At 44.6% G+C, this 144,179-nt stretch overlaps 1 protein-coding gene across 1 annotated transcript; it reads left to right on the top strand.

The window, feature by feature from the left end:
- Positions 1 to 26,414: 26,414 nt before the first annotated feature.
- On the top strand, positions 26,415 to 81,472 carry GPBAR1 (G protein-coupled bile acid receptor 1). The gene is made up of 2 exons (XM_082261363.1): positions 26,415 to 26,590; positions 80,299 to 81,472. Exon 2 carries the CDS (start codon positions 80,429 to 80,431, stop codon positions 81,446 to 81,448), a length of 1,020 nt encoding a protein of 339 aa, XP_082117489.1. The 5' UTR covers positions 26,415 to 26,590; positions 80,299 to 80,428; the 3' UTR covers positions 81,449 to 81,472.
- Positions 81,473 to 144,179: the final 62,707 nt, after the last annotated feature.

Consider the following 144,179-nt stretch of genomic DNA (forward strand, 5'->3'; position numbering starts at 1 on the left):
TTTTTTTTTTTTTTTCTCTTCCCTCTTCACATCTTTGCTGGTTTCCAGATCTGTGGACTTCCCTGGTGCAAGACAAGTGGGTCCACAAAGTCATTCGGTCCGGCTACAAGATCGAGTATTGCTATTGTCCCCCGGCAAGGTTTTTTTTTCCTTTGGGTGGTACAAGACCTGTTCCTTCAAGGGGTGATTGTCCTGATTCTGACTTCAGAATGTTGTCAGGGTTTTTACTCAAACCTGTTCACAGTCCCCAGGAAGGAAGGCAAAGTGTGCCCAATCTTGGACCTCAAGGCGCTCAACTGCTTTGTGTGGGTACAGAAGTTCAGAATGGAATCCATTCGAACGGTGGTAGCATCCCTGCATGAGGGAGATTTCATCGCCTCTATCGATATTAAGGATGCTTACCTTCACGTTCCAATATATGCCAGTCACCAGCGTTTTCTCCACTTTTCAGTGGGAGAGGAGCATTATCAGTTTGTAGCGTTACCCTGTGGTCTCCCCTCTGCTCCTCCGGTCTTCACAAAAGTGTTAGCCCCGGTGCTAGCTTTGCTACGCCAACTGGGGATCGCGGTACTGGGCTACATGGGTGATCTCCTTCTGCAAGCGGAGTCTCTCTCTGCTCTGGTGGAAAACCTGGAGATCCCAATATGAACTCGCCTCCTGTTGTCCCAACAGATGGTCGTCCCTCTGGACTTGCATGTGCTGGGCCTGATGGTGTCTACCTTTTGAGGTGGTTCAGTTTGCATGGTTCTATTCGAGGTCCCTGCAAAGGGAGATTCTGACCAAATGGGACAAGACTCTGCGGTCTCTGGACAATCAGATCCGGCTGAGTCGGGGGAACTTGGGATTACCTTGTATGGTGCCTTCGTTCTCCGGCGCTTCGGCTGGTACAATCCTTCCTCCCCTTGTATTGGACAGTGGTCACCACGGATGCCAGCCTGTCCGGCGGGGGCGGCGTCCTCTGCAAGCATTCTGCTCAGGGGATCTAATCGGTGGAAGAGTCCAGACTACCGATCAATGTCTTGGAACTCTGAGTGATCAGACTGTGTCTGGATCATTGAACGGATTGTCTTCAGGGTTGTCCAGTGTGCATTCAATCGGACAATGCCAAGACTGTGCTTATGTCAATCATCAAAGGAGTATAAGAGGTGTCCTGGTGGCTCTGGAGGTAGCAGGCATTCTAAGGGGGGCAGAATGGTTTGTTCCAGCCGTCTCCGCCGTGCACATTCCGGGGGTGGAATATTTGCAGGCGTTGGACCATGGGGAGTGGTCCCTTTTTATCCGGAGGTGTCTCCGGTGGGGCACCCCCGAGGTGGATCTGTTGGCGTCTTGGCTCAACAGAAAGGTGCAGAGGGACCTTTCAGTGCTCAGTCAAGGGATCCTCTGGCGGACACCAGAGGTGTGCTGGTGGCCCCGCGAGTCAGTATCAGCTGATTTACGCCTTCCCTCCTCTCAACTTTCTGCCAAGACTTCTACACAGGATTGAGGCAGAAAGGTCTTCTTAGTAGTTCTCGATTGGACTCGTCGGGCTTGGTATGCCAATCTGGTGCGGCTGGTTGCCGACGTTCCTCGCAAGCTTCCCCTCAGGGAGGATTTTCTGTCCCAAAGCCCGATCTTCTATCTTGCGTTACAGTCGCTTGCTTTGACGGCTTGGCTGTTGAATACCAGGTACTGTAGAATAGGGGTTTATTTGATTTGGTGATTCCTACACTATTGAAAGCTAGGAAATCTACTTCTAGGAAGATCTACCATCGTACGTGGAAGACGTACATTGCGTGGTGTGAGTCGCTTGGGGTTCATCCTCGCTTCTTCTCAGTGGCTTGGATCTTAACCTTCCTTGGATTGAACAGAGGTTGGCCTTGAGTAGCATCAAGGGCCAGGTGTTGGCTTTGGCGGTCTTCCAACAATCTTTGGCCACACGCTCCCTGGTGCGTACCTTTCCTCAGGGTGTCCGACATTTGGTCCCTCCAGTGCGGGCTCCGCTGCGGCTTGTAGATCTCAGTTTGGTGATTTCAGCTCTACAGAAGCCTCTCTTTGAAAATATTCAGGAGATTCCCCCTGCTTACGCATTCTCAGAAGGTGAGCCTTTTTGGTGGGGCCGCAGGGTGTCAGAACTGGTGGCTTTATCCTGTCATTCACCTTACTGATTCACAGGCATAAGGTGGTTCTTTGCCCCTGTCCGTCTTTTCTTCCAAAAGGTTTATAAAATGGATGTGGCAGCATCTGCAGATGCTTCCTCTTGCTACAAGATTTTGCAGGCTGCTGTTTGAGGACCTGATCCTCTTTGAGGGTGTATGGTTTGTTCAGGTGGGCTCCATGTTGTTTGGTTGAGCTCCTGTTGCCTGGATGGCTAATGTTTAGCCTTAGGAATTTTTTGGTTGTTCTCACCCCTCATGTTTAACACTGCTTAACATTACCAATGGGTATGAATACCAGGAGCTGTGTCCGTCAATGAATGAAAGAGAAAATGGGATTTTTGATTTACCGTAAAATCCATTTCTCTGATGTTCATTGACGAAGACAGCACCCACCCCTCTGTGGAGTTGTAATTCTCCTAACCCTGCTTGTAACAAAACTGAGTGCGCAGAGAGAGGGAGTATACCCCCTGGGACTGCCCATGGATGTAGCCAGAATTATTTTCTGCCTAATGTCCTACTCCTGTAGGGGGCAGTATAACTCAATGGTTATGAATACCAGGAGCCTGTGTCCGTCAATGAACATCAGAGAAATGGATTTTACAGTAAGTCAAAAATCCCATTTGTTTTGCTTGAAAATTACTTACAATTTCATATTCCATATCAATCAGCAAGATTTCTGGCTCCCACGTGTCTTCTATACATGTAGCAATGTTTCCAGGCATTGAGCCTGATATAGGTCTGCCATTGTTACCGGTAACACTTCCAACACATTTTAAGTTCAATACCCAAGTGTGAGATTAGAGACAATGACCATTCCGGCATCTTTGGTTTGTTTATTTTGTAATGGGGATGGGATAAGGGAATGAGTGGGCTACTCCTCTGGCTCAACTAAGTTTAACCGGGACTCCTTACAGAAAAATTCCTGTTAGCGCTGTTTTGACCCCAGCTGTATGCCGACCAACGCTTCCTGGCGCTTGAAGGTACTGTTTTGCTGAACTGTGCTAGAACTTTGACTTTAACACACTGGTTAACTTGGAAGATCCAGGACTGTAATACACTTGACTCTTGACACTCTCTTAGCTCAAAGGTCCGGTGAACAGCTCCCTCCAGCCCTTCACTGACTGAGGTAGCTACTTGTAACTGCTTGTCCTGCTGCAACTCTCAACACTGTACACTGAACTCTTCAGGGCCCAACCGCTGGCGCCCCCTTTACACTTCAGGGTCCTCTCACTAGGCACCCCCTTTACCGCTAGCTAGCTCCTGGATCCCAGGGACCTTCACCGGAGTGGTCCCCTTAAGCTGGGCAGACCCCCTAGGGGTAGTTCACAGTACTCACGAACTTGGAATGCTCTCCCGGAACTGAACCCCTCTTTCTCTGCTGGTCCTCGGCACACCGGATCCTCTCCGCAGCTCAACTCAGCTCTCTCTGCACTCTCAGGCAAGCCACCCGAGACACCTGATCCTTCTTACAGGAGGAGGGACAGTCGTACTCTCCCTCCTGGGACTCTGCTTCTCACCAAAGACGCCGCGTCATGCGCTCCCCTCCAACTTATACTCACTCCCAGAATTCTCTGCGGCAGAATCTGCCTTCTGGGGTAGATACAGGCCTGAATGTGCCTCTGATTGGGTTTCCTCCACTGCCCAATGATAATCCTCTCATGGAGCCAGTGGGGAGACTCCCCTCTCAGCAACCACACCTGGGAGGCATGACAGCACAACTGAAAATCATGGCCCTGCTGTTAGGCAGCCAAGGCCCACTATATTTTACCTAGCACCTACCTTGTAGGGTGCTACATACAGATTAGGAGCACTCTCATAAAGGGAGTGCTCCTAGTCTCCGCTTGTTACCTGTATAAAAGACACCTGTCCACAGGAACAATCAATCGAATTCCAATCTCTTCATCATGGCCAAGACAAAAGAGCTGTCCAAGGATGTCAGGGACAAGACCATCGCCAAGCAGCTTGGTGGGAGGGTGACAACAGTTGGTGCCAATATTCGCAAATGGAATAAACACAAAATAACTGTCAATCTTCGGTCTGGGGCTCCATGCAAGCTCTCACCTCATGGAATTTTAATGATCGTGAGAACGGTGAGGAATCAGCCCAGAACTACACATGAGAATCTGGTTAATGATCTCAAGGCAGCTGGGACCATAGTCACCAAAAAAACTATTGGTAACACACTACCCTGTGGAGGACTGAAATCCTGCAGCGCCCACAAGGTCGCTCTGCTCAAGAAGGCACCTGTACATGCCCGGATGAAGTTTGCTAATGAACATCTTAATGTTTCAGAGGAGAACTGGGTGAAAGAGTTGTGGTCAAATGAGACCAAAATCTAGCTCTTTGGCCTCAACTCCACTCGCCGTGTTTTGTGGAGGAGGAGTGCTGCCTATAATCCCAGGAACACCATCCCCACTGTCAAACATGGAGGTGGAAACTTGTTTTGGGGGTGTTTTTCTGCTAATGGGAAAGGACAACTGCACCACATCAAAGGGACGATGGACAGGGCCATGTACTGTCAAATCTTGGGTGAGAACCTCCTTCCCTCAGCCAGGGCATTGAAAATGGGTCGTGGATGGGTATTCCAGCATGTCAATGACCCAAAACACATGGCCAAGGTAACAAAGGAGTGGCTGAAAAAGAAGCACATTAAGGTCCTGGAGTGGCCCAGCCAGTCTCCAGACCTTAATCCCATTGAACGTATGTGAAGGGAGCCGAAGGTTTGAGTTACCAAATGTCCACCTCAAAACCTTAATGAATTAGACACAGAGGGAGACAGACCGTGGGAGAAGCCGGCTCAATCGCCCCTGGCCTCCCACGATCTTTCGCAATACTGACAGGAGAGCCTTCTGGAATGTAAACAATTCAATACAGCTCTCCTGTCAGGGAGGCAGGGAAAGATTGTGTGATTCAGCTTTCAGCTGTGGCTTCAAGGCCATAGAGGTGATTAAAGCGGATCTCCTCTGATCCCCTGTGTGACCAGCTGACGGCACCATTGGATTGTTTCTCGGACAAGTCGGCGGAAACAATAAGCCCAAGAGACACCGGCGACCAGCAGAAGGAGGTGTCCCCTCCCGCCGTTTCTGAAAGCGTTTTAGTGACTCATGAGCTGCTCAGAACACTTTCAAGAGAAAGCCAGCCGCTGGCTGCAAAAAAAAAAAAAATAAATTAATACTGAGGTTATGGCTGATATCTTCATCCCTAATCCCTGTAAACCACTTGCAAACTGCAACATATACACTAAAGTGTCAAAATTATTGGGACGCCTGCCTTTACACACACATGAGATTTAATGGCATCCCAGTCATAGTCCGTAGGGCAGGGGCGTAACTACAGGGGTTGCAATCGCTACCGGGCCCCATGCTCCAGGGGGCCCGGTAGCAAACCAGTGGGTGAACTTCCAGGATCGCAAAGGTCACACTTGCGACCGGATGCTGGCATTGCACCACTGTGGGGAGGCCCCAAGATTGCAGGAAGGGGGCCCACAAGATTGCAGGAAGGGGGCCTTTTGCAGAACCTGTGAAAGAATACTGCTGTGGGACCGTAATAAAAGGCCATGCAACGAGTGTAAAGAGCCCCAGGATTAGTGGGAAGAGCCCTGGGCTTGAAGGTAAGGGCCCCGGCCAGGGGTCTGGGGGGCCCTTCATGGTTTCTTGCATCAGGGCCCTGAAGGTTCTAGTTACGCCTCTGCCGTAGGGTTCAGTATTGAGTTGGCCCACCCATTGCAGCTATAACAGCTTCAACTCTTCTGGGAAAGCTGTTCACAAGGTTTAGGAGTGTGTCTATGGGAATGTTTGATCATTCTACCAGAAGCGCATTTGTAAGGTCAGGCACTGATGTTGGACTGTGCTGGCTCACAGTGAGTCAGGCACTCATGTGCTGGCTCACAGTCTGCGCTCTAATTCTCTTCGCTTTAAGAGTTCTCTTCACTGGAACTAAGGCGCCAAGCCCAACCCCTGAAAAACAACCCCACACCATAATCCCCCCTCCACCAAATAATTTGGACCAGTGCACAAAGCAAGGACCATAAAGACATGGATGAGCGAGTTTGGGGTGGAGGAACTTTGACTGGCCTGCACAAAGTCCTGACTTCAACCCATTACAACACCTTTGGGATGCATTAGTGTGGAGACTGTGAGCCAGGCCTTCTCTCCAACATCAGTGCCTGACCTCACAAATGTGCTTCTGGAAGTACGGTCAAACATTCCCATAGACACACTCCTAAACCTTGTGGACAGCCTTCCCAGAAGAGTTGAAGCTGCAAAGGGTGGGCCAACTAAATATTGAACCCTACGGACTAAGACTGGGATGCCATTAAAGTTCATGTGCGTGTAAAGGCAGGCGTCCCAATACTTTTGGCTGTATGGATGTATTTGTGGTTGGCAAGAAATTAAGCAGTTACCACAAGTGTCACTGCCGTTCAGTCAATGGGAATTTTTCTCCTTTATAAACCAGCCAATCGCCCTTCTGACGTCCCCCCCTAGGACTGGGTTCTCCAATGCATTGATAGCAACCCTCCCCTTGTCCCCCATGGAGACAGACGTGTCCTCGGAAGGGTGCGATTGTGTGCGCAGTTAGGTTATAATGGGAAATGTTGGCCCGGAGAATATTGGCAGAGGAGCTTGTATGGTGTCACATCATATTCGTGTGTGCAAAAACTTGCCTGAACATCCTCATGAAGGGGAGAAACCCTTTAAACACAGGCCGACTTCTGTACTTTTTTAGTTGAGTGAATCAGGCTGTATGTGATCATTCTACAGCTGTCTATGGAATGCTTGTATAAACATGACATTCCGCTCATCTTCAAGAAGGAAAATGTGACTCTTTTCTCACAGGGCACAATAGACACTGCACAAGCCTATAGGGGCATGAGAGTGAATGATGGGTACTATTGGGGGCCTTCCCAGCTCTGCTCCTGCATGAGCTGTGTTGCCAGAATGGATGATCAAAGTCTCTGAAACAGAGTTTTTTTTTTTAACCACTTGCCGATTGGTCAGCCCCGTGCAGGCAAAGTGAAGTATGGGTACGTCACTCACCTGCGAGCCAATAGGGGGCGAGCATGCGCCGCCGGAGGTGCGTTCCCCGCCCCCGCTCGCTCACTGTGGTCCCGGTGCGTGTGACCGGCGGACCCGATGTCCGCCGGTCACTCGCGATCGTCCGTTACAGAGGGAGAAAGGCAGGTGGCTAATGTAAACAAAGCCGTCTGTCATTCTCCCCTGTGTAACAGCACAGATCAAACGGTCCTGCTATGTAGGACCGTAGATCTCTGCTGATACATGAAAAGCCACATCCAATCACAGTAAGAAGCACGCCCCTAGGGACACACTTAGACACTGCGTCACTAATAAAGTTAACCCCTTCCCTGCCAGTGTCATTTTTACAGTAACCGTGCATATGTATAGCACTGATTACTGTAGTAATGTCACTGGTACCCCCAAAAGTGTCAAAAATGGTCCGATCTGTCCGCCGCAATGTCGCAGTCCCGCAAAAAAAAAATCGCAGATCGCTGCCATTACGCGTTAAAAACAAACCAACAAAAATCTTTCCATTTGTTAGTAAACGCAATAACTTTTGCGCAAACCAATCAAAATACGCTTTTTGCAATTTTTTTTTTTACCAAACATATGGTTAAAAAAAAATGGCCTAAAATGTTAAAAATTTTTGATTTTTAAATTTTTTTGGGGAATTTCATATAAAAAAAATGTGAAAAATATTGTTATTTTTGCAAAATTGTCGCTTTTATTTTTTTGTTTATAGCGCATGTTTAAAAAATCACACAGGTGATCAAATACCACCAAAAGAAAGCTCTGTTTGTGGGAAAAAAAGGACGTCAAATTCGTTTGGGTACAGCGTCACACGACCGCGCAATTGTCAGTTAAAGTCACGCAGTGCCGAATCGCAAAATAGGCCCTGGTCAGGAAGGGGGTAAAATCTTCCGGGGCTTAAGTGGTTAAAGAAGAACCCATACAGTGAGGCTGTGCCTGCACTGCATGGCTTAACTGCTCATTTTGTCTTTATATATTGCTTTCACTTGCATCATCCACTGATTGTATGGTCACTGGTTTTCCATTTTAATAGAGAGGTAATGAATCCTCTATTATGCACTTGGTCACCTTACTCACCATTTTAATGATATAATAGTGGTTTTCATTATTACCTATTATTTACCCAGGCTGAATTGTATGCTACAGGTGCACACCTTTTATTCGGGTAATTTCTTTTTATTATTTGTTTGTCACATTGGAGGGCGCCACTCACCTCCCCCTTATTCCCCTTAACTGCACATTTTGTCTAGGGGGTAAGCAGCAGTGTTAATTTTGACATCAAATTTCGATTTAGTTTTAGTCATAGTCTTTTGCCTAAAATGCTGTTTTAGATTTAGTTGTATTTTAGTCAATTAAAATCTAATGAGTTTAGTTAAATTTTAATGCATTACAAAAGTATTCATACCCCTTGAAATTTTCCACATTTTGTCATGTTACAACCAAAAACGTAATGGAATTTTATGTGATAGATCGACACAAAGTGACACATAAATGTGAAGTGGAAGGAAAATGATAAATAGTTTTCAAAAATTTTCACAAATATCTGAAAATGTGGGATGCATTTGTATTCAGTCAATACTTTGTAGAACCGCCTTTCCCTGTAATTACAGCTGCGAGTCTTTTTGGGGTGTCTCTACCAGCTTTGCACATCTAGAGGGGGACATTTCTGCCCATTCTTCTTTGAAAAATAGCTCAATCTCTGTCTGATTGGATGGAGAGCGTCTGTGAACAGCAATTTTCAAGTCTTGCCACAGATTCTCAATTGGATTTACTGTAGATCTGGACTGACTGGACCATTCCATTGGAGCTCTGGCTGTATGTTTAGGGTCATTGTCCTGCTGGAAGGTGAACATCTGCCCCAGTCTGAAGTCTTTTGCAGACTCTTAACAGGTTTTATTCTAAGATTGCCCTGTATTTGGCTCCATCCATCTTCCCATAAACTCTGACCAGCTTCCCTGTCCCTGCTGAAGAAAAGCATCTCCACAACATGATGCTGCCACCGCCATGCTTCACAGTGGGGATGATTTTTTCAGGGTGATGTGCAGTGTTAGTTTTCCACCACACAGTGTTTTTTGCATTAGGCCAAACAATTCAATTTTGGTGTCATCTGACCAGAACACCTTCTTCCACATTGTTGTCCCCTACATGGCTTCTCACAAACTGCAAACGGGGCTTCTTATAAAGGGCAGATTTGTGGAGCGGATGACTAATAGTTGTCCTGTGGACAGATTCTCCCACCTGAGCTGTGGATCTCTGCAGCTCCTCCAGAGTTACCATGGGCCACTTGGCTGCTTCTCTGATGAATGAGCTCCTTCCGGAGCTGAAGTGGTTAGGAAATAATGGCATCGCAAATGAGTCATGTGTTATGCTGCGCTATTGGAATGGTGAGCAGAATGAGGAGATTCCGCCCTTGATTCCAGTACGCTCAGGTCCCTTTCACACATTCCGGTCCGTCTGCGGACTCCGTTTTTCTCAGCGGTGGATCGCCGATCCCCCGCTGAGCAGGCGGATTGCAGCTCTGTCTCCACGCTGTGTGCAGAGACAGAGCTGTCAGATCCCCGCTGTTCTCTATGGGGGAATCGGATGAGAACGGACCGTCTGTCCGCTCCCATCCGATCCGAAATCGGGTTTCCATCCTTCTGGATTTGACGGATTGGATCAGATGTCAGCGGACATGTCTCCACTGACATCCGATGCCCCATAGAGATGCATGGGGGGACCGTTCAGATTCGGCAAAAAAACGGACAGGCGGATCTGAACAGTCTGCCTGTGTGAAAGGGGCCTTAGGGTCCTTTCACACGGGCGGTCCGTATGTCCGTTTTTCATCCCATCCATTTGCGGATTAAAAACGGACATAATGTATGTCTATGGGATTGCGTACGCTAGCAGATGACCATCCGCTGACATCCGATTTGCGTCCTTTCTGTTCAGTTCAGTTTTTTGAGACGGAACAGAACCCTATTTTTCTTCCATTTTAAAAAAATGGAACGGACGCAAAATCGGATGTCAGCGGTGTCATCCGCTGACATCCGCAATCCCATAGACATACATTATGTCCGTATATCATCCGCAAACGGATGGGATGAAAAACGGACAAACGGAACGGACCCTCCAAAGTGTCATCCATGACCGTTTAAAAAAGAAAAAGTGCCTGAGCGGATGAAAAAACGGACCGTGCCGTGTGAAAGGAGCCTATGTGCCGGTTCACATTTTTCGATCACAGAGATCGCATGTAATTCAGAGCGCACTGCTCCTAAAATTACATGCGATCTCTGTGCGGTGCAAATTCAGCCATACAGTTTGTATGGCTGAATTCGCACCGCAATCGCACCAAACATGCACATGACCTTTTTTTGGTCCGCAGCAGAATCAGATCGCATGGTGGTTCAAACTAGTGCAATCCGATTCTGTGCAAACTTTCAGATCGCACTGCGATCTCATCTGGGGGTGTCGTTAACTTTTAATTGACACCCCTAGCTTATCGCATATGGCAGTGTGAACTGCCAGGGGTGCGGATGCGATGCGGGAACACGCTGTATATTCGCAGCGTTCCCGCATCGCAGAAATGTGAACCGGGACTAAGTGCCAGTGCCAGTTTCACACTTACACGTTTGCGGAGATCGCATGTAATTCGGAGCGCACTGCTCCTAATTACATGCGATCTGATGTGCGGATCCGAGTTCAGCCATACACTTTGTATGGCTGAATTCGCACTGTATCCGCACCAAACACAGGTGCAGGTACGTGATTTTGCACTTCCGGGTTTGTGGGGTGCACGGGAGTTGCCAGAGACAGCTCCCGCTGTGATTTGAAACAGCGGGAACCAATCAGCGGGCCCCATGTCCACCGGGACCCGCCGATCGTTCCAGACAGAGGCAGAAAGGCGGTCTCTGCCTATGTAAACAAGGCAGATCGCCGTTCTGCGACAAGGGCAGACAGAGATCCTGTGTTTCTGATAAAGAAGGAACACGGTTCTGTCTTCCTGTCTTGCCACAGTATAAGCATCTCCCCCACACAGTTAGAAAGCACTCCCAGGGAACACATTTAACCCTTTGATTGCCCCTGGTGTTAACCCCTTCCCTGCCAATCCCCCGTGGATTTCGAGGTGGGTTTAGGATCATTATCCATTTGTAGAAGCCATCCTCTGTTTAACTTGAGCTTTTTCACAGATGGCATCAAGTTACCATCCAAAATTTCTGAAATTTTATTGAATCAATTTTTCCTTCTACTCGTGAGATGTTCCCTGTGCCACTGGCTGCAATACAACCCCAAAGCATGATTGATCCACCCCCATGCTTAACAGTTGGACAGAGGTTCTTTTCATTAAATTCTGTACCCCTTCTTCTCCAAACGAACCTTTGCTCATTCCGGCCAAAAAGCTCAATTTTAACCTCATCGGTCCACAGAACTTGTTTCCAAAATGCATCAGGCTTGTCTATATGTTCATTTGCAAAGTTCAAACGCTGATTTTTGTGGTGAGGACGTAGAAGAGGTTTTCTTCTGATGACTCTTCCATGAAGACCATATTTGTACAAGTATCTCTTTATATTGGAATAGTGTACCACAACTCCAGTGTCTGCCAGATCTTTCTGGAGGGATCGTGCAGTCAAACGTGGGTTTTGAATTGTTTTTCTCACAATCCTGCGAGCTGTTCTGTCTGATATTTTTCTTGGTCTTCCAGATCTTGCTTTAACTTCCACTGTTCCTGATGACTGCCATTTGATAATTACATTCCGAACAGAGGATATTGACATCTGAATACGCTTTGCTATCTTCTTATAGCCTTCTCCAGCTTTGTGAGTGTCAACTATTTTCAGTTTCATTTTTCTAGACAACTGCTTAGAAGATCCCATGGTGCTGATTGTTGGGGCAAGGTCAGATGAGTCTGGGCATTTAAAACCTTTGAGATTGACATCACCTGGTCTTCCCAGAAGATGATTGAGAACAATCCATGACACTGGCAGGTCTCAGCCTTGCAAAGGGGGCAGTGCATGCTATAAATTCTGCAGGGTGCCCAAACTTTTGCAGACACCATTTTTTTGTTTTCTGTAATTTTGAAAGTGTCAATGATGGAAATAAAATCTAACTTTTGTTGACATATTATAAGAATGTCTAATCTGTAATTTGATGTCTTTTGGAGATTTTTCCATCTTTCCTTGGCTTCTTTATGCACATTAATACAAATTTTTACCTGGGGTGTCCAAACATTACACACACACACACGTCAGCTAAGAACAGGAAACTGAGGCTACAATTTGCACAGGATCACCAAAATTGGACAATAGAAGATTGGAAAAATGTTGCCTGGTCTGATGAGTCTCAATTTCAGCTGTGACATTCAGATGGTAGGGTCAGAATTTGGTGTAAACATGAAAGCATGGATCCATCCTGCCTTGTATCACCGGTTAAGGCTGGCGGTGGTGGTGTAATGGTGTGGGGGATATTTTCTTGGCACACTTTGGGCCCCTTAGTGCCAACTGAGCATCGTTTAAATACCACGGCCTACCTGAGTATTGTTGCTGACCATGTCCATCCCTTTATGACTACAGTGTCCCTATCTTCTGATGGCTCCTTCCAGCAGGATAATGCACCATGTCACAAAGCTCCAATCAATCAATCCAATGGCCTCCACACTCTCCAGATCAGGTCACTGTACTCCAATGGCCTTCACACTCACCACATCTCATCCAATAGAGCACCTTTAAGGATGTGGTGGAACGGGAGATTGGTTTATTAGATGTGCACCCAGCAGTTCTGAAGCAACTGCGTGATGCTATCATGTCACTATGGAGCAAAATCTCTGAGGAATGTTTCCAACACCTTGTTGAATCGACGCCATGAAGAATGAAGGCAAAAGGGGGTCCAACCTAAAACTAGCAAGGTGTACCTAATAAAGTGGCCAGTAAGTGAGTATATTTTTTTTCCTTCTAACACTTTTTTTTTATTTTTTATTTTTTTTTCTTCCTTTGTTGCATTTCGTTATTCCTGATCTCCTGCAGCCTCTTTGCAACCATATCCTGATCAACCATTGTCACCATCAACATGCTAGTCCAGATCAGAAAAATGCAGCTGATGCTCGAGAGAAAATGAATGTTCACAGGAAGTGGCTGAAAGAGGGGGGAGGGGATGAGAAGCCCTGAGATGCCAAAAAAAAGGATTGGGGGGAAAAAAACCCGTAAAAAACAGTATTTTACTAATTACTTTTAAATTGGCAATTGCTTCTGTATGGAAGAGCCCTGGAGCCATCATAAAAAAAATGTCAAAGACTTCTGAGCTTGAAAAATATATATGTATTTTTTTTTTTGTTACAGAATTCTGAGTTTGAAAGTTAGAATTCTTAGATTAAAAGTCATAATTCTGAGATTACAAATTTGGACCATGCTAAAATTTATTAAACACAATTCTGAGTTTAAAAGTCAGAATTCTGAGATTAAAAGTCAGAATTCTAAGTTTAAAAATCAAAATTCTGACTTTGAAAGTCAGAATTCTGAGTTTGAAAAGTCAGAATTCTGACTTTGAAAGTCAGAATTCTGATTTTTAATCTCAGAATTCTGATTTTTAATCTCAGTATTGTGTTTATTAAATTTCAGCATGGTCCAAACTTGTAATCTCAGAGTTCTGATTTTTAATTTCAGAGTTGTGTTTAATAAATTTCAACATGGTCCAAGCTTGTTCAGAATTGTGTTTTAATAAATTTCAGCATGGTCCAAGCTTGTAATCTCAGAATTCTGACTTTCGAACTCAGAATTCTGACTTTCGAACTCAGAATTCTGACTTTCGAACTCAGAATTCTGACTTTCGAACTCAGAATTCTGTAAAAAAAAAGAAAAAATTTCAAGCTCCGAAATCTATGAATTTTTTTTTTTTTTATAATGGTCCCAGGGCTCTTTCATACTTCTGATACAAAGTACACAGAAGAAATGAAACGCCATCCGATGAGGGTTTATATCAGCTGTATATCATTTGCTGGGAGTCACATATATTTCCTTTCAATCTGATAAAGTAAACTGTAGCCGTTATCACGGTGTAGCCTGTTCACAGATCGGTCTGATAAGAACTGACAGCGCTTCGGAAATTCAGCCTCACCGCTGACTCTCTGTTTTTATGCCGGCTGGGTTTCCAGGGACAACCAGGATGGAGGTAAATGTGCAAATAGAAAGGTGTAAAATGAGTCTCTCTCGATCACAGAGCTGGAGTTATAACCGGGAAAAGATCCAGAACTGTGTTTGGTGAAGCCTTCCGCTACCGATAATCTTGTTTACAATAAAAACAAAAAAGCTCAAAATTTTTTTATCTAAGAAGCCTTTTATGTTGGAAACAAAGGCAGGCAAATATTGCAGCAACTGATGTAGAGTATTAATCATGGTACAATACCACCGGGGTGTGAAAAAAAGTTCCAGGACCTCGCCTGGCATGCCACCAGCTGTTGGCACAGGCTCAGCTCTGTTACTTTACTTTGCATTGTTGAACTAGGAGCGTGCAACTGTGTGCTGTCCTAGTGCTATGTACGGCAGGTCCCTGACTAATGATAGGGAACCAATCAGCGTAGTTCCCAATCATGTGATCTTCCTGACAACCAATCATGGGGCTTATTGGAAATTCATTTACAAATCTATATAGTATGCAGGTGGTGCTGTGCCTCTCTTCCTGTGCACAGAGAAAGAGGTACAGTTTTGGAAAGAATTAAAGTGGTTGTAAACCGCTCTACGTTTTTTTTTCCCGGTCTAAATAATGATAGGGAACCAATCAGCGTAGTTCTCAATCATGTGATCTTCTTGACAACCAATCATGGTGCTAAAGTTGGATACACATTATACAAGTTTTGTTGTTTGATTTCCTTTAGATTTACCATCAACTATGTAGTGCAAGGGCCTGACTGATTGCATACAAATTGAAAGTATTTAGGTTTGACCTCATATTATATGGTTTTGGTAAGTTGGAAGGAAAAAAATCTAAAGATAATTGTATAGTGTGTATTCAGCTTTACTGGAAATTAATTTACAAATCTATATAGTATGCAGGTGGCGCTGTGCCTCTCTTCCTGTGCACAGAGAAAGAGGTACAGTTTTGGAAAGAATTAAAGTGGTTGTAAACCGCTCTATGTTTTTTTTTTCTTACCTGCAAGGTAAAGGCATAATGTGCTAGTATGCATCGCATATTAGTTAGCACATTATGTGAAACTTACCTCAAAATGAAGCATTTCCAGCAATGCAATGTCATCTCTAGAGGCCACTTTCATTTCAACCCGTCTTGCATCCAGGTCCAAATAATGATAGGGAACCAATCAGCGTAGCTCTCAATCATGTGATCTTCATGACAACCAATCATGGTTCTTATTGGAAACTCATTTACATATCAATATAGTATGCTGGTGGTGCTGTGCCTCTCTTCCTGTGCACAGAGAAAGAGGTACAGTTTTGGAAAGAATTAAAGTGGTTGTAAACCGCTCTACGTTTTTTCTTTTTTCTTACCTGCAAGGTATAGGCATAATGTGCTAGTATGCATCGCATATTAGCACATTATGTGAAACTTACCTCAAAATGAAGCATTTCCAGCAATGTAATGTCATCTCTAGAGGCCGCTTTCATCTTCACCCGCCTTGCATCCAGGTCCAAATAATGATAGGGAACCAATCAGCATAGTTCTCAATCATGTGATCTTCATGATCCTTATGACAACCAATCATGGTGCTCATGGTACGCAGACACTGGCTAGGCACATGGTTAACCCTTTGGTCACCCTAGATGTTTAACCCCTTCCCAGCCAGTCTCATTAGTACAGTGGCAGTGCATATTTTTAGCACTGATCACTGTATTAGTGTCACTGGTCCCCAAAAAAGTGTCAGTTAGTGTCAGAATGGCCGCCGCAATATTGCAGTCCTGTTATAAGTTGCTGATCGCTGCCATTACTAGTAAAAAAAATTAAATACTAATAGCCCATAATTTGTAGGCGCTATAACTTTTGCGCAAACCAATCAAGATACACCTTATTGGGATTTTGATTTTACCAAAATACATATTGGTCTAAAATGATGAAGAAAACTGAAAATTTCCTATCAAATACTTACTGTAATTTTCCTTTCCCGATGGACTCCATGGCAGCATGCATATGGGCTAACCCCGCCTCCACTCCTCCTTTATAGGACCCCACTCTTATAAATTTTTGCTCTGAGCCAGAGGCCGCGTTCCGTAACTAGCCTACTCATGACTTTGGGAGGGAACTCCTGCTGCTATGGAGTCAGGAAAGGAAAGGAAAATTACGGTAAGTATTTGATAGAAAATTTTCAGTTTTCCTGAGAGACTCCATGGCAGCATACGTATGGGAAATAACTTGCCATTCACACCCGGGTGGGCAATTGCAGAACCAAAGAAAAGGGTTTAATTAACACAGTCAGCTGACAGGGTTTGTAAACCAAAAATTAACAGAAGATAAAGAGGCCAGCTCTACACAATAATGAGCCATAAATGTATTGATCTGGGACCACAAGGCTGCCCTACCGATTACATTGGGAACCACATGCTGCAAAGCTGCCCAGGATGTGGGCACCCTCCTGGTTGAGCGGTCATCATCCCCAAGCACTCGGCTCTGTGAGCGTGTCGGATGGCCCAGACAATCCATGCCACAATCATCCTTCATGAGTCACATTTCCTTTTGTCCTTTCTGGCAAAAAGAATGAACAGGCGTTCTGAAGCCTGAAGGAAGCTCTAGCTTGTAGATATAACTTCACAATATCTGAGAGATGCCTAAAACCCAAGGAAGGCACTCCTGAGAGTCAAACTCAGGATTCCCTGTTTACTAGACATGCGCTTTAACCAACTAAGCCACAGGGCAACCTCTCCCACATCTAAAGAACGCAAGTTAGTACTCCAAAGATTGGCAGAACAATTTCTTGGTTCCCATGAAAGACTTATGTACCCTTAGGAATTGAGTCAAGCATAGGTAAAGGCACTGCTCGAATTGGAAGAACGTTAAGAAAAGTTCTCCATGACCAGTGAATCAATCTCTGAGGCTTTTTATGCCCATGTGATAGCCAGGAGAAAGGGGAACATGATAGAGAAGCCTTTAATGGAGACTGCCCTAAAACACCCTGCTCCCATTCCCAAGAGGGAGTTTAGAACAAGAGGGAGATTCCATTCGGAAAACCTCTGCTTACTCTGAGGTTTGAACCTAGTTGCTCCCTTGAAGAATTGTTGGACAGGAAAAGATGCTTAAACCTGGAAACACCTGTGAAGGCCGATAAAGCTGACACTTGTACTCTGAAGGAGCTGATTAATAGAGCCAGATCTAAATCCGACTGGGGGAAATGGGGCAATGGAATGGCAAATGAGCTAGTTTCTCCATTGCAGCCACCAGGGGACTCACTCTCATGATTGAGGTTATGTAGATGACCTTAATTCTGCTTCTTGGCTCCCACTGCTGGAGAAACCCCTTGCAGAAGGGCCACCTTCCCTGGAGTGTCCACTTGACCATCGGGTCCGTACATACCATAGTTTAGATCATTTTAGACACACAGGTGGGAAGAAGATAGGGCCAGGAGTATTCTGTTGCAGAACATTGGGATCCAAAGACAAAGCAATGGTCCTCGTGATTACATTGAACTGAGCCCTGAGGAACACAAGAGACTGAGTGGGCTCCAGGTGTCGCTTTTCCAGAATTAGTCGTCAGCAAAATTTTGAGGAGCAGCTGTCCCCTGTCTTGGGACAGTAGAAGGACATCCAAGTAACTATGCAGGCGTATGCTCCTTGCTTTGATAAAGACCTTAACAACCAATAAGATCCTTAAAACACACAGTGCGATGTTGAAAGCCCGAATGGTAGACAAGCAGGCTGGAGATGGTCTTGACCTACGATGAACCAAAGGAACTTGCAGAAGTCTTCTACAATGGGCACATGACAGTAAAAATCTTTAGGTCTATTGGAAATGAGCCAGTCACCTCTATGAATCAGGGACAATGTTTCCATCTTGAACTTCTCCTTTTGATGAAAATTGGTTTAGGTACGCAAGGTCTAAAATCGACCTCCGCAAGCCACTCCTCTTCATGACCATAAAGAGAGGCGAGTATATGCCCTGAAATCTCTCGCATCCTGGGACTGGCACAGCAGCACTGTGCGACCCCAGTGACTTTACATAAAACAAGAGTATATGCTTCATTTTTCATCAGAGTGAGGCAAAATCAGTGGAAATTAGTCAGAGATGAGGAGGACTTCTGAAGGACCATGTGTGTCCTGAAAAGACCGCTCTGACATTATAATAGTCTGAGGCTTAAACTCAATAGCTTCTTGGATACCCGAGGTCAAGCTTTTGGCATACTTCTGAGGGAATAGCTGGCCTCTTCACCAGCTCTTCCTAAAATCCAGACCTGGTCTGTAAAAACGTGCGACATTCGAACGCTCTGAACTTTGTCCACAAGACCCAACTTGCCAACTGTGGCCCCATGTTACGGTTCTGTCTAGCTCGTCAAAATTTGAAGCTCCCTCAAAGGGATCTTACAATAGGCCTTTTAGAGGTGGGATCAGCAAGCCCAGGCCCCAGCCATAGCACTCACTTTGACGTAACTGACGGGAGTAAATCCCACGCCACTATGCAGATGATGTCAATTGGAGCCTCACCATGGAAACCGACACCAGCTCTGGCTCCTGAACTACCGAGTTTCTAAAAATGCTCTTGAATGCTGCGTTCACATTATCCTTCCACGTTTCCATAACTTTAAACATGGCCACAAGAGCCCAGGCCGACTTTCAGGCCAATCACTGCATCTTCCAAGGAAGAGCGACATGCTTGCTTGCCTCATCAAGGACTCAACAACTAGAGAGGCAGCCTTTAGATGCTTCACATCCTTATCTCTGAATGGAGAGAGCTTAGCCATCTTGCTCTGAAGGGAGGTATATCTCACGACCTTGCTCCACTCATCCAAAATGATGTCCCTTATTTTTGGTAGGAAAGGGAAATTAGAACGCTCTCTCTAGAGGTGCTTAAAGAACTTCCTCTTGCTTTGCAGGAGACTCTACAGGTTCTACTCGTATGAATGCCCCCTTCATTGCCTTGACCAAGGCGTCACAAGGGCTCACACAGAGACTTTCCCTCTGGGACCTAAGTCCTGCATCCCCAGCAGGCTCCTTCCTTGGAGCGGCTGACATGGCGGTGGATGTGGTGCCTAAAGGCGGATTCAGAGCTTCTGCTACGAAGGCTGGACCTTGACGGTGACCAATGACGACTAAATCTGGAGGAAGAATGTTGATGTAGTGACCTAATGAGGTCTTTATCACCTTGTGTCATTTATTGTCAATCTGACCTAGATGGACTTTGAAACCTAAAAAGAAAACAAAATAGGGTAGAAAAGAAGTGCCCAGGCGAGCGAGGAAAGGAAAGGGTTAAACACAACCTCTCAACCCCGCTACACAAGGGCTGGCCACAAGGGGGGGCAGTGCTACATCCGTAGTGTGGAAACGGCACAGACAGCCAACCTGCACAGGTGATAGAACCCATGCAGAATCACACACACAGGCAGCACACAAGGGTGTTATTGCAGAGCATATACCTGTGATAATTGCACACAGCATTTCGGAAAACTGCTGCAAGCTGCCCACAGAGATTTTCCAATATCAACAGTTCTAGATTGTAAGCTCTAACGAGCAGGGCCCTCTAATTCCTCCTGTGTTGAATTGTATTGTAACTGTATTGTCTTCCCTCATATTGTAAAGCGCTGCGCAAACTGTTGGCGCTATATAAATCCTGTATAATATTAATAATAATACTGACTGCTGATTGAATTTCTCCACTTTAATGACACCACCGCCGCCCACAGCGCTGAGTCCCCAGGTAGGAGTAACCCAGGGACGCCAGGCCAGAAGAGAGAGCGATGGCTTGGAAAGCAAATGCGCTCCAGCCGCCAGACACTCTGGCGGCTGGAAGACACTAGAGCCAGGGAAGAAAAACAGACAAACACCCACAACTGCTGCCATGGAATATGCAAAAATAAAGCATACATCACAGAACACGGCATCCCCCACGACCATGCCTGGATCCAGAAGACACTGCTGCATGGACCCAGGGCGTTTATGGCCACCTGCTAACAGCAAGGCTCTTAGGCCATACTGCTGCTTTGTCTGCCAATGGACAAGTCTAAGCTCTTCATGGCACCGCATCCATCGCCCTTCTCCACCCTGCTAATAGATGAGGATTTCTGGGGACTCCACGTGGCACCGAATCCATCGCCTTTCTCCACCCCACTAATTGCTAGGGACTGCTGGGGACTCCACGTGGCACCAAATCCGTCGCCCTTCTCCACCCTTTAATAGCTGGAGACTCCACATGGCACCGAATCCATCGCCCTTCTCCATCCCGCTAATAGCTGGGGATTGCTGGAGACTCCACATGGCACCGAATCCATCGCCCTTCTCCATCCCGCTAATAGCTGGGGATTGCTGGAGACTCCACATGGCACCGAATCCATCGCCCTTCTCCACCCCGCTAATAGCTGGGGATTGCTGGAGACTTCAGATGGCACCGAATCCATCGCCCTTCTCCACTCCGCTAATAGCTGGGGATTGCTGGAGACTTCAGGTGGCACCGAATCCATCGCCCTTCTTCACTCCGCTAATAGCTGGGGATTGCTGGAGACTCCAGATGGCACCAAATCCATCGCCCTTCTTCATCCCGCTAATAGCTGGGGATTGCTGGAGACTCCACATGGCACCGAATCCATCGCCCTTCTCCACCCCGCTAATAGCTGGGGATTGCTGGAGACTCCAGATGGCACCGAATCCATCGCCCTTCTTCATCCCGCTAATAGCTGGGGATTGCTGGAGACTCCACATGGCACCATGTCCGTTCTCATCTGATCCGATCCGCTGGACGGATGGAAAATAGGGTTTCCATCTGTCCACATTTGACGGATCGGATCGGATGTCAGCGGACATGTCTCCGCTGACATCCGATGCCCCATAGGGGCCTGTCCTGTCCGTTTTTTTGGCGGATCAGAACGGTCCGCCTGTTTGAAAGGGGCCTAACAGTGTAAATTTGCTGTCCCCTCAAAATAACTCAACGATAGAATAAAATATTTACAAAAATGTGAGGGGTGTACTCATTTTTGTGAGATACGGTATATTCTGCTACATTTTTTTGGTACAAAAAAAAAAAAATTCCAATAAGCGTATATTGATTGGTTTGCCCAAAAGTTATAATGTCTACAAACTATAGGATATATTTATGGAATTTTTATTATTTCATTTTTTTTACTAGTAAAGGCAGCGATCAGCGAGGCTTCACTTCCGGTTTCCCTTACAAGGAATGGCGGCCGCAGCACCCGAGAGCCGACTGAAAAATTGCCTGGGGTGCCGACATCGCTGGACTCCCTGGACAGTTAAGTGTCCTAATATTAAAAATCAGCTGCTACAGTATTTGCAGCTGCTGACTTTTAATTTTTGGAGGGGGGGGGGGGTGCTGGAGCTCTGCTTTAAGTTAAAGGTTGCCCTAACCGCGACACGTGGAAACGCTACAAAAAGCCACAAGTGTTCCCAGTAAGTACGTTTTGAATGGGGCAAAAAAGCCAGCCATACATGGGTCAAATCCCGAACAAATTTTCTTTCGAAAATCAAAATTATAAATTTTCATTCGAATTTCGCACCATTAGTGGGTCGTAGCAAACAGCCGATTTTCGTGCTGCCATCGAATTTGAATAATCGGGCATGTTGGACATTTTTTTTAACCACTTAAGCCCCAAGCCTATTTTTGACACTTTTTGTTTACAAGTTAAAACTACTTAAAACCCCCAAGCATTATATATATATATATATATATATATATATATATATTCTTTTAGCAAAGACTCTGGAGAATAAAATGGCGGTCATTGCAATATTTTTTGTCACGCGGTATTTGCGCAGCGGTCTTTCAAATGCCATTTTTTTGGAAAAATTACGAAAAATCACATTTCACTGCATTTAAAAAAAACTAAACAGTAAAGTTAGCCCATTTTTTTGTATATTGTGAAAGATGATGTCACGCCAAGTAAATAGATACCCAACATGTTACGGTTTAAAATTGCGCACACCCGCGGAATGATGACAAACTACGGTCCAAAAAATCTCCATAAGCGCCGCTTTAAAATTTTACCAGTTTAGAGTTAGAGTGTAGCTTTTTTTTTTTTTTTAATTATTGCTGACGCTCTGGCGATCGCGGCAATAACTCACATGTGTGGTTTGAACAGCGATTTCATTTGCGACGTGACTTCCATATATGTTTTCTTTTGTGCGCGAGCTAACGGCGACGGGGGTGGCTACATTTTTTTTCCTATTTATTTTATTTATTTTTTTAATTTTAACACAGGTTTTAAAAAAAAAGTCTGATCACTTTTATTGCTGTCACAAGCAATGTAAACATCCCTTGTGACAGCAATATGCAGTGACAGGTACTCTTTATGGAGGGATCGGGGGTCTAAAAGAGCCCAAACCCCTCCACTACACTTCCATGTATTCGAAACACCGAAAACGGCATTTTTGAATACATTCACTTTTTGAAACTGCCGCCTTTAGCAGCCGAGTAACCCAGATGTGACGTCATGGATGCCGCCTCCGGGTTACGTCATCGGAGACCTGATTGAAGCCGCATTCGGCTTACATCGGGACTCCATCCAGCCGGCGGATGCGCCGGCTGATTGCTCGGGTCTCCCGGTGGGACGAGAGACCCGGGCAGAGCCGCGGAAGGTGGCGGGAGGGCCGGGGGGGGGGACGTCCCCTCCCGCTTGGCGGGGTAACGATTGAGCAGCTCCCAAGCCGCATTGGTCATTACCGCCGGAAAGCCGACCGCCGGCATCATTCCGGTACAACCACTTAAAGTGGGCCGTCGTAGGCCTAGTCAGTTTGCGGTAAGTGGCTAACCGCAACACGCGGAAACGCTACAAAAAAGCCACAAGTGTTCCCAGTAAGTAAGTTTTGAATGGGGCATAACGCCAGCCCTACATGGATCGAATCCCAAACAAATTTTCTTTCGAAAATCATATTTATAAATTTTCATTCGAATTTCGCACCATTAGTGGGTCGTAACAACAGCCAATTTTCGTGCGGCCATTGGATTTGAATAATCGGACATGTTGGAAGTTTTTAAAAAAAACTAACAAATTTCTAATCAATGATGGGAGAATTGTGAGAGAAATATAATCAAAAAAGAAATGCGCATGAGCTGTGACCTGGAAAGAAAAGAAGTTTCCCGGCCACAAAATCTTTTTTCTGCAGCAACATGAGGCGACATTGAAGGTTGGTCGAATTTCGAAATGAATGGTGGAACCATCGGATTACAAAATGCACAACATTTCTGATTTTTCGAAAGATAATTTGTTCAGAATTTGACCCAAGTATGGCCTGCAAAGGAATTAATGGCACCCCCTTAGGGTTGCCACCTTTTCTTCAAGCCAAACTCAAACACTTTAACGGCGCACTGCAATTTTTTAAAGGGGGGATGCTGTGGACTGGTGTATTTGGGAACTCTGATGAAAGGGTTTTTAGCTCACCGAAGCCCCCACATACATCAGAGTTCCCAGCATTCCCCCTTTAACCACTTCTGGCCCGGAAGAATTTGCCCCCTTAATGACCAGGTCATTTTTTGCGATTCAGCACTGCGTTGCTTTAACAGACAATTGCGCAGTTGTGTGACGCTGTCTCAAATAAAATTGATCTCCTTTTTTCCCCCACAAATAGAGCTTTCTTTTGGTGGTATTTGATCACTGGTGCGATTTTTAATTTTTGCGCTATAAACAAAAAAAGCGAAAATTTTGAAAACAAAAAATCTATATTTTTCACATTCTGCTATAAAACATTCCCAAAAAAAAAAAAATAAAAATCAAATTTTTTTATTTTTTTTTTAAATTGTCGCTCTTTTTTTGTTAATAGCACAAAAATTTAAAATCGCACAGGTGATCAAATACCACCAAAAGAAAGCTTTGTCCGTTAAAGTAACGCAGTGCCGAATTGCAAAATAGGGCCTGGTCAGGAAGTGGGTAAAATCTTCCGGTCTTAAAGTGGTTAAACTCCTTTGAGATTCTTTGAGCATAAGTGTTTTTTTCACCAACCCTCCTTAGGGCTCATGCACACTGCAGCTCAAAAAAAATAAAAGCTACTTTTACAGACATTTGAGCTTTTATTTCAGCTTGAAGAAGCTTGTGCTTTTTTGTGCTCTTGTGCACGTTTTTATTGAGCTCCTTTGAGCTTCTTTGAGCATAAGCGTTGTTTTTCACAAACCCTCCTGCCTTTCCAACTCTTAGGAACCCTTAAAAAAAACTTTCAGGTTTCAGGGAATCCCTGATAAAAATCACTACATCTACAACTCATGATACATTAATGTGATGGTTAAGGCTCGTACAAACTTGACGAAAATCAGACGAAATATCCCCCATTTTCTCTCTCTCATGCTCAGTGGTCATAACCGTTTTTAGTTGACAGTGCCATAATGTTCACGAAATTTCTCGTCCGATTTTTTTTTTTTTTTGGGACATTTGTTCCTAGACTTCCGGGTCGTCAGCAACTTCAAATCATGCACGGTCTTTCGTATCCAATTTTTCACGGACGTACTGCATACACATTAAACGAAAATTGGTCGTCTGGGGACAGACGATAAAAATGTTGGTGTTTGTCCCTCCGTTTTTTTTCGTTGAAAATATCGGCATTGGCTGCTGAAAGTTGTGTATACACTAGCCGAAAATTGTAGGATTTTAACTCGGACGGGAATTTTCGGTAGATTTTTATACTAGTGTGTACCCCACTTTAGTGGGATGAATGCTCCTTACACTTGGAAAGGGGGCACACTGGTCATTCTGCATTGAAAGGGGGCACGCTGGTCATTCTGCATTGAAAGGGGGCACGCTGATCATTCTGCATTGAAAGGGGGCACACTGGTCATTCTGCATTGAAAGGGGGCACGCTTGTCTCCCTGCATTGAAAGGGGGCCCGCTGGTCTCTCTGCATTGAAAGGGGGCACACTGGTCATTCTGCATTGAAAGGGGGCACACTGGTCATTCTGCATTGAAAGGTGGCACGCTGGTCATTCTGCATTGAAAGGGGGCACGCTGGTTTCTCTGCATTGAAAGCGGGCATGATGATCTCTCTGCATTGAAGGGGGGCATGGCACGCTGGTCATTCTGCATTGAAAGGCGGCACGCTGGTCATTCTGCATTGAAGGGTGCACGCTAGTCATTCTGCATTGAAAGGGGGCACGCTGGTCATTCTGCATTGAAAGGGGGCACACTGGTCATTCTGCATTGAAAGGGGGCACGCTGGTCTCTCTGCATTGAAAGGGGGCTCTATGATCTCTCTGCATTGAAAGGGGGCACTATGATCTCTCTACATTGAGAGGGGGCATGCTGGTCATTTTGCATTGAAAGGGGGCACGCTGGTCACTCTGCATTGAAAGGGGGCATGCTGGTCACTCTGTATTGAAAGGGGGCACGCTGGTCACTCTGTATTGAAAGGGGGAACTCTGGGCACTCTGCATTGAAAGGGGGCATGCTGGTCTCTCTGCATTGAAAGGGGGCATGGCATGCTGGTCACTCTGCATTGAAAGGGGGCACGCTGGTCTCTCTGCATTGAAAGGGGGCACGCTGGTCTCTCTGCATTGAAAGGGGGCACGCTGGTCTCTCTGCATTGAAAGGGGGCACGCTGGTCTCTCTGCATTGAAAGGGGGCACGCTGTTCACTCTGCATTGAAGGGGGCACACTATACCTTGATTACTGAAGGCCCCTTTCACACTTTTGTGACCTCAAAGTCACCCAATTTTTTACAGCGTTTTTTGCCGCGAAGCAATGCCTATTACATTTTTCTGTTTGCGCCCCCCCAAAAAGAGGGCACCAGACGCCACTGCTCCGGAGGATTGCTAGGGTTCCAGGGAACCTGGATGAGAAACCTTGCTCCAGACTATGGGAATAAGTTGAATAGAAGTTGCCTTGAAGTAGTACAGGAAACTTTTCTAAAGTTGGAGCGACTTCAGTAGTGCTAATTAAGACATCTCTCATTGACTAACAAGGGATTTCTCTTCTCTTTTATACTCAGTTGTGACATGAAACTACTCGTATTGTTTATCAAGTTAAAATCTATAAACCAAATTTGCTCATCTTGTAAAATACTCGCAGACAAAGTCACTCGCAATCCAAGGTTTTACTGTATCTCCTTCATTCTGATGAATGACATGCTGGCTCTGGGTTCAGACGTTGCTGGTGTCACGGGAAGCCATCAGCCAGCCTGTGTCACAGGAGGAGGGACGCAGGAGGACGATCAGGGTGGAGGGACTTACAGAAACACTTCCCCTGACTCTAAAGACAGAGAAGTCATCTGTGACCAGCAGGCAGAGACAGCGGTGGCAGAGAAACAGCCGGGCAGACTGCAGGACTCCACCAGGATGCTTCAACCGTCCCTTCTCACCAAGGTACCACCTACCAAATATTCTACAGAATCCTTCATCATCCCATTAGACTTTTTTTTTATCCTTCTTGCATGAGATAACTGATAGATCATTATCTAATCAAATCCCTCTGCGTAGGCTTCTGGTTTTAACGCCGAGGATACACTCGGCTCTTTAATCGCCCGTATGCGCCATTCCAGACTTTCTTTGCAAATAAGCGGGCTGTGACACTCCAATGTCATTTAGATCGGATAGAAAATCCCCTAAATTGCAGTGCATCTATCTTTAAAGGCCCCCATTTATGTCCGTGCCGTGCGGGAACACTGGTGATGTGTGCAATGAGGTTGCCCATTCAAATGGGCTGATAGGCTGCCAACACACTCTAAAGCATGGGTGTCCAACCTTTTGGCTTCTCTGGGCCACATTGAGTGTAGAGAAATTTTCTCGGGCCGCATATAAAATATATACCATAGCTAAGGTATATAAGTAATAAAATGCCGCCGTGTCCTTCCCGCGCTGCCGCCCCCCCCCAGCACTAATTTAACACAACTAGAGGATGATCCCTTCCAAGGCAGCCTCTGCCTACAGTCAGTTGGAAGCCGCTGTGGCTGTGCCCCCGACCCGAATTCCTTCTTCCCCATCAAAAAAAAAAAATTGTCAGGGGGCAGTGGGCCGAATTGCCTGGGGCTCTGGGCCGCATGCGGCCCCCAGGCCGCAGTTTGGACATGCCTGCTCTAAAGCCTACTACACACAATGAGAATATCGGACGAATAATCGTCCACTTTTTTTTTTTGCATGCTCATATAGAAAATGAATAGGTTACCAAAGTTAAAGCGATTGTATCCTCAACAAAAAAAAAAAACTAAAAAATAAACAAACCCTGCAGGACAAAGGCATAATGAGCTAGTATGCATCGCATACTAGCTCATTATGAAATACTTACTTTAGAACGAAGCCCCGACACGATTGCCCAGACACCGCTGAGGCAGCTGACATCTTCCCTCGGCATCTCTTTTCCGGGTTCGGCGGTTCCGGCGCTGTGAGTGGCCGGAGCTGTGATGACATCACTCCCGCGCATGCAAGGACCCGATAAGGAGCTCTGAAGGTGCGCTGGACCTTCAGAGCGCATGCGCTGCTGGTGTCAGCGGCTGCATGCAGGACGAATATCTCCTGCACCATGCAGGTTTAGGAGACATTAATTTTACCTACAGGTAAGCTTTATTATAGGCTTACCTGTAGGTAAAAGTTAAAAAGGGGAGTATACTACCGCTTTAAAAATATCACACCAAGTGTAGCACAATCTAATGTGCATAGTCCCAATAAAATTGTAAAAATCCACCGTCGTGCAATATTCAATCGCGTTAAACAGTCCTATAATCCAGTGACTTCAGGGACCTCCACCTATGGCTAAAATGCCCGCTCACCTCCAAGCAGTGGCCTCACAACAGAGCCCCCAATTCCTGTATCTATGTCCTTCTGAATCTCACTGGGATGGTCTTCCTCTGGATGTACCTGGACCCAAATGGACTCCTCCGCAAATATCCATCAATCGTGTATAACCAGAAAATATTGAGAACCCATAGTGCTCTCCATTTCAAACAATTTATTGTACTAAAACAAGGGATAAAAATACTCACATAGAAATGTAACTTGCTGAGGAAGCTTATTTGGAATCGTAACGCGTACAGGTGGAGGGAGCCTCAGTTCAGGATTTTCCATGGGATTTAGACCCCGTTCACACTGGGGCGACCTGCTCGCCTGACAGGTCGCCATAGGTCGCCTGCCATAGAGAAGCTGTGGACCCGTTCTAATAGGAGCGACACAAGTCGCTCCGACTTAGAAAAAGGGTCCGGAGCTTCTTTGGGGTGACCTGGAGCGACTTGCATTGACTTCAATGCAAGTCGGATCGCCCCAGTGTGAACGGGGTCTTAGCGCCGGTTCACACTGCAGCGACGCTACTTCGCACCGCGACCTCCGAGGTCGCGGTGCGAGCAGCGCGCCGCGACCTCGGAGCGGCCGCCACGGACTTCATAACATTGAAGTCTATGGCGGTCGCCTCCGGGTCGCCCCAAAGAAGCTCCGGACCCCTTTTCTAGGTCGGACCGACTTGTGTCGCTCCTATTAGAACGGGTCCACAGCTTCCCTATGGGAGGCGACCTGCGGCGACCTGTGAGGCGACCAGGTCGCCTCACAGGTCGCCCTAGTGTGAACCGGCACTTAGTCATCAGGGAGAGCTGATGATGTGTTTTATTTTCACATTTCTATGTAAATATTTTTATCCCTGGTTTTAGTACAATAAATTGTTTGAAATAGAGAGCACTATGGTTTCTCCATATTTTCTGGTTATACGCAATTGAATATTGTACGACGGTGGATTTTTGTATTTTTATAGGGACTATGCAAATTAGATTGCGCTACACTTGGTGTGATATTTTTATTTGAAAAGTTTGCAAAGTTATAGGTGAACACCTTTTGATAAGTGGTGGCAGCAATCACAAATATTCACTATATATATGTATATATATATATATATATATATATATATATATATATATATTATATGTTGTTTTGCTTTGAGTTTTTGAATTTTGTGATTAGTTTTGACCAGGTGTGTGTATTTATGCAGTTACTGTATATACTCGAGTGTAAACCGACCCGAATATAAGCCGAGGCACCTAATTTTAACACAAAAACTGGGAAAACTTATTGACTCGAGTATAAGCCTAGGGTGGGAAATGCAGCAGCTACTGGACCCAACTGGACCACCACGAGACACAAAACAGGGGCTGCGGGGATGGTGCATGGGCTGCGGACATGGTACAGGAGATGCAGGGCTGTGGGCATGGTACAGGAGATGGTTCAGGCATGGCACAGGAGATGGTTCAGGCATGGCACAGGAAATGGTTCGGGCATGGCACAGGAGATGGTACAGGCATGGGACAGGAGATGGTACAGGCATGGGACAGGAGATGGTACAGGCATGGCACAGGAGATGGTACAGGGATGGCACAGGAGATGGTTCAGGCATGGGCACAGGAGATGGTTCAGGCATGGCACAGGAGATGGTACAGGCATGGCACAGATGATACAGGCATGGCACAGATGATACAGGCATGGCACAGGAGATGGTACAGGCATGGCACAGATGGTACAGGCATGACACAGATATGGCATAGATGGTACAGGCATGGCACAGATATGGCACAGATGGTACAGGTATGACACAGATATGGCATAGATGGTACAGGCATGGTACAGGAGAAGCAGTGCTGTGGGCATGGTACAGGAGAATCTCCTGTACCATGCCCGCAGCATTGCCTCTCCTGAGGAGAAGCAGGGGCTGCAGAGCAGCGGAGGAGTCTCACTTACCTTTCTGCCTTACATTTAAAAATGGCGCTGCCTGGTGCCAACGCGTCACTACGCATGCGCCGTCCGCCCGGGAATAGGCGAACGTGTACGGACTTTCCCGAGCGGCAGCGACGGCATATGTGCACTGACCGGGGAAAAGGTAAGTAAGACCGTGACTCGAGTATAAGTCGAGGGGGGCTTTTTCAGCATGAAAAAAACATGCTGAAAAACTCGGTTTATACTCGAGTATATATGGTAGTTAGTATTAATTTATTATCATTTTGTGCACCAATTTTACACTAATTTATTTTGCGCTGATTATTCACATTGAGTATACTTTAGGTTACCAAAGTTACGAAAATTCTCATACATCAGACTACCACTTCAGAAGTGATGTCATGTTTTGTATTCTTTCATTTCTGAGCATGTGCAGTCTTGTTCACACGATTTTTTTGGTACAAATACTATCCACTTGCCGACCGCATAACGCCTTTATATGGCGGGAAAATGGCTCTCCTGTGCCGGATCAGGCACCTAGTATGTGATCCGGCACTTCCGGGTTGGGGGGCCCCAGCTGTGCTATGATTAGACATAGCACAAGCTGATTAGCAGGTGCTCTGTCCTGTCTTCATCCTCGCCGATCACCGGGTGCCGGAGGTCATCCATTGGCCGGCACCCGCTGATCAGCGAGGAGGAAGACAGGACCGAGCTCTGTATATGTACACAAGGCAGAGCTCTGTCCAGTCAGTGGGCATGTGCTGGTTTCTGTTTTCCTGCAAAGCACATCCCTTAGGCCAGCCATACACGGAGTGAATTTATTTCCTGCAACAAGAAAAATGCTGGATTCCCCCATCAACAGAGACAGTGTTGAGGGGGAATCCCTCCTGCTGGGCCATTGACTTCTCCCTTTGTTGCAGGAAAGAAATGTGATTCCCCCATCAACACAGACAGTGTTGATTAGACACAGCACAAGCTGAGACTGTCAATCAAAGGCTGTGTGCTGGAGCTCCCCTGTCACCTTTTTTCTTTTGGCTTCAGGAGTTCATAAAAAAGGGAAAAAAAGGGGACGGAGAGCTGAAGTTACACTGCAGAGCTCAGTGAGGAGAGCTCTGAGAACTGATGGGAGGGAAGGGACACACTCCCTCCACACAGTACACAGGAACAGAGCTGAGGCTGTCAATCACAGGCTGTGTTCTGGAGCTCCCTCCCCTGTCACCTTTTTTCTTTTGGTATCAGGAGTTCAGAAAAAAGGGGACGGAGAGCTGAAGTTACACTCTGCAGAGCTCAGTGAGTAGAGCACTGAGAGCTGATTGGAGGCAAGGGACACACCCCCCTCCACACAGCACACAGAAACAGAGCTGAGGCTGTTAATCACAGGCTGTGTGGTGGAGTTCCCTCCCCTGTCACCTTTTTTCTCTTGGTGTCAGGAGTTCAGAAAAAAGGGGACGGAGAGCTGAAGTTACACTCTGCAGAGCTCAGCGAGTAGAGCACTGAGAGCTGATTGGAGGCAAGGGACACACCCCCCTCCACACAGCACACAGGAACAGAGCTGAGGCTGTTAATCACAGGCTGTGTGGTGGAGTTCCCTCCCCTGTCACCTTTTTTCTCTTGGTGTCAGGAGTTCAGAAAAAAGGGGACGGAGAGCTGAAGTTACACTCTGCAGAGCTCAGCGAGTAGAGCTCTGAGAGCTGATTGGGGGCAAGGGAAACACCCCCCTCCACACAGCACACAGGAACAGAGCTGAGGCTGTCAATCACAGGCTGTGTGGTGGAGTTCCCTCCCCTGTCACCTTTTTTCTCTTGGTGTTAGGAGTACAGAAAAAAGGGGACGGAGAGCTGAAGTTAGGGCTCTTTCACACGGTCCGCCTCCGTAGGGCGGATCCGTGCTGCTCAGCGGGGATCGATCCGCCGATCCCCACTGAGCCGGCGGATGACAGCTCCGTCTCCGCTTGCAGTTCGGAGAGGGAGGTGTCACAGCTCCCGCTGCTCTCTATGGGGGATCGGATGAGAGCGGACCGCCTGTCCACTCTCATCCGATCCGATCCCTGAACGGATGGAAAAATAGGGTTTCCATCCGTCCGGATTTCACGGACATGATCGGATATGGATGGCAGCGGGTGTCAGCGGAGCTGCATGGAGGATCCGAATCAGATCCGCCTAAAAAACTGACAGGCGGATCTAATCGGATCGCCCGTGTGAAAGAGCCCTTACACTCTGCAGAGCTCAGCGAGTAGAGCTCTGAGAGCTGATTGGAGGCAAGGGACACATCCCCTCCACACAGCACACAGGAACAGAGCTGAGGCTGTTAATCACAGGCTGTGTGGTGGAGCTCCCTCCCCTGTCACCTTTTTTCTCTTGGTGTCAGGAGTTCAGAAAAAAGGGGACGGAGAGCTGAAGTTACACTCTGCAGAGCTCAGCGAGTAGAGCTCTGAGAGCTGATTGGAGGCAAGGGACACCCCCCCCCCTCCACACAGCACACAGGAACAAAGCTGAGGCTGTCAACCACAGGCTGTGTTCTGTAGCTCCCTCCCCTGTCACCATTTTTTTCTTGCTGTCAGGAGTTCAGAAAAAGGGGATAGAGAGCATAAGTTACACTCTGCAGAGCTCAGTGAGGAGAGCTCTGTGAGCCGATTGGAGGCAAGGGACACACCCCCCTCCACACAGCACACAGGAACAGAACTGAGGCTGTCATTAAGCTGGAGCTCCCTCCTCTGTCACCTTTTTTCTCTTGGTGTCAGGAAACCTTGTCAAAAGCGACTCATGCAAATAGCAGAGGAAGAACGTAGCAGACAGAACAGTGGCGGCCGGCCGAAAGAAGAAAAAAAAAGATTTAAAAAAAAAAAAATTGTTCAATTTCTGTCCACTAGGGGAGCCGGACCTAGTGGTGAGTATGGGGGGGGGGGGCGGGCGGAGGCGCCGATTGGCGGCCTTCTGGGGGTCATCGGGGCACAGAGCAATGCGCCCCGACACCCCCCACCTTGCTGATGTCCGGGCTGTGATTGGTCCAGACTCCAGCCTGGACCAATCACAGGAGGACATGGACCTGGTGACGTGACGCGTGTGGGCGGTGCACCGCCCCGTCGTCACGATCACCTTCCATTCCTGCCCGCCGGCGCGGAGAGGAGAGCGAGAGCCGCTCAGCCGCGTGTGAGGACTGACTGAGGCGGAGTCGGGACTCGGAAGGAAGTTCGTTCCCGGCCATTCGCAGAGAATACTACAGGGGGGCCCTCAGGGGGGGAGGGGCCCGCACCACACCGGGGGGGCCCGCACCGCACCCTGTCCTGCCTGGTGCTATGAAGGGGGCACGCACGCACGCTGGTCTCTCTCTGGATTGCAATACATGCTGGTCACTGTGCATTGATGGCCTGATGGGGGACATGCTGGTTAGTGGTCACTGCATTGATGGTCTGATGGGGGACATGCTGCTGGTCAGTGGTCACTGTGCATTGATGGGGGACATGCTGCTGGTCAGTGGTCACTGTGCATTGATGGGGGACATGCTGGTCAGTGGTCACTGTGCATTGATGGGGGACATGCTGCTGGTCAGTGGTCACTGTGCATTGATGGGGGACATGCTGCTGGTCATGGTCACTGTGCATTGATGGGGGACATGCTGGACACTGTGCATTGATGGGGGACATGCTGGACACTGTGCATTGATGGGGGACATGATGGACACTGTGCATTGATGGGGGGACATGCTGGACACTGTGCATTGATGGGGAACATGCTGATCACTGTGCATTGATGGGGGACATGCTGGACACTGTGCATTGATGGGGGACATGATGGACACTGTGCATTGATGGGGGGACATGCTGGACACTGTGCATTGATGGGGAACATGCTGATCACTGTGCATTGATGGGGGACATGCTGGTCACTGTGCATTGATGGGGGACATGCTGGTCACTGTGCATTGAATGGGGACATGCTGGACACTGTGCATTGATGGGGGACATGCTGGACACTGTGCATTGAATGGGAACATGCTGGACACTGTGCATTCATGGGGGACATGCTGGACACTGTGCATTGATGGGGGATATGCTGGACACTGTGCATTAAGGACATCCTGGTCACTGTGCATTGAATGGGGACACGCTGGTCAATCTTGAAACAACCTAATGATTGTTTGTTAAGTCATGCAATTTTTTACCGCGTTTTTTTACGGCGAAGCAATACCTATTACATTTTTCTTTTTCCGCCCCCCAAAAAAAATTTTGAGCACCAGCCGCCACTGAGACAGAAGTGACACTTAGCGCTCTGGAATGAGACAAGTACACTCTATAGATGGATATGCTTTGTTCATATTTCATGTGTGAGGTTTACAACCAATTGAATGCAGCAAGTGCTCAGCATTAGATATCCTTCATCTAAATTACATTTGATAAGCAGAGGATGACTTTGAGGTGCGATAGCAGTCCAGCCACAGGAAAAGCTAATGGTGTGTGGCCAGCTGAAGACGTCATTACGTTGCAGCGTTCCTCATTGCAGTGAATTTCAATGCGATTTTCAGCATGTTATGCCTAATACGCACAATGAGAAAATCGGACGAAAAATACCGATATGGGAGCGATCGTCCGATAATCCGATCGTTAGTACACAGCTTTCAAGAGGAGATCACAACAGTTCATGTGAAAATATCCCAAGGGACAAACATGAGCGTTTTTCTCGTACGACAACACAATGTGCGATTTTCATGTAATTAGTATAACCACTTGACCCCCAGAAGATTTACCCCCTTCATCCCCAGGCCATTTTTTTGCTTTTTGTCACTGCTTTACTTTAACCACTTCAACTCTGAAAGGTTTTTTCCCCCTTATTGACCATTTTTTGCGATTCGGCACTGCGTTACTTTAACTGACAATTACACGGTTGTGCGACACTGTACCCAAATACAATTGATGTAATTTTTTTTCCCCCACAAATAGAGCTTTCTTTTAGTGATCACCTCTGCGGTTTTTAGATTTTGCGCTATAAACAAAAAAAGAGCGACAATTTTGAAAAAAAAAACAAAAAACACCAATATTTCTTTATTTTCTGCTATAAAACATTCCCAATAAAAAAATAAAAAAAAATTAAATTTTTTTTATCAGTTTAGGCCAAACTGTATTCTGCTACATATTTTTGGTAAAAACAAAAATCCCAAAAAGCTTATTTTTATTGGTTTGCACAAAAGTTATCGCATTTACAAACTATGGGATCGAGTTTTGGACTTTTTATTCTTTTTTTTTTTGTTTTTATTAGTAATGGCGGCGATCAGCAATTTTTAGCGGAACTGCGACACTGCGGCGGACAAATCTTACACTCAGTGACACTTTTTGGGGACCAGTGACATTAATACAGTAATCATTGCTAAATAATATGCACTGTTACTGTATAAATGACACTGACAGGGAAGGGGTTAACACTGGGGGGTGATCAAGGGGTTAAATGTACCCTAATTGTGCTTACAAACTGTGGGGGGGAGGGCTCTGGGAAAAGCACACAGAGATCGGTGATTAAGCTTAGCTGAGACACACAATCTCACTGTGGCTGTCTGACAGAAGAGCCGCCTGCATTGTTTACATAGGCAGGCAGCTCTCCTGTCAGTTTCCCTGAAGATTGCGGGAGGTCGGCGGCGATCGAGCCCGCTCCTCTCTGTCTGGCTCCCGCTGTGTCTAATCACAGCAGGAGCGAGGCTCCGGCGGCGCGCATGTAGATCTACGTGATTATGCGCAGCTGAGCCGCCCTGCCGCAGTAAATCTGCGTGGGGCGGTCGGCAAGTGGTTAACTGACAATTCCCCGGTCATGTGACACTGTACTTAAACAAAATTTATATCATTTTTTTCCCACAAATAGAGCTTTCTTTTGGTGGTATTTGATCACCTCTGCGATTATTATTTTCTGCGCTTTAAACAAAAAAAGACCGAAAATTTTGAAAAACAAACAATATTTTTTACTTTCTGCTATAAATCACAGCCAATAAAAAAAAAAAAATCAAATTTCTACAAAAATTTAGGCCAATATGTATTCTGCTACACGTTTTTTGGTGAAACGCCCCCCCCCCCCCAATAGCTGTAAATTGATTGGTTTATGCAAACGTTACAGTATCTAAAAACTGGTATGTACTGTATATGGACATTTTTATTTTTTTATACTAGTAATAACGACGATCAGCGACTTATAGTGGGACTGCGATAGTAATGCGGACAATGTGATACTAACTGACACTTTGTGGGAACCCGTGACACTAACGCCTGGTACTCATGATAAGATTATCAGACGAGTGATTGTCCGTTTTTTTTTGTGTGCCCGCCAGTCTCTTATCAAAAATGAGCAGTTTACTAAAGTTATGAAAATTCTCATATGACAGAATAAAAAATCGGAAGTGATGTGTTGTAGTATATTTGTATTAGCGATCGGCGAATGCCGATACCGATATTTTGGTCATCGGATGTCGGTATCGGCCGATATTTTCGGACATGTAAAAATTTTATTTTTTTATTTTTATTTTTTTTAACAGGTACTCCTTGTGGAGGGATCTGGGGAGGGTCTAAAATACCCCAAACCCCTCCTCGGCACTGAAAAGTATTTAAAACGCCAAGTGTTGGCTGTTTTAAATGCTCTCAGTTTTTTGAATCTGGCGCCGAGTACCCGGAAGTGATGTCATGACATCACTTCCGGGTTTTTACATGGAGACCCAATCAGAGCCGAATGTGGCTTTGATCGGGTCTTCTGCGGCGGTGGAGTTAGGATGCCCGGGTCTACTGGTGGGATGGGAGACCCGGGGCGAGCCGCGGAAGGCGGCGGGAGGGGAGGGTACGTCCCCTCCCACTCCTTGTAATGACAGCTGAGCGGCTTCTCATCTGCATTGGTTGTCATTTCAAGACAGCCAACGGTCGGCTATGGACGCCGGTACCGGGGTGATGCCTCTAGCTGCAGCCATTACTCCGGTACATGCACTTTCCCGAAATATCGGCAATATCTGTAACCTCGGGGGCCGATTCCAATATATCGGGGAAAGTGCATATCGGCCCTCGATATATCGGTGGTGCTGATAATCGGTCGATCCCTAATTTGTATTGTATTTTCGAATGACAACTGTACTGATTAACCACTTTACCACCGGAGGATTTTGCTGTCTTACATCCAGGCCACTTTTTGCGATTCGGCACTGTGCGACTTTAACTAACAATTGCGCGGTCATGCAACGCTGTACCCAAACAAAATTTACGTCCTTTTTTTCCCACAAACAGAGCTTTCTTTTGGTGGTATTTGATCACCTCTGCGCTTTTTATTTTTTACGATATTAATAAAAAATATGCGAAAATTTAAAAAAAAATAACAATATTTTTCTACTTTGACAGTTAAAAAATATCCAATATACTGTATTAAATTTTTGTCATATATTTAGGCCAAAATGTATTTAGCTACATGTCTTTGACAAAAAAATTCTCAATGAGCGTATTTTTAACCGCTTTAAGACCGGAAGATTTTACCCCATTCCTGACCAGGCTTTATTTTGCGATTCAGCACTGCGTTATTTTAACGGACAGTTAAGCGGTCGTGCGACGCTGTACCCAAATAAAATTGATGTTTTTTTTCCCCACAAATAGAGCTTTCTTTTGGTGGTATTTGATCACCTGTGCAATTTTTACTTTTTGCGCTATAAACAAAAAAAGAGCGACAATTTTGAAAAAATAACAATACTTTTCACATTTTTTTTATATGAAATTCCCCCCCAAAAAATGTAAAAATCAAAATTTTTTAACATTTTAGGCCAATTTGTTTTCTGCTACATATTTTTGGTAAAAAAAAAAAATCGCAATAAGCGTATTTTGATTGGTTTGCGCAAAAGTTATCGCTGCTACTAACTACGGGAAATTTATGTCATTTTTATTGTTTTTTTTTTTAACTAGTAATGGTGGCGATCTGCGATTTTTTTTTTTTTTTTTTGCGGGACTGCGACAGATCGCACCCTTGACTGACATTTTTGACACTTTTGGGGGTACCAGTGACATTACTACAGTAATCAGTGCTATAAATATGCACTGTTACTGTAAAAATGACACTGGCAGGGAAGGGGTTAATTTTATTGGAGAGGGAGGGGTTAATGTATGCCTGGTGCTTACTGACGTGTGTGGGGGAGGTGACTGAGTGACACAGGGACAGATCGCATGTTCAGCTATGCTGAACCCTGCAATCTGTCACTGAATGTCGCTTAGGAGATCCGCCCGCTTTGTTTACACAAGTGGGCGGATCTCCACACTCGATCCCCAACGATTGGGGAAGAGCAGTGGTGATCACCGCCGCTCCTCCCCTGGCCCGACTCCCGCTGTGACTGAAAGCAGCGGGAGCGAGCCTCCGGCGGGACGCGCGCGCCGCCACCAGGGGAGCGGTCTACGTCGCTGGACGATAACGAGCCGATTTGCCGCAATACGGTCGGCAAGTCGTACGATATCGAAAATTTTCGCGTTTGACCCTTTGAATAATTTTGCATGAATTGTGATTGGCTCTTGAAAACTTTAGATTATCGTACGATCAATTCAAAAGCGGTATTTTTTGTACAATTTTCTGATCGTGTCTCCGGGCAATATGCACTGTCACTGTACTAAAGACATTGGCTGGGAAGGGGTTAAACATCTAGGACGATCTAAGGGTTAAGTGTTTTCCTAGCCAGTGTTTATGTGTTTACAGTGAGGGGCTTTTTACTAAGGAACCGGCTGAAATTTGAACCACAAACCACTTCCCGACCACCCGCCGCCTTTTTACTGCGGCAGGGTGGCCCTCCTGCGCAAACCTACATAGGTCTACCCCTTCCCCTTTCACCTGGTGATCTGGCCAGTAACACACCTCCTGTGTTAGAGCGCCCCCCCCCCCCACACACACACAAAACATTCTGGATGAAGGAGCACAGGGGGCTCCTTTAGACAGCAGCATTGTCAGTCTGAGAGGGAGGGGAGTGTTAGATGGACTAGCAGATTTAGATACACTAACAAATTAAAGCCAAACTCCAGCTAATACTTTATAATTAGTGATAGCAAACAGTTTTGGGATAAAGGTTTTATATAAATAAATAAAAGCTGATCATTGTAAGCACTGCTGTCGGTGTCGAATAATATGTTTTATCTCTGTAACTGCTACATCTGCAGGACAGCTTGTTCTTTTCAAAGACAACTTTTCCCCCCTCTGTTTTCACCCGGTGATCTGTAAGCATATAAAAATGAGAGAAGGGCGCACCGACCTAGTGCAATACCATAAAACATTTATTGGGAATGGTTAAAAACCACAACATACATTATACTCACAAAAGTATCCTGTATATAAGCATAGAACCAAAGAATTCCTTTGGCTATCCAGGGACCTCAGGACCAAATTCCTTAATAGTGAAAAGCGAACTTGAAAATGTCCATATAGATAGGGCTAACGCGTTTCGAGGGAGGACCCTCTTCCTCACAGCCATCATTTAGCCACCAACTCTTTTCTCGCAACATTTGAGCGCAGAAGATATATTTTTTGTCTTTCTGCTACCCGGTGATCTGGCCAGTAACGCACCTCCTTTATTAGAACGCTCCCACTCTGGATGAAGGAGCACAGGGGGCACCTTTGCACAGCAGCATTGCCAGTCCGGGGGGGGGGGGGTTACATAGTAAAGACAATAGTCCATCCAGCTCAACCTGTGTAGGTGTGTGTGGCTGTAATCATCTCTCATAGCCCTGAATGTTCTGATCCTTGAGATGTACGTCTAATAGTCTTTTAAAAGCCACCATACTTCCCGCAGAAACCACCTCTTGTGGTAGAGAATTCCACAATCTTGTAGCCCTAACAGTAAAGAACCCCCTGCGTTGCCTGACGTTAAAACGCCTCTCCTCTAATCGCATTGTATGCCCTCGAGTCCTCATGCAATCCTTTTGTCTGAACAGCTTTTTTTCTAAGCTGAGATCACCATTGAGATATTTATAAATTGCTATCATGTCCCCCCTCAGGCGTCTCTTCTCCAGGGAGAATAAATCAAGCGATTGCAGACGCTCTTCATAATTAAGGTCCTCCAATCCCCTAATTAGTTTAGTTGCCCTTCTCTGGATCCTCTCCAGCTCCAACACATCCCTCCTGAGGACCGGCGACCAGAACTGGACAGAATACTCCAGATGCGGTCGGACCAGAGTTTTATAAGTATAGATGGACTAGCAGATTTAGATACACTAACAATTTGAAGTCAAACCCCAGACCACACTTTATAAGCAGTTATAGAAAAATATTTTCAATTTGGGATAAAGGTTTTACATAAATAAAAGCTGATCACTCTAAGCACCCCTGTGAGTGGTAAATAGTTTGTCTTATCTCTCTAAATGCTACATCTGTGGGAAAGCTTGTTCTTTTGAAAGACAAGAGACTAATGGACCATACACACCATACAATTGTCTTTAGATTTTTTTCCTTTTGATTTACCAAAACCATATAATATGAGGTCAAATCTAAACACTTTCAATTTGTATGCAATCAGGTAGGCCCTTCCACTACATAGTTGAAGGTAAATCTGAAGGAAATCTACCAACAAAAGTTGTATAGTGTGTGTCCAGCTTTCCTGGCTGGATCCCCAGGTAAAAATAGAAGAAGGAAAAACTGAAAAAAGAAAGAAATGCAGCCATCGCATCTAAGAATTGGTGAGCTGCACTATAATAAATGTTTGCTTTTGGCTTTAATACTGCATATGATGGTATATTTGGTAGGATGATTGAATTAATCAGAATGGATCTGTAATCTGTAAAATTGTTTCCTTCACTGCGTGGGAGGAAGAAAGAAATGCTCACACAAGGTTCTGTTTCCTGATATGTTTCCTGAGAATCAAAACAACCAAATTGCCCAAAATTCGGGGTGAAAGCTGTTGGGCACTGTTGTGCTGTTCAGAGATTCACTACTGTTACTATGTAGTTGTTTTTACCTGTAATCAGAGATGTATAGTAACTAAGTAGAACTACTTCACTACTGTACTTAAGTACTGAAAGGCGGTATCTGTACTTTCCTAGAGTAGAATTTTTTTCTCCTACTTCCACTTTTACTTCACTACATTTTTTCAATGATTTCAATACTTCTACTCCAATATTTTTTTTTTGTGCTGCATAGTTACTCGTTACAATTAGAAAAATTACCACCGCCAGAACAGTAGATGGCAGGTTTCATGAAGCTCAAAACATGTGTATTATCAGCGCATACGAAAATAAATGCTACTGTATGTATAAATAAAAGCTGCATTTGAAATAATAAAAAACAATATGATGTTCAAACTTTTGAGTTCTTTCTTTAATAACTACATAACACAGTACTTGTACTTTTACTTTCAGTACTTGAGTAGCAAAATTTAAAAAAAAAAAACTACTTGCAATACTTAAGTACAAAAAATGTTGAATACTTTAGTACTTCTACTCAAGTCACTTTTTGATCGAGCACTTGTACTTTTACTCAAGTATGGGTTTTGAGTACTTTATACAACTCTGGTGTTATTACTGCGTAAACTGGCACCAATACTAGGGGCTATTACTGCGCAAACTGGCACCATAATTTGGAGCTATTACTGCATAAACTGGCACCAATATTAGGAGCTATTACTGTATAAATTGGCAACAATACTAGGGGTTATTACTGCGTAAACTGGCATCAATACTAGGAGTTATTACTGCGTAAACTGGCAGAAGTAATAGGAGTTATTACTGCGTGAACTGGCACCAATACTAGGGGTTATTACTGTGTAAATTAGCACCAATACTAGGGGTTATTACTGTGTAAACTGGCACCAATACTAGGGGTCATTACTGTGTAAACTGGCACCAATACTAGGGGTTATTACTGGGTAAACTGTTTGCTGAAATTGCTTTAGTGCCGGTTCACACTTATGCGATGCGGGAAGGCTGCGAATTCGCAGCCTGTTCCCGCATCGCACACGCACCCCTGGCAGTTCACACTGCCATATGCGATACGCTGGGGGTGTCAATGTAATCTTAACGACACCCCCAGTTTGATCGCATATCGCAGTGCGATCGTGCAGTTCGCACAGGATCGGATCGCACAAGTGTGAACCGCTGTGCGATCCGATCCTGATGCGGCTGCAAAAATGCCTCCTGTGCGTGTTTGCTGCGGGTGCGATGCGAATTTAGCCATACAAACTGTATGGCTAAACTCGCACCGCACAGCCGATCGCATGTAATATCGGAGCAGTGCGCTCCGATATTACATACGAACCCGGCACTCGCAAAAGTGTGAACCGGGGCTGAAACTATAAAGAAAAGCTTTTAAGAGTTTCCCTCTTTCTCAGTTCTGAAGCAATACCTGAGAAAGAAAGGAAAACTCTTGAAAGCTTGTATTTTAGGTGTTAGGTTAGTATAATAAAACAGTATCATTGCATACTGTATTACCCTCGTATTTTGTAACCCTATTTATATCTATATACTTTTTTAGTTTCCTCAATGGTATTATATAGTGGTGAAAATTATGAGTGCCCCTCTAGTTTTGACTATGGTATCTTATGTGCCCCCCCCCCCCATATATTGTTCCTAGATTTGCCACTGAGTTGACTGTCTGGAGCAAGGACCCAGGCTTGTCATCTCTTCTAGGGACAAACTAATTCAGGTGAAATTCTTGCATAGGATTTATTATACCCCTGTGAGACTGCACCGAATCTACCCAGATCATGATCCCAGCTGTCCCTGATGTCAAACACTCCTGGGTTCATATTTTCATATGTTCTGGAATTGTCTGATAATAGCCACCTATTGGTCTAGTGTTTTTGGGGAGATTAATGCACGCCTGCAGCTTTCCCTTCCTGCCTCCCCAGAACTGGCATTGTTAGGTATTCACGAAGATAGGCAACGTTCTCACCACTCCAAGTTACTGATTTCCGATCTATTGTACTATGCTAAAAAAGAAATCATATTGAATTGGTCTTCACGGTCTCCTCCGGGTCTGTCCTCCTGGGAATATATGGTTGATGCGGCTTTGCCCATGTACAAAATCACTTATAAATAGGGGTTGCCCCTGGAAATATGATAAGGTTTGGTCTCTATGGACCTCTGATTGAAATAGCTGTTGATATATCTGTGGATGTGTGGGCTGTGGTGCTTTGGACAGATGGAAGGACTGGGCAATCTCATCTTTGCTCTTTGGGCCTCTACCCCCCATGCTTCCCCTTGTCTACCCCTCCCCCCTCTATCTCCCTCCTTTCTTCAGCCTTTGGTACAACTTAGCCTTGTTCTTGTATGGGGGGGGGGGGGGGTTCTTGTATTTTTTTGTATTATATCTACTGGCTACACCCTTGGTAATTTACTTGTGTTCTCACTTTAGCTGTACTCTTCTTCCATGTGTTTCATTTGTTCGATATGTCAGGCATTGTAACATCTCACTGTGTATAATTGTATACGGTTTTTCCATTGTCTCAAAAAAAGCACTCCCTTTTTCAAAAAAAAAAAAAAAAAAGAGTTGGTAAGCTGCAATATGTTAAATGTTTGCTTTTGGGTTTAATACCGCTAAATTCACTTTTTGATGATATTAAAATTTTTTGAGATGCACCTGTAGTTGCATAGAATAGTATAGTTACATTGTATAGTATAGTAAAGTATAGTATACCATAGTTACATTGTATAGTATAGTAAAGTATAGAATACCATAGTTACATTGTATAGTGTAGTAAAGTATAGTATAGCATAGTTACATTGTATAGTGTAGTAAAGTATAGTATACCATAGTTACATTGTATAGTGTAGTAAAGTATAGTATAGCATAGTTACATTGTATAGTGTAGTAAAGTATAGTATAGCATAGTTACATTGTATAGTGTAGTAAAGTATAGTATTGTATCGTATAGTACACTACTCAAAAAAATGAAAGGAACATTTTGAAAACACATCAGATCTCAATGGGGAAAAATCTCATTCTGGAGATCTATACTGGTATGGACTGGGTAATGTATTAGGAAGGAAAGGATGCCACATCATTTGATGGAAATTAAACTTATCACCCTACAGAGGGCTGAATTCAAAGACACCCGAAAATCAAAGTGAAAAAATTATGCAGCAGGCCAGTCCATTTTGCTGAAATTTCATTGCAGCAACTCAGAATGGTCCATACTCTCGCCACATTAAGCCAGGCATTGTTGTGCACCAGGAGGAACCCAGGACCAACTGCACCAGCGTAGGGTCTGACAATGGGTCCAAGGACTTCATCCCGATATTTAATGGCAGTCAGGGTGCCATTGTCTAGCCTGTAGAGGTCTGTGCATCCCTCCATGAATATGCCTCCCCTAGCCATCACTGACCCACCACCAAACCGGTCAAGCTGAACAATGTTACAGGCAGCATATGTTCCTCCATGGCTTCTCCAGACCCTATTTACGTCTGTCACATGTGCTCAGGGTGAACCTGCTCTCATCTGTGAAAAGCACAGGGTGCCAGTGGTGGACCTGCCAATTCTGGTGTTCAATGTCAAATGCCAATCGAACTCCACGGTGTCGGGTGGTGAGCAGTAAGCACAGGGTCCACTAGAGGTTGCTGGGTCCTCAGGCCCCCCTCATAAAGTCTGTTTCTGATTGTTTGATCAGAGACATTAACACCAGTGGCCTGCTGGAGGTCATTTTGTAGCATTCTGGCAGTGCTCATCCTTTTCCTCCTTGCACAAAGGAGCAGATACCAGTCCTGCTGATGGGCTAAGAACCTTCTAAAGCCCTGTCCAGCTCTCCTAGAGTAACTGCCTGTCTCCTGGAATCTCCTCCATGCTCTTGAGACTGTGCTGGGACTGGAGACACAGCAAACCTTCTGGCAATGGCACGTATTGATGTGCCATCTTGGAGGAGTTGGACTGCCTGTGCAACCTCTATAGGGTCCAGGTATCGCCTCATGCTACCAGTAGTGACACTGACCCTAGCCAAATGCAAAACTAATGAAAAACAGTCAGAAAAGATGAGTAGGGAAAAAAATGTCAGTGGCCTCCACCTGTAAAACCATTCCGGTTTTGAGGTTGTCTCATTGTTGCCCATCTAGTGCATCTGTTGTTAATTTCATTAACACCAAAGTAGCTAAAACTGATTAACAACCACCTCTGATACTTAACTGACTAGATCAATATCCCAGAATTTACATGATTTGATGCTATACTCCTTTTAAAAAGTGTTCCTTTAATTTTTTGAGCAGTGCATAAATACTTAGTATAGTATAGTTTAGTTACATAGTATATATAGTATGGCATAGTATATTATAGTTACCTATTTTTGTATACTATAGTATAGTTACATAGTATAGTTTTCATAGTATATTATAGTTACATTGTAGCGTATAGTATGGTATAGTTACATAGTATAGTCACATAGTATAGTATATTATAGTATAGTACACAGTAGTTACATAGTATAGTATAGTATAGTTACATTGTAGAGTGTAGTATGGTTACATAGTATAATATAGTTACATTGTATAGTTCAGTTATATTGTATAGTATAGTATAATATCATTATACTATATTATACATATTTTTAGTATACTATAGTATAGTTACATAGTATAGCATAGTTTCATAGTATATTATAGTAACATAGTATGGTATGGTATGGTACAGTTATATAGTATAGTATAACATAGTATAGTTACAATGTACAGTATAGTTAAGTATAGTTACATAGTATAGTATAGTATAGTATAGTTACATAGTATAGTATAGTATAGTATAGTATAGTATAGTATAGTATAGTATAGTATATTATAATCACATTGTATAGTATAGTATAATCACATTGTATAGTATAGTATAGTATAGTATAGTATAGCATAGTATAGTATAGCTACATTGTATAGTATAGTATAGTATAGTATAGTGTTACATTGTATAGTATAGTATAGTTACATTGTATAGTATATTATCTATAGTATAGTATAGTTACATAGTATAGTATAGTTACATTGTATAGTATAGTATAGTATATACTGTATATTATAGCATAGTATAGTATTATATAGTTACATTGTATAGTATAGTATAGTATAGTTACATTATATAGTATAGTATAGTTACATTGTATAGTATAGTATAGTATAGTATAGTTACATTGTATAGTATAGTATAGTTACATAGTATAGTATAGTTACATTGTATAGTATAGTATAGTATATACTGTATATTATAGCATAGTATAGTATTATATAGTTACATTGTATAGTATAGTATAGTATAGTATAGTATAGTATAGTATAGTATAGTTACATTATATAGTATAGTATAGTTACATTGTATAGTATAGTATAGTATAGTATAGTTACATTGTATAGTATAGTATAGTTACATTGTATAGTATAGTATAGTATAGTATATACTGTATATTATAGCATAGTATAGTATTATATAATTACAATGTATAGTATAGTATAGTTACATAGTATAGTATAGTATAGTATAGTATATACTGTATATTATAGCATAGTATAGTATTATATAGTTACATTGTATAGTATAGTATAGTTACATTATATAGTATAGTATAGTTACATTGTATAGTATAGTATAGTTACATAGTATAGTATTGTATAGTTACATTGTATAGTATAGTATAGTTTCACTGTATAGTATAATTACATAGTATAGTATAGTATAGTATAGTAAAGTATAGTGTTGTATAGTTACATTGTATAGTATAGTTACATTGTATAGTATAGTATAGTATAGTTTCACTGTATAGTATAATTACATAGTATAGTATAGTGTTGTATAGTTACATTGTATAGTATTGTTACATTGCATAGTATATTATAGTATAGTTACAATGTACAGTATAGTTAAGTATAGTTACATAGTATAATATAGTATGTTGTAATATAGTTACATAGTATAGTATAGTATAGTATAGTTACATTGTATAGTATAGTATATTATAGTATAGTTACATAGTATAGTATAGTATAGTATAGTATAGTATAATCACATTGTATAGTATAGTATAGTATAGTATAGTATAGTATAGTTACATTGTATAGTATAGTATAGTATAGTTACATTGTATAGTATAGTATAGTTACATAGTATAGTAAAGTTACATTGTATAGTATAGTTACATTGTATAGTATAGTATAGTATAGTATATACTGTATTTTCTGGCGTATAAGACTACTTTTGAACCTCAAAAAAATCCCCCAAAAATGGGGGGTCGTCTTATACACCGAGTATAATATCTCCAAGGTAACCTAAGTATAAGTATTACTGGTAGATGAAAATTAGGGAGGTCGTCTTATACGCCCAGTCGTCTTATACGCCGGAAAATACGGTATATTATAGCATAGTATAGTATTATATAGTTACATTGTATAGTATAGTATAGTATAGTATAGTATAGTATAGTATAGTTACATTATATAGTATAGTATAGTTACATTGTATAGTATAGTAAAGTATAGTATAGTATAGTATAGTATAGTTACATAGTATAGTATTGTATAGTTACATTGTATAGTATAGTTACATTGTATAGTATAGTATAGTTTCACTGTATAGTATAATTACATAGTATAGTATAGTATAGTGTTGTATAGTTACATTGTATAGTATTGTTACATTGCATAGTATAGTATAGTTACAATGTACAGTATAGTTAAGTATAGTTACATAGTATAATATAGTATGTTGTAATATAGTTACATAGTCTAGTATAGTATAGTATAGTTACATTGCATAGTATAGTATAGTATAGTATAGTATAGTATAGTATAGTTACATTGTATAGTATAGTATAGTATAGTATAGTATAGTATAGTTACATTGTATAGTATAGTATAGTATAGTATAGTATAGTTACATTGTATAGTATAGTATAGTTACATTGTATAGTATAGTATAGTTACATAGTATAGTATAGTATAGTATAGTATAGTATAGTATAGTATAATCACATTGTATAGTATAGTATAGTATAGTATAGCATAGTATAGTATAGCTACATTGTATAGTATAGTATAGTATAGTTACATTGTATAGTATAGTTACATAGTATGGTATAGTATAGTTACATTGTATAGTATAGTATATATATTATAGCATAGTATAGTATTATATAGTTACATTGTATAGTATAGTATAGTATAGTATAGTATAGTATAGTTACATTATATAGTATAGTTACATTGTATAGTATAGTAAAGTATAGTATAGTATAGTATAGTATAGTTACATAGTATAGTATTGTATAGTTACATTGTATAGTATAGTATAGTTTCACTGTATAGTATAATTACATAGTATAGTATAGTATAGTGTTGTATAGTTACATTGTATAGTATTGTTACATTGCATAGTATAGTATAGTTACAATGTACAGTATAGTTAAGTATAGTTACATAGTATAATATAGTATGTTGTAATATAGTTACATAGTCTAGTATAGTATAGTATAGTTACATTGCATAGTATAGTATAGTATAGTATAGTATAGTATAGTATAGTATAGTATAGTATAGTATAGTTACATTGTATAGTATAGTATAGTATAGTATAGTATAGTATAGTATAGTATAGTATAGTTACATTGTATAGTATAGTATTGTATAGTATAGTATAGTTACATTGTATAGTATAGTATAGTTACATAGTATAGTATAGTATAGTATAGTATAGTATAGTATAGTATAGTATAGTATAGTATAGTATAGTATAATCACATTGTATAGTATAGTATAGTATAGTATAGCATAGTATAGTATAGCTACATTGTATAGTATAGTATAGTATAGTTACATTGTATAGTATAGTTACATAGTATGGTATAGTATAGTTACATTGTATAGTATAGTATATATATTATAGCATAGTATAGTATTATATAGTTACATTGTATAGTATAGTATAGTATAGTATAGTATAGTATAGTATAGTATAGTTACATTATATAGTATAGTTACATTGTATAGTATAGTAAAGTATAGTATAGTATAGTTGCATAGTATAGTATAGTATAGTTACATAGTAAAGTATAGTATAGTTACATAGTATAGTATTGTATAGTTACATTGTATAGTATAGTATAGTTACTCTGTATAGTATAATTACATAGTATAGTATAGTGTTGTATAGTTACATTGTATAGTATTGTTACATTGCATAGTATAGTATAGTATAGTTACATAGTATAATATTGTATGGTTACATAGTATAGTATAGTATAGTTACATTGTATAGTATAGTTACATAGTATAGTATTGTATAGTTACATTGTATAGTATAGTTACATAGTATAGTATAGTATAGTTACATAATACATTGTATAGTATCATAGTATAGTATTGTATAGTTACATTGTATAGTATCATAGTATAGTATAGTATAGTATTGTATAGTTACATTGCATAGTATAGTATAGTATAGTATAGTTACATTGTATTGTATAGTTACATTGTATAGTATAGTATAGTATAGTTACATTGTATAGTATCATAGTATAGTATTGTATAGTTACATTGCATAGTATAGTATAGTATAGTATAGTATAATATAGTTACATTGTATAGTATAATTACATTGTATAGTATAATTACATAGTATAGTATAGTTACATTGTATAGTATCATAGTATAGTATAGTATAGTATAGTATAGTATAGTATAGTATAGTATAGTTACACTGTATAGTATAATTACATAGTATAGTATAGTTTAGTAGATATAGTTGGAAAAGGACACAGGTCATCCAGTTCAGCCCATGTGTGTGTATAAGTTTATTTTCTAAAGCTGGTCATATATGATTCATTTTTTTTCTGCCACCTTTGTGTGGATGGAGCAATCCCTTCCCCTGGGACCTTGTATTTGGCAGTAGCTGCACCCGAAAAGCGTTCTCTGATTGGACGAGGTGGAGAGGCAGCGGGAAGTCGTTAGGAACTCATCCAATCAGAGATCACTTTGCATTCATTGAAAAAAAATGAGTGGAGCCAATGCCGAGTGAGTGACCTCCTGTGTTCACATCACAGCAGGGCAGATGCTTGGCACAGGATCCATACTAGTGAAGATTAGGGATGATCGAACGACCATCGGTTTGACCCGAACATTGGCTGTTCGAGGTTCGGCCGAATTCCGAACTTTTTGCTGGAAAAGTTCGGAATTTGGCAACCAGAACCGACCAAAATGCAATGGGACAGGAAATGGGCTTTAAAAGCCCGTGATTGGACCAGAACCATTACTAAAAGCCAATTGAGGGGGCAGGAGAATGCTAGGAATGTGATTGGAGTGACTAGGGGGTCCATAGGCCAATCATTAGTGAATAAGCCCCCCAGTATAAAAGATAGCCCCGTCAAATTCCTAGCATTGTAATACAGGGACATGGAAGAGAGTGGAAGCAGTTCTGTTACTTCTGCTTCAAAAGTGTCATTTAGCATTTATTAGTGTGAGGAAAGGGATATCTAGTGTAGTTAGGGTGCTATTTTCTACTTTAGTTAGATTCAAAAATCTAGTTTCTTTAGGGAAAGTGTTAAGTGTCAGGGTGACCGTAGTGTAGTGTAGTGTAGGGTGAACTGACTCTGATTTTTGATGCAGGCGTTTATAGGGATTTTTTAAAGACATGTTTGGAGGCAGGCATGACATCTGAACTTCTGTATAGGGGTATATATATATACACACACATGTATGTATATATACATCTACACATATATAGGTGTGAAAGTAGCATAACACTTTGCTTGCGCTAATTAAATAATTAACAGGCATAGGGCTCCGCTCCTATAACACCTATATATGTGTATGTGTATAATACATATAAGTGTGTGTGTATATATACCCCTATACAGAAGTTCAGATGTTTTGCCTGCCTCCAAAGACCCCAAAAAATGCCCAAAAAAACACCTGCGCCCAAAAAAAAAAAAAAACGCCCAGGTGTGTTTTTGCAGCAGGCGTTTTTTTGGGCATTTTTTTGGGGTCTTTGGAGGCAGGCATGACATCCGAACTTCTGTATATGGGTGTATATATACACACACACTTATATGTATTATACACATACACATATATAGGTGTTATAGGAGCGGAGCCCTATGCCTATTAATTATTTCATTAGCGCAAGCATAGTGTTCTGCTACTTTCACACCTATATATGTGTAGGTGTATATATACATACATGTGTGTGTATATATACCCCCATACAGAAGTTCAGATGTTTTGCCTGCCTCCAAAGACCCCCAAAAAATGCCCAAAAAAACGCCTGCGCCAAAAAAAAAAACGCCCAGGTGTGTTATTGCAGGCGTTTTTTTTTGGGCATTTTTTGGGGTCTCTGGAGGCGGCATGACATCTGGACTTCTGTATAGGGGTATATATACACACACATGTATGTATATATACACCTACACATATATAGGTGTGAATGAAAGTAGCAGAACACTATACTTGCGCTAATGAAATAATTAACACCAATATGTCTCCGCTCCTATCACACCTATATATGTGTAAGTGTAAAATACATATAAGTGTGTGTGTGTATATATACCCCTATACAGAAGTTCAGATGTTTTGCATGCCGCCAAAGACCCACAAAAAATGCCCAAAAAAACGCCTGTGCCAAAAAAAAAACGCCTAGGTGTGTTATTGTAGGCGTTTTTTTTGGGCATTTTTTGTGTGTCTTTGGAGGCAGGCAAAACATCTGAACTTCTGTATAGGGGTATATATATATATATACACACACACTTATATGTATTTTACACTTACACATATATAGGTGTGATAGGAGCGGAGCCATATTGGTGTTAATTATTTCATTAGCGCAAGTATAGTGTTCTTTCTGCTACTTTCACACCTATATATGTGTAGGTGTATATATACATACATGTGTGTGTGTGTGTGTGTGTGTGTATATACACCCCTACACAGAAGTTCTGATGTTATGCCTGCCTCCAATAACCCCCAAAAAATGCCCAATAAAACGCTTGCTACAAAACTGGCAAGGTGTGAAAATAGCGGAGCCATATCCCTGTTCTATATTAATTCTAATACAAACAAACTTTTTTTTTTTCTGGTTCTGGACATGCTACAGAGCTGAAACTTCACAGGTACACTTTTTTTAGACCCCCCAGACACTAAATCCAAAGAAATCTTTTTTTTTTTTTCAATAATTGGCTCTCTATCAAAAATGACAATTTTTAAGAACTTTTTTTGTGTGATTAATAGTCCCTGGGGTATGACCCAGAACCCTAGGCACTTTTAAGGGGCATTTATTGGGTTTTAGGGCTTCAAAATGGTGTTTTTTGATTACCGAAGTTCGGGTCCCATTGATTTCAATGGGGTTCTGAAATCCGGGCCGAACTTTTGGGAAGTTCGGGTGTTCTGGTCGAACCGAACTTTTCAAAAGTTCGATAATCCCTAGTGAAGATCACTGTGGTAGTGGTGTAGTAGCGGGGCCTACTACAGGGATTTCCAGCTTCTAGAGGGATCCCACGCGTTCAGTATATACATAGTTATATTGGTCCAAGCTTAAACAATGAAATGTAAAAGTCACCATAATGTCACAAGGCATTTTAAGGGCCAATCACCTTGGGATGGACAATGGACACAATCCCTGGTATTAGACTCATACATACATACAACTCATTGTCTGAGCGGATAAGAAAGTTACCAACAGACGCCATTACATCCTTACAGACGACGGAGAACAGAGTCCAGTGGTCAGGAAGCCCCCACTTCATACTTACAAAAGAAGTAAAAATCTTTGTGATTTATTTTTCAGAGCTGACCCCAGAAGATAAAGATCATAGGACACCATTGTGTATTTGTAACAAAAAAAAGAATGTTACAATGTCAATATATAATATTACTATATGGTAGTGGTGGCTCATCCATTCGGGGTGCAGGGGCGCCGTCCCCCCTATCCATGCATCCGGCCCCCTAATCTACATGCAGGGCGCCAGATGTATGGATTCCAGTAGGGGATTTTTTTCTTTTTTTAAGCACGTGATTAGAGCCAGAAACTCTAATAGGCTTCAAAAAAGGGTGGGCTCAGGGTGCAGAGCACCCAGTTGTATGACAATAGCGAATGAATATTCTCTATTATCACACTGATTTGCCTCCCACCCAATCAGGAAGTGGGTCGTGAGACCCCTTTCCTGATTGGCTGAAAGGAGAAGCGATCTTACTGGCCATTGGCCAGGAAGAGGGAGGAGACGTATGGCCTGAGGAGACTCAAAGCCGCTCAGGGAAGGAGCAGGAAAGGATGCTGGCTGTCCAGCTGTTCGTCCCGGGAGGGGGTGGTAGATTTAAATGCCGGTGTACTGCCGAAAACTCCAACCTGCCGAAATCTCCAACCACGTTATTTCCGGTGAGTGTACACTGGGAATAATTGGAGATTTCGAGCACTTGGTGTTTTCACACAACACCAGCAGCCTATACACCTGAGTACATGGTATAATTAGTGCAGATTCCTACTCCGCCCGGTAGTTGTCGCCGCTTTGGAGGCGGCCATGTTTTTGGTTAGATTCTGCACTAATTATACCATGTACTCGGCTGTATAGGCTGTCGGTGTTGTGTGAAAACACCAAGTGCTCGAAATCTCCAATTATTCCCAGTGTACACTCACCAGAAATAACGTGGTTGGAGATTTTGGCAGGTTGGACTTTTCGGCAGGACACCAGCCGGCCGGCCCGCCGGGGTGTGTTGGTTTTGCCGCCCCTCCCCAAATTTTAATTCACCAGCCGCCACTGCTATATGTAGTAGAAGCTCAAGGAGCTTATAATCAGATCCCTATCTCTCATTCATACATACACATACCAATTTAGACAGGAGCCGATTAACCTACCAGCATGTCTTTGGAGTGTGGGAGGAAACCGGAGTACCCGGAGGAAACCCACATAAGCACAGGGAGAACATGCAAACTTCAGGCAGGTAGTGCCGTGGTTGGGATTTAAACCGACAACCCTAGTGCTTCCAGGCAGTGGTGCTAACTACTGCACACTGCTCTGCTCTACACATTGTGCTATACATCCTATAATCCACACTATTTCCTTCTGCACTTTGCTGAACTTCCCCCTAAACAATATGCAGAATTCTATACATCAATCCACACCACTATGCACACTGTGCTGTGTACATACTTCACTCTCTGTACACCCATCAGACTGTTCTGCACATTACATTTTCCACACTGTTTGTCTCAACACTATGTATATGTATATTATCTAGTTCTCTCCAGACCAGGCCCGGACTGGCCATAGGGCAGACCGGGCATATGCCCGGTGGGCCGAGGCCTCCGTTCCGGGCGCACGATTGTCACTAGTGTCCCTCCAGACCGTGCACAACGCATGTTATGTTCTATAACTAACCATCACTCTATTCTGCATACTGTGCTATGCAATCCATACTGAAGTGTATAACTCTTTAACCACGTTACCACCGGAGGATTTTGCTGTCTTACGTCCAGGCCACTTTTTGCGATTCGGCACTGTGCGACTTTAACTGACAATTGCGCGGTCGTGCGACGCCGTACCCAAACGAAATTTACGTCCTTTTTTTTCCCCACAAACAGAGCTTTCTATTGGTGGCATTTGATCACCTTTGCGATTTTTACTTTTTGCGCTATAAACAAAAAAGGAGCGTAAATTTTGAAAAAATAACAATATTTTTCACATTTTTTTATATGAAATTCCCCCCCCCCCCAAAAAAATTTAAAAATCCAATTTTTAAAAATTTTTGGCCAATTTGTTTTCTGCTACCTATGTTTGGTAAAAAAAATCACAATAAGCGTATTTTGAAGCATGAGTTCAGGCTGAACATTTGCTGGTTCAGCCATTTGCTGAACACTTGAATTTGCAGGGTGTTCGCCCCGATGAGTGCTGCACAGTGCATTCTGCACCCTGATTGGGCAAGGCTTTGCCCAATCAGGGTGCAGTGTCAGCTGGTTATTAACCACTTAACCCCCTGGAAGATTTTACCCCCTTCCTGACCAGGGCCTATTTTGCGATTCGGCACTGCGTGACTTTAACGGACAATTGCGCGGTTGTGCGATGCTGTACCCAAATAAAATTGATGTCCTTTTTTTTCCCACAAACAGAGCTTTCTTTTGGTGGTATTTGATCGCCTGTGCGATTTTTTGATCATGCGCTATAAACAAAAAAAGAGTGGCAATTTTGCAAAAATAACAATATTTTTCACATTTTTTTTATATGAAATTCCCCAAAAAAATCTAAATGTTTTAACATTTTTGGCCAATTTGTTTTCTGCTACATATTTTTGGTAAAAAAAAAATCACAATAAGCGTATTTTGATTGGTTTGTGCAAAAGTTATTGCGTTTACTAACTAAGGGAAAGATTTCTGACATTTTTGGTGTTTTTTCTTTTTAACTAGTAATGGCGGCGATTTGCGTTTTTTTTTTGCGGGACTGCGACATTGCGGCGGACAGATCGGACCCTTGACTGACATTTTTGACACTTTTGGGGGTACCAGTGACATTTATACAGTAATCAGTGCTATAAATATGCACTGTTATTGTAAAAATTACACTGGCAGGGAAGGGGTTAATGTATGCCTGGTGCTTACTGACATGTGTGGGGGGAGGGGACTGAGTGACACAGGGACAGATCGGATGTTCAGCTATGCTGAACACTGCAATCTGTCACTCCTTGTCACTTAGGAGATCCGCCCGCTCTGTTTTACACAAGCGGGCGGATCTCCAGACTCGATTCCCCGACGATCGGGGAAGAGCAGCGGCGATCACCGCTGCTCCTCCCCTGGCCCGACTCCCGCTGTGAATGAAAACAGCGAGAGCGAGCCTACAGGGGGAGGAGTCCAGCGGCGTAGGTCTACATCGCTGGACGGAATCGAGCCACTTTGCCGCAGTACAGTCCCAGTGACTGGTCGGCAAGCGGTTAAACTGTGCTCTATGTATATCCTATACTCCACACCTCTCCTCTCTCTTGTACATCCTATACTTTACACTACTCCTCCCTATGCACTGTGCTTTGCATCTTATACCGTTCAATGCTCCACTCTGCATGTTGTGCTGTACAATCTATATCACATTGCTAAACTTTTTACACTGTTTTTGTACTCCACACCAATCCATTCTGCACATTCTGCACACTGTGCATCCTATAATCCACAACACTGCACTCTACAAACTGTGCTGTACTCTGTGCATTGCATGCCAAGCCAACCTCCAACCAACACAACACTCTATACACAATATGGTATACATTATATACTTAACAGTTCCACTCTGTACATTGTTCTGTACATTATATCCTAATACTAATCTCCTCTTTGCGCTGTACAATGTTCTGTACATTATATACTCCACTCTACTCTAACACACTGTATATTGCATTTCCCTTACCTGTCCATTCCACACACAGTACTGTAATCATATAATGTATAGCAGGGGCGTAACTACAGGGGTTGCAGGGAGTGCAATTGCAACCGAGCCCCATGCTCCAGGGGGCCTGCGCGGCTCCTCTGTACACCTGGATAGGAGGGGCAGTGGGGGCAGCATGTAGAGAAATCACTGTCCTCCTTTTCCTCCTGTAGCTGCAGGAGGAAAATAGAGGAGATTGGTTCTTCTGTATGCTGCCCCCACCACTCCTCCCATCCAGTTCACTTGTGTTCTGCTGTCTTTGCAGGACTTGTGAAAGGGTCCCGCTACGCGGAACCGTAATAAAGGGCCCCGCAACGAGAGTAAAGGGTCCAAAAATCAGTGGGAAGAGCCCCAGGCTTGAAGGGAAGGGCCCCGGCCAGGGGTCCGGGGGGCCCTTCATGGTTCCTTGCACCGGGGCCCTGAAGGTTCTAGTTACGCCTCTGATGTATAGACCAGCCTTTCTCAACCTTTTTACCCCAAAGGAACCCTTGAAATAATTTTCAGGTCTCAGGGGCAATTTTGCTAAAATCAATTCATTGATGGTAAGTGAAGAAAATGCTCCCGACAGTGATGGTCAGTAGAAAGAACGCAACCCAGAGGCGTAACTAGAACCTTTAGGGTCCCGGTGCAAGAAACCCCTAGTCGGGGCCCTTCCCTTCAAGCCTGGGGCTCTTCCCATTGATCCTGGGCCCTTTACTCTCGTTGTGGGGCCCTTTATTACGGTCCCACAGCGGGACCCTTTAACAAGTTCTGCAGTGGGCCCCCTTCCTGCCATCTTGGGGCCTCCCCACGGTGGTGGAATGCCAGTGGCCGGTCGCAAGTGTGACCTTTGCAATCCTGGAAGTTCACCTACTGGTGTCAGTATTTTTTTTCGTATTGTAATTGTATTATTTTTTATCATTTTATTTTATTTATTTTTTTTACAATGTCACTGACTATGACTCTGTCCATTCAGAAAAGGAAGGAGCTGGTAAATTACATATCTGCTGATCCCTTCCTGGTTCTCTATTGTGACACATCCCCTGCAACAGCCGGCAGGAGAGGGAAGTGAGCATAGTGGGGGGGGGGGGGGGGACCAGGGGAGCACACAGGGGCCCAGAGACAGCAGAACACAAGTGAACTGGATAGGAGGGGGCGGCGGGGGGCAGCATACAGAGGAACCAATCTCCTCCATTTTCCTCCTGCAGCTACAGGAGGAAAAAGGAGGACAGTGATTTCTCTACATGCTGCCCCCCCGCTGCCCCTCCTCAACCACAGCTCAAGGAACCTCTAGCAACCTCTGGAGGAACACCTAGGGCAGTGATGGCGAACCTTGGCACCCCAGATGTTTTGGAACTCCATTTCCCATGATGCTCAACCACACTGCAGAGTGCAGGAGCATCATGGGAAAGGTAGTTCTGAAACATCTGGGGTGCCAAGGTTTGCCATCACTGACCTAGGGGTTCCACGAAACCCTGGTTGAGAATGGCTGGTATAGACACATCGTACATTACGTTTTCCACAGGGGCCACTCTATACACTGTGCTGTACTATGTATGCTGCACACCACTCTCTACATTTAGTGTCATTCCGCTTTCTGCCTCTGAAACTGAAATCATTTCCGTACTGCATACTGACCAATTGTATATACCTTACCGTACAGTATATAATATAAATAATACATAAATTACCAGATTATACATCCCATTATAGTTCCTCTTGGGCCAAATTGACTCACATCTGCTAGTTCTACTAAAATCAGAGGTCTCTGTTGCATACATGTAGGAAAAAGCCACATAGCACTCTCTAGATCAGTGATGGGGAACCTTGGCAACCCAGATGTTTTGGAACTACATTTCCCATGATGCTCAACTACACTGCAGAGTGCATGAGCATCATGGGAAATGTAGTTCCAAAACATCTATTAGTATTAGTATATATTAGTGTATATAATATACAGCACAGTGTACAGAGTGGACCTGTTGAGTATATAATGTATACCATATTGTGTACAGTGTTGTGTTGGTTGGAGGTTGGCTTGGCATGCAATGCACAGTGTACAGCAGTTTGTAGAGTGCAGTGTTGTGGATTATAGGATGCACAGTGTGCAGAATGTGCAGAATGGATTGGTGTGGAGTACAAAAACAGTGTAAAAAGTTTAGCAATGTGATATAGATTGTACAGCACAACATGCAGAGTGGAGCATTGAACGGTATAAGATGCAAAGCACAGTGCATCATGAGAAATGTAGTTCCAAAACATCTGGGGTGCAAAGGTTCGCCATCACTGCTCTAGATGCTCCTGCAAAATGTGGCCTCAAATTTATGGGTCTCCTAACACTTGGACATATATATATATATATATATATATATATATGTGCAGTGTTGGACCCTGCCACGGTGTGAAAAGAGTTTGACCCAGGATTCTCATCCAGGCTGGTTGAGGGTTTCTGGAGGGCTTGTCATGTCATTCAGGGAAAACTGTTTTTTGAATTCCCTTATCAGTCGGTAAAACCTGGTCTGGGGCCTGCAGCCTTGAGATTTCATGGAGATCTGGGAGTGGTTGGATAAGTCTGGCCATAAACTGCACCACAACAGCAAGCAATGTTTTTGGCTTCCCTGGGGAAATAGCTAAAACCCCTAAAATTTGGAGGCACATGTTATCTCACAGGGAGATTTCCTAGTTTTGGTGGAAACAAGACGATCCTTCAGTCTTCTGGGTAGAGGATGACAGAGTATGGAATGGCACGTGTCACCACTGGATGAACATTGTGGTGAGTCCCTTTACTTTGATGACGTTCTTGAGTACGTGAAGTCACCTGTCTCTCCTTCTTTCTCAGGATGATGTCTGCCTGCCTGAACACTCTTAATATGTTGTCTCCACACCATGGGTGTCCGCATAACTTTTTTCAGTGGGAGGCATCATTTTAAGTTCACCCATGCTCTGCCCCTTTTCAACAATGTCATGAAGGGGAGGGGCTTAGTCATTATATTTGTTTTGAGCAGCATTTATTTTTAAAGCATTTGTTAACCTAAAAAAAAAAAATCGATCCTGTTCCCTTAAAGCATGTTAGCACAGTGCTTTTGCTGTGTAATTTGGCCCCTTCTATCACCTAAAATACCTGGTTGATCCTGCCTGGCTATGTCCTCCCCTCTGTAAACTGACCACGGTTGACAATGGCTGCTGAGCCCTGACACCGTGGTCAGTTTACGTGCCTCTGTCATCCGCAGCCCTTCTGTCCCCCTCTGTCCTCTCTTCCCCCTCTTTCTCTGCCTCTCTGCTCCTCTGTCAGTGCCTCTCCTGCTGCTGTAGTTTAATTTAAAGTTTCCTATCCTGTCTACAGTCTGTGTAATATTCCTGTGTGCCCCTGTGTCTGTGTTTTATAAAAATAAGCCATTCTTTACAAGTTTTAATACCCACTCGCCGCTCACGTGACCCGTTGCCTCTCTCCTCACCCCCTCCCCTCCTCCTGACTGACATCAGTGAGGAATCCTTGGCTCCGCCCACTGAAAGCAACTGTCAGACGGGGAGAGAAGAGAGCCGACGGGTCACATGAGCGGCGCTCAGCCCTCTGAAAACTGGTAAAGAACGGCTTATTTTTTTAAAACACATAGACAGACACACAAGATTATTATACAGACCAGACAAGATGGTATGAAGTGGCTTAACCCTCCTCTTATGTTAGAATTCCTTTACTATCCATGATGTTTAGGGTCAGTTTTGACCCGTGTTTTAAATCAGCCATAAAATACCCTCTGAATAATTATTTATCATCAAATTTGTTTCTTACCTCTTGGTTACCTTGTTAGGCTTCTTTATCCTTGAAAAGATTGGTTTTAATATTTTTGGTGTGACCCCTAGACCTTTCTTTTGATAGCATACCTCTAATTGTCAAATTTAAAAAATGGTAAAATAAAGTCAGCAACTCTGAAATGAATTTGTCCTATGTTTCTTCACTTTATTTAGAGAAGCAGACAAGCAGGAAAAGAGATAGGCCCCTCCCTAACTACAGCTCACAGGGTTGAGAGGGGATTGGCTGTCACTGTTACTAAGCAGAGAGAGTGTTTATGATTTCAGTTTTGGCACTTATTAGTGTCCTAAAATCCTATATTATAACTGGGTCAGAATTGACCCTAACACCATGAACGTCTTAATTTTCACCACAGTATTTTATAATTTAGTGAAAAGGATTATTTTTCTATTACATTGTTTAACCTTCCCCCATCCGCGTCACAGCCTATATACGGCTGCAGCGCGGACTCGAATTTTCAGGAGGCCGTTTTTAAACGGCCTCCCAGTGACACGCCCCCTGCGCGCTCCCGCGAGCGCGCTGCGGGGGAAATCTGTGTCGGCCGTGTCCCTTGGACACGGCCGATCACAGATCGTGGTGAATGGCCAATCACAGCAGCCATTCACCACGTGATCGGGCCGTCCAATGAGCGATGATCTCATATGTAAACATATGAGATCATCTCTCATCGCCGGCGCTCCTTCCTCACACGGAGCCTGCAGTGTGAGGAAGGAGGGGGAGCCTCACAGCGCCGGGGACACAGGAGAATGTAATCAGGGCACCGATCACCAGTGCCCTGATTACTGCAAGGTAAAAACACACACACAGTGCCCCCCCATCAGTGCCCACAGTGCCCGCCATCAGTGCCCCCCATCAATGCCCACAATCAGTGCCCATAGTGCTGCTAGTCAGTGCCCATCAGTGCCTGCTCATCTAAGCACTGATGAGCACTGACTGGCAGCACTATGGGCACTGAGTGTGGGCACTGATGGTGCTGCCCATCAGTGCCGCTCATCAGTGCCACCCGTCAGTGTCCAGTGCCATCCGCCAGTGCCCATCAGTGCCGCCTATCAGTGCCCATCAGTGCCGCCCGTCAGTGCCGCCTCTCAGTGCCCAGCAGTGCCACCTCTCAGTGCCCAGCAGTGCCGCCTATCAGTGCTCATCAGTGCCGCCTATCAATGCCGCCTATCAGTGCTCATCAGTGCGGCATATTAGTACCTCCTCATCAGTGCCCATAAGTGCCACCTCATCAGTTCCCATAAGTGCCACCTCATCAGTGCCCATCAGTGCAGCCTATCAGTGCCCATCAGTGCCGCCTCATCAGCGCACATCAGTGAAGGAGAAAAATTTATTTTCAAAATTTACTCGCAGAAAATAAGAAAAACTTTTTTTTTTTTCAAAATTTTCTGTCTTTTTTCTTTTTTTTTTGTAAAAAATAAAAAACCCAGAGGTGATTACATACCACCAAAAGAAAGCTCTGTTTGTGTGAAAAAAATAATAAAAATTCCATATGGGTACAGTGTAGCATGACCGCTCAATTGTCATTCAAAGTGTGACAGCGCTGAAAGCTGAAAATTGGCCTGGATGGGAAGGGCGTTTAAGTGCACAGAAGGCAAGTAGTTAAATAGAGGTTCCTGACAAAGTAAAAAAATCTTGATGCAATAAACCAATTTATGTGATACTTATAGACATTCAAAACCTGAAAAAGGGTCAGTTTTGACCCTAAGACAAGAGGAGGGTTAACAACCACTTGAAAGGGGAAGTTGAGATTCCAGGGGGGGTCATTTGCCCCCCCCACCTTGCCGCTACCTGCGGACGCTCATGCTCCACACTATGGCCCTCCAGTTGTTTAGGAACTACAATTCCCATCATGCCTAGTCATGTCTGTGAATGTCAGAGATATACAATGCCTCATGGGACGTGTATTTCTAATTTTAGTACAGAAGAGGAGCCGGTACAACTGTACAAAACTGAAGGGAAGGTTGGAGGCCAGATTTAAGGTGCACTGCCAGCTCATGAAAATCAAATAACCTTCCCTAACGCAGTGCACTTTAAGGGGTGACAATTCACATCCAACTTGTGCTATGACAATACATGCTATGAACGGGTCCTCAATAGTAAAGGTTTATTACAACTTCCTCTTTAACCTCCCTGGCGGTATTCCCGAGTGTGGCTCGGGGTGGGATTTCACTGCCATAAGCTGTAACCCCAAGCCACACTCGGGGTACCGCCAGGGAGCATTGCTGGATCCTTGTAGAGGTTACTTACCTTGTAGCCGGGATCCAGCGATGTGTCCCTTCGGCATACGGCGGCCGGATCTTCCGCCCGATGCTTGTGAGCCCCGACTTCCGTCTCCTGCGACGTGACGCTCGCAGGGGGATGGAACTGGCGGGAAATATGAAAAGTAAAAAACACCAAACACACTGATTTCATTACAAAATAAAATAAATTGATATTAGTTTACCCCCCCCAGTGCCCTTTCCTGCAGTTTTACTGTAATATATATATATATATATATATATATATATATATATATACACACACACACAATATATATATATATATATATATATATATATATACAGTATATATATATACACACACACACATATATATATATATATATATATATATATATATATATATATATATATATATATATATATATATATATATATATACTTTAACTTATTTATAGTTATTTATTATATTATAATTTTTGATTTTGTGTTTCAAACTTTATCATACCCGAGATGTTATAAAGAAGAACGCACAGTAAAAAAAAAATCATATGTAAATAGTTGGTTTGGGCTGCTCGTCGTTAAGAATTACATGCAAAATAATTGTACCGCTTTCAGCACCTAAAATCGGAAAGATTCATACCGCCAGGGAGGTTAAAACCAATGACAAGTTCACTTTAAGTGTCTCCCTACAAGCAGATGGGAGGAATAACACTTGAACAAACCTCATATCGGTATAATATTTTCACACGCAGCAACAAAAAAAAATCGACAAATTAAAGTAAATAGCAGATTCTTTACTTTCGCACGTGCCGTTCCCTATTCTGTTTGCTGTCCTTTCATAAGTAATAAATGTGTTTGCAAAAACGGTTCCGGAATCAGAAAGGGCATTCTTGCAGACACCTAGAAACTCTATTTACCCTCATAATGAATTTGCGTGTTTTTCTTTATGTCAGCATATATTGCCGCATGTCGCCAAACATCGAGACTTCGAACATGGATGACACTCTCCTATAGAAAGGTTAAATATTAAACCCGGGCATATTACATCTCATATCCTCTTTGTGATCCCTGATCCACGAGATCCACATTTTCCATCGCAGACACACCCAGGCGAATTCTCCTGCATGGAATGAGAGACAGAAAAGAGTGCTTAGACTTGCAGCAGTTCACAAATCTGGTCATTAGTATTCCATACAGCTCGTCAATGTCTGTGTAGAAGGTTTTCCAGGCATTGGGCCTGATGTGGGTCTGCCATTGTTACCGGTTACCTCTCCAGCCCATTTAAGCTGAATACCTAGGTGTGAGATTGGAGACAATGACCAGTCCGGCATCTTTGGTTTGTTTTGTTTATTTATTTATTTGCGGAAAAATGCCTGATATCGCTGTCTTGACGCCAGCTGAATGCCGACCAACGATTGCTGGCGCTTGAAAAATGCTGACTTGCTGAACTTGTGCTTGAACGTGACTTTTGACACTCTGGTTAGCTTAAAAAGTCCTGGACTGTACTGAGACTTGCCTCCTGACACTCTGGTTAGCTCAAAAGTCACTGAATAGCTCCCTCCAGCCCTTCACTGACTGAGGTAGCTCCTTGTCACTGCTTGTGCTGCTGCAACTCTCAACATTGTACACTACACTACTGTACACTGACTCTTCAGGGCCCAACCACTGGTACCCCCTTTACACTTCAGGGTCCTCTCACTAGGCACCCCCTCTGACACTTCAGGGTCACAATGGCACCCCCTTTACCGCTAGCTAGCTCCTGGATCCCTTGGACCTTCACCGGAGCGGTCCCCTCTCAGCTAGGCAGACCCCCAGGGGCAGTTACAGTACTCAAGAACTGGGAATTCTTTCCTGAAACTGGACCCCCTCTGCTCTGCTGGTCCTCAGCACACTGGATCCTCTCTGCAGCTCAGCTCAGCCCTCTGGATCCTCTCTGCAGCTCAGCTCAGCCCTCTGTCCCCTCAGGCCAGCCGCCTGGGACACCCGATCCTTCTTGACATGAGGAGAGACAGCCGCGCTCTCCCTCCTGGGACTCGGCTTCCCGCCAAAGACGCTGTGTCATGTGCTCCCCTCAAACTTATACCCACTCCCAGAATGCTGTGCGGCAGAATCTGCCTTTCTGGGGTAGATACAAGCCTGAGTGTGCCATTGGCTGGGTTTCCTCCACTGCCCAATGAGAATCCTCGCACAGTGGGGAGACTCCCTGCTCAGTAACCTCACCTGGGAGACATGACAGTCCAGCTGAAAATCATGGCCCTGCTGTTAGGCAGCCAAGGCCCACTATACATTACCTAGCACCTACCTTGTAGGGTGCTACACCTGCATTAAAGTTGGACTCCAGGCAGATATAAAAGACACAAATGAATGCAGCGCTGTAATCATTAATGCACAAGATTTAAACTCTAGCTGAATGACATTTACTTTGCTATAGCACTACCTGGTTGATTAACTAAAGGCAAATAGACTGTGCACTCTGCAAGTGCAGTTGCACCAGAGCTTAGTAAATGAGGTAAGGCTTCACTTTGCAAAGAATACCCAATCACATGAAAGGAGAATAAAAAAAAAAAAAAAAAAAAAAAAAAAAATTTTTGGTTGCACCTGATTGGATGGTGGAAGTCAGCAGAGTCTTTTCTCATTTACTAAGCTCTGCAGCAACTGCACTTGGAGAGTGCACAGTCTGTTTGCCCTTAGTAAATCAACCCCTACTTGTCATAAACCATTGATAATTAAAAAAAAAAAAAAATGCAACAAAACATTAAAAAAATGTTCTTTTTAAAAAAAAAAAAGAATTGCAATGGTTTATGACACGTAGGGGTTGGTTTACTAAGGGCAAATAGACTGTGCACTCTCCAAGTGCAGTTGCTGCAGAGCTTAGTAAATGAGAAAAGACTCTGCTGACTTCCACCATCCAATCAGGTGCAACCAAAAATGCTTTTTTTTTTTTTTTTATTCTCCTTTCATGTGCCCATTCCCATGCAGCCTTTTCCCGCCTAAATGCACTCCATGGCTGCATGGGATCTCAGGGCAGGTTTCCTGATAGTGACAACAATGGACCCATACCAGCATAAAATGGGATTGATTTACTAAAGGCAAAAAGACTGTGCACTTTGCAAACTACAGTTCCTCCAGAGCTTAGTAAATGAGGTAAGGCTTCACTTTGCAAAGAATACCCAATCACATGCAAGGAATTTTTTTTTAAAAAAACAGCATTTTCCTTGTACATGATTGGATGATGGAAGTCAGCAGAGCTTCTGCTCATTTACTAAGCTCTGGAGCAACTGCACTTTGAAATGTGCACAGTCTATTTGCCTTTAGCAAAATCCACCCCATGTGTTGAGACTCACTTGTAGTTCTAATTAGAAGCTTATGTGACAGGGTGACAACGCAGGAGCACAACTGGGAAATAGGGACAGTGCGTAGTCACCCTGCAACTGGAAGCACCAAAACAAGAAACTGCATGGAAGGATCACTGGGTAATATTTTAATAAAAGCGGAAGATTAAAAAATACCGAAAATTACTTTTGAAATTAAATTACATTTTGGAGCTTCTATGAGATTTTAATGTCTGGATTTCCTTTTTTCTCCACCATCCCTCTCCTATAGAAGAGGACCAATTAATATCTATGCATTCAAATAAAAGGGCTGCCTTAACTGTCTTTTAATGCTCAATGCGATGTGCTGTGTAAAAATCTGAATGGGCATTTGATATGCCAAAAATGAGAGGTGTTGAACCCACAAGCCGGGACAAGGGATGGGCAGGAGGGGCATCTTCCCTGAGTGCGGTGGGGATTTGGGGGTGGGGTTTACTAGAAGGGGTGATTTTGGGGGGATTTGTACTAGGAGAGTGGATTTCTGTTGGGAAGGGGAAGGAGTGCTGGTAGGAATGATTGGGGGGGGAGGGGGGGATTTGTGCTAGGAGTGGAAATTTGAGGGGGAGGGTTAGTGCTAGGAGAGGAGATCTGATTGGTATTTGTGCTGGGGGGGTTCATGTTCTGAGGGTAAATTTGAGGGATAGAGAATTTGTGCCAGGAGGGGGGATTCGTGGAGTGAGAAGATTTGAGCTGGGAGAGGGAACATTTTTTTGCCAAGCGGAAATATGGTGTAAGATTAGTGCTCAATTTTTTTTTGGGAGGGAGGGGATTTTTGCTGCCACATAATGCTCATACATTGATTGGGAGGGAGGGGTATCTTTGTCCCGGGCGCTAGATGACCTTGTCCCGGCACTGCCTCCAGTTATATACTACAGTCTCAGATGTGCCTATTCCCAACTTTCCACGAGTGGCACTTTTATCTATGATCCCCGGTATCAGGACAATATCCCCCCGGAAAACATCCCCCTGGACATAATCCCCCCAGGACAACATCCCCCCCAGATAATATCCCCCCGGGACAACATCCCCCCAGATAATATCCCCCCCGGGACAACATCCCCCGGGCAATATCCCCCGGTACATAGGGTTAGGGTTAGAGGGAGGATATTGTCCGGGGGGGGGGGGATGTTGTCCCGGGGGGATATTGTCCGGGGGGATATTGTTCGGGGGGATGTTGTCCGGGGGGATATTGTTCGGGGGGCTGTTGTCCGGGGGGATATTGTTCGGGGGGATGTTGTCCAGGGGGGACATTGTCCGGGGGGATGTTGTCCAGGGGGGATATTGTCCGGGGGATGTTGTCCAGGGGGGATATTGTCCGGGGGGTGTTGTCCAGGGGGGATATTGTCCGGGGGATATTGTCCGGGGGGATATTGTCCTAGAATTATGATCCCCAGTTCTACCAAAAAGACTAAGAAGGGCATCCTAAGACACTTCCCAATGGCACCTCGGCCAGTCTTTCCTTGTCATTGTCTCAGATCCCCAAGACTTGTCCAACATGGTAGCTACAAGACAGCTTTGTGGGTCCTCTATCCAAGAAGAAGTGGGGTGGGACCTGTACAGCTTGGCGCCAATATTCAACCAATCTCAGGTCCCCTACATCCTCCCCCTTTACTTTACCTTTTTATGTATCCTTTACCCCTCTTCCCTGTTTTTATTCTTAAGGGATAAGTTCACCTTTGTGTGGGACAGTTCACACCAGAATGCGGTGCAGGAAACCGGCGTCCTGAACCGCGTTCAAAACACACTGCAGCTGCGCAGCCCAAACACAGGTTGTAAAAGCAGTTGCAGTGCACTTTTTTAACCACTTTCCCACTAGCCACTGTGCTGCTACTGCGGCACAGTGGCTCGTTATCGTCTAGCGACGTAGACCTACGTCGCTAGACTCCTCCCCTGTAGGCGGCGCTCGCGCGCCGCCGGAGGCTCGCTCCCGCTGTTTTCATTCACAGCGGGAGTTGGGCCAGGGGAGGAGCGGCGGCGATCGCCGCTGCTCTGCCCCGATCGTCGGGGAATCCAGTTTGGAGATCCGCCCGCCTGTGTAAACAGAGCGGGCGGATCTCCTAAGTGACAGGGAGTGACAGATCGCAGTGTTCAGCATAGCTGAACATCCGATCTGTCCCTGGCTCACACAGTCACCTCCCCCCCCCCCCACACGTTAGTAAGCACCAGGCATACATTAACCCCTCCCTCTCCAATAAAATTAACCCCTTCCCTGCCAGTGACATTTTTACAGTAACAGTGCATATTTATAGCACTGATTACTGCAGTAATGTCACTGGTACCCCCAAAAGTGTCAAAAATGTCAGTCAAGTATCTTGCATGATTTTGGCAAATGCTCAGGACTTCGTGTCAACTGGAGTAAGTCCTCCATTCTGCCCCTCGATGACGGTGCTCGACCTGCTGCGGCTGGGGACCTGCCCCTTCGCTGGGTGGATGGTTTCACCTATTTGGGTGTTAGGGTTACTAGGCGCCCTCAGGATTATTTCTCGTTAAATCTAGCTCCTCTATTGCCAAAACTCCAACAAAATATCCTAGCTTGGAAGCGTCTCCAGCTTTCCTTATTGGGTCGTATTAGTGTCCTTAAAATGAAATTTCTGCCAGTTGTCCTATATTTTCTCCGAAATTCTCCGTTATGGGTACCACTGTCCTTTTTTAAGAAATTGGACAGCCTCGTCTGTTCATTCCTTTGGTCGCCCGGGGTTCCCAGGATTGGCCTTCGGGCCCTCCAGGAACCATGGGGTAATGGAGGCCTGGCGCTGCCTGATTGGCGCAAGTATTATTTGGCAGGGCAGATGTTGTTTGCGCTGCGCTGGTTGCGGGCGGACGAAGAGGATTCGGCAACGATATTGGAAGCGGCTCACCTGGGCTCCTTCGAGACCCTCAGGTTGGCGCTGTATAGAGGTCTGGGCTCGGATCTCCCTCTGACGCTCTCCATGAGGGCGACTGTGAAGGCATGGACCCAGTTCTTGAAATTGACATGCCCCAGTTATGTCAGATCCTCCCCCTCAGCTCCTTTGTGGATGAACCCTACTTTTCCCTATTTTCGTTGCTTGCCTGATATGATGTTGTGGGCGACGCGGGGTGTAAAAACCTTGGGTGATATAACTGCGGCGGGGGCTCTCCTACCATTCGAACGTTTGCGAGAAAAATTCGACCTACCTAGTGGCTTCATATTTAGATACCTCCAACTGCGTCATGCCTTTCAGGCCCAATTTGCCTCGTCCTCTGTGGAGTTGTCTCCTTCAGACTTGGAATGCGTGTTGACTTGTGATACCACACTTAAAACTCTCTCCACTGTGTATAAAGATATGTTCCGACTTACACCCCCTAGCATAGTTAGATGTAGGGAAAAATGGACGGCTGAGGTGACGGACCTACAGGGGGATGATTGGGATGATGTATGGACTGAGCCTTTCAAATATTTGGTTGCTGCTAGGGACAAATTGATACAATTTAAATTCCTTCACAGAATTTACTATACACCGGCCCGTCTAGCCAGAATCTTCCCAACTTCGTCTGCTGAGTGTTGGCGTTGTTCCGCTTCCCCCGCAGATGCAACTCACATTTTCTGGAACTGTGGCCAAATGCAGCTGTTTTGGACTGCAGTGACTTCCTGTCTCGCGAGGTGCTGCTGACTCCGATCCCGTGAACCCAGCGAGTCTGTCTACTGGGTTTAGTGGAGGAGGTGGTCCCCTCGGTGGCACACAGGACTTTGCTGAGCATCCTTCTGTTCTATGCCAAAAAGGCTATTTTACTACATTGGAAGAAGGTTTCCCCGCCATCGCTGTTGTTCTGGAAGGGCCTGGTCAATGCTGTGCTACTCCTTTACAAAGCCACATATGTCTCACGAGGTTGCCCCAAAAAATTTGACAAGGTTTGGAGGGCGTGGGTGGACTCCTCGGACACTGTAGGTTAAAATGACTCTTGTATATGTGTCAAGACACTGGCGGGCTGAACGATCTCTAGATTTGTACGTGTGCCATCTTGTATTATGGTCTTGTAGCCCTGCTTGTACAGCCGGATAATGGGACTCGTAGATGCTATGTTGATATGTTTTGTTCCCGGGTGGGGGGAAGCTGTGATTTTTTGTGAGTAAGGGACCGGAGGATGTTTCCTCCGGGGGTCTGTGGTTGGCCATGTTGTCCTTGGACAGTGGCCTGCACTGACCCCCTGACCTCGTCACTCCTGGTCTTTTCAAGGTGCTGGTGGCCGTTTTTAGGTGGGTGGGGGGGGGAGGGGTTGGGGGGGTGGGGGTGAGGGTTGTTGGGTTATTGTCTGCCTCTTTTTGGCTGTTTGTAAATGTCTATTTGTGTTTCTCTGTTATTTTATAAAATCAATAAAAAGAATTTACAAAAAAAAAATGTCAGTCAAGGGTCCGATCTGTCCGCCGCAATGTCGCAGTCGCCGCCATTACTCGTTAAAAAAACAAAAAAAACAAAAATGACATAAATCTTTCCCTTAGTTAGTAAACGCAATAACTTTTGCGCAAACCAATCATAATACGCTTATTGCGATTTTTTTTACCAAACATGGGTAGCAGAAAACAAATTGGCCAGAAATTTTTTAAAAAAATTGGTTTTTACATCTTTTTTGGGGGGAATTTCATATAAAAAAAATGTTAAAAATATTGTTATTTTTTCAAAATAAACGCTGTTTTTTTGTTTATAGCGCAAAAAGTAAAAATCGCACAGGTGATCAAATACCACCAAAAGAAAGCTCTGTTTGTGGGTGAAAAAAGGACGTAAATTTCGTTTGGGTACGGCGTCGCATGACCGCGCAATTGTCAGTTAAAGTCGCACAGTGCCGAATCGCAAAAAGTGGCCCAGACGTAAGACAGCAAAAAATAAGCCCAAATTGCACCAACACCACATGTGAATCGCCCAGCGTGTGTGTGAACCAGTGTTAATTTGGTCAACGAAAACGTTTTTGGCATAATTTTCATCAGCAGCTTATTTCCATTGAGGAAAACATCAACGAACGAAAAGAAAATGTGAGGAAAGGATGTTTACCCATGTGAACTTCCGGTTTCTTTGGAGCCCCGTCTGTAAAGCCCATGAGTGTTTTTCTTACCAGCAACAAGGTAGCGAGCGTAGTGTGCTTAGTGGCGTGGTTATTTAGCACTGTGCATCACAGGCTTCCTCAGACAACCGTCCAGAGCACTGTGCGTTACAGGCTTCCTGAGAGTCCCAACTCACGACCGTCCAGAGCACTGTGCATTACAGACCGCCCTGAGCACTGTGTAGCATTTCATGCCTCCTCACACCGTCCAGAGCACTGTGCATTACATGCCTCCCAAGTTCTGACAGTCCAAATCGTCCAGAGGACTAGAGCACTGTGTAGCATTACAGGCCTCCTCAGAGCATCGTTCAGAGCATTGTAGAGAACTACAGGTCTCCTTAGACCATCGTCCAGAGCACTGTGCAGCATTACAGGCCTCCTCAGACCACCTTCCAGAGCACTGTGTGCATTACAGACCTCCTCAAACTACCATCCAGAGCACTGTGCAGCATTACAAACCTCCTCAGATCGCCGTCCAGAGCACTGTGCAGCATTACAGGTCTCCTCAGACCACCATCCAGAGCACTGTGCAGCATTACAGGTCTCCTTAGACCACCATCCAGATCACTATTCAGCATTACAGGCCTCCTCAGCCCACTGTCCAGATCACTGTAGAGAATTACAGGTCTCCTCAGACCACCGTCCAGAGCACTGTGTGCATTACAGACCTCCTCAAACTACCATCCAGAGCACTGTGCAGCATTACAGACCTCCTCAGATTGCCGTCCAGAGCACCGTATAGCATTACAGGTCTCCTTAGACCACCATTCAGATCACTATTCAGCATTACAGGCCTCCTCAGACCATCCAAAGTGGCTAAATCTGTATCTGTGAGTTTGTTCAAACCTTAATACCATAAATAATAACATGATATTGTATTTTTTTACTCCAGGAGTATATAATGAGTTTGTAAATTCTAGAGAAATCTTTAAATAATGCATTACAATTTAACTAAACACATTACATGTTAGTAGACTAAAATATGCTAGAGATTTTAGTCGACTAAATATGACTAAAACAATTGCAGATGACTAAAATACGACTAAAACTAACATGCCCTTTTTAGTCAAAAGACTAGGACTAAAACTAAATCGAAATTGAACGCCAAAATTAACACTTGTTTGAACTAGCCCTGAAAAAAAAAAATGCACATATTTTTGCAGGAAAAAAAATTGCATTTATTATTTTTTTCACAGGAGCTTGCAGAGTATTGCACCCACCATCAGTGGATCAGGGTGCAATATCAGGCTCCTGCACACACTGCCTGCAGCACTATTGTCCATATCTCTGTATGGGCTTTTACAGAGCTGTAGGCAGTGTTAATGGACTATGAGCGTGGTGATCAGCGCACTTGCAGGCCATTGACTACAAGCCGTCTGCTGTGGTGGCCAACGGGACTTGTAGTTCTCCCATTCACAGACTCCTGTGAATGAATAACGTGATTGTGCGGGCTGAGCCCTGCATAGCCATGCTGTTTTTAAAATGTAACAGCGGGTGCAGGGAGAGGATCCCCCGCCCGCTGTAACAGGGAGGGGGGCATTGGGGATGCGGAAGGAGGGTCTGGAGCATGTTACACATCGCACCATAAATACAGGTGTAAGGTGCAATATGCTCCAACGGTAAACCCTACAATGTGCTCCCTTGTGGATCCATCCTCTGTCTGATACAGCGAGCTGTAATATTTTTCTATACAATCCACTACTTGGAATACCGAATTTTATTTCACATACCTCTGAGACAATCCATGATGTGGATTTTTACCTCGTCCAGAATCAACTCCTTCATTCCTTTATTGCATTAATGCTTCTCTCTGGATTGCAAAACTCTTAATAAAATAAAGTTGAACCTCAAAAACACCAATTGAAGTTGATTAGAGGTTGGATGGAAGGTTTAGCAATCTTTTCCACATTGGGTGTTGTGGTCACAAGCATTAGACAACCGCTGAACAATAGAACAGTATGGTCTTAGTTTGTATTCCATATTTGCACTTATTGTTATACTGCTAATGGCAAGTTAAACTCATTAATTATTATATATATATAACTTGCCATTAGCAGCACTAATATGTGTGCAAAATGTGATAACTGGTACACACATAAAACATATTCTGCCCGAAAGTATACATTTTAGATCCTAGATCAACACTCAGGGTTCGGGACTAAGGGGGGCAGGAGGGGCAGCTACATTGGGGGACAACTTAAAGCAGCTCTTTAGTCATTTTTTCATCTTTCCATCTATTAAATCCTCTGCCCTTATTTGAACTTTGGATAGTAAAACATTTTTTTTCATCATGCACATCTCTCTCTCACTCTAGTGAGAGTTTGCCAGCAAGAGAGGAGGGATTAGTCATAGGAAAGCCAAGGAGAGCTTCAGAGCTGGAGGGGGCTGGATGAGGGTGGAGATAACAGGAGACTGCAGAGATCCATGAGTATTCATCAAGAGAGGAGAAATGTGGAGGCAAGCAGTGGTGTGAGTTTGTCTGTCTCTATATATGTGTGTGTCTGTATATATATATATATATATATATATATATATATATATATATATATATATATATATATATATATATATATATATATATATATATATATATATATATATATATATATATGTGTGTGTGTGTATGTAAATCCAGGAAGTGAACAGGCAGCAGCTTCAGCTGCCCACAGTTAAAATGGCTGCAGCCAGACTTAGTAAAGGGAGATTTCTACAGCATGTTTGGCAAGTACAGAGTCACAGTATACATAAAATAATATGCAAAGTGGTTGGAGGGAAGCTTCAGAATGGTAAGGATGTTTTTATTACAAATTATGTAAGCAGACTGCAGTTCCTCTTTAAACAGACAAAAATATCTCAGCACACTTACCAGCTAGTCTGCAAAAAAAAAAAAAAAACAACTTGATGCTTGTAGACAGGTTAGGTTGTTGGTTATCCAGGCTGCCTGGGTGGGAAAGGGTAAATCTTTTTTTGCACTTTCCTGGGCATTTTCTGGGTTCTGTCCTGCACCCTGTGCTGAATTTAAAAAGGGGGATAGCTCTGTTTGAGTGTCCTTAGCCTGAATTGGAAGACCAAGCTTGAGGAAGTAGTCCTACAGACTTCCTGAGTAAGGACTCTTAACCACTTGCCGACTGCTGCAAGTACATATACTGGGGCGGTCAGTCCCTCACAGGCAAAGTGACGTACCTGTGAGGCTCTGGGGAGCGAGCGCGCGCCGCCGGAGGCGCGCTCCCGCGCGGTCACGGACCCCCCCGTGCGTGTGATCGTCCGTGACAGCGGGAGAAAGGCAGGCGGCTAGTGTAAACAAGCCTGCCTGTCATTCTCCCCTGTGTAGGAATAGTGATCATACGGTTCTGCTATGTAGGACCGTTGATCATTGTTCCTACACTTCAAGCCACAGCCAATCACAGTTAGAATCACGCCCCTAGTGACACACACAGCCCCTCCCTCTCAAATAAAGTTAACCCCTTCACTACCAGTGTCATTTTACAGTAACAGTGCATATATATTGCACTGATTACTGCAGTAATGTCACTGGTAACCCCAAAAGTGTCAAAAATGTCAGTCAAGGGTCCGATCTGTCCACCGCAATGTCTCAGTCCCGCAAAAAAAAAACGCAGATCGCCGCCATTAAGCGTTAAAAAAAACCAACAAAAATGACATAAATCTTTCCCTTTGTTAGTAAATGCGATAACTTTTGCGCAAACCAATCAAAATACGCTTTTTGCGATTTTTTTTTAACCAAACATATGTAGCATAAAACAAATTGGCCGAAAATGTTAAAAAATTTTGATTTTTACATTTTTTTTTGGGAATTTCATATAAAAAAATGTGAAAAATATTGTTATTTTTGCAAAATTGACGCTCTTTTTTTGTTTATAGCGCATGATCAAAAAATCGCACAGGTGATCAAATACGTTTAGGTACAGCGTCGCACGACTGCGCAATTGTCCGTTAAAGTCACGCAGTGCCGAATCGCAAGATACCCCCTGGTCAGGAAGGGGGTAAAATCTTCCGGGGCTTAAGTGGTTAACCTTGGGAAGGTACACACTGGGCAGCCTGGGTCTAGTTATTTAGGAATGATCTGTGTTGCATTGTTGGACTGTATACCTGAGTTGTTTAGTAAAGCCTGTTCTACTAGTTTTTGCCTGGTTTGAAGTTATTCAAAGTGGTGTATGGAGGTACATGGTGTATCTAGAAGAACAGGGCCTGTAAAGCACACATGGCCACCACAAGGGGTCAACTCAGCAGAGGAGTTGGTGGGAAGAGTGTAGTGCTATGGGTAACCATGAACTGGTGGGCATGTAATAGCAGCCAGACAGCGAGAATGGTACCAGGCATGGGTTACAGGTCCTCCAGTGGAGGAGGGTCGGTGCTCTGACTCCCACCCTAGCGGTTGGTTCTCCAAATGCAGTCGGGACCAATCCTGTGGTACAAAGGCCCCAATAAACCTACCCGCAAGGTACGGGAGAGTGGAAGGAGTTAAATTAAGTGCATGCATGAGGTCCACGCTAAGTGCAGACCCCATTCTGTGACTGAGAGGGAGATTGCAGAGAAATGCTGGACTGGTGGAGCGGGACATGGACTCAATGGTGTCCCCCTCCAAACGCTACATTCTGGAAGACAAGGTGTGCAACGAAATGGAATACAGGGTTTTACAGAGGGGTTCTGTATGATGTTGCACAACTGAACAAGGTGTACGGCTCACGTCTAAGTCGAGGTTCTGCCTTAATGTTGAATCCACGTGACCGTAGCTCCACCTGGTCCCGGGCATTAGGGAGTGCATGCACGAGAGAGGTACCCCACGTGCGGTGCGAGTAGGCCCCACCCCACACCCTGTCTAACAATTCACAATGAAAACAGAGGCTTTAGTTGCACACATTTGCAAATATATGTGGAAGCAACCGTGCCTACATCAAAGCTGCTCTTTATACTTTGATCCTAAAGGCCCGTACACACGTACCGATCGTCGGCATACAAACGTCGGCGGACGAAAGATCTGCCGATTGTACGCGTGTTAGTATGGTGCCTCCGACAGATGTCTGCGCACAATCCGCGGACAAAAGTCTTTCGTGCAAACATGAAAATTTTTGTCTGCGGACACCAGAACGGACGATTGTTCGCCTGTCAGTACAGAATTCGGCCGACAGACCGCAGATTTGCAAGACTGGGCATGCTCAGAAAATTAAAAACACAGGGAAAGTTAACCATTACATGACATCACTTCTGCAGTCAGCTGAAGTCTGCAGACAAAATTCTTGTGCTGTCCTTGTGCTGTCTTTGCACTTTTCAACAGACACCGACATCCCGGGGAGAAAAGAGGAACATTTGTATGCCGACCATCGGTACGTGTGTACGGGGCTTAACTCTAGATTTTTGAGAGTCTCCAAGTTTTATCTTTGGGGTATATCCCCTTTTTTATGCATGCCAAAATTCTGCCGGTTTTGGTAGCTGCAGCTAGACATTGCATGCTATTGCTCAGTCTGTCTACCACTAGGACCCCCAGATCCTTCTCCATCCTAGATTCCCCCAGAGGTTCTCCTCCTAGTGAGTATGGTTTTTAGCCCTCAAGTGTCACCCTTTGCTTTCTGCCAACTTGGAGCCTTAGTGAGAATCTTGCCACGCCACGATGAGCCAGGAACGTGCTCTGTGCTCTTCGAATGCAGTTTCCATTGACTGTTTACTGACTTTAACAAGATAATTGAATCCCGGCTCATAGAAAAGTGGCTATAAAAAGTCCATTCCCTGTGCGGATGTTTATGCAGTTTGGCTCCAACGCCCCCGTAGGCGAGAGGGAATTTGGTAGCATTTTTATGGCTCCAAACCCATCCCCAACCATAAAGCTGCAGTTGCTATAGTTTTCTAGGAAAACCATTTGTGACCAGGTGAAGATGTGTAAACTCGGTGCTCAGAAACAGTCATTATTCCCGGCTCTTTATAAGGAGGGAAATGGCTGAGCGGACCCATTAGTCTTCCATATAAAATTTATATGCAATTACTTGCTTCCACCTATAAAAATAGTGACACTTGTCACTGTGGACTTGTTTTAAGGCCCCTCTTTTTCCTTTTACTACGTTTGATTTTCCATGGCGTCTATTTTAGGGGAAATTAGTTCTTGTCTGGCATTGAAGAACATAAGTGGACCTCATGCATAAAGAATGGGGGAAATATGCGGGACATGTAGGAAAAGTCTATGGTGTTTATTTTAAATGAGAGTTTTTAAAGGGAATCTTTAAAGGCTTTGGATCGCTTTTGTTATTACATTTTAAAGTTATTAAACTTTTTTTTTTTTAATACTATATATATATATATATATAGCCACTTGACCTCCAGAAGATTTTACCCCCTTCATGATTAGGCAGGCCATTTTTTGCTATCTGACACTGCGCTATTTTAACTGGTATGCAACGCTGCACCCAAACAAAATTTGTATTATTTTTTCACCAAATAGAGCTTTCTATTGGGGGTATTTGAGCACCACTAGTTTTTTTTTTTTAATATAAATAAAAAAAGACCGAAAATTAAAAAAAATAAATAAATAAATATATATATATATATATATATATATATATACATATACACAGTCAGGTCCATAAATATTGGGACATCGACACAATTCTAATCTTTTTGGCTCTATACACCATCACAATGGATTTGAAATGAAGCAAACAAGATGTGCTTTACCTGCAGACTTTCAGCTTTAATTTGAGGGTATTTACATCCAAATCAGGTGAACAATGTAGGAATTACAACAGTTTGTATATGTGCCTCCCACGTTTTAAGGGATCAAAAGTAATGGGACAGATTAACAATCATAAATCAAACTTTCACTTTTTAATACTTGGTTGCAAATCCTTTGCAGTCAATTACAGCCTGAAGTCTGGAACGCATAGACATCACCAGACGCTGGGTTTCATCCCTGATGATGCTCTGCCAGGCCTCTACTGCAACTGTCTTCAGTTCCTGCTTGTTCTTGGGGCATTTTACCCTTCAGTTTTGTCTTCAGCAAGTGAAATGCATGCTCAATCGGATTCAGGTCAGGTGATTGACTTGGCCATTGCATAATATTCCACTTCTTCCCCTTAAAAAACTCTTTGGTTGCTTTCGCAGTATGCTTCGGGTCATTGTCCATCTGCACTGTGAAGCGCCGTCCAATGAGTTCTGAAGCATTTGGCTGAATATGAGCAGATAATATTGCCCGAAACACTTCAGAATTCATCCTGCTGCTTTTGTCAGCAGTCACATCATCAATAAATACAAGAGAACCAGTTCCATTGGCAGCCATACATGCCCACGCCATGACACTACCACCACCATGCTTCTCTGATGAGGTGATATGCTTTGGATCATGAGCAGTTCCTTTCCTTCTCCATACTCTTCTCTTCCCATCACTCTGGTACAAGTTGATCTTGGTCTCATCTGTCCATAGGATGATGTTCCAGAACTGTGAAGGCTTTTTTAGATGTTGTTTGTCAAACTCTAATCTGGCCTTCCTGTTTTTGAGGCTCAACAATGGTTTACATCTTGTGGTGAACCCTCTGTATTCACTCTGATAAAGTCTTCTCTTGATTGTTGACTTTGACACACATACACCTACCTCCTGGAGAGTGTTCTTGATCTGGCCAACTGTTGTGAAGGGTGTTTTCTTCGCAAGGGAAAGAATTATTCGGTCATCCACCACAGTTGTTTTCCGTGGTCTTCCGGGTCTTTTGGTGTTGCTGAGCTCACCGGTGCGTTCTTTCTTTTTAAGGATGTTCCAAACAGTTGATTAGGCCACACCTAATGTTTTTGCTATCTCTCTGATGGGTTTGTTTTGTTTTTTCAGCCTAATGATGGCTTGCTTCACTGATAGTGACAGCTCTTTGAATCTCATATTGACAGTTGACAGCAACAGATTCCAAATGCAAATAGCACACTTGAAATGAACTCTGTACCTTTTATCTGCTCCTTGTAAATGGGATAATGAGGGAATAACACACACCTGGCCATGGAACAGCTGAGCAGCCAATTGTCCCATTACTTTTGGTCCCTTAAAAAGTGGGAGGCACATATACAAACTGTTGTAATTCCTACACCTTTCACCTGATTTGGATGTAAATACCTTCAAATTAAAGCTGAAAGTCTGCAGATAATGCACATCTTGTTTGTTTCATTTCAAATTGTGGTGGTGTATAGAGCTAAAAAGATTAGAATTGTGTCGATGTCCCAATATTTATGGACCTGACTGTATATATTTTTTGCTTTCTGCTATAGAACATATCTAGTAAAAAATAAAATTTCGTCATACATTTTAACCTAAATGTATTCTTCTATATATGGTTCTGGAATTTTTATACATAGGCAACTCCTATCATATTGATTAGTGGTTCCAAATTAATAATACCTACTGCAGTAGGGAACAGACACAAAAGATACTCAGCATCTTTCCAAATCCCTGTTCTGCTTTATTTGACACAATTGAAGCTTTTTATACACATGATTACGTAGGTATCACATTAATATTACAATTGTAGTTTTATGGTAACAAGGGGCGTAACATAGGCAGGCTAATTCTAATCAGGACTCAAAAGAATGCAAACATGTAATGAAAACATTAATAGTACCGTGTGAACAATGAGTGTGCAATACATACAAAATAGAATACAATCATATACAGAACTTAAAAATTTCCTTTACAATGTCTTTGATAAAAAAAAAAAAAACCCCAATTGATTGGTGGCGTAAAAATTATAGAGCCTACAAACTATGGTATATAATGGATTATATATATTTTTTTATATACCACTAATGGCCGGGATCAGTGACTTAAATTGGGACTGTGATAGTGCGGTGGAAAATCTGACACTTAAGCTCCGTACACACGCAACGATTATCGGCCGACCGATCGTCCGACTTTTGTCCAAGTTGTGTTTTGTTGGTTGGAATGTGCCTAGACTGCACACGAATTTTCTCAGGCCAACAAAATTCTACTTCAGAAGTGATGTCATGTGTTGGTTTGTTTTCTTTGTGTTTTTTCTTCACTGAGCATGCCCAGACTTGCTCATCAGATTTTTCCCTGTCGAAATCTGTACTGACTGCACGAAAATTGGCCGTTGTGTTGACGGCCAACAAAAATTTTATAGTCTGCACACCAGATTTTTTTTCGGCCGAAAAGTCGGAATTTGATTGTCGGAAGCATCATACTAACAAGCCGGAAATCAGCCGATCGGACGTTGGCCGAAAATTCCCTGCCAATTTTCGACGCGTGTGTACGGGGCTTAAGTGTTGCTGGAGGAAACTGACTAACTGCCACTGACATCACCAGTGACAATAATTCAGTGATCAATGATAATACTATACACTGTCACTGTACTAATGACACTGGCTTGAAAGGGGCTAACATCTAGGGTGATAAAGTGGTTAAATATGTGCCTAACTATGTGTAATATGTGTAAAGTGTGCTGCTTTTACTAATAAATCTCTACGTTTCTTATCCCTGCAGGGATGAGAAACCGAGAGATCATTCTCTCTGTACAGAGCTCTGTGTTGTTTACCAACACAGAGCTCTGGGCTGTGATTGGACACAGCCGATGATTCTTTGCCTTAAAACATCTTTGTTTTTGACTCCATATTGCTTTTTCTTTCTCTTTTCAGATTGCCTGCTAAGAAAATGAATTGTTGGGGTGAATATTGGTGTCTCCCTCATAAACTTCAGGAAAATGTTTTAAAAAAAAAAAAAAATGTTAAGGAAATGTTCAAGTCACTGACCCCTTGAAATATAGAGATGGTGGAATCTGTGAACTCTACGGACTTTCCAGACTCTGAAAAGGGGAAAAGCATAATCATCTTGCTCTCCACCCCTCTGTCTGCCTTCATCATTCTCTCCAACCTCTTCATCATCATTGGAATTGTCTTCAGCAGGAAGTTGCACAACACGGCCAACTACTTCTTCCTCAGCCTGCTGTTTGCGGACCTCCTTACAGGCGTGTTCTTACCATGCATTCCCCGCATGAGGTTTAATAGAAGTCTGGGGTATCACTGGTGTCTCCTTGCTTTCATATCTCCAAATTTTTTCTTTCTTTCATTTCTAGCCAACTTGCTGATGGTTCATTATGAGAAGTACTTGTGCATTATATACCCCTTGCATTATCGGAGCAATTGGGTCCATCGTTGCGTGCCTTTCGCTTTGTTTATGGTGTGGGTGTTGCCACTGACATTTGCCAGTCTGCCCATGCTGGGTTGGAATAACTGGAACGACAGTTCAATCTGCTCCTATAAGGAAGTATTCCCTAATGCCTATATTTATGTGGAGACCTATGGTCTTGTCATCCCTTCCATCCTGGCCATGAGCTTCATTACCATCAAGATTCTTTTAGTGGCGAGGAGACAGCTAAAGGAGATTAAAAAGCTTCACCGGTCAGTCCAACGAGAAGCAGCCACGGGGCTAGAGCACCAGATGGACCTCAACTATGCCAAGAGCATTGCCATTTTCTCTTTGACTTTCCTCGTCTGTTGGGTTCCCTACATAGCAGTCCTTCAGGTCTCGGTGTTGGCCTTGGAGAAATATGATATCAGCTGGAAGATTGTCCTCACGCTCACATGCGTTGGAAGCGGAAGTGCCACCATTGTCCCTGTGATCTTGGGACTTTGCCACCGCCAGTACACTGAACTCTGGAGGACGCTCTGCAAAAAATACTGCAAATCCTGCTGCAAGCCTAAAGTTAATCACCTAAATGACCACAAAATGGTCAGCATGGTCAGCAAGGAAGAGATACTTGAAGATGGTTTAACTTTTGTTACATAATTTATTTCGTCCTATATGATTTCACCTAAAAATTCTCTGCCCCCATTTGTAGCACACTGATGATGTAAAGGATTATTTAATAAAGCGGTGTTGGAAAAAAATGATGGTAGAAACCAGATTTTTTTAATAGTCTTTAAATTATGTTAAAATACTGTATTGCTAGTATGTTTAAAGGATACATGTGTATAACATTAAGAAACAGATAACAAATTACGGTATATACTCGAGTATAAGACGAGTTTTTCAGCATGTTTTTTCATGCTGAAAAAGCCCCCCTCGGCTTATACTCGAGTCACGGTCTTACTTACCTTTTCCCCAGTCAGTGCGCATGCGCCGCTGCCACTCGGCAAAGCCCATACACGTTCTACTATTCCCATGCAGACGGCGCATGCGCAGTGACGTGTTGGGGCCAAGCGGCGCCATTTTTAAATGTAAGGCAGAAAGGTAAGTGAGACTCCTCCGCAGCCCCTGCCTCTCTTCAGGAGAGACAGTGCTGCTGGCATGGTACAGGAGATTCTCCTGTACCATGCATGCAGCACTGCATCTCCTGTACCATGCCTGTACCATCTGTGCCATATCTGTGCCATGCCTGTACCATCTGTGTCATATCTGTATCATGCCTGTACCATCTGTGCCATATCTGTGCCATGCCTGTACCATCTGTTTCATGCTTGTACCATCTCCTGTGCCACGCCTTTACCATCTGTGCCATGCCTGTACCATCTCCTGTGCCATTCCTGAACCATCTCCTGTGCCATGCCTGTACCAACTGTGCCATATCTGTGTCATGCCTGTTCCATCTGTGCCATACCTGCACCATCACCTGTGCCATCTCCTGTGCCATGCCTGAACCATTTCCTGTGCCATGCCTGTACCATGTGTGCCATATCTGTGTCATGCCTGTTTCATCTGCTCCATGCCTGTACCATCTCCTGTGCCTTGCCTGTACCATCTCCTGTGCCTTGCCTGTACCATCTCCTGTGCCATGCCTGTACTATCTCCTGTGCCATGCCTGTACCATCTCCTGTACCATGCCTGAACCATCTCCTGTACCATACCCACAGCCCTGCATTCTCCTGTGCCACACCCACAGCCCTGAATCTCCTGTACCATGCCCGCAGCCCCTGTTTTGGGTCTCTTGGTGGTCTAGTTGGGTCAGGTAGCTGCTGCATTTCCCACCCTAGGCTTATACTCGAGTCAATAAGTTTTCCCAGTTTTGTGTGGTAAAATTAGGTGTCTCGGCTTATATTCGGGTCGACTTATACTCGAGTATATGCGGTAATTTATTTTAAATAAAGGTATTGTAATAGAATAGGGGTGTCAAACTCAGTTTAATTACATGCCGCATCAGCATTATGGTTGCCCTCAAAGGGCCAATTGTATCTGTAAGGCTAGATGTCCAGAGCACTCTACCCCCTCCTCACATCAGATGTTAAGAGTCCCCCACCCTCCCTTACATCACAGTGCACCCCCCCCCTCTTATTTTGTGTTGCTGCTGGGAAGAAGCTGAGGAGGAGCTGGGAAGCAGAAAATGCAAGGTCTGGAGATGGGCTGCAGTCAGCTGCTGGAGTACGCTGAATTATGAGACCAGAGAAGGTGGAGACAAGGGGGTGCGGCGGCTGCACAGAGAGGAGGAGTTATGTCCTCCTCTATGCCGTGGATTGCTGGGATGGGAGGGAGTGGGGAGGAGTCTCTCTTCAGCTGCACGGAAAACCTCAGGATCTGGAGGAGAAATTCTGTCCTCTCTGCTGCCGACTGCTGAGACAAGGTGGGGGCAGAAACTTGGGGACTGCCGCAGCTGCAAGAGAGGTGCAATGGCCGTATGAAATGGCCTGATGGGCCAAACACAATTGACTTCTGGTCTGAAATAACATAAATACGTTCTACAAAAAGTCACTTTTAATGGCAGCCAACCTATAACAAGGGGACTGCATGGCAAATCAAAATTTCTGATTATTATATAAAGTAAACTTTGTGTTAGGTTTACCTATTCTTACCCTGTAACACCACCTTCTGGTGGCCCTTTAAATGGCTTTTAACCACTTCCTGACCACCCGCTGCCTATTTACTGCGGCAGGGTGGCTCTCCTGCACAAACCAACGTAGACCTATGTCGGTCGCACGCGGGAAGCTAGGGGGCGAGTGCACGCTGGCGGCGGCGCTCTCCCGCCCCCACTCGGCAGCGGGGAAGCCGATGCACAGGTCAGGTGGCTCCTTAGTGCAAACTGTATCAGCCGGATCACCGCCGGAATGTGGTAAGATTACACACTTACCAAATGATGTTGATCTAAGCTGGCATAAGCCGGCTAAAGATCAAAACAGGCTTAGGGGGTCTCCTTTCACTGGCAGACTGGAATCCTAGGGAGTGGATAGATGGATATCCTTGTGCGTCTCCTATGTGTACTCTCGGAGGGCAAAAAAATGAAGAGGGCTCAGTATGGTAATAACACTCCATCTTTATTTAAAAAAAAATTTAAATTCTGCAAACACTGTTAAAAAACACAAATGCTGGTGCCCATGCTATGCTTCTGTGTCTATGCGGTACCTTGCAGTTAGTCCGTTAGGCTGTCCTAGGAGCCACACCGTTTTCCCGTAAGTGGGGCAGTCGGTGCGCGGTTCAGAGCAGGGCCGCATGCGTTGCAGCTTGACGCATTTCGTCACTGGAATGACGTCATCGGAAGCTTAGATCAACATCATTTGGTAAGTGTGTAATCTTACTACATTCCGGCGGTGAATTGAAGGGTGCCACCACTATTACCCACGTATACGTCACCTGATCCGGCTGATACAGTTTGCACTAAGGACTCACCTTCATATGCATTGTAATTTGTGTCTTCACTGTCACAGACTTTTAATATCATTTCTATGCTTTGGATACAAGCACCTTATTGTGACACCATTTTTTGCACTTTGTATATTGCACAAAAACAGGCACGACTTTTTGGTCTATAAGCACTATTTAAAGCACTATATATTGTACAGCAACTTTTTATTATATACTTGAAGTATTATGATTTACAGTTATTTTTAAATATTGCACAGATGATATATTGGAATATTTGCACAGTTAGTATTTGCACATAGTGATATGTATACAGTAGGTGGGAGGATTTAGCGCTGTTTACATCCATCCATCCATTTCTTTACATTCACCTTGAAGGGTTTTTTAAGCAGCAGCTTATCCCCCAGGCCAGACTATTAAAAGAAACCTGACTCCAGTGGCGCGAGTGGTACACTACAGTCTGCCCACCCTAATACCCAAAGCCGGTCGGGATCCAGCGATGTGCATGAGAGCAGCTTCTCTCCCAGGTCTCTGCCTCCTCATTGGCTGAGAGACAGCAGAGGAAACCATTGGCCAGTGAGAATGGAGCCAGGGGTTGGGCCGAACCTCGGTCTGTGTGTCTTATTGACACATAGACCAGGGTTCGGGAATGAGCTTGCTATGGGAGCACTTGGAGAAGAGGAAGAGCCAAGAACGCTGGTGGGGGGCCTGAGAAGAGGAAGATCAGGACTGATCTGTTCCAAAACTTTACATAGAGCAGATAAAGTTAAGATGTCTGTACCTTTAAATCACTTTCAGTGGGTTTTAATACCTGGAGGCAGAGCAGCTTCCCGATCATGTGATTGCCGTGGCTCTCACAGTGGTCACCCCATCCCACTGTTGGGGACATCTTGGTGGAGAAAATAGCATACAGCAGCCTTTTTTTCAAAAATCGTATACAAGCAAGCAGGTAAATCAAGTCTGCCTTTTGTGCCGGTTCACATATATGCGATGTGGGAACCCTGCGAATCCACTGCATTCAATTCAACTTGCAGGCGGTTCACACTGCCATATGCGAATTGCTGGGGGTGTCAGTACAAAGTTAACGACACCCCCAGATCAGTTTGCATATCGCAGTGCAAACTGTCAGTCTGGATATGAATCGGATTGCATAGGTGTGAACACCCATGCGTTCCGATTCTGGTGCGAACCCAAAAAAGGGCCCTGTGCGAGTTGTGTCTGAATGCGATGCAAATTCAGCCATACAATCCAATGCAGATTGTTCTTTAGAGTAAGGTGACCAGATTTTTATAATGAAATCCAGGGCATTTTTTAAATGTTTTTATTGGCAAATGGCACAGGACTGCATAACACACAGAGCGCTGGGTACAGGACTGAATATTACACAGAGCGCAGGACTGCATAATACACTGAGCGCTGGGTACAGGACTGCATAACATACAGAGCGCTGGGTACAGGACTGCATAACACACAGAGTGCTGGGTACAGGACTGCATAATACACTGAGCGCTGGGTACATGACTGAATATTACACAGAGCACTGGGTACATGACTGAATATTACACAGAGCACTGGGTACAGGACTGCATAACACACAGAGTGCTGGACACAGGACTGAATATTACACAGAGCGCTGGGTACAGGACTGAATATTACACAGAGCGCTGGGTACAGGACTGGATAACACACAGAGTGCTGGGCACAGGACTGCATAATACACTGAGCGCTGGGTACATGACTGAATATTACACCGAGCACTGGGTACAGGACTGCATAACACACAGAATGCTGGGTACAGGACTGCATAACACACAGAGTGCTGGACACAGGACTGAATAATACACAGAGCGCTGGGCACAGGACTGCATAATACACAGAGCGCTGGGTACAGGACTGGATAACACACAGAGCGCTGGGCACAGGACTGAATATTACACAGAGCGCTGGGCACAGGACTGCATAATACACTGAGCGCTGGGTACAAGACTGCATAATACACAGAGCGCTGGGTACAGGACTGCTTAACACACAGAGCGCTGGGTACAGGACTGAATATTACACAGAGCACTGGGTACAGGACTGCATAATACACTGAGCGCTGGGCACAGGACTGAATATAACACAGAGCGCTGGGCACAGGACTGAATATAACACAGAGCGCTGGGTATATGACTGCATAATACACAGAGCGCTGGGCACAGGACTGAATATAACACAGAGCGCTGGGCACAGGACTGAATATTACACAGAGCGCTGGGCACAAGACTACATAATATACAGGAGGGTGTTAGGTATAAAGTGCAGGGTTCAGAGGTTTGCTATGCACAGAGGACACTTCTGCCCCCACATCCATAGCTCACCTATGCACCCTTCTCTTACAGATTATCTCTGCAGTCACCTCTTAGCCCTTCCCCCACAACAGCTAAACTCTCCATCTCTCCATGCAGCTGCATCAGCTCTGACCCCTGCTCCCCCCCTGCCCTCAGCTGTGTCCACCCAGACGTCCCCTTCCCCCATCTGCTCCCCTCCCGTTCTCAGTCCTACACACAGTAAATTTTTGGTTTTGCCTCTTCTCCACTGAACAGCAGCAGGAGCGGCAGTGAGATCATCCAGCAGGGGGCCCCTGCATCTGAGCCACCAGGCTGTTTCTCAGTCAGCATGGGATGCCCTGTCTACATTAATCCGGTCCTGAATCTGGGGACAAAACCAGGGATAGAATTGGACCGGGGACAGTGTCCTCAATCCAGGGACTGTCCCGGAAACTGGGGACGTCTGGTCTCAATCCAGGGACTGTCCCGGAAACTGGGGACGTCTGGTCACCCTAAGGTAGAGGGTGGAACCGAGGGACGGTGCTTGGAGGTGGATAGGGGGCAAAGACAAGGGGTGACTTGAACGGGGGAAGCCCTTTGATGTCCCTCATTCCCGTCTCAGAAAGTTGGGAGGTATGATTTTGGCCTAGGCCAGAAACCAGGAAGTAACTGAAGAAAAGTAAAAAAAAAAAAAAAAAAAAGTTTTTAATAAGTAAATATAATGTACCTTCCTATCTATTTACAAATGCTAGCAGCACGAGCATTAAACATAGTTCATGCTGATGAGTTTAGTTCTGCTTTTGGTAATGACTAAGTAACTACCATACAAACAGTCCCATAGCAGAAATGTAAAAATAGTTCTGATCTATAATGTACATTCAAGTGTGAAAGCAGAAGTGGTTATTCTGCGAAACCATACTGATAACCTTTACAATGACCTTAGCATATTCTAATACAAAAAGAAAATGTAAAATAACACTGTACAGTTAGTTCCCTTGAAAAAAAAAGTCTGTGTGAATTTGTAATAAATTTGGAGATAGGTATCTCTCTATGTGGTGGAAGAGAGGGGAGAGGGGAGAGCGGAGGACACGTATTGGTCTGTGCCAGGGTTCGCAGCCAGACATCCTTCCTGTATCGGCCACAGAAAATGAAAATGTATTTCAGCAGAATTATGACTGTACTTCCTCTTTATATACAGTTCCTGAGGATATTATTAGGCCCCGTGTGTTTTATACCAATCAGGGCTCGTTTACAGGCCCCAGGCATTGTACCGCCTTTTCCAATACTTGGCAGTAAAAATGAGACAGAGAGGTGATTGGATACAAGTGAAATATAAAGAAATGCTGTGCTAAGATACTCAAAACAGCAATATACAAAAATGATATCCAATGTAAATATATAGGTAGTCCCAAAAAAAGTTCATGAGTAGCCTCAAAGCATAGGCAGTGATATAAAATGTCCCAAAAAGAAGATGTTCGAGTGAAGAGGAGCCTAGGTATACACCATCAATCCTCCAAGTGCTCTACCACCTACACTCACCGGCCACTTTATTAGATAGACCTTGCTGGTACCGGGTTGGGCCCCCTTTTGTCTTCAGAACTACCTTCATTCTTGGTGTAATAGATACAACAAGGTGTTGGAAACTTTCCTTCGAGATTTTGGTCCATAGTGACATGATAGCATCACGCAGTTGCTGCAGATTTGGCGTCTGCACATCCATGATGCCAATCCCCGTTTCACCACATCCCGAAGGTGCTCTATTGGATGTGATCTGGTGAGTGTGCAGGCCATTGGAGTACAGTGACCTGATCTGGTGAGTGTGGAGGCCATTGGAGGACAGTGACCTGATCTGGTGAGTGTGGAGGCCATTGGAGGACAGTGACCTCATTGTCATGGTGAAGAAACCAGTGGTGAGATGATTGAAGCTTTGTGACATGGTGCATTATCCTGCTGGAAGGAGCCATCAGAAGATGGGGACACTGTAGTCATAAAGGGATGGACATGGTCAGCAACAATACTCAGGTAGGCCGTGGTATTTAAACAAGGCTCAGTTGGTACTAAAGGGCCCAAAGCGTGCCAAGAAAATATCCCCCACACCATTACACCGCCACCACCACCAGCCTGAACCGTTGATACAAGGCAACATGGATGCTTTCATCTAGTTTATGCCAAAATCTGACCCTACCATCTGAATGCTGCTGCTGAAATCCAGACTCATCAGACCAATTTTGGTGAGCCTGTGCGAATTGTAGCCTCAGTTTTCTGCTTCAAGGTTGGATATGTTGTGCGTTCAGAGATGGTATTCTGGTAGATGGTAGATTGAGTGACTGTTGCCTTTCTATCATCTGGAACCAGTCTGCTCATTCTCCTCTGACCTCTGACATCAACAAGGCTTTTTTTCCTCCACACAACTGCCACTCACTGGATATTTTCTCTTTTTGGGACCATTTTCTACTAACTCAAGAGATGGTTGTGCGTGAAAATCCCAGTAGATCAGCCATTTTTGAGATACTCAGACCAACCCATCTGGCACCAACAACAGTGCCATGTTCAAAGTCACTTAAATCCCCTTTTTTCTCCATTCTGATGCTCAATTTGAACTTCAGCAAGTCATTTCACCATGTGAACGCCTAAAGTTGTTGTTGTTACAAAGCCATTGAACAGGTGTACCTAATAAAGTTGGCCGGTGAGTGTATGTCAAGTACCGGATCCAAGGCCAAGGTGCTGAGAGGGCTCCCCTTGCGGCTAAGTGCGGCACACCCCTGAAGGTGGTACAGGAGGTGTAGTGCCCAAAGAAGCACATGGTGCCAACAGGGTGCTGAAGAGCTGGGCTGGTGAACACCTGGTGGGTGCTGGAGATGACAGGATAGAAAGCAAGACAGATCTCTCTCAGGAACTCCAGATGTACTTGGCAAACTTGTGCACACAGGAAGCAGTAGTAGAAGCCATGCTGAGGAGCAAACACGGGAAGTCAGTCCGGGGACAAGGCAGGTAGCGGGAACAGGAACTTGGCCGAGGTCACAGCAGGAGAGCAGCCAGGTAGTAATAGCAAAGTCTGTAATGTGAGTCGGGGTCATACACAGGAAGGCAAGTATTAGAGGAGTCTGTGAGGCAAGCCGGGGTCATACACGGGTGATCAAACAAGAGCAAGGTAGGTAAGCAGGCCAGAGGATCAACACCAGGAGAAGGAGATCAAACAGGTCAGGAACAAGCCGGGTCACAACAGGGAATCCAAGGAAGGTACACAGAGGCTCAGGAACACAGGAAGGCTGACGACAATCCAGCAATCTGGTGGAACCCACAGCAGTCTTTTATAGGCCAGAGAGTGGCCGCATCTGTCACGCATTGCGTGCACTATTGCACACGCGCGTTCGCCAATTCGCGCCATCGCGCATTTGCATTCGCCTATTCACTGTTCCTGCACCATGGCACACAGGCATGCGCTGGATGCGTCCATTTCTTCTATTGGCAACACTGCCAATTCTCCTACGGCCATTTCCCTGACAGTGTATGTGTGCAATAAGGACTCTTACCAGAGATGGTGGGCTCTTTAATTATCAAGAGTTGAAAAGGCACTCACATATTAATGGACCCTATTATCACCATCACATCCACATAAGTGTCTCATCGGCAAGTGAAATTAACCAGCATGAAAAAAAAGCTGGAAGAGCCACATAGTGTAAAACCGTATGGAAATTTTATTAAAACATGTACAGACTACTTACAAAGTCATGGAAGATAAGCGCTTGTAAAAACAGATAATCCTGGGAATCGGAAGACCTGGTTTTAGAGTATGAGATGATGTCACGAGCAGTAGCTCCACCCTACGTGTTTTGTCATATCTGACGTTGTTGGGGGGTGGAAGCTTTGCACCGCCATCACATTCAATATATACTCAATACAATAGGGGAAAACTGGAAGAGGAAGCATTGTAACTATTCTAAAGTAGACGATCGGCCCAGGGTGACAACCCTACAGTATGGTAAATGAGCGACCCAAATACAAGATGTTTTCTGATTGCAAGAGCACATGACAATAGGTTCTTGTACAGTGCCTTGAAAAAGTATTCCTACCCCTTGAAATGTTCCACATTTTGTCATGTTACAACCAAAAACATAAATGTATTTGATTGGTATTTTATATGATAAACCAACAGAAAGTGGCACATAATTGTGAAGTGGAAGGAAAATGATAAATGGTTTTCAACATGCATTACAAATAAATATGTGAAAAGTGTGGCATGCATTTGTATTCAGCCCCCTTTACACTGTTACCCCAACTAAAATCTAGTGGAACCAATTGCTTTCAGAAGTCACCTAATTAGTAAATAGAGTCCACCTGTGTGTAATTTAATTTCAGTATAAATACAGCTGTTCTGTGAAGTCCTCAGAGGTTTTTTAGAGAACCTTAGTGAGCAAACAGCATCATGAAGGCCAAGGCACACATCAGACAGGTCAGGGATAAAGTTGTGGAGAAGTTTAAAGCAGGGTTAGGATATAAAAAATATCCCAAGCTTTGAACATCTCACAGAGCGCTGTTCAATCCACCATCCGAAAATGGAAAGAGTATAGCACAACTGCAACCCTACCAAGACATGGCCGTCCACCTAAAATGACCGGCCGGGCAAGAAGAGCATTCATCAGAGAAGTAGCCAAGAGGCCCATGGTAACTCTGGAGGAGCTGCAGAGATCCACAGCTCAGGTGGGAGAATCTGTCCACAGGACAACTATTAGTCGTGCGCTCCACAAATCTGCCCTTTATGGAAAAGTGGCAAGAAGAAAGCCATTGGTGAAAGAAAGTCATAAGAAGTTCCGTTTGCAAATTGCGAGAAGCCATGTGGTGGTGGGGGGGGGGGACACAGGAAACATGGAAGAAGGTGCTCTGGTCAGATGAGACCAAAATTTAACTTTTTGGCGTAAAAGAAAAACCCTATGTGTGAGGGAAAACCAACACTGCACATCCCCCTGAACACACCATCCCCACCGTGAAACATGGTGGTGGCAGCATCATGTTGTGGGGATGCTTTTCTTCAGTAGGGACAGGGAAGCTGGTCAGAGTTGATGGGAAGATGGATGGAGCCAAATACAGGGCAATCTTAGAAGAAAACCTGTTAGAGTCTGCAAAAGACTTGAGACTGGGGCGGAGGTTCACTTTCTAGCAGGACAACGACCCGAAACATACAGCCAGAGCTACAATGGAATGGTTTACATCAAAGCATATTCATGTGTTAGAATGGCCCAGTCAAAGTCCAAACCTAAATCCAATTGAGAATCTGTGGTAAGACCAGTGGCGGCCTGTGCATAGGGGGCGTCAGGGCGCCGCCCCCCCTAAAAAAAGGAAAGCAAAAAAAAAGATTACAAAAATAAAGTTTAAAAAAAAAAAATTGCGTTCGTCGGCCTATGTGGTGGCTATGGGGGGGGGGTGGGGTTTACGACCCAGCAGAGGCTCCGATTGGCTGCCTTCTGGGACGTAACCTTGGTGCAGGTCATAGCAATAGGAAACCCCCACTTTCATGATATCCTGGCTGTGATTGGTCCAGTCTCCAGCCTGGACCAATCATCATCCACGACATCCGATTGCTGACCCCGCTGACGTCACAATGGGGGCGGTGCCGGTGCGTGCGTCAGTCACGCACCGTCACCGCCCGATCTCCTTCCCGTCGGACCGATCGGAAGACCCAGAGAGCCCGCCGCCATCAAAGAAGACTGAAGAGGACGAGACGAGCAGTGCCGTGGACGGTTCCTGGAATCCCGCCGCCGTCAGAAGAAGAGGACTCGAGGAGAGGAGCAGCGCCGTGGACGTCTCGCAGGCAGCCCAGGAGGAGAGCAGGTAAGTGATTGAAGCCGACCTGTGACCTCACTTGTGCCATGCCTATACCATCACCTGTGCCATGCCTATATCACCACCTGTGCCATGCCTATACCATCACCTGTGCCATGCCTATACCATCACCTGTGCCATGCCTATACAATCACCTGTGCCATGCCTGTGCCATGCCTATACCATCACCTGTGCCATGCCTATACCATCACCTGTGCCATGCCTGTGCCATGCCTATACCATCACCTGTGCCATGCCTGTGCCATGCCTATACCATCACCTGTGCCATGCCTATACCATCACCTGTGCCATGCCTGTGCCATGCCTATACCATCACCTGTGCCATGCCTGTGCCATGCCTGTACCATCACCTGTGCCATGCCTATACCATCACCTGTGCCATGCCTATACCATCACCTGTGCCATGCCTGTACCATGACCTCAAAGTCACACTATTTATTTACCGTGTTTTTTGCCGCGAAACAATACCTATTACATTTTTTCTTTTTGTGCCCCCCCAAAAATTTTGAGCACCAGCCGCCACTGGGTAAGACTTGAAAATTGCTGTTCACAGACGCTCTCCATCCAATCTGACAGAGCTTGAGCTCTTTTGCAAAGAAGAATGGGCAAAAATGTCCCTCACTAGATGTGCAAAGCTGGTAGAGACATCCCCAAAAAGACTTGCAGCTGTAATTGCAGGGAAAGGCGGTTCTACAAAGTATTGACTCAGGGGGGGGTGAATACAATTGCGCGCCATACTTCTTACATATTTATTTGTATAAAATGTTGAAAACCATTTATCATTTTCCTTCCACTTCACAATTATGAGCCACTTTGTGTCGGTTTATCACATAAAATCCCAAAAAATAAATTTACGTTTTTGGTTGTAACATGACAAAATGTGGAAAATTTAAAGGGGAATGAAAACTTTTTTAAGGTACTGTACACAGACACCAAAAACACCACAATTGTAGGCATTCAGGTTTTGTTTTGTTTTTTGTTTTTTTACTGATCTAAATGCAACCGTTGTTTTTAATGGGCCTGTACACACAGGCTTGTAAAACTTGCAGTGCATATAGATCAGGAAAAAAAAATGAAAAAGCTGTGATTCTGAGCAGTATTTTAAAGAGTGTATATATATATATATATATATATATATATATATATATATATATATATACTGTACATAAAATCGCATACATCACACCCCCTTGCCAGAAAACAGCTAGAAGAAATTTCCACATGTGTACACGTACATTTGCATTTATGCGTGCTAACATGTGGTTGTGCACCCACTAAAGAGCTGCTGGAAATGTTGGTCCTATTTCCCTCTCAGAGCGCACACAGCCAGGCACACAGCATTTCCTGCATTCTTCCACTGGCTCCAAATAACAGTCTAGGGGTTTATGTTTGGGGGGTTTTATTGAGAAATATGAACTGGGATAGGGAGAGGGAGCATGGGATACCCTAAAACTGTAGAACTGGATAGTTTGGGGACTCCTCAGTTTCTGGCTACACTGTACAAACTACTGGCTGCACTGCTCACACTGAATGTCCCACGGGATCTCTATGTGGTGATCTGTATTCCTTCAAGAGTTAAAAAGCTACACACAGTCAGTAAGGCCCTGTTCACACCTGAGCGTTTTTTAGCTCGTAAAACGCTCATCTCTGAAGTCTTTTTTCATTATATGAGCGTTTTGTCGCCTGAAGCAAACCACCTGAAGCTCAAAAAAGTACATGAGCTTCTTTTTTGGCATATTACAAACGTTTATGTTAGATGTCAATGCCTGCCTCCAAACACCTGCAAAAAACGCCTGAAAAATGCCCGAAAAAACGCCCAAATAAATCCTTGAAAATGATATGCTCAGGTGTGAATAGAGCCTAACTCCTCAGAAATGGGGTTGCTTACTCACTTAAAGCGGAGTTCCGGCCTCATTTTCTTCTTTTCTGATTCCTGTAGGGAAAAGCATGTTAAAAAACAATTGGACATTTTTTTTTTTTGGGGTCACTTACCTTATTTTAGGGTAATCCTTGTTCGACTTCCTCCTTCTGCGGCCGCGGCCCCGGACATCACTACCGGTTTTGCATTGCGTCCTGGGAGATGTGTGTCACCCCCAGATGCAATGGGAATGGCCGGCCGCTACTCTGATTGCCGATCGCAATATACAGCGCAAGCGCGGGATTGCGATCACCATTCTGGGTAGCCAGAAACCAGGAAGAAGGACACAGCGGGGGACACAGCGGCTTCGGACGCCCACACCGGAGATGGCCGCGCTCTTCAATCAATTTTAAAGGTAAGATTTTATCTATATTCATTTACTGTACTGTACTGTAATGTGGGAATAGTATTAGTGTAATTGAGGATAGCTTAGGATTAGGGGGGTATTTTTATCTCAAAAATGTTCTTGTGGCCTGAACTCCGCTTTAACCACAGTATCATCATTGCCTCCTGTCAATATCCACCAGGCTCTTCCTAGTGAGGGAGCTGTAGACTTACACCGCCATAGGACAGCCGGACTCTTCCCCACCAATTTCATCCTGGCCCTCTCCAGTGAGCTTCTCCAGACCGCACTTGAACCTTGGTTCTCAGCTTGTGAATAGGCCCCCCAGCCAAACCTAGCTGGGACCTCAGTGTCTTCCCCATGGATTCTTCCAGAAAGCTGCCCCAAGGGCAGAGCCCTGGCAAAGGAGTCTCCTCTACTAGAAATAAACCCAGAAACTCTACTCTTCTGCATCAGGCCCCAGTCTATTTATGGGCTCTCTCACCCCCTTCTGGGCACACCTCCCCGAGGATTGGCTGGAGTTACAGAAATATTCAGGCTGCCTGCTCTGTTCTTCCTCCCACCATACTTCTAAAATCCTCTAGAAGACAGGTGAAGCAATCAGATCTGTAACCTCTGAAACACTGATCAACCATAAGCAATCAACCCTTGCTCCACTGATTACAGAGGAGCTAAACTAAATCTAGCTAGCAACTAGGGTTACACTGATACTGTTTTTTTATCTGCCAGTAAGAGAACTGATACTTGTTCTCAAGTATTCATCGATACTGAGTACCAATACCTTTGTGGTCTGATTTGAGCCCATACATAATGAATGGGCTCAAATCGCTCTGCAAAGAATTGCATGCAAATTTGAACAGTGGTGCAGTGCAATTCCTGTCCGAATTGCATGCAGTTACCTGTAGTTTATTAAATCCATCCAGCACCAAAACCCAGGGCTTTTTTTCAGCTGGAACTTGGTGAAACGCAACTCCACCACTTCTGGCTCAGGCCCTCTGCTCTCTGCTCACCACTCTCACTTGTAAACACAAAACCCTGGCTTCTGTGTTTACCAGTGATAGCTTTTCTGCCACAGATCTGCAGAGTGCAGGATGGGGACAAGGGAGATGTAGGTGCCCAGGGTGAATATTGTAGATTCTTTTTGTTTACAAAAGATTTTTATTAGAAAGTCAAGGTAACAAACATAGTACAGACCCAATACAATAAAGGGCAAATGAATACGAGTAGGAAAATGGAATTGCAAATTTATCAAGAATACAATCAAGTCATTGCACAGCAATTCAAAACATGTAAAGTGCCGATGGTAGAATACACCGGAAACTGTCAACTTGGAGAGTCAAAAATCATGAATCAATACAATCTAAAGCAGCACCTTATTCAATTAGAGAGTCCCAAGAGTCCCATTTAGCATGAAAAGCAGGCATAGAATTGTGTAGTGAGTGGAATATACACTCAGAGAGCCTAATGTCAGCCATACGAGATAGAACCTGCGACCACAATAGATTATTGGATTTCCAGTTGCAGGCAATCATCCACTGAATGGACGACATTAGAGTATGAAACAATCTTGAAGTTTGGATAGGAACATTAGGGATACGAGAAAATAGTAAACATATCTTCGGGCTAAGATTGATCTCTGATCCCACCAACTTCCTAAAGCTAAGTTTTACCTTATCCCAGATAGGCTTTAGGTGACAACAACTCCAAAAAAGATGCAACATAGTACCCTCCTCAGTACATCCTCTAAAACAAAGGGGAGAAATTGTGCTGTAAAAAGTGTGCAAGAGAGGAGGGGTCAAGTACCACCTTGTGACTAGCTTAAATGGAGTATCTCTACTGGTCAAAGAGCGTGTACATTTGCGTAAATTATCTATCATTCTTGACCACTCAGGGATTGAAAACGTACATCCTATATCTTCTTCCCATTTGGTCATGTACCTTAACTTTCCTGCCAACGGGGAGCAGATGAGAGAGTTATACAGTCTAGAAATCAAACCCCTATCTCTAGGTGAAGAGCTACAGATGGATTCAAAAGTTGTGTATGGAGGGTGAAGGGACAATGCGCCCGGGTGCGAAAGAAGCCCCTCACAATCTCGTAATGAGCCCCCTCCGACCCGGGGAGACCATGCAATCTGTGTAGCTGATCAAAGGAACTAAAGTTATTGCAAGTAGAAAGGGATTTAAGGGAGACCAGACCCCTGGAGATCCAAGGACGCAGATCCTCCAATCCCAAGGAAAAGTCCGGTGTATCTAAGGCAGACAAAAAAGAGAGCAGGGGTGTAACGTCAGACATCAGGCTGTGAGTAGTCTTGTATCTCTGCCAAAACTGAAGTAGATGACCGACCACCTTGTTGGATTGTAAGAGGTGTCTGGGGGGGGGGTCAAGGTGCACCAGAGAACGGCCTGTAGGAATTGGGGAGCTACCGATAAGTTTTCAAATCTAAGCCATGGGATATTGCCATCCGCCGAGTGCCATTGTGCAATTTGGGATAATTTTGTAGACATATAGTAGGACCATAAGTCCGGTAGACCCAGACCCCCCGCAGATTGGGGAGTATGTACCACCTGCCTATTGTATCTCAGTCTTTTTCCATTCCATATAAACTTGGAGATGTTACGCTGAAATGACAAAATGTGGGATTTATGAACATTAATTGGCAGGGCTCTAAAAAAATAGTAATTTCGGCAAGATGATCATTTTAATCGCTGTGCATCTACCCAAAAATGAAATAAAATATGACGACCACGAGTTCAAGAGGGAGGTTAGTTTTTTAAATGTGGGGGGAAAATTAGCTAGGTACAGGGAATCATGGTGTGGAGTAATGTATACCCCTAAGTACTTGAAGGATTTTGTGCACCAGGAGAAAGAAAATTTTTCCTTAATAGAAACCTGTAACCAGTTGGGAAGGTTTAATGGCATTAATGAGCATTTAGAGATATTAACACTAAGGCCAGACAGAGAGCCAAAATTGTCCAGCTCCACCAAAAGCTGAGGTAGGGAAATGTGTGGGTTTGATAAAAATAACAAAACGTCATCAGCATATAGACTAAGCTTAAATTCTTCGGTTCCTTTAAAATAACCACTGATTTTGTCATTGATTCTGATGGAGCGGGACAGGGGCTCGATAGCCAAAGCAAAAAGTAATGGGGAGAAGGGACAGCCCTGCCTGGTACCACGTTTAAGGTGAAAAAACTCAGAGTTACATCCCGGGAAGCGGACTCTTCTCTGTGGGGAGTCATACAGGGCTCTAAAGCCATGGATGAATCCATTTCCCAGCCCAAATTTCGGGAGCAAATTTTCTATATATGACCAGCGAACGCTATCAAATGCCTTGTGGATATCAAGGCTGACCAAACATGTTGGTATTTTGGTCGAGTTAGCATCCTGAATAATGTTGGTGACTAGTCTGATATTATCAGTAAGCTGCCTACCCGGGATGAAACCGGTCTGATCTGGGCTAATGAGTTGCGTTATGTTAGCGGCTAACCTATTAGCGAGAAGGCGACCAAAAAGTTTGAGGTCATTATTCATAACCGAGATGGGTCTGTAATTTTGGGGGAGTGAATGGTCCTTGTCAGGTTTGGGGATAAGAGACATGTTCGCGAGGAGCATCTCTTCAGGAAAGCTACCCCCACGAAGAACGTCGTTAAAAAGTTTAGTTAATCTAGGGATCAGGAGGGGGGGGGAAAGGTTTTATAATATAGGGCGGAAAAACCATCTGGTCCGGGGGCTGTGGACGTCTTTATTGATTTGATTATGGCTAGCAGCTCAGCATCCGTACAAGGTGCCTCAACAGCATCCCTCTGTTCAGTCGTAAGTGACGGAAGGTGCAACCTATCAATCCACTCATCAAATTTAGATGCAGACATAGAACTGGGGGAGACTTCTGAAAGTAGATTCTTATAGAATTGCGTGAATATGCTTAAAACTTCCTTAGGGTGAGAGACCATTTTGCCATCTTGCCTTCTTAGCTTATAAACGTGGGCTGGCCTGATATTTTGAGTGAGCTTTCTGGCAAACATCGTGGATGTTGTATTGCTATTAAGAATAAATTTAGCCTTAGACTATCTGAGGGCTCTTTCAGTGTCTTTAGAGAGGATCTCGTCTAACGCCCTTCTCTTCTCGGATATCTGTTCCGAAACAGAGGAGGAAGGGGAGATGCTAATAATATTGTAAAGATGGTCTAAATCCTTGGTTAGAGATTTGATATCAGCCAACCTGGATTTGTTTCTTGCAGAAGCTAGAGCAATTATTTTACCCCTAATAACAGCTTTATGGGCTGCCCAAATTGTTGAAGCTGGAGTATCAAATGCCTCATTTATTGTAAAGTATTCTTCTAGAGAGGCTGAAATCTGGGAGGCTAGCGAGGGATCATTGATCAGGGTGTCATTCAATCTCCAGTTGAAGGAGGATCGCTCCATACCAATACCCCCCGTCTCAAATGAGACAATTTGGTGGTCAGACCAAGGGCATACATGGATGTGAGCATCGGACGAGTTTGCCAGAGCAACCGGGGTACAAAAAATATAATCTAGTCTTGCAAAACTATCGTGAGGATGTGAGTAATGAGTATATGCTCTACACCCCACATTGTGGGCTCTCCAGGCGTCCACCAACTGTAGGTCTCTAAGAGATTTGGTCAGACTTCTGGGGAACGCCTTAGAAAAGGGGAACCACCCTGCTCCTATCAAGGAGGGGGTGGGCCGTCAGATTGAAATCCCCCCCCAAAAACATATGAGGGGATTCAAAACTGGCAAGTGTAGTAAAAAAAATTATTAAAAAAGGATGCGTGGGCATCGTTCGGGGCGTAAAGCGAGACAACTGTGACCTGCTTACCCGCAATACTACCCTTGAGGATTTTAAATCGACTTTCCGGGTCACAATAGGAGGACAAAATATCGAACATAACGCTGTTACGGATAAAAATCGCCACCCCCTCGTTTTACTATTGTATGATGAACATCTAAACTGTTGATAAGACTTATTAAAGAATTTGGGGTGTTTGTCTGTGGCAAAATGGGTTTCCTGTAACAGCAATATGTCAGCACCTATACGTTTGTATTGTTTAAATGCCTTGTGTCTCTTATGAGGGGAGTTGAATCCTTGAACGTTATGAGAAATTATCTTAATCCCCATGGTAATATGACAAGACACGCCTAGCACCGCTGAAATATTGTGGATACTAAATATAGAATACAGATTGATTAAATATAGTACCTGAAATGGTTAGAGAGACAAGAGGCAACTTAATGGTGACAATCCCATAAACATTAGAATGACCGACTGGAGGGGAATCAAACTTGAACAATTTTGGAATAGATATCCAATCCAGCAGGGCCGAGAGCATTGCAAAAGTGTGAAGAATTGACTTTCTAAGAACATTTTCTTTTTTTGTCAAAAATAAAAACCAAAAACGAAACATATGAGAATAACAATAATCCTCAAAAAACCGAATCCTACAAGGGGGATGGGCAAAAACATTAACCCCATCCTGTGCAATTTGTACCAATGGACTGTTAAGCCCATATGCCACCCGTGGGAATCCGCAACCAGCCCCGCCGCACACCCAGGCCTGGTGAGAGGCCGGAGCAAGGCGTGAGTGCGGATCAACACAAGATGGTCCAGAGGGGACAAACCAGCGGGGGGGGGGGGTTTGGGGGAGAGAGAGAAATATGTAAATGGTAGCATACAAAACAGAAAAAAACAGCCTTCAGAACATTACCAAGTATTGCATATGCGTAACCCCAGCCGGGGACACGCCATCTACCATAACATGGCGGGAGAGATCTGTCCTAATACCTGAAAAAGAGGCCACCCTGTCATGCAAGCCCGCCCCTGAATAGGGCAAAGTATCATTATGAGGGGGGCGCCAAAAGTGTTAGAAATTCAAATAAAAAATTAATAAAAAAACAAGATTAAGTGCAAATGGAAGTGCCAAAAAAGTGGAAGAATTGGGAGAAGACCCGTGTTCACACAGAACCGTCTCTGAAAGGATTCCGCCATCTCCGCTGCTCCCTTCTAGAGGCTGGGGTGGACCAGATGGGTGAGGGTCTTGGGGTGGTCTGTTGCCGGGCCACAGGCTCAGCCACTAAAAGTCCCAACTTGATGAGAAGCTCCTTGCCTTCAGCGAGATTGTAGACTACATATACTGAGCCGTTGTGTGGTATAGTGAGCTTGAAGGGAAAAACCCCATCTATATCTGATTCTTGCAGCTTGTAAAACAGAAGTGACTTCCTTCATCTTGCGGCGTCTCTCCAGGGTGGCCTGGGAGATGTCAGGGAAAATCTGAATCTTAATGCCATCCAACATAATATTAGTTATATTTCTAGAAGCCCGAAGTATGTCCTCTTTGACTAAGAAGTCCTTGAGACAGAGAATTACATCCCTAGGGGGCTTGTCAGGTGGGGGTTTAGGGCGCAGGGCTCTGTGGATCCTGTCACAAATGAATGCAGATTCAGGCTTGTCTGGGAGCAGATCCTTAAAGAGTTTAGAAATCGCAGGTATGAGGTCAGACACTGACTCAGGGATCCCCCTAAGACGCAGGTTATTCCTGCGATTTCTATTGTCTAAATCCTCCACCTGGGACTGAAGCAGGGTGTAGTTATCAGCTAAGAGCTCAAAGTCCTTCCTGAGGTCATTGTGAGCAAGTGATAGCTCATCGTGCTTAGTTTCAAGCAGGCCAGTGCGGCCTCCGAGGGCTGCTATCTCCTGAGTTAAAGTATTAGTGGATTTATGGATTTCTGTCTGTATCTTGTCCGCAAGTTTTTCATACATGGCTGCAAAACCCGCATCCAGATCTGCCTTGGTAATGGTATGAGAGTACTCACGGTCCCCTGGAGGCGTAGAAGCCGAGGAAGGAGGCTGCGTAGGCACAGGGTGCTGCGTGGGAGAAGACTGGGCGCCATCTTTGGTCATTCCTGTGATCTCCTTGGTGCGGAGTAAGTAAGTCGTTAGTGAGTGCTGAGGAGTGCGGCCCAGCTGTTTCTTTTTGGCCGAAGGCATGCACGACTTGTTCCTACGGGGGTGCTGGTAGTAAAAAGCTGAGAAAATGTCAGATTGGCCCCGAGGAAGCGGTTTCTCTCTCTCCCCTCCGGCGGAGCTGAGACACTAGCAGCCGTCCAGCTTCGCACCCCCCGAATATTGTAGATTCTGACACCCCCACTGGATGATCTCCCTGCAAGTGAGAGTGGAGGAGCCACCTACAGTGTGCGGGGAGGTACTAGAGCCGGCTGGGTGCTTCCGTTTAACCACCTGCCATACGGAAGATTTACCCCCTTCATTACCAGGCCATTTTTTGCTTTTTGGCAAGTGCGCTACTTTAACTGATAATTGCATGGTCATGCAACACCATACCCAAATTAAAATTTCTATCATTTTTTTCTCACACAAATAGAGTTTTCTTTTGGTGGTATTTGATCACCTCTGTATTTTTTTTTTTTTGCATTATAAACGAAAAAAGACCAAACATTTTGAAAAAAAAAATATATATATATTTTTTTTTTACTTTTTGCTATAATAGTTATCCAATACAAAAATTAAAAAAATCAAATTTCTTCATAAATTTAGGCCAAAATTCTACAACAAGGAGAAGCACCAACCATACATTATAAGATCCCTTTAAATGCCCAACGCAATACTGTGACTAACAATGATATCATCCCACTACTGTATGATGTGAATATCTAATGTTAACAGCCTCTCAAATCCCAAATACCGTATATATATACCCGAGTATAAACCAACCTGAATATAAGCTGAGGCACCTAATTTTACCACACAAAAGTGGGAAAACCTATTGATTCGAGTATAAGCCTAGGGTGGGAAATGCATCAGCTACCGGACCCAACTGGACCACCACGAGACCCAAAACAGGGGCTGCGGGCATGGTGCATGGGCTGCGGACATGGTACAGGAGATGCAGGGCTGTGGGCATGGTACACGAAGGTCCTGCTAAGTATTTCGATGGAGCTGCTTTTTAAGATTTTAGGAAAAGAGAAGCCTCATATGTGCGACTTTCAACAGCAATGAGGAGTAAAAAAAAAAACATGTGTCTTATGATACAATCTAAAATTTAACAAAAAAACGTTATTCACATCATAGCGTATAATCAACACATTACACAATGTTTAAAAAGGAGAAAAATCTATATACTGTACCTAAGGTACAGTGCCTTGCGAAAGTATTCGGCCCCCTTGAACTTTGCGACCTTTTGCCACATTTCAGGTTTCAAACATAAAGATATAAAACTGTAATTTTTTTGTGAAGAATCAACAAGTGGGACACAATCATGAAGTGGAACGAAATTTATTGGATATTTCAAACTTTTTTAACAAATAAAAAACTGAAAAATTGGGCGTGCAAAGTTATTCAGCCCCTTTACTTTCAGTGCAGCAAAGTCTCTCCAGAAGTTCAGTGAGGATCTCTGAATGATCCAATGTTGACCTAAATGACTAATGATGATAAATAGAATCCACCTGTGTGTAATCAAGTCTCCGTATAAATGCACCTGCACTGTGATAGTCTCAGAGGTCTGTTTAAAGCGCAGAGAGCATCATGAAGAACAAGGAACACACCAGGCAGGTCCGAGATACTGTTGTGGAGAAGTTTAAAGCCGGATTTGGATACAAAAAGATTTCCCAAGCTTTAAACATCCCAAGGAGCACTGTGCAAGCGATAATATTGAAATGGAAGGAGTATCAGACCACTGCAAATCTACGAAGACCTGGCCGTCCCTCTAAACTTTCAGCTCATACAAGGAGAAGACTGATCAGAGATGCAGCCAAGAGGCCCATGATCACTCTGGATGAACTGCAGAGATCTACAGCTGAGGTGGGAGACTCTGTCCATAGGACAACAATCAGTCGTATACTGCACAAATCTGGCCATTATGGAAGAGTGGCAAGAAGAAAGCCATTTCTTAAAGATATCCATAAAAAGTGTCGTTTAAAGTTTGCCACAAGCCACCTGGGAGACACCAAACATGTGGAAGAAGGTGCTCTGGTCAGATGAAACCAAAATCAAACTTTTTGGCAACAATGCAAAACTTTATGTTTGGTGTAAAAGCAACACAGCTCATCACCCTGAACACACCATCCCCACTGTCAAACATGGTGGTGGCAGCATCATGGTTTGGGCCTGCTTTTCTTCAGCAGGGACAGGGAAGGTGGTTAAAATTGATGGGAAGATGGATGGAGCCAAATACAGGACCATTCTGGAAGAAACCTGATGGAGTCTGCAAAAGACCTGAGACTGGGACGGAGATTTGTCTTCCAACAAGACAATGATCCAAAACATAAAGCAGAATCTACAATGGAATGGTTCACAAATAAACATATCCAGGTGTTAGAATGGCCAAGTCAAAGTCCAGACCTGAATCCAATCGAGAATCTGTGGAAAGAACTGAAAACGGCTGTTCACAAACGCTCTCCATCCAACCTCACTGAGCTCAAGCTGTTTTGCAAGGAGGAATGGGCAAAAATTTCAGTCTCTCGATGTGCAAAACTGATAGAGATATACCCCAAGCGACTTACAGCTGTAATCGCAGCAAAAGGTGGCGCTACAAAGTATCAACTTAAGGGGGCTGAATAATTTTGCACGCCCAATTTTTCAGTTTTTTATTTGTTAAAAAAGTTTTAAATATCCAATAAATTTCATTCCACTTCATGATTGTGTCCCACTTGTTGTTGATTCTTCACAAAAAATTACAGTTTTATATCTTTTTGTTTGAAGCCTGAAGTGTGGCAAAAGGTCGAAAAGTTCAAGGGGGCCGAATACTTTCGCAAGGCACTGTATGTGTATACATGGTATGTGTATGGTATGTGTATACATTGTTGCTGGCACAATGATCAGAGGGCAAATGGGATATATACCAACAACAGTGTGATTTACACTCCCTGCATTTCAGAAAGTGAAGATCTCTTTACAATTATTCTTTCTGATTAGTTCTCACCATTCTTTTGAACAACCTAAACTGACCCCAAAAATTCACTGTACTCTAACGGGATTTGGACCAATCAGAGGGTGGTATACTTACCCCAGTGGAGCAACAGTTATTGACCTTTAGCTACTTTTTAATATAACTGCTCAAAAACGACTGACACTGCATGGACAATGTGAATTACTCAATCTACAATTCTTCTTTGCTCAGGCCTGGTCGACCTCAGTGACTCATAGATTGGACCTCTGGTCCATACAATCCTTGGGGGATGTTTGGAGGACAATGTGTATATGATGTATTTTACTTTTATTGATGGCTATTTTCCTAATACCCAAGCATCTTTAGACAGAGAATAACTCCCTTTTCTAAAAGTTTATACACCCCTGAATAAGAATGTAAAAATGAATTTTGAAACGCATTGGGTGTTGACCATCTGGAGTGCCCTGTCTGGGGATCTTTAACTGCTTGCCGACCGCCGCACGACTATTTACTACGGCAGTCAGCCCCATACAGGCAAACCGACGTAGGGTTATGTCGCTCGCCTACGAGCCTCTAGGGGGTGAGCGTGCGCTGCCGGAGGCGTGCTCCCCCCCCCCCCCACTCGTTCACGGGCATCCCCGTGCGAGTGATCGGCTTCTCCGATGTCCGCCGGTCACTCGCGATCTCCCGCTGGAGAGGCAGAAAGGCTGCCTGTCATTCTCCCTGGTGTAACTGCAGAGATCATACGATCCTGCTATGTAGGATCGTATGTCTCTGTGGTTACATCACAAGCCACGCCCCCCCACAGTTAGAATCCGGCCCCATGGGACACATTTAACCCACTGTTTACCAATAAAGTTAACCCCTTCCCTGCCAGTGTCATTTTTACAGTAACAGTGCATATTTAAAGCACTGATTACTGTAGTAATGTCACTGGTACCCCCAAAAGTGTCAAAAATGTCAGTCAAGGGTCCAATCTGTCCGCCGCAATGTCGCAGTCCTGCAAAAAAAAAAAATCGCAGATCGCCGCCATTACTAGTCACTTTACCACCGGAGGATTTTGCTGTCTTACGTCCAGGCCACTTTTTGCGATTCGGCACTGTGCGACTTTAACTGACAATTGCGCGGTCGTGCATCTCCGTACCCAAACGAAATGTATGTACTTTTTCCCCACAAACAGAGCTTTCTTTTGGTGGTATTTGATCACCTGTACGATTTTTACTTTTTGCGCTATAAACAAAAAAGAGCCTAAATTTTGCAAAAATAACAATATTTTTAACATTTTTTTATATGAAATTCCCCCCAAAAAAATGTAAAAATCAAAATTTTCTTAAATTTTTGGCCAATTTGTTTTCTGCTACCTATGTTTGGTAAAAAAAAATCACAATAAGCGTATTTTGATTGGTTTGCGCAAAAGTTATTGCGTTTACTAACTAAGGGAAAGATTTCTGTAATTTTTGGTGGTTTAATGTAATTGCGGCGATCTGCGATTTTCTTTGTGGGACTGCAACATTGCGGCGGACAGATCGGACCCTTGACTGACATTTTTGACACTTTTGGGGATACCAGTGACATTACTACAGTAATCAGTGCTATAAATATGCACTGTTACTGTAAAAATGACACTGGCAGGGAAGGGGTTAACTTTATTGGAGAGGGAGGGGTTAATGTATGCCTGGTGCTTACTGACGTGTGTGGGGGGAGGGGACTGAGTGACACAGGGACAGATCGCATGTTCAGCTATGCTGAACCCTGCAATCTGTCACTCCCTGTCACTTAGGAGATCCGCCCGCTCTGTTTACACAGGCGGGCGGATCTCCCAACTAGATTCCCCGACGATCGGGGAAGAGCAGCGGCGATCACCGCCGCTCCTCCCCTGGCCCGACTCCCGCTGTGACTGAAAACACATGAGCGCCGCCTACAGGGGGAGGAGTCCAGCGACGTAGTACTACGTCGCTGGACGATAACGAACCACTTTGCCGCAGTATGGTCAACGTGACCGGTCGGCAAGTGGTTAATAAAAAAAAAAACAATAAAAATGACAGAAATCTTTCCCGTAGTTAGTAAACGCAATAACTTTTGCGCAAACCAATCAAAATACGCTTATTGTGATTTTTTTACCAAACAGAAAACAAATTGGCCTAAAATGTTAAAACATTTTGATTTTTTACATTTTTGGGGGGGGGATTTCATATAAAAAAATGTGAAAAATATTGTTATTTTTTAAAAATTGTCGCTCTTTTTTTGTTTATAACGCAAAAAGTAAAAATCGCACAGGTGATCAAATACCACCAAAAGAAAGCTCTGTTTGTGGGAAAAAAAGGACGTCAATTTAATTTCGGTACAGTGCCGCACGGCTGCGTAATTGTCTGTTAAAGTCACGCAGTGCCGAATCGCAAAATAGGCCCTGGTCTTTGAGCAGGAAAATCCTCCGGGGCTTAAGTGGTTAATGGAAAACTGGATATACCATGTATACACACACTGTAGAAATATAGTCTTTTCTCCTTTTTAAACATTGTGTAATGTGTTGATTATACTCTATGATGTGAATAAAGTTATTTTTGTTAAATTTTAGATTGTATCATAAGACACAAGTTTTTCTTCTACTCCTCATTGCTATTGAAAGTCCCACATATGAGAGTTCTCCTTTCCTAGATATTCCTGGGATGTTGGCAACTACCAGCTACATTCTTTATATGCTTTTTAACCACTTAAGCCCCAAAGGATTTGGCTGCTAAAAGACCAGGGGGTTTTTTGCGATTTTTTTACTGCGTGACTTTAACGGACAATTGCGTGGTCGTGCGACACTGTGCCTAAACGAATTTGACGTCCTTTTTTTCCCACAAACAGAGCTTTCTTTTGGTGGTATTTGATCACCTGTGCGATTTTTTGATCATGCGCTATAAACAAAAAAAGAGCGTCAATTTTGCAAAAATAACAATATTTTTCACATTTTTTTATATGAAATTCCCCCCCCAAAAAAAATGTAAAAATCAAAATTTTTTAACATTTTCGGCCAATTTGTTTTATGCTACATATGTTTGGTAAAAAAAAAATCGCAATAAGCGTATTTTGATTGGTTTGCGCAAAAGTTATCGCGTTTACTAACAAAGGGAAAGATTTTTGTCATTTTTGGTGTTTATTTTTTTAACGCGTAATGGCGGCGATCTGCGATTTTTTTTGCGGTACTGCGACATTGGGGCGGACAGATCGGACCCTTGACTGACATTTTTGACACTTTTGGGGTTACCAGTGACATTACTGCAGTAATCAGTGCTATACATATGCACTGTTACTGCAAAAATGACACTGGCAGGGAAGGGGTTAACTGCATTGGAGAGGGAGGGGTTAAGTGTGTCCTAGGGGCGTGTTTCTAACTGTAAAGGGACATGGCTATTGGTGTAAAAACAGAGATCAACAGTCCTACATAGTAGAACCGGCTGATCTCCATTTTTACACCAGGGAGAATTGCAGGCGGCTTGTTTACATAAGCCGTCCGCCTTTCTCCCTTCACCGGAGCGATCGTGAGTGACTGGCGGACGATCGGGTCCGCTGGTCACACGCACTGACTTGTCAGTGAACGAGCCGGGGCGGGCGCGCGCCTCGGCGGGTGCACGCCCGCCCGCAATTGGCTCACAAGTCAGTGACCGTCGAGTGACGTACCCCTACGTCACTCTGCCTGGCCGGGGCTGAACGCCGCAGTATATAGTCGTGCGGTGGTCGGCAACCGGTTAAGATTTGATATTCCAAACTATGGCCCTCCAGTTGTTCAGAAACTACAATTCCCATCATGCCCAGTCATGTCTGTGAATGTCAGAGTTTTACAATGCCTCATGGGATGTGTAGTTCCGCAACAGCTGGAGGGCCGTAGTTTGAGGGTCCCTGTAATCTAAAGCATAAAAAAATATTTTATTGATTAAACAATAAAGTCATATTTTCATAGTTGGGTTGATGGTTAAGAGACATGCCAGGACTTTGGGTCAGTTTCCACAAAACTGAGTGCCGGAGTCACTGTCAGGCTCTGTCTGGGACTTACGCGGTGTGATGGGACCAGAGAACTCTGATAACCTCGTGTGCTTGTTGGGCAAATGTGGGAAGCTCTCCTCTCTGCTCTTATCTTTGAAATCTTATCAAGGATTGCCATCTTATCTGTGTGCTCTTATCACTGATCACTATTAGCCTAAGTGACCCTGCTGGATGGGAACATATGGTCTATAATGGGTCCAAACACGGCTCACTTCCGCATTGGGCATATTCTGAATATGTTTGTTACCAAGTGCAGTGCTAGAAAAAGGGTCATCCACTGCCCAGGGCGATCTGCCTATCAGACATCCAAACCCACCCTCATTGGGTGGAGGAGGGGATAGGGCAAATAGCGGTGCATGCCAAAATGTTTTTAATGTTTGTGGCATGCAATGAAATAATATACATTTTTGTGGTACACTGCAGTGAACTAAAAAGTTTAAGATCGCTGCACAAATATGGGAAGAGGTAAAAAAATGTCCCTGGGTTGGCTGTGTCACTAAAAGCAAAAAAATATCCCTGTACCACAGGTCAATGAAAATAAATCATATATATTCCTTCGAAAGTGGTGTCATTGGAAGGAAAAAATGTCCCTGCGTTGTTGGTGTGATTGGAAGGAAAAAATACCCCTGCATTGGGGATGTCACTGGAAGGAGGAGATGTCCTTGTATCAGTGCTGGCACTGGAAGGAGGAGATGTCCTTGTATCAGTGCTGGCACTGGAAGGAGGAGATGTCCATGTATCAGTGCTGGCACTGGAAGGAGGAGATGTCCTTGCATCAGTGATGTCACTGGAAGGAGGAGATGTCCTTGTATCAGTGCTGGCACTGGAAGGAGGAGATGTCCTTGTATCAGTGCTGGCACTGGAAGGAGGAGATGTCCTTGCATCAGTGCTGGCACTGGAAGGAGGAGATGTCCTTGTATCAGTGCTGGCACTGGAAGGAGGAGATGTCCTTGCATCAGTGATGTCACTGGAAGGAGGAGATGTCCTTGTATCAGTGATGTCACTGGAAGGAGGAGACGTCCTTGTATCAGTGCTGGTACTGGAAGGAGGAGATGTCCTTGCATCAGTGCTGGCACTGGAAGGAGGAGATGTCCTTGTATCAGTGCTGGCACTGGAAGGAGGAGATGTCCTTGCATCAGAGATGTCACTGGAAGGAGGAGATGTCCTTGTATCAGTGATGTCACTGGAAGGAGGAGATGTCCTTGTATCAGTGCTGGCACTGGAAGGAGGAGATGTCCTTGTATCAGTGCTGGCACTGGAAGGAGGAGATGTCCTTGTATCAGTGCTGGCACTGGAAAGAGGAGATGTCCTTGCGTCAGTAGTGGCACCGGAAGGAGGAGATGTCCGTGCATCAGTGATGGCACCGGAAGGAGGAGATGTCCTTGCATCAGTGATGTCACTGGAAGGAGGAGATGTCCTTGTATCAGTGCTGGGACTGGAAGGAGGAGATGTCCTTGTATCAGTGCTGGCACTGGAAGGAGGAGATGTCCTTGTATCAGTGCTGGCACTGGAAGGAGGAGATGTCCTTGTATCAGTGCTGGCACTGGAAAGAGGAGATGTCCTTGCGTCAGTAGTGGCACTGGAAGGAGGAGATGTCCTTGCATCAGTGATGTCACTGGAAGGAGGAGATGTCCTTGTATCAGTGATGTCACTGGAAGGAGGAGATGTCCTTGTATCAGTGCTGGCACTGGAAGGAGGAGATGTCCTTGTATCAGTGCTGGCACTGGAAGGAGGAGATGTCCTTGTATCAGTGCTGGCACTGGAAGGAGGAGATGTCCTTGTATCAGTGCTGGCACTGGAAGGAGGAGATGTCCTTGTATCAGTGCTTGTACTGGAAGGAGGAGATGTCCTTGTATCAGTGCTGGCACTGGAAGGAGGAGATGTCCTTGTATCAGTGCTGGCACTGGAAAGAGGAGATGTCCTTGCGTCAGTAGTGGCACCGGAAGGAGGAGATGTCCTTGCATCAGTGGTGGCACTGGAAGGAGGAGATGTCCTTGCATCAGTGATGTCACTGGAAGGAGGAGATGTCCTTGTATCAGTGCTGGGACTGGAAGGAGGAGATGTCCTTGTATCAGTGCTGGCACTGGAAGGAGGAGATGTCCTTGTATCAGTGCTGTCACTGGAAGGAGGAGATGTCCTTGTATCAGTGCTGGTACTGGAAGGAGGAGATGTCCTTGTATCAGTGCTGGCACTGGAAGGAGGAGATGTCCTTGTATCAGTGCTGGCACTGGAAAGAGGAGATGTCCTTGCGTCAGTAGTGGCACTGGAAGGAGGAGATGTCCTTGCATCAGTGATGTCACTGGAAGGAGGAGATGTCCTTGTATCAGTGCTGGCACTGGAAGGAGGAGATGTCCTTGTATCAGTGCTGGCACTGGAAGGAGGAGATGTCCTTGCATCAGTGATGTCACTGGAAGGAGGAGATGTCCTTGTATCAGTGATGTCACTGAAAGAAGATGTCCTTGTATCAGTGCTGTCACTGGAAGGAGGAGATGTCCTTGTATCAGTGCTGGCACTGGAAGGAAAAAATGTCCCTGCATCAGGCTTGTCATTGAAATAAAAAGAACTGTCCCTCTGTCAAGGGTGTTACTGTAAGAAAAAAATGTCCCCGAGTCTGCGGTGTCACTGGAAGGAAAAAATGTTCCTGCATCGGTGGTGTCATTGAAAGGAGAAAATGTTCCTGCAATAATGGTGTCACTGGAAGAAAAAAATATCCCAGAGTCAGTGGTGTCACTCAAAGGACAAAATTACCCAGAGTTGGAGGTGTCACTGGAAAGAAAAAATGTCCCTGAGTTGGAAGAAACACAGCCGCTCCCCCCCATCCCCACATCTCTGGTACAGAGCTCTACCCTCCAGCCCAACCCCTCCACTGTAAAGCTCACCGCAAGGGATAAGCTCAGGCATGTTCGGACATGAATCTGAGCCTGCCTGAGGTATCCTGCAGGGAAGCTGTCAAAGGCAACAGCCAATCGTAGGAGGCACACCACTTGCATATGTGTGGCTGTGGGGCAGGAGATGCACCTGCCACCTATGATTGGCTATCAGCTTTGACAGCTTCCTGGCAGGATAGCTCACACAGGTTTGGATTTGTGTCCGAACACATTTGGCCTTATCGCTACTCCCCCCCTCCAATATATAGCTCTCACCCAACCTGTAATCACCTTCAGTCTATAGATTTCCCCAGGAGTACTTTTTTACTGACACTAGATGCCCTCGGTCTTATGGTCAGCATCATTCAGACCACTTCCTCAGAACCAGACCCAGATTGTGACTGGACAGTGACAGGAGAAGCAGCACAGTGATGAGCTGATCTCTCCATCACTCTGATCTCTCCTCCTATCAGGGTGCGTCTTGTCAGCAGATTAACTGATTGACTCCCTGCGCTGCTTCTTTCTCTCAACTCCAGCCATGCTGTACAGGGACTGTAAAGGGCCAATACCAGGTCACATTTGGGAACTTACACTGCTTGTATTTAAAAAATTAAATCTAATGATATATTAATGATTACAGAGCTGCATTCAATTGTGTCCTTTAGATTTGCCTGGAGTTCAGCTATAAAAGTTATGTTATTTAAGCTAATTTTTAATGAAGGTGAAGTCCCGTGATGGTGCAGACCGCTGAAGTTCCATTTCAGGTGCTCCTGGTAACCTAAGGCTGTGGGTGCCTCTGACTCAGTACGGTGCAGTGTGCACACATTACAATGTGTGACTCTGGAGTGGTTGTATTCAGGTCCCGGGGCACTCAGATCATAAATCTCCAAATCGCAAACACACAACTGTCCAGCAGCGGATCTGGCCCTGACTCGGAGGACGATTAATGTGTTTACTAAGGGGACTTGCTCATACAAGTAAATAGCGGATTTAAGTACCAGGCTGTTTAACGGTTCCTGCTTTACGGGTACACCGCATACGGCCAGAAGGTCCGTTAGTCATTCTACACTTCGCCACAAATCAATTCAGTTAGGGCTAATTTTCTGTAAAGGGAAATAAATTGATGGACAGGCCATTAAAAAAAAAATCTCTACCCATTGATTTGCAAAGTGGTTGCATTTGTATATTTGCTCTACATAACCTACCCACCATTTTTTGGTTAATGGAACGCTTTACTGTTGTGCCAGAGAGCATCTACAGGTGCATCCCATTAAATTAGAATATAATCAAAAAGTTAATTTATTTCAGTAATTAAATTCAAAAAGTTAAACTGATATATTTATTATAGATGCTTTACACACAGAGTGATATATTTCAAGCATAATGTCCCAGAGGTGTTCTGTTGGATTTAGGTCAGGTGAGCATGGGGTCCATTCAATGGTATCAATTCCTTCATCCTCCAGGAACTACCTGCGCTCTATCGCCACATGTGGCCAGGCCCGTGCACCGGGAGGAATCCAGGACCCACTGCACTAGTGTAGGGGCTGACAATGGGTCCAAGGATTTCATCCTGATACCTAATGGCAGTTAGGATGCCGTTGTCTAGCCTGTAGAGGTCTGGGCATCCCTCCACGGATATGCCTCCCCAGACCATCAACTGACCCACCACCAAACCGGTCATGCTAAATGATGTTACATGCAGAATAATGTTCTCCACGGCTTCTCCAGACCCTTTTACATCTGTCACATGTGCTCAGGGTAAACCTGCTCTCATCTCAGGGCGCCAGTGTTGGACCTGCCAATTCTGCTCATCCTGTTCCTCCTTGCACAAAGGAGCAGATACCGGTCCTGCTGATGGGTTAAGGACCTTCTATGGCCCTGTCCATCTCTCCTAGAGTAATTACCTGTCTCCTGGAATCTCCTCCATGCTCTTGAGACTGTACTGGGAGACACAGCAAACCTTCTGGCAATGGCACGTATTGATGGAGGAGCTAGATTGCCTGTGCAACCTCTATAGGGTCCAGGTATCGCCTCATCCTAGCAGTAGTGACACTGACCCCAGCCAAATGAAAAATAAGTGAAAAACAGTCAGAAAAGATGAATAGGGAAAAAATTGGATTTTTGTCTTACCGTAAAATCCATTTCTCTGATGTTCATTGACGGACACAGCCCTTCATCTTCTTGACCGTAGGGTTTTACTGCCCCCTAAAGGAGTAGGACACTAGGCAGAGAAAAAGCTTGAGCACGCCTATGGGGCAGTCCCTGGGAGTATACTCCCACTTCCTGCTATATGTATTTAATTTTGAAACAAGCAGTGTCAGAAGGAAAAACCCAACTCCAAAGAGGGGCGCGTTCTGTGTCCGTCAATGGACATCAGAGAAATAGATTTTATGGTAAGACAAAAATCCAATTTTCTCTTTCATTCATTGACGGACACAGCTCTTCATCTTCTTGACCATAGGGACGTCCCAAAGCAGTGTCAAACATGAGGGGTGGGAACAGCAGAAAAAACAAACTTACCCAAGGCTAAACATAGCCAACCAGGTAACTTGGAGCTCAACTGTCAACAACTGGAGCTCACCTGAAAAAAACACCCTAAAAAAGTCCTCTAAACAGCAGCCTGCAAAACTTTGTGGCCAAAAGAAGCATCCGCAGATGCCAACACATCCATTTTATAAAACATTGTGAATGAACAAAGTATGTACAGACGACCAGGTAGCCGCCTGCAAACCTGCATCGGTGACGCCTTAAGACAGAAGGCCCAGGAGGCATTAAGCGCCCGAGTAGAATGCGCCTTGACAGGGAAAGGAGGAACTTGACCCTTAAAAGAATAAGCCTGAACCACAGTCTGTCTGATCCACCTGGAAATGGTTGCAGCAGAAGCAGTCAGCCCTTTGCGCGGTCCATCCATGAGGACAAATATTGAGAGTGATTTCCTAAAAGACTCCGTAGCTGCCAGATACCCCATTATTTCCCCAACCACATCCAGGGAGTGCAAGGCAACTTCCTTAGGATGCTTATGCTTGGGATACAGGGAGGGCAACACAATGTCTTCATTCAGATGAAAGTCAGAGACGACCTTCGGAAGGAACAACGGACATGGACGCAGGACCACCTTATCCCTGTGAACCACCAGGTAAGGTGAATGACATGACAACACCGCCAGTTCAGACACCCCGCTCGCCTAAGCAATGGGCACCAAAAAAGGCCACCTTCTGAGACAATGTAAGCAGGGGAATCTCCCAAAGATTTTCAAAGGGAGGCTTCTGGAGAACTGACAACACCAAATTAAAGTCCCATGACGGCAAAGGAGACCGCACTGGAGAAACCAAGTGTCTCACGCCCTGGAGAAAGATAACGCACCAAGGAGTGTGTGGCCAACGGGCATTGAAAGAAAACCACCAAGGCTAAGACCTGGCCCTTGATGGCACTCAAGGCCAGGAGCTGCTCAACCCCTCATTGGAGGAAAGCCAAGATCCGAGCCACCGAAAAGGAACGAGGGTGAACCCGGAGGGATTCACACCATATAATGTACCTCTTCCACGTACAATGGCAAAACTTCCTAGAAGTAGATTTCCTAGCTTTTAACAGCGTAAGAATTACTGAGTCAGACAACCCTCTGTCCTTCATCACCTGGCTTTCAACAGCCAAGCCATCAAAGCCAGCGACTGTAAAGCAGGATGGACAGCAGATCTTCTCTGAGAGGGAGTCTCCAAGGAGCATCGGCGACCAGATCGGCGTACCAAGACCGGCGAGGCCAGTCTGGAGCCTCTAGGATGACCGGAATACCTTCTGCCTCGATCCTGCATAGTAGTCTCAGCAGAAGCTCGAGAGGAGGAAAGGCGTAAATCAGACGATACTGACTCCAAGGAGCCACTAAAGCGTCTGTAGCGTCGGCTAGAGGATTCCAAAACTGTGCCACAATTTACCTCTGAACCTTCCTGTTGAGGCGAGAGGCCAACAGATCCACCTTGGGAGTACCCCACTGGAGACACAACTGAAGAAACACCTCCAGATGAAGAGACCATTCTCCATGGTCTAACGCCTGTCGGCTGAGATAGTCCGTATGCCAATTTTCCACCCCTGGAATGTGCACAACAGAGAGGGCTGGAATGAATCGTACTGCCCACCTAAGAATGCCGGCTACTTCCCGAGCAGCCAGAATACTTCTTGTGCCCCTTTGGTGATTGACATGAGCCATGGCCGTGGCATTGTCCAATTGAATCCGCACCAGACACCCATGGAGACGACTTGTCCAATGATCCAGACAAAGTCTGATCGCTCGGTGCTCCAGTACATTGATCTGTAGTCTGGACTCTTCCTGAGACCAGACCCCCTGAGCACAATCTGTGCCGAGAACACCTCCCCATCCACACAGGTGCATGCAAGTCCGAAGAGATAACCGTCTGCTGGTCAGCAAAAGCCGAATTGCCTCCTGCAACTTTTAAAGTTTCTCCCAAGGAAGAAACCCTCTGGATGAGGACAAGTCCAGAGTCAGACCCAGATAGACTAGGCTTGTTGACGGAATCAGGGCAGACTTCTGAAGATTCAGAATCCAACTGAACTCCCTTAGCGTTTGCAGAGTAATCTCCAAGTTATCCAACAAGGCGGATGAATCCTCTGCTCGTAAAAGCAGATCGTCCAGGTACCCCAGTACCGCTATCCCCCACTGACGCAGCAATGCTAGATCCGGGGGCCAACGCTTTCGTGAAGACCCGAGGAGCAGAAGCGAGACCAAAGGGTAACGCCACAAATTAATAATGCTTCTTGCCCACGGCACAGTGGAGGAAACGCTGATGGGCAACACATATTGGGATGTTAAGGTAGGCATCCTTGATGTCGATGGAGGTGAGGAAATCCCCCGGATGTAGGGATGCCACCACCATGCGAATAGACTTCAAGCGGAACTTCTGTACCTGCACAAAGTGATTTAGCGCCTTTAAGTCCACTATAGGGGTCCTGGGAACTGTAAACAGGTTTGAGTAAAAACCTTGGAAACATTCTGACTTTGGAACCAGAACAATCACCCCTTGAAGTAACAAATCTTGCACCACCCCATAGAGATCCTTTAAGCAATCTGGGGATAAGTGCAGGTTGGAAGGGAAGAACCTTTCTGGAGGATATGATCGAAACTCAATCTCGTAGCTGGAGTGAATGACTTTGTGGACCCACTTGTCCTGGATCAGGGAGGTCCATGGATCCCGAAAGCAGTGAAGACGTCCCCCCACCCCAGATACGGGTGAGGGCGTCCCTTCATGCGGAGGAATTTTTGTGTCCGAAGGTCTGGCAGGACCTGCTCGTGGTTTGCCCGACCAAGACTTTTTGGAACCCCCAGGGGAGACCCAAAAGGGCTTGGATCCCTTGTCTTGAGACCCTGAGGGATGAAAAGGTCGCTTGTAAACCGAAAAGGAGGGTCCCCGTCTGCGATGGGGCTCTTTACCCCTGGAAGCCTGAGGAAGAAGAGTACTCTTCCCCCTGTGAGGCCCTTGATGATGTCATCCAAGGAAGCTCCAAACAGGCAATCCCCAGGAATGGAAGATCATACAAGGCCTTCTTAGATGCCTGGTCCGCAGACCAGCATTTCAGCCAAGGGCCCACAATGAACCACCTATCGGACCCCGCAAAAAACAAGGGGGGTCGCCCTCCATAGAGGACATAGTAAGACATAGCCCCCTTAAAGGGGGGCTGCTCCCTGTGACACGGAAGCGCAGGCAGGGTACCCTCACTAAAACAGGGCAGGTGTCCCACAAAATAATGGCGGCGAGGCTGTCATTAAAAAAGGAAGCGCCCCCACAGCACTACCTCTTCCAAGGGAGGTGCCAAGCTGACCACATGGCTTAGCAGGCCGCAAGCCACGGCCTAACTTTTTTTGTGAAGTCCCAGCCGCAATTGCAAGGATCCTCAGCCTGACAGATGCCCAAAAGAAGAGTGGGGGCTTCAGCTACACGCACTGGGGCTGCCCCCCAATGGCCACGGCCGACTCGGCCGCATTGTCCTAGTAGGCTGCAGGCCGCAGCCTAGTAGGCCACAACGATACCCAGCCGCCAGGATGTGAGTCCTAGCAGAGCTGACCACCCAGGGGCAGTGGAGGGGAAAGCGGATGCCCAAACGGGAGGCAGTGGCTTCACCTATGCTCACAGTGGCCGCCTCACATAGTTTCCGAGTAGTAGGCCGCAAAGCCTAAATTTTCAGCTGGCTCCGGCCCGTTGAGGTCTGCGGATGCTAAACTATCAACTGCCACAGCCCAACAACCGCCGCAGGGAGCCCGGAGGACATCCCTGCCTTAGTCACCAACCCCCAGGATGGCAGGGAACCCTGCTCAACTCCCCGTTGCGCACCAGGAAAACCCAGTCAGCAGCTCAGTCAGCAGCTCGGTCAGCAGCCCAGTCAGCAGCAACTCCAACCAGCTTGAGAGCATGTGGCAATAGCCAGCTCATAACCTCAACAAGGGGGGAGGGGGGCTGAAACACCCAAAGTGACCGAAATTTTAGAGGGGCTGGGGGGAAGGGAGGGGAACCCGGGGGTTCAACTATCCCAGGGAAGGGCCCACGTCCACCCCAAAACCCTCCAGGGGTAGTGGGGGGACAGCTACTTACCATACCAGGAACAGGGTGGGCACCGCTCCAGACAGGACACTGCTCCATCGTAATATGGGTGCTGTCAGGCCAGGCGGAAACGCTGCCACTCAGGTCAAAGCCAGTTCATATGCGCTCTCGCCAGACGTTTACTTCACAGGCCAGCCCCATCCAGTGGGGCTATGTCGCGGTCGACCTAGCGCGGAGCTGCGGTCTGCACACGCTGGCTGGCCAGACTGGGGGAACCCTAAGGAGCTATATTATCCAGTTCATCGCCCAGTCCAGCACTTGATTGCAGCCAGGGGTCAAGTCCTGGGAAAAAAAGTGTGGGAACTCACCCAAGATTCCGTCCGTCCATCTGTCCGCCTGCCCCCCGCGCTCAAAAAAAAGAAAAAAGTGCACCCCTCACATTTTAGTAAATATTTTATTCTATCTTTTCATGTGACAACACTGAAGAAATTACACTTTGCTACAATGAGTGGAGGAGGGGGGGACTGAACAACACAGAGTGGAGTGGGGGACTGAACAGCACAGAGTGGAGGGGGGGACTGAACAGCACAGAGTGGAGGGGAGGGGGGCTGAACAGCACCGAGTGGAGGGGGGGGGGACTGAATAGCACAGAGTGGAGGGGGGGGACTGAACAGCACAGAGTGGAGGGGGGGGACTGAATAGCACAGAGTGGAGGGGGGGGCTGAACAGCACAGAGTGGAGGGGGGGTGGGCTGAACAGCACAGAGTGGAGGGGGGGGACTGAACAGCACAGAGTGGAGGGGGGGGACTGAACAGCACAGAGTGGAGGGGGGGCTGAACAGCACAGAGTGGAGGGGGGGGGGCTGAACAGCACAGAGTGGAGGGGGGGACTGAACAGAACAGAGTGGAGGGGGGGACTGAACAGCTCAGAGTGGAGGGGGGACTGAAGAGCACAGAGTGGAGAGGGGGACTGAAGAGCACTGGGGGGGACTGAAGAGCACGGGGGGGGGGGGACTGAAGAGCACAGGGGAGACTGAAGAGCACTGGGGGGGGGCTGAAAAGCACTGGGTGGGAACTGAAGAGCACGGGGGGGGGGACTGAAGAGCACTGGGGAGGGGACTGAAGAGCACTGAAGAGGGGACTGAAGAGCACTGGGGGGGGGGGGACTGAAGAGCACTGGGGGGGGGACTGAAGAGCACTGGGGAGGGGACTGAAGAGCACTGGGGAGGGGACTGAAGAGCACTGGGGGGGGACTGAAGAGCACTGGGGAGGGGACTGAAGAGCACTGGGGAGGGGACTGAAGAGCACTGGGGAGGGGACTGAAGAGCACTGGGGGGGGGCTCCCCCCAGTCTATTCAACATTTCTCACTCCTGAAGAAATACAAGGTCTTCTGATGCGAGTACTCATGACCTGATATAGGTTAGTGTTCTTGAGAACCAGTGTCCATCCAGTTCTGAGATTTAGATATCTCTGCCACTGCCTTGTATTTTTCTCAATGAGTAAGACATTCTCTAATTGAAAGAGGTGGAGATGGTGACATCTCCACCCTGCCTCTCCACCTTGTTTAATGAGAGAATGCCTGATATTTTATTGAGAAAAACACAAGGCGTTCTCTAAATGGCGCTCATGTCAAGAAAGCAACCTCCTGGGTTCATGATGCAGCAGGGTAGCCGTTTGGCACAAAACCCGGAAAATAGTGAAGATCACTGTAGTGGTGTCAGCTACTACACTGATTCTCCGCTTCCACAGGGATTAGTTAGGTATGATATATTTATACAGTAGTTACATTGGTACATGCTGGACTAATGAAAATATGCAAAAAAAAAAAAAAAAACACATACCCAGGTCTGTACATCATAAGACCTGACAGTGTGTGTATATCTGACAAACCGACTGCTGGCTGTCAGATGGAATCACCTCCAAACCCCCCTGTGATAGCTCTAAACTGAGGACCTGTAGAGGCTTTTAAAATGTCGCCTATGAAAAATATAGGGTAGGGTTTACCACCATTTCATCCATGTGTGCAATTTTAGGGTTTGACATGTTTGGTATCCATTTACCCGGCACAACCTCATCTTTTATATTTTACCAAAAAATGGGTAATTTATTGTGTTTGTGTGCCCTAAAATTTGCTATATTAGCTTTAGCTTTATTTTTTTTTTTTTACGGAAATGTTGCATTTCCTAGACCTTTGACTAATATTGTGTAACAGAAAAAATTGGAACTACCACTATTTTATTCTCTAGGGTGTCTGATTTTAGAAAATATATGATGTTTTGGGGGTTTTACACAATCTTAAGGGCTAAAAATTGTCAAGCATGTGTGCAAAAAAATGCAAAAACAACTCAGCAGCAGCGAAAGGGTTAAACTCTATAAACATAACAATAAAAAGAAATAAAAACAATGAAATATATAATGGTTCATACAGAAGTAGCAGTATATTTTACATGTAGTGAAATATCTACAGTAAAAGGTTATTCTAGTATCATATAGTGAGTGATCCCGCTCTGTATGTTCTCCGTTCATTACGCAGATACTTCCCAGAACCCAATGAGACTCCTCCGCAGCTTGTGGCCTTCTGCCCTCTCCGACTTGTTTTAAACTTGTTGAGTACTTCCTTTATTTGTTATTTTATTATATTTTGGCCGCATTCTTTATGTTCCTTGGCCTGGTTGGCTCCTTTCCATCTCCTAACTGTCAGGAAAACTCATGGATTTCCGTTATGTGGTGGTCAGAGTGCATTGTCCTCACAGCAGCAGGCAATTATATGGTGTAGGAGGAAACAGAGAAAGGGACAGTAACGCCTCGGGTGAAAGCGCACACAGACACTTTGTAACCGCCTGCTTTAGTGACGCAATGAGCAATGCACGAAGCGCAATAACCCACAGTGACTAAAATGCAATTGTATCTCTACTGTAATGATGAAAGGTGATTGGTTAAAAGAATTAAAGAAAAACTTTTTTGATTCCTTTTTGGACATTTTTCTTTAACCGCTTGCCGACCGCCGCACGACTATTTACGTTGGCAGTCAGCCCTTCACAGGCAAAGCGACGTAGGGTTACGTCGCTAGCCTGTGAGGGTCTAGGGAGCGAGCGCGCGCTGCCGGAGGCGCGCTCCCACTTCCGCGCGGTCACGGACCCCCCCGCGCGTGTGCCCGGCATACCCGATGTCCGCCAGTCACTCGCGATCGTCCGTTAGAGCAGGAGAAAGGCAGGCGGCTAATGTAAACAAAGCCGCCTGTCATTCTCCCCTGTGTAGGAATAGTGATCATACGGTTCTACTATGTGGGACCGTTGATCACCGTTCCTACACCTCAAGCCACAGCCAATCACAGTTAGAATCACGCCCCTAGGGACACACTTAATCCCTCCCTCTCAAAAAAAAGCTAACCCCTTCACTGCCAGTGTCATTTTACAGTAATAGTGCATATGTATAGCACTGATTACTGTAGTAATGTCACTGGTAACCCCAAAAGTGTCAAAAATGTCAGTCAAGGGTCCGATCTGTCCGCCGCAATGTCGCAGTCCCGCAAAAAAAAATCGCAGATCGCCGACATTACGCGTTAAAAAAAAAAACAACAAAAATCTTTCCCTTAGTTAGTAAACGCAATAACTTTTGCGCAAACCAATCAAAATACGCTTTTTGCGATTTTTTTTACCAAACATATGTAGCATAAAACAAATTGGCCTAAAATGTTAAAACATTTTGATTTTTACATTTTTTTGGGGGGAATTTCATATAAAAAAATGTGAAAAATATTGTTATTTTTGCAAAATTTACGCTCTTTTTTTGTTTTTAGTTCATGATCAAAAAATCGTACAGGTGATCAAATACCACCAAAAGAAAGCTCTGTTTGTGGGAAAAAAGGACGTCAAATTTGTTTAGGTACAGCGTTGCACGACCGTGCAATTGTCCGTTAAAGTCACGCAGTGCCGAATCGCAAAATAGGCCCTGGTCAGGAAGGGGGTAAAATCTTCCTGGCCTTAAGTGGTTAAAGGGTTGCCAATGAATAATTTTGGATAGTTTTTATCAATTATTTGGGATGATGTTGTGTTTGTGTGCACTAAAATAATTTTTTTACTCGGGGTTTTAGGTGCGATTTTAAGTAAAAAATGTGCATTTTAGTTTGTGTGTACAAGAAAAAGCTCTGGTATTGAAAAGGGTTAATTGACCTTATTATGATGATGATGGCGATGATGATAATAATGATTGCTAATTTAAGTGAAACAAAATTCCATTACCCTATAATTAGTCTATGACCACAACAATAATTCAAATAACGATTTTGTTATTACGAAAACAAACTTACATTGGATCAAAAGATGTCAGCCACAAATCCCACTAATAAATTCTGATTGTAGTAAAGTAAATATTTATATCAGCTAATCTTAGTAAGTGAATAAATATTCACCCCCCCGAGATAATTCAGATCTGGACCTGTACCAGTATATTGCTGCGACAAGGGATCATGTACAGTGCATAGCACAATGGATTGATCATCTTCCCTGATTAGCAGTGTTCATATGTAAACGGTGTCTGTAATCCACAGCAACCCCAATTTTTATATCTTCATATCTCAGTAAAATGCACTAATATCTATGGAACACCTCCTCTCAATGTTATGGGGATGAGGAAAGGGGGAACTGTTCTGTAGTCCTACTGACCGAGTCACTGATGTGAGCAGGAGGGGGCTGCACTCATAGGAGGAGATTGTATTCTAGGAGAATTGCTGCGTGGGGCTGGACTACAGTGATCAGGACATGCCTAGGGTCACTGGCACAGGCAACCTATGTGTCAGCATTGGGTTTGCAGGGGTCAGTGAATAGCATACCCTTCATTCCTCTCTGCATGATATGTATAGGGACCAGCAATCTCTACCCTACTTCCTATCCATGGACACACAATGTGCCAGAGATGTAACACCCTACTTCCCATCAATGAACATACAGGAGGCCAGAGATCTACTACTGTACTCCCCTTCCAAGGATGTACAGTGGGACAGTGATCTCCACCCTACTCTCTATACGTGGACACACATGGGAACAGAGATCCACCACCCTACTCCCCATCTATTGATACACAACAGAACAGTGATCCCCACCCTACTTCCTAGCCAATAACACACAGGGGGACCAGTGACCCACCACCCTACTCTCATCCATTTACATACAGGGGAACAGTAGTTTCCATCATACTCCCCATCTACAGTATACACATACAGGGGGCCAAAGAACAACCATGCGACTTACCCATTGAGACAATGGGGTATAGTGATCTCCAGTCTACTCTCTATCAATGGGCACAAAGGAGGTCAGAAATTTACTACATCTACTACCCTACACCACATCCAGTGACAAAGAGGGACCCTCTTTACCCATCAATATGGACAACACCCCCCCCCCCCCCAGAGAAAAATGATCAAGACACACCTCATTGCTTCCTACTGAGCATGTATAGGGGCCAGTGATCTACCACCCATAGACACAATTGGGTAAAGTCATCTCCATCCTACTCCCCATCCAAGGATAGACTGGGGGACTGTGATCAGAGGATACTTAATTTCTCCCTGTAGGGTATGTATAAGGGTCCATTGATCTATTCTACCATCTTTATCTCCATCCATGGACACAATAAGGTACAGTGATCTCCACCCAGCTCCCCATCCATTGACATACAGGGGTGCCAGAGATCTACTACCCTACTCCCCATCCATGGACATACAGCAGGAGAGTTATCTTGACCTTACTCAACCATCTACGGACACACATGAGAATAGAGATCTACCACCCTACTCCCCATCTATTAACACACAGGAAGACAGTGATCTCTGCCCTACTACCTATCCATGGACACACAGGGGGCAAGAAATCTACCATCTTACTTCTCATTCATGGACATATAGGTGGACAGTGATCTCCACCCTACTTCCCATCTATGGACACACAGGGGCCCAGAGACCCACCACCCTACTCCCCATCCATTGAGACAATGGGCTACAATGATCTCCACTCTACTCTCTATCCATGGGCACACGGGGCAGAGATCTACCACCTTACTCCTTATCTAAGGAAGCACCGAGAGACAGTAATCAAGACACACCTCATTGCTTCCTGCTGGATATGTATAGACGAGGGACAGTGATCTATCACCCTACTCCCCATTCATAGACACAATGGGGTACAGCGATCTCCATCCTACTCCCCATCCAGGAACACAGTGGAGGACTATGATACTTAATTTCCCTCGGACTCAATGAGGTACAGTGAACTCCATCCTATTCCTCATCCATTGACATACAAGGCCCATCCACTGACACACAGAGGGGCAGAAATCGACCACCTTACCCCCCCCCCCCCCATTAATGGATGCACCAGGAGAAAGTTATCAGGACACACCTCATTGCTCCGTGCAGGGCAAGTAGAGGGGCCCAGTGATCTATTACCCTATTCTCCACCCATAGACCCACAGGAGGACAATCATTAGGACCTATCCTTTATGCCCCTTTTAGTGTAATTTGGACACACCCACCATTCAGCCCAATAAGCTACACTCTCTGCAATTATTCCTGCCTCTACTTCACTCCCTACTTTGCCTCCATTTTCAGGAATACTAATTTTCAAATGTTCCCAGTTATGGTTGTCATTCTTTGACAGGGAGTGTGTTATTGGCAGGACTACAAGGCGAAAAAAAGAAAAAAGAAGAAAACAGAAACAAGAAAATGAATGCAGCCACCACATGGACACCTTAGAGCAACCTATTTTTATTTGTTTCCAAAAGGTGATGCCAGACTGGACTGGTTCCTTGGCTATTACTCTGAATGCCAGGCTTGCTGCATGCAAAGTAATGAAGCAGTCATGGGACTGCAAAGTAATTTTCCCCATTTTTTTTTTTTTTGCAGCATCAGTAGAGCAGTCACTTGACTGCAGCTTTGACGCTGGCACTAAAGTCAACCCAGCAAAGGACTAAGGGCAATGGGCACCATTTTGGGAAAGCCTGATTCTAAGTAGATACGGAGTTCCCGTGGGATTTAAGTGGCCATTGTGGGAGCAGATGTGCTATAAATAGTAGAATCTGTGCCATGAGGGGGTCCTGGATTGGGAGTGAAGTTTAGGAAAGTGTCACTTACTCAATAGTACTGAAGTTACTTCCGCCCCACTTCTGTAAATGCACTCTTGTACTGCCTCATGGTAACCAGCTACCCCATCCAACTCACGCCTGTCCTGCTTCCATGACTACGAGAAAAATCAAAATGTTGCTGCCATCTCTCATTCTGATAAACCTGTTATTTTTGGATTCCTACAAAGTGGAAATCTGTGACTGAACACCCAAAACAACTGAGATTAATGGAGAACTTTGAGCTCAAGGGAAGCGTTCTCAGGCCAATTTGGCTTTTAGTAGCAGTGAACTTTTGTATCCCAAAACTATTTCGCTCTGCCGTTTTATTTTTGTTAAAAGAGAACTTTACTCAAAAAGTATGGCTTATTCTCCCATTCCCAACCGCCTGTAACTGAGTTTCAATTCTTTTTTTTGGGGGGGGGGCACATACTATCTATTATTTATATAAGTTCCTCTTTAAACCCTTACCACCCAGATCCAGCATCACAAAAACAAGCTCTTTACACCAAGGGGAGCAGAATCTCCGTGACCATTGCAATTGGCTGTCACAGTGGTCAAAAGATCGGTCCTGTGGGCTCCCAATCATTAGTAGAGACTAAGATGTCTTTGAAACCTCAGTCAGTGCTGTATTTTGGCCTAGGCCGACAAGGCCCAGGCCTAGGGCGGCCCTTTGCAGGGGGGCAGCAAAAAAGCCACCCCCCCCCCTCCATGTGAGACTCTATTGGCCACTGGTTGTTGGGGCTTCCCTTCTCACCCCTCTCTCTGCCTCTCTCACCCCCTCCTCTCTCTCTCTCTGTCACCCTCTCCTCTCTCTCTCTCTTTCTCTCACCCCTCCTCTCTCTCTCTCTTTCTCTCACCCCCCTCTCTCTCTCTCTCTCACCCCTCCCTCTTTCTCTCTCACACCCACCCCCCCTCTCTCATCCCCCTCTCCCTCACCCCTCTCTCTTTCTCTCTCACCCCCTTTCTCTCTCTCTCATCCCCCCTCTCTCTCTCTCTTCCACCCCTCTCTCTCTCAACCCTTCCTCTCTCCTTCTGCTCTCTCTCTCTCTCTCTCAACCCTTACTCTCTCACCCCCCCTCTCTCTCTCTCTCTCTCTCTCTCTCTCTCATTCCCTCTCTCGCTCTCTCATCCTCCCTCTCTCTCTCTTACCCCCCCTCTCTTTCTCTCTCTCTCTCTCACCCCCCTCTCTCTCTCTTTCTCTTACCCCCCTTACTCTCACCCCCCTTTCTCTCTCACCCCCTCTCTCTCTCACCCCCTCTCTCTCTGTCTCTCTCTTACCCCCCTTACTATCACCCCCCTTTCTCTCTCACTCCCCTCTCTCTCATCCCCCTCTCTTTCTCCCTCCCTCCCTCACCCACCGCCCTCTCTCTCATTCCCCTCTCTCTCTCTCCCTCCCTTACCTTCTCCCCCCTCTCGTGAGATCTCAGGGGTTCATGCTGGGACTTGTAGTCCTTCAAATTTGGAGGGAGTCACATCCGTTAAAAAGGAAGGAGTGGGGCAAGTTTACATGAGAGGGGAGAGCCTAATTTTAGTCTTGCCAAGGGCAGCACAAAACCAAAATGCACCACTGACCTCAGTCACTGCACTGGGAGCACAGAAAGCCCCATGGATGCATATGTGTAGCATGTGGGTGTTAATGTCTGCCTTCGTTGACGTCGTACATGTTACGTGGGCAACAAGAGGTTAACCTGTTGAATTTTTCGATTAAAATGTGTTGTAAGAAGAGCTAGCGCTTGTTGCTGTTTTCCATGACTGGTGGTTACATTTGAAAGCCGTTGAAGCTTATTATGGAGTTTCTGGGATGTTAACACGCTTGGGGAATGGAAAGGGTTTTTTTAAAGCCAAACTCCAGGTCTTGTGTAATTTTAAACAGTTAATGTAGGCCAAGGCGGTCCAAACATACTTTGTCCTTCACTAACCCTACGTTCACACCTATGCGTTTTGCAGAAACGTACCACAGTCCATTTAACATGGTTGCCCATGGATGTAGTTCACATCTGTGCATTTTACATTGCTGCATTTTTTTGGAAAGGGTCAGGGTTTTTTCCCACAGCAGATTATGTTTTGTGTGTAGTAGACATCAAAGGAGCCGCACTAAAAACAAAAGTGTTGCGTATTTTTTTTTCTCTTTAACACAGCTGGTTGCTAAGGAGCAGGCCGGGAAGCCGGCTGCCACATCCTTAACAACTGATGAGTCATGAATGTAAAAAAAATAATTTCTGGTGACGTCATCTGGTCTGCTCCCTCCACCCCAAAGCACCTTATCCCCATGTTGATGGGGACAAGGGCCTCTTACCCACAACCCTGGGTGGAAGTTGTTGGAGTCTGTGGGCAGGGGGCTTATCGGAACCTGGTAGCCCCCTTTAACAAGGGGCCCCCAGATCCTGGCCCTCCATGTGAATGATTATGGGGTACACTATACCCCTACTGATTCACCAAAAAAAGTGTAAATTTTTTTTGGGGGTTGTAGTTACCCTTCAAATCCATACCTGAAGCCCTGGAGAGATGGTTCTCTCTCCCTAAGAGGGTTCCAGGCCTTAGGGAGGGCTGCTGCCCCTCTGAGCTAGCCTGTGGACTGTGTAGTTGTTCTTGAGGCCTCAGCTGTATCAGGACTGAGTGCCTGGAGTGATCTTTCTGAGAAGCTGGCTATGGGACACCATAAGGATCAGGTCTGGAGAAGGATTGTCTCCATCACTGAACCACGTCTGGAGGAAGCTGGAAGGTGTGCAGCTGTCCTGGAGACTAGTGAGTAATGACCTTGAGTTGATTCCTGGTGACTGTGTGTGCATTTAGATAGATGAATTTATAAGTGCCAGAGGTTGCTATGGACTGAGACAGCTCTCAAAGGGTCTCAGAGCACTGGCCATTCCCCTGTCCTCAGCAGAATCCTGGATTGGGAGCCTAAAGAAGAGTGTCCTTTTGTTACTGTGCAGCGAATGGAGTGCCCCATGTTCTAAACCCTCTCCCGTTTAGAGTTCTTCAGGCAATACATTTCAAAAAGACATCCCTTAGAGCAGTGATGGTGAACCTTGGCACGGCAGATGTTTTGGAACTACATTTCCCATGATGCTCATGCACTCTGCAGTGTAGGTGAGCATCATGGGAAATGTAGTTCAAAAGCATCTAGGGTGCCAAGGTTCGCCATCACTACCCTAGACTGAGTTACTGGAGCTTGAGTGTGTGGACTGGTGCTTGTGGGGGTGGGAAGCCTCTGTACTATCAGAGAAGAACCAGTTATTACCAGCAGCCTCTACATTTATCAAGGACTATATAGCTTCCTCTGATTGGCTGAGGTGCATTTGTCTGCCTCAGGAAATCAGCAGAAGCCCTATTTCAAAAAAATATAAAGCTACCTATGAATAACTGAGATGTGCTCAGGCCAACTTGAGTATGTTTAGAGCAGCAGACAGGAAGTCCCAGTGCCGCTGCCGGAAACATATTGCCGACTACTGCATATAGCTTGTGGATGGAGCAAACTCGCCCTGCTTGAGGGGCTACCTTTTGTTGTGCACCCATTCAATAATTCCCAGGGCCAGATGGGGATGGTGGTCATGTGAAAGTCCAACATTAAGGCAGTTCCTGACATAGAAATGAGTCGTTACACTGTGTGCAGGAATAACATGTACAGAGTTCCTCTGAAAAGTGCTGTTTTGTGTCACTAGACACTGTAACTTGATGTAAGTTGCATTAGCAGGGATGCTACTGAGCCCGCACCCACTCCACCAGTCAAGTGTAACTCCCAGTAACAGAATGTAACAGAACGGGGTCCCATTGTGCATAACGCATGGACCTCATGCGTGCTTATTAACTCCTCCCTTCCCATACTTTGTGACCAGGCCATAGATCTCAGTAACATGGGTTCGGTTCCGGTTGTTACTAGAAACCTGCCACTAGGGAGGGAATTACAACATCAACCCCCTCGCTACCGCATGACCCACCATCTATACCAGGTACCACACTTCCAACTGGCTGCTTTGTCGCCTATTCTAGACCATGGTTACCTATAGAAACCTCACTGCTCCTCTTGTTTGACTTGCTGAGTAGATCTTTTAGTAGTAGCTGAGCTTAATATGCCACATGTGCTTTACTGACCCAAGTTTTTTTAATACGCCAACAATGGGATCAACATGCCCCCCTTAAATAACTTCAGATCAGGCTTACAACAAGTGATGCAACTTTGCTGAAATGCTTCATAGTACAGTTCAACATGAACAGTAATATCATAATATCTCTAACTACCTCTAGTTGGCTGCCCAGGCATACCTCAAAAAGGTAATAGCCCACAGAGCGGGGAGAAGGGGTGGGCGGGAGTGGCAGCCACCCAGGGAGCAGTAATAGGGGTTGGCACCCCTTCACCGCACCAAGCTCCAGATCAGTGGCAAGCAACCAATTGACCACAGCCCACATATATATATATACAGTATCTCACAAAAGTGAGTACACCCATCATGTTTTTGTAAATATTTTATTATATCTTTTCATGTGACAACACTGAGCCCTGGTTCACACTACTGCTTGTGCGGGGTTCGCATGTCATGTCGGAGCGCACTGCTCCGACATGACATGCGATCAGCTGTGCGGTGCGAGTTTAGCCATACAGTTTGTATGGCTAAATTCGCATCGCACCCGCAGCAAACACGCACAGGAGGCATTTTTGCTGCCGCATCAGGATCGGATCGCACAGCGGTTCACACTTGTGCGATCCGATCCTGTGCGAACTGCACGATCGCACTGCGATATGCGATCAAACTGGGGGTGTCGCTAAGATTACATTGACACCCCCAGCGGATCGCATATGGCAGTGTGAACTGCCGGGGGTGCGTGTGCGATGCGGGAACAGGCTGCGAATTCGCAGCCTTCCCGCATCGCATCAGTGTGAACCGAGCCTTAAGAAATGACACTTTGCTACAATGTAAAGTAGTGAGTGTACAGCTTGTATAACAGTGTAAAATAACTCAACACACAGCCATTAATGTCTAAACCGCTGGCAACAAAAGTGAGTACACCCCTAAGTTATAATGCCCAAATTGGGCCCAAAGTGTCAATATTTTGTGTGGTCACTATTATATTTCAGCACTGCCCTCTTTGGCACGGAGTTCATTAGAGCTTCACAAGTTGCCACTGGAGTCCTCTTCCACTGCTCCATGACAACATCACGGAGCTGGTGGATGTTAGAGACCTTGCGCTCCTCCACCTTTTGTTTGAGGATGCCCTCATATATGCTCAATAGGGTTTAGGTCTGGAGACATGCTTGGCCAGTTTCTTTAGCAAGGCAGTGGTTGTCTTGGAGATGTGTTTGGGGTTGTTGGTGTTGTCGCTCTCACTCTCTCATACTGGTCACTGGAAGTTCAACATGGCACCACATGGTAAAGAACTCTCTGAGAATCTGAAAAAAAAGTATTGTTGTTCTACATAAAGATGGCCTAGGCTATAAGAAGATTGCCAAGTAGCTGAAACTGAGCTGCAGCACGGTGGCCAAGACCATACAGCGGTTTAACAGTACAGGCTCCATTCAGAACAGGCCTCACAGGTTAAGACAGTGCTGGAAAATAATGGTGGCCACACAAAATATTGACACTTTGTTCTCAATTTGGACATTTTCACTTAGGGGTGTTCTCACTTTTGTTGCCAGCGGTTTAGACATTAATGGCTGTGTGTTGAGTTATTTTGAGGGGACAGCAAATTTACACTGTTATACAAGCTGTACACTCACTACTTTACATTGTAGCAAAGTGACATTTCTTCAGTGTTGTCACATGAAAAGATAGAATAAAATATTTACAAAAATGTGAGGGGTGTACTTACTTCTGTGAGATACTGTATTTATATATATATATATATATATATATATATATATATACACACACACACACACATAGTCCCAAAGGTAGCCACAACATTCTATGGTTGAGGTAAGTTAATGCAAAAAGCCCAGGAACCGTAGCTCAACCATTAATCTCCCCCCCCCCCCCCCGCCTGGGCCAGCCAGTTACTGAACTGACATTTCTGTAGACAACCTGCCTACAAGCTGATACTATATACAGCTTATACAGCGCTGACAGCAGCTACAGCAATAGGTAAAGGAAATAGTTTGTTTACAGCGCAGTGATGATGTCACTGCTACATTTACAAGGTAATATCTGAGTTTTCAAAGACATTTGGTGCACAAAAAGTGGATTGAGCAATATATTTAAATAAATATATATATATATGATTTTAATATAATTATAAATATTTTATTTTATTTAATTAAATGTTTTCAGGCCCAAAGGTTTCAGCTTAAAGATATTGTAAAGGCAGAATGTTTCTTTTATCTTAATGCATTCCATGCTAGAAGCTAGGGGGCGAGCACGCGTCGCCGGCAGCGGAGAAGCCGATGCACGGGTCAGGTGGCTTCGATTTCCGCCTGACACCAGCGATCGCTCCCCGCTGAGGGAGAAGGACTGGCAGCTGTTGTAAACAGAGCTGACCATTCTTTTCCCTGAAATGATCACAGAGCTCCTGTGATCCTTCTATATAGGATCACATGTCTCTATGGTCATTTCACAAGCCACTCCCCCCCACAGTTAGAATCACTCCCCTAGGGTCCCATTTAACTCACTGGGTTAACCCCTTCCCTGCCAATGGCATTATTACAGTAACAGTGCATATTTTTAGCACTGATTACTGTAGTGATGTCACTGGTCCCCCCAAAAGTGTCAAAAATGTCAGTTAGGGGTCCGATCTGTCCGCCGCAATGTTGCAGTCCCGCAAAAAATCGCAGATCGCCGCCATTACTAGTAAGAAAAAAAAAAAAAAACAATAATAAATCTTTCCCGTAGTTAGTAGACGCAATAACTTTTGGGTAAACCAATCAAAATCCGCTTATTGTGCCTAAAATGGCCTAAAATGTTAAAAAATTTAGATTTTTACATTTTTTATTTTTTGGGAATGTCATATAGCAGAATGTGAAAAATATTGTTTGTTTTTTTTCAAAATTGTCGCACTTTTTTTGTTTATAGCGCAAAAAATAAAAATTGCACAGGTGATCAAATACCACAAAAAAAAGCTCTATTTGTGGGAAAAAAAGGACGTAAATTTCATTTGGGTACAGCGTCGCACGACCGCGCAATTGTCCGTTAACCACTTAAGCCCCGGAAGGGCTTAATTTTGCGATTCGGCACTGCGTGACTTTAACGGACAATTGCGACGCTATATCTAAACGAATTTGGCGTCATTTTTTTCCCACAAACAGAGCATTCTTTTGGTGGTATTTGATCACCTGTGCGATTTTTTGATCATGCGCTATAAACAAAAAAAGAGCGTAAATTTTGCAAAAATAGCAATATTTTTCACATTTTTTTATAAGAAATTCCCCCCCCCCCCAAAAAAATGTAAAAATCAAAATTTTTTAACATTTTCGGCCAATTTGTTTTATGCTACCTATGTTTGGTAAAAAAAAATCTCAAAAAGCGTATTTTGATTGGTTTGCGCAAAAGTTATCGCGTTTACTAACAAAGGGAAAGATTTTTGTCATTTTTGTTGTTTTTTTTTTTAACGCGTAATGGCGACGATCTGCGATTTTCTTGCGGTACTGCGACATTGCGGCGAACAGATCGGACCCTTGACTGACATTTTTGACACTTTTGGGGTTACCAGTGACATTACTACAGTAATCAGTGCTATACATATTCACTGTTACTGTAAAAATACACTGGCAGTGAAGGGGTTAACTTTTTTTGAAAGGGAGGGGCTATGTGTGTCCCTAGGGGCGTGATTCTAACTGTGATTGGCTATGGCTTCAGATGTATGAACAGTGATCAACGGTTCTACATAGTAGAACCGTATGATCATCCTTCATACACCGGGGAGAATGACAGGCAGCTTGTTTACACAAGCCTCTCCCCCGACAATCGCAGAGTGGCCGGCGGACATCGGGTCCGCCGGTCACACGCGCGGGGGGGTCCGGGACCACGCGGGAGCGCGCCTCCGGCGGCGCGCGCTCGCTCCCTAGACCCTCACAGGCTAGCGACGTAGACCTACGTCGCTTTGCCTGTGAGGGGCTGACCGCCGACGTAGATAGTCGTGCGGCGGTCGGCAAGTGGTTAAAGTAACGCAGTGCCGAATCGCAAAATGGTGCCTGGTCATTAAGGGGGCAAATTCTTCCGGTCTTAAAGTAATTAAAGTAACACAAAAACTCAAAACCCGAAGTTCAGCTTTAGAGTTGCTGTGTTCCAAAAATACATTTTTCTGCAGCCATTTTCTTTGTAACAATTAACTGACAGAACTACCACACACACACCGGGGACGTATAATGGCCCCCCGTGCTTATTATCCATCACTAAACCCTCCCCCCCCCCCCCATACATCCTCTATTGCTTTATAAGGCTCTGAATGCCAGGACAGGTCCGGGAAGCACATGCCGTCCCCTGATAAGACGGAGGTCCAGACGGAGGGAGGATGCTATTTTTATCGATAACAAATGAATGTTTCATCTCAATGTAAATCACGTCCGTCTGACATATCACAGCGGTCCCCTTCAAATGGACCAAAGCGACCGATCCCCCCGGCTCTCCCACTGCGCTCGCCTTCTCAAGGGTCAGACTAAATGATTCCTATTTTGTCATTGAAAAGAATCTTGGTGTTCTGATTAGGTTCAATTTGTACATTCATTGTCTGGAAAAAATGTCAAAATGGTTCATTCCGCGGCCGGTCCTGGCTCGGGTTTTGGTAAAATGCCCTAAAACTTCGATCGGCCCCCATGTTTTCCCACCGCGCTCGCCTTCTAAAGGGCAAACGCAATTATTCATATTTCTGCTATTTACAGGAATGAGAACTCAGAGAAATATTTTTATTTTTATCCCTATCATGGAATAACAATCTGTAAATGGTAAATTTACAACATAACTGCATCCAAAGAGAAAATCAGTTCACGTACTTGACTCATTCAAGGATTTGCGGTCGCACAATGGAGGTGAATGATACACAATGGGGGAGATGTACTAAAACGGGAGAGTGCAAAATCTGGTGCAGCTGTGCATGGTAGCCAATCAGCTTCTAACTTCAGCTTGTTCAATAAACTGCTTCCGGACTGCTCACCACACATTGACTGTGGCAGGACGGCAGGGCCAGGGGAGGACTGGGCCAGGAGGCAGTGGGGCAATTGCCCCGTAAAAGGCTGTACTGCTTCTGCCACAGACATGCCTAAAGGATTCCTGGTGAATAGAAGTAAAAAGTCTCTGCCACTGACCTACTACAGGATGAAGACAAGGACACAGCGCAGCCCCCCCCCCCCCCCCCCAGCATGTATGGTGTAAACTGTCTCTGACGGCAGATTGCTGTTCTGTCTTCACAGGGAGCGATCGTGGGTGCCCGTCGGCAATCAGCTTCCCCTTTGGTGAATGGGCGTGCCCCCCCCCCCCCCACGAGCGTTCCCGCAAAGCGACGTACGGGTACATAATTTTGCAGGAACCTGCTGACCAGCCGCTGTACATATACTAAAACACAATATTTCTGCTCTGGTAGGATGCTCCTAAAAGATCTCTAATTATTATGTTTCATTGTAGTATGCAATTTTTTGATCCTTATATCGAAGATGAATTAAAGCGGAGTTCCACCCTAAAATTATACTTACCTCCATCTTCTCGCTCCGGGGTCACCTGAAAAACAAATGGATAATCGCAATTTTTTTTTTTTTTTTACTTACCTGGTTTAGAAGAAAATATACTTACCTTACTTCCTCTTCCTCCCCTCGGCTGCCACGCCGATTCGTCACTTCCTGGCTTGCAATGATTCCTGGGAGCTGAACGTCATCACTCCCAGGAATCAATGCGCCTGCACCGGCCCCGACGTCAGTTCTAGTGCAGGCGCCATCATACCTTGCTAAACAGCTTCTGGGCATGCCCAGAAGCTGTGCAGGGATGACGTTGCAGCCCCGGAAGTGACTGAGGGGCCGGTGCAGTGCATCGTGGGACCGAAGAAGACGGAAGAGGACACAGAAGAGGATCGCGCTGGCTTCAAGCTGCCCACACCTGAGATGGCAGCGCTGGACAATACATTTTCAAGGTAAGTATTTCTTCTAAAAGGTAAGTGCAACCCGGGACAGATCAGAGGCTAGCCATTGTGGAATGTACTAGCCCTGACTGTCCCGGGGGTATTTTTATAGAAAAAAACTTTCCCAGGGTGGAACTCCGCTTTAACATCTGTTTCGTTGTATAATATTGAATATATGTTTGATATTGTATTGCTATAGCCTTCAAAAAATACATATTCTTCTTTTTTTTTGTCCATATTGTTTATTTTTGTCTATATTGATCAAATCTGTATTTGTTTATTTAATTTGTGTTTTCTTTTTGGACCCATCTACTTAGATTCAGCTATTAATACCGTATATGTAAATAGAAAGATACTATTGTGCTTAGAGCCGGTTCACACTGCCGCGACCATAAGTCGCCCCATGTCGGAGCGACTTTTTACCGCGATTTTACCGTGACTTTACCGCGACTTCAGCGCGACTTGTGAATTATTTTGCGCGACTTATATGACAGACGATATTGTATTTGGCCAATCAGAATACGATGTGCTGTGACCTAATTCCCCTTTTCTGGTTTTTTTTTACTCATTTCCTAATTGCCCACCAGTGCCACGTATCAGTGTCCACCAGTGCCACTGCCCACCAGTGCCACTGCCCACCAGTGCCACGTATCAGTGTCCACCAGTGCCACTGCCCACCAGTGCCACTGCCCACCAGTGCCACGTATGTGTCCACCAGTGCCACTGCCCACCAGTGCCACGTATCAGTGTCCACCAGTGCCACTGCCCACCAGTGCCATGAATCAGTGTCCACCAGTGCTACATATTAGTGCCACAAATCAGTGTCCACCAGTGCCACGTATCAGTGCCACGTATCAGTGTCCACCAGTGCCACGTATCAGTGCCACGTATCAGTGCCACGAATCAGTGTCCACCAGTGCCACGTATCAGTGCCACTAATCAGTGTCCACCAGTGCCACGTATCAGTGCCACGAATCAGTGTCCACCAGTGCCACGTATCAGTGCCACAAATCAGTGTCCACCAGTGCCACTTATCTGTGTCCACCAGTGCCACTCACACAGACCAAGCAGAGATAATGGACTGGATATACCATTAAAATGGATAATGGATATACCATTACATTACATTATATATATATATATATATATATATATATATATATATATACCATATAGGCATGGCTGCAATGTGGGGAATGCCTGGCTAATCTCTTTCTTCTTCCTGGAGAGTCTGATAACAAGTCGCTTCAATTAAGATAAGGAGGCGACTCCCATTGAAGTATATGGGACAAGTCGGATCACTGGTCGCCTCAAAGTAGTACAGGAACCTTTTCTGAAGTCGGAGCAACTTCAGTAGTGCCAATTAAGACGGCACTGATTGATTAACATTGCTTTTGTTATGTCAAGCGACTTGGGGCGACTTGAGGGCACACAAGTCACCTCACAAGTCGCGCTTGTGTGAATGGGCTCTTACTAAAAACAGTTACAAAATCAGCTGCAGGCACTACAATACAACAATATTGTTGAAATAACTATTTATATACAAAATGTCACGCTAAAATTGATATAAAGGGGTTAAACATGTGTTATAACACATAATAAAATCATAATAAATGCAATATAAATCAGAGAGTCCTGTATTTCACCTAAAGTTATTTATGGATTTTTCTTTGCATCCCGAACAATTTTCCTGGCAGTTGTGGCTGAAATTTTAGTTCGTCCACCTGACCGTGGTTTGGTTTCAACAGAATCGCTCATTTTCCACTTCTTGATAAGAGGAAAAATTGGCATTCTCAATTCCTTGGATACTATTATTATTATTATATAGGATTTATATAGCGCCGACAGTTTACGTAACGCTTTACAACTTGAGGGTGGACAGTACAAATACAATACACGTTAATACAGTAGGAATCAGAGGGCTCTGCTCGTTAGAGCTTACAATCTAAGAGGGAGGGTCAGGAGCTACAAGAGGTAATAACTGTGGGGGGTGGGCTGATGGAGAAAATAAAAGTACAGTTAGGTGGTTGCCAGTTAGGTTTCTCTGAAGAGATGAGTTTTCTGGGATCGTCTTAAAGTAGACAAAGTAGGAGATAGTTGGACAGATGGGGGTAGAGCATTCCAGAGGATGGGAGAAGCTCGGGAGAAGTCCTGGAGGCGAGCATGGGAAGTGGTTACAAGGGAGCTAGAGAGCAGGAGGTCCTGGGAGGAATGAAGAGAACGAGTTGGTCGGTATTTTGAGACCAGATTAGTGATGTAGCTGGGCACCAAGTTATGGGTGGCTTTGTAAGTTATGGTTAGTAACTTGAATTGAATTTGTTGGCTGAGTGGCAGCCAATGGAGGGATTGGCAAAGAGGGGTAGCAGACACAGTGCGGTTTGCAAGGTGGATATCTTTGTATATCCCTTTCCTGTTTTATACAGTTCACCAAAGATCCGGTAGCAATCGAATTCCCATAAGTCAGTGGCGCCTCCAAACCTCTTAGTAAATAGTCTGCTTAGTGAGCCATATTACCTCCAAAAAAACAAAGGGAGTCTCCAATGGCATAGAATAACGTTTATTCTTCAAATTAACAATAGATGGGCAACTCACATTTCAGTAGATATGACAGACATGAAGTACGAGATGGCCGAGATGGGCGTGTCTGCGTGCGGTCATGCCTGACGCGTTTTGTCATCACAAGGACGTTGTGAAAGGCGCCACTCTAAGTGTAATATGACTTCAAATTTTAATGGAAACACAGCATACTATATACTCACAAACAATAGATTTAACCAGCAGTAAATGATAGCCTTGAAGTTGATCCAAAAGATCAGTTGTCCGGGTGCCTGTATGTAAGGGATCCGACCGATCCGCCGTGTGGTCCGCTCAAGCCGATGGAGGAACGGCTATATCAGAACCCTGGGGACACTGCGGGCAATGTCGGAGCTTCCTGCGGCGTACTTACGGCTTCTGGCTAACAACGTGGGGCGTGATGACGTGGATAGGCGACGCGTTGTCGGAGCATGAGAGGCCTGAGGAAGGAGCGCATGCATGGTCTTTCGGATCAACTTCAAGGCTATCATTTACTGCTGGTCAAATCTATTGTTTGTGAGTATATAGTGTGCTGTGTTTCCATTAAAATTTGAAGTCATATTACACTTAGAGTGGCGCCTGTCTTCTTTTCCAGTCTACTGCAAGTTGTTCTTCTTACTTGGACAGAGCAGCCTTCAAGTGTTTTTAAAGACTTTGGTTGTTTATGGACTCAGCTGGACTTTGATATACCACATTTATTCCCACAATATTGTAATCTGTTAGAAATTGATGGTATCCCTCCAACTTCCTTTTGCACCAGTATACACCCCCTATACGTTGTGAAAGGCGTAGCCCGCAGCCGTATGCACGCTCTAAATAACATAATTCCCGGGAAGCTGCGTCACCGCGGGGTCAGCGGAAGTATCTCCTCCCGGATGTCTGGTGGAAAGCTTGCGTTCCACACTATACGGCCCGGGATCAACAGAAGCACCTCCCCGCGATCCACCAGCAGGAAACTTACGTTCCATGCTATGCGGATCAAACAGGGACCCTGGAAACACTGCAGAGACAGAACAAACAGCGGGATATGATGAATGCGAACACCAACATGAAGCTTACACTCCACATCGTGCGATCACAATGATATTAATAATAACATGTAAATAACAAATACAGGAAAAACAGAAAAAGCCCCAAATCATCCGGCCTAAATGCAGACCAAATATTAAAAAGCCAATGAAAAAATGAATAATGTATATAAAAAACATACATAACATGATCTAATTAAAGCCATGTGAAATTTGTATGAATAAGCTAATACATAATAAAACATCATCGAGCATTTGCATGATCCTTAAGCCCTGGAACTTATTTTGTGGATAAAATGAAAAATGAAAAATGTGGGGAAAACATTCTCCATCACTCTCCACCGTCATTAATAAAAATATGATCCAATGAGGGGCCTATTGTTAGATATAACTTTTGGGGCTAAACAAAGTACAGGCAGACAGTCTGTTGTTTCACTGAACGCTGCTGCTTCTTTCAGAGCAGGAACTATACTCTTTATTACTCTTTTGAGGCATAGACAAAACATGAACTCACAAATGTAACACTGCCATCTAGTGGTCATACAATGTAATAGGCACACAGCAATGACATACAGTGGTTGTTGCTGATTAAATACAAACCTTGTATGCTAACTCCCCCACTCAACAACTACTATCTATGTCAATCCCATTTCTGATCTAAGATTCACAAATCTGGTTCTAGCTAGTGGCTTTGTCAAAGCATCAGCAATCATTTTTTCCGACTCACAATACACAAGTACAATCACTTTCTGATCAACTAAGTCATGAATGTAATGATGTCTGACATCGATGTGCTTGGTTCTTCCATTAATTTTCTCCCTTGTTGCAAGCTTAATGCAAGCCTGATTATCCTCAAATAAGACGGTAGGTTCTGATGTTGCTTCTCCGAGATCCTTGAGTAATTTCTGTAACCACACAACTTCTTGACTGGCATAACCTGCAGATATGTATTCAGCTTCTGTAGAGGACAATGCCACTGACATCTGTTTCTTGCAAGACCATGATATAGGACTGTCTCCCAATTTTAATAAGTAACCACTTGTGGATTTGCGTGTGCTGTGATCACCTGCCCAATCGGAGTCCACATATCCCACAAGGTTTAAACCACCACTTGCTGATAGTTTCAAATTTAAGTCTTTTGTCTGTTTCAGATATCTCATAACTCTTTTGATCGCATTCCAGTCTCTTTGACGTGGTTTATCAACTCGCCTGCAAAGAAGAGACATGCTGGCTGCAATGTCTGGACGTGTAGTGGTTGCAATGTAGAGAAGTGCCCCCACTGCTTGTCTGTATTGTTCATTGGATCTTCTCCTTCTAACTTTGGATAGACTGTATCCATAGGTATGCTTGCTCCTTTCGCCTCTCTCATGTTGAATTGCTGAAGAATAGATTCAATTTTTGCACTCTGATTCAACAGGAAACTTCCATCTTTCTCACGCTGGATGTCAATTCCAAGATAATATGTCACTTCCCCTAGGTCTTTAGTTTCAAAGTGCTTGTTGAGTACTCCTGTTAACTTTGCAATTTCATTGTCGTTTTTGTGAGCAATGATCAGGTCATCTACATAAATTAGCAGATACATCCACTCAGTGTCTACTTGTTTAGCATATAGGCACGGATCAGCTTTGCTTCTTGTAAATCCTTCATTTAGTAGAACTTAATTAATCTTCAGGTTCCATGCTCGAGCTGATTGTTTAAGGCCATAAAGAGATTTATTCAACTTGCAGACAAGATGCTCTTGTCCCTTTTTCAAATATCCTTCTGGCTGTGACATGTAAATTTCTTCTTCAATATCACCATTAAGAAAAGCTGTCTTAATATCGTGATGTTTCACAATCATTGTACGCATGGCAGCCACTGTCATTAGTGTTCTGAAAGTACTTTGTTTAGCAACTGGAGCAAAAGTAGCATCATAGTCCTCACCGAACTTCTGTGAGTAACCTTTAGCAACCAGCCTTGCCTTGTACCGACAGACTTTCCCTTCAGAGTTACATTTGGTTTTAAAAACCCATTTGCATTCTATGGCATGTTTACCTTGAGGTAGCTCTGAAAGTGTCCATGTCTGGAGATCTTTGAGTGATGTCATTTCTTCATCAGCGGCTTTATACCATACTTGTTTCTCATGCATTGGCAGTTTCTGCATCTCTTTCCATGAACATGGTTCAGTTTGAACAGCTCTGCGAGCTATGTAAGATAAATGTTCAGCTGGAACACCTTTATTGATTCTGGTTGATTTTCTGACTGAAGGTATTTCTGGTTCAGTTTCAGGTTTTGATTCTTCTGCAGTTATTTCTATTTCTGTATCACTTTCCTTATTTTCTTGAGTGACTGATGTTGATTCTTTCTCAGTTTGAAAAGTTTGAGTCTGTTGTTCAAACTTTGAGCACACAGAACTTTCATCAATAATCACACTTCTGCTGACTGTTACTTTGTTCGTGTCTTGATGTAAAATCCTGTATCCTTTTTGAGATTCACTGTACCCCACAAGCACACCTTCTTTTGCACATGCATCCCATTTTGTACGTTTTTCTTTTGGAATGTGTACATAGGCTTTACTTCCAAAAATTCTGATGTGTCTTAAATCTGGTTTCCTTTTGTTCCACAGTTCATATGGAGTTTTTGTTGTTGCTTTTCCCGGCAAAGGATTTTGAAGATAACATGCAGTTGTGATAGCTTCTCCCCAGTATGTAGTTGGCATATCAGCATCAAATAGCATGCTCCTCCCACTTTCACACAGTGTGCGGTTCATTCTCTCTGCAACTCCATTTTGCTCTGGGTTATATGGAACTGTTGTCTGGAACATAATTCCATGCTTCCTGAGAATGGCTTGTGTTTTACCACTTGTATATTCTGAGCCATTATCTGTTCGTAGTACTCTGGGCATTCCGCCAAAAATATTATTTACTTGAGCGAGATACTCTTCTAATTTCTCTGGCACTTCATCTTTATTGTGAAGTAGAAATACTGTGGTATACCTGGAGTAATCATCAATGAAGGTCAGGAAGTATTTTTTCTTTCCTGGAGTCATAGTTTTCATTGGACCACAAAGATCTGAATGAATTAAGTCCAGAGGTTTTTGGGATTTGCTGTTGGTCTGCTTGGGAAAAGGTGTCCTTGCCATTTTTCCTTTAATACAGCTGGTACAAATCATTATGTGATCACATTGATTAATCTTAATACCACTTGCATAGTTATTCTCAACTATTTTCTTTATTGTATCAGAATTTCTGTGCCCCAATCGTCTGTGCCAAGTGTGGATGCAGTTTGAATGTTTATCCTCTTTGGCTATTTTAACCATTTCACTGCAGTTCAGCTGATACAGTTCATCTATGATTTTAGCCTTTGCAAGCAAGCAATCCCCTTTTGTTATGATACAACTGTCACCCTGAAATGTGACTACATTGCCTTGGTTAGTGAGTTTCTTTACTGACAAAATGTTGCTTTCAAGATCTGGCACATACAGAACATTCCTCATATGGATCTTTTTAGTGATATCTGGAGAGATAGGACAGTATAGAAAGCCATCTCCTATTCCCACTGATTTCATAAATTGTCCATTAGCTGTAGGTATCCCTTCTGTTTTGCTTTCATCAAGCTGAGTGAAGAAACTTTGGTCATTTGTCATGTGACTTGTAGCACCTGAGTCCACACTCCATGCTTGCACAGAGGTGACACCATTTTTGGATCCGAATGCATACTCCTTTGTTTCTATGACATTCTTAGCTTGTTGCAATGCACTTTGTTTTTGCATTCTAGCTTTCCAGATTCTACAATCTGCTTTTAGGTGTCCTGGTTTCTTGCACACAAAGCATTCCTGCTTTTCTAGCTGCACGTTACTGTGTTTATTTTTGAATTTTGTCTTTAAAGCTGTCTCTGAACACACACTCACATTACTCATGCTTTCAGTTTTGCGCTTGTATTCATCCACAAGCTTGCCTTTAACATATTCCAGTGTCAGATCATCATCTGGACGTGCATCTAGTGCTGTGACAAGTGTCTCATAACTTTCAGGAAGTCCACTTAATAACAGCGCTGCAACATGGAGATCTTTTATCTCTTCTCCAATCCCTCTCAGTCTCTCCACCATCTCTAAGGTCTGTCTTATATAGTCCTGCATGTCCTGGTCTTTCTGTAGCTTAGTCTGATAGAGCTTTCTGATTAAATACAGTTTATTGCTGAGATTAACTCTTTCATGAGCTTTCTGTAACTCTTCCCACATGTCTTTAGCAGTCTGACAGTTACATATATGTATGATTTGATCATCATCTATGCACAGGGAGATTGTGCTCTGTGCTTTCTGATCTCTGTCTAACCACTCCTCTGTGGGCTGTGCAGGTCTTGATTCATTTATACATTTCCACGTACCTTCTCTTATAAGCAGCATTTTCATCTTGAATTTCCAAGATTGGTAGTTCTGATTTGTCAGATTTGCAATGGAGAACTTTGCTGAGGGGATGGCAGCAGCCATTTCTGCTGTTTGTCTTTCTGTTGCTGTCTCCTGTACTCACTTGCTTTAGCTCACTGTAACTGGCTATATCCAGCGGTAATCTGTATTATATCCTGGGCTTCTGTAACATGTCCTGGGCCCATAACCTGTTAGATATAACCTTTTGGGGCTAAACAAAGTACAGGCAGACAGTCTGTTGTTTCACTGAACGCTGCTGCTTCTTTCAGAGCAGGAACTATACTCTTTATTACTCTTTTGAGGCATAGACAAAACATGAACTCACAAATGTAACACTGCCATCTAGTGGTCATACAATGTAATAGGCACACAGCAATGACATACAGTGGTTGTTGCTGATTAAATACAAACCTTGTATGCTAACACCTATGTGCCAACATACACTGTATTGGATCTGGACACATGCCTGTTTGACCATTCCTAACCGATGGTCTAATGATCTGGTAAGCAGAAATCCTTTTTTGTGCACGTGATGATGCATCCTTCTGACCCTGATCTTGGTGTTGGATTCTCCTAATCTCTGGCATCTATCTAGTTCAGTAAACCATCCAATTCTGTGGGATCTATGGACTGACCTTAAAGCGGTTGTAAACCCAAAAACGCAAACAAAAAAAACCTGCAAGACAAAAGCATAATGAGCTAGTATGCATCGCATACTAGCTCATTATGTATTACTTACCTTAGAACGAAGCCCCGACACGGACCCCTGGACATCGCTGCGGGCGCTGCCATGATCCCTTGCCGTCTCTTCCGGGTTCGGCGGCTCCGGCACTGTGATTGGCCGGAGCCGCAATGACGTCACTCTCGTGCATGCTCGCAGGAGTGATTTTCCGGCAAGCTCCCGGCAAGCAAAACTGAAGGTCCCCCGGACCGTGCCGGTTTAGGAGATATTAATTGTACCTACAGGTAAACCTTATTATAGGCTTACCTGTAGGTAAAAGTGTAAAAAAGCAGGATACTACCGCTTTA

The sequence above is a fragment of the Pelophylax lessonae genome, assembly GCF_965119305.1.
Source record: "Pelophylax lessonae genome assembly, chromosome: 6".
NCBI lineage: Eukaryota > Metazoa > Chordata > Amphibia > Anura > Ranidae > Pelophylax > Pelophylax lessonae.

Bases quoted from the DNA above. Each gene is read 5' to 3' on its own strand.
- GPBAR1 (XM_082261363.1), top strand. From the start codon at position 80,429: ATGGTGGAATCTGTGAACTCTACGGACTTTCCAGACTCTGAAAAGGGG.